The sequence below is a fragment of the Pyxicephalus adspersus genome, chromosome 3 (genome assembly GCF_032062135.1).
Source record: "Pyxicephalus adspersus chromosome 3, UCB_Pads_2.0, whole genome shotgun sequence".
NCBI classification, from domain to species: Eukaryota; Metazoa; Chordata; class Amphibia; order Anura; family Pyxicephalidae; genus Pyxicephalus; species Pyxicephalus adspersus.
This window is the reverse complement of record NC_092860.1, coordinates 17,067,298-17,197,433: the sequence shown is the minus strand read 5'-3', so window position 1 is coordinate 17,197,433 and position 130,136 is coordinate 17,067,298. Positions and strand designations below refer to the sequence as shown.

The following is a 130,136-nucleotide window of genomic DNA, read 5'->3' as shown; positions in this document are numbered from 1 at the left end:
GGGATGTCCCTCCATGGCTTTTTTGACCCTTGTGTATACAATAATTCATTCATATTTATCTTTTTATGTACAAGTGCCCTCTGGAGGTTTCCAGCTGCACAACTAACAAACTGAAACTTTCAGGCAGATTATTGTAGACCAATATCTGGGTACCTGTCCCACAAGTGATCCAGATTGTGCAGCAACAGATAAATTAGAAACCAGTTACTTTGTGTTACTGTCTTGCTGCTGCTGACATTCCTCAGCAATCCAGGAAAGCGAGGTGTTGCTTTTTTTTTTTTACCTGATTTTTTTCTGCTACAATTCACTAACACCAACAAGTCTTCTTCAACCCATATTCTGGTATTGGACAGTAAAGGAAAATCTGCAAATGCACAATGTCTAATATCAGCAAATTACATGAAATACATCTGATTGGCTTCTTTTATTGCTGAGGTATTTTGTACAGGAGGCTGATAAAAGGTCTGCAAGAGGCTGATAAAAGGTCAAGTTCAGGTGTATATGCTGCTTGTGCTTATCCATGTATAAAATAATACAGAACTGCATTCATATGTGACTTTTAAATCTGCTTGGATTTGAGTTTTAGGTAAAGTGAAAGTCTCCCCATGATTCAACTGCTGGCAATGTATGAACATCAACAGAAACACCTGCATGATGGCCCTTCGGAATCCTTCATGGTATTATGTAAGCTATTCATACAATAAAATCGATAATATTAATAAACCCAGCATTTCCTACAAGACCATACTTGTATGTACATAGGACATTGGAAAATAAATATAGCATTTGACCCCTTCATAACATTTTATATATCATTTTATATTTCATTCTCCACCAGGATTCATCCAGAGGTTGCTAAGGGCTCCTCAAGCTGTGGCTGATTGACATTCTATTTGATGGTACATGCATAGTTCCAGGATCCACACCACCCAAGAATTGATGTATATGATAGACCTGTACCTGCTATATAATCGAGCTGTACTTATTGTGTTTTTTTTTACATGCTGTAGTGCTGATACACCTACTAGCTGTACCAATCACATCCCTGAGGAAGCGGACCCAGTCTGCGAAACGCGTCGGATGATCTCATCATATGTAATGTGTGCAATGTATCTAGCCCATTTATGCTAACAATGTTAAAAAATTGTGATTAAAATTTGTGATTGATTAACTCTTTCTGAAACATGGTATAGGGGAAGAGGCATGTATATTTTTAACAGTTGTTACTTAATGAAGAAAATAAAAGGTATATGACAATTTTTGTTATAAATCCACTGCCGTTAAAGTCCTGTATGTTTCATGTTCTTGTATTCTTCAATGTATATTTGGGATGTTGGCAGGATTACAAATGTTAGAAGACCAGACAAATAATGATATAAAAAAGTGTTTATTATTGGTATTATTAAACAGTATTTATATAGCGCCAACATATTACGCAAGGCTTTAGAAAGTCCATAGTCACGTCACTAGCTGTCCCTCAAAAGGGCTCACAATACAATATTCCTACCTCAGTAAAATGTCTTTAATACAGTCTAAGATCAAATTTGGGGATGCCAAATAATCCACCTGCATGTTTTGGAATGTGTGAGGAAACTGGAGAACCCAGAGGAAAGCCATGCAAACATGGGGAGAACCTGCAAACTCCATGCAGATAGTGTTCTGGCTGAGATTTGAACCTGGGACCTAGCACTGAAATTCTAGTCATCTATGTATGGGGGCATTCCTTTCTTTCCTATTGCCCCCCCCCCCCCCCAAATAAATGATTGTAACGGGTTACCAAGGCCTTAAAATTATTTTAAGGATTTTTTGGAGGTAAAAAAATTGAGAAAGGCCACACTATATATTAATCATACCATTCCCTTCAGGAACCTAAAGCTTTTCGGCTTTGAACAAAAAAGCTGTTCTGCAGCTGTTTACCAGTTTTTGTCCCAATGAGAATGAATCTATCGAACCTGGGACCTCCATTGGTCACTGGCGTTTGTTCCTTTTGTCTTTAGCTTTCCTTTACTCTAGTGAGTTTTCCACCCCAACCCAACTCAACACCGTGACTTTAATAGCAGGTTTAGGAAGATACCTTTCAATGCTAACCGAGAGAAGAACTCCAGTTGTCCAATCTTTAACATCAATCTCAGACATTGTACACTGATTTATTAAACCACTGGAAAAGATGAGACTATCAAGGGAGATTATGGATAGTCCAACAATGTGTTTAAATGTGCAACTAATACAAATTTCTAAATTTGACCAAACTTTAGCTTCTTGTATTCCTGTACAACAAGTGGAAGGGGCAGTATTTGGACCAATGAGATGCACCCAGAGATATGCTAAGAATGGAAAAGAACAAATGAATGACATCAAACTGTTATAAAAACTTAGCTATCCAACCAGACCATACAAGGCTGGAGGTGAGGAGGTGATCTAGTTGTGATGCTTAACTTCAGTGATAAAAAGTTAGGTCACTAGGCTGGTTCTGTTGTGTGTTGGGGTTGTATAAATCCTGGGGCTGGAAAAACTAAAGTACAAATACTTTTGCAAGTAAAACAGCTCCGAAATAACTATTTTACCTTTGAATTTAGCTGTTTGCCTAACGATTAGCTTTAACTTGCTGAAAGCGCCACAAGTATATCATGTTATTCTTCATAACAAAATGCAAAACAGCCCTCCAGTGCAGTTTTAGATAGAAATGAAATGTATAGAAAATAAATAATACATTTTGAACTGGGGACTTTTGGTGTAGACCTTCTGTACAGCTACTTTCCCGGACTGCCATTGTGTCACTCACTGACTGATTTTACTTACTGCCTGAGGTTGCTTTTCCATGGATAATTGGATACAAATGATGATATATGTTATATTCTAACTGCCATTTCTTAGGGTTAGTGACCCCCTGCTGCAAGAGGCAACAAAAAGACCAATAGTAGAAATTGTAGTAATGTTAGACTTTAAAAGAAAACAGAATGCAGAAGAAGAAACAACCTGCAGGGTAGAGGAAAAGGAGAAAGAATTAATAAAGAAATATAGACAGATGGTAAAACTGGTGATGTAGAATGGATAGGTCAGAGTTATTTAATATGACGCCTTTGTACACCAGAACTGAAAGGCATGGAGTAAATGTGGCAGCTAGTCACAGCCAATGTGACATCGTCATCTGAGGATGGGCTTATAGAGATGTCAGTCTCTAGCCAGGAGCGAGGTCACATGATCGGCACGGCTTGGTAACCCCTGATTCACCCACATGGACAGATACGATGTGTACAGCTAAAACTTGTAGCTGCTTATCAGTAAACTTGGAATAAAGTTATTTTAATTGAAGAACATCAGTACATCAGATCATATTATGGTTAATATTGAAAAATTTAAATATTGAAATTTGTAATATTACAATATTACCAAAAAACCACAAACAAAAAAACTAAAATGTATAAAATAAATTGTTAAAACTCATTAAAAAAACTAAAAAAAAAAATAATAAATTAAAATCACAGGATATTGATGCCAATACACCCTGAAACTCATGTACTTTATGTATTTCAATTAACACTTGGGTTTATAATGCAGGATAGTAACTTTGGATTGCAAAACTGGTCATGACTTCCTAAGGGCCCATTCATACTATTGCAGTGCAGTAACAAATGTTAGGATTGCTGTGCAATGTGGTGCCATTATTTCTCTATGGCATCCCATTGCACCTTGCCAACAGACATTTGTTGCAGCACACCCGAAGGCATGATGACTGCCCTGTGTTGTAGTGCATTGCAGAAACTAGCATGCGCTCCTATTTTGGTGCATTAGGCGTATCATACAAATGAACAGACTGGACTAATGCAACACACACCAATGCATGTGCCCACGGGGTTTAGGTGTCCATAAACAAACTAAATCATGGGGGGAGAACGAGTGAGTGGTACCCCACTGCGCTCTCTCCCATTCACTTGTATTATGATCGTTTGTGGATCTTCCAAGAGCGATCCATTAACGACGTTGGACGAGCGTCAATGTACAAATGTCAGATTCTCGTCCGATACCAGCCCTAGGGCGATAATCGGACGAAAATCATCTGACTTGTGTACAAAGCCTAAGTCTTCTGTCTGCGGAAACTATTGTCAATGGGGCAGTAAGTGAAGAGATAAAGGGAAATCTGTCTACAAAAGTACTGGATAAACTAATGTAGATTTTAGCTTTAAATCTCCTATGTTTTCAGATGAGGACAAGTATAGTGTTTATATGTTATATTTATATAACCAAGAAAAGAGAAAATGTCTACAAAACCACCGTACATTTCCATAAATTGCAGCTTTGGATTTGGCTATGGCCTCACTACCCCATCACTAACCCCATCTGCTCCATATGTCCTATTCTGTTAGAAAGCAGCGGGTAGTCTGTAACTAAATGACCCTTCAAAAATGAGTGGCTGGTGGGAGTTCACAGACCAATAACTAGAATTTATTATTTGCTAGTTAGAACGTAAAGGCTTCTGGCAAGACAAGAATTCCGATCTCAGCATATCTCTAATTTAGGCCACCCCAGGCTTATTCTGCTCATCTGCCACTTCCAATGAAACATAAATGAAAAAAGAAGTTCTCAATCACAGCGGTCATACAAAACTATCCATACTGCAGTACTTGGAACTTTTATTTCTTACCTTTTGTTTAGTTAAAGGATAATTTGATTAGTCAGTACATAAAGAAGAACATCCCTTTATCCGAACTGGCTCTGCAGAGCAAAAACTATGTCTGGATATTAATTGTTCGCCTCCTTAGGCCATTTTTATTGCACAACATATCTTTATAGCTGTAGTTTCCAACACTTGATATAACAAATAATTATACAAGACATAAAACTGATAATAAAAATTTTGATTGCTTGTGTACAGAAGTTATAATAAGATATTTGGTCTGAGTTATTAAAGCTTTCAAAGGCTGGAGAGAATACATTTTCATCAATTAAGCTGGGTGATCCAGCAAACCTGGAATGGATTTCTTCAAAAGTAATTGCTAGCAAATGTTTTTAATCCTGGACCAGATCCATTCCAGAATTGCTGGATCACCCAGCTTCAATGATCAAAGTGTATCCTCTATAGCATTGGAGAGCTTTTATAAATCAGACCATTTGAATCTAAGGGCATTCTGCAGCTCTTTTTCTGTCTCTTGAATAAGATCCTATACCAAATTTACAAGTTTTCTTGGGCTGCCCATAGAGAATAAATGCAGGTGGATGGCGAATGACTGCCCATCAAAACCATGCCAATGCTTATTAATTTTGAATGCCAATAGCAATGGCAGCTAAAAGGCTATCAAGCCACTTGGCAGCCAGAAAATGCTGCCTCATCATCCATGTTAACTACACCTAGGTAAATCTGTGTCGCTAATTATCCAATCATATATAGAAAGCATTTTCTTTCACCTTCAAGCTTGCATTTTTGCCAGCATATAAGCATGGCACTTGGACTGCAATGTCATATAAGTAACTTTATTTCATGCTCGGCTCGGTGTGCAAGCACTGCAAGATTCTGTGCCAGGATGAATTATCTCTTGTACACATCCACAGAAGTCATCCCCCTGTGATCAATAATATTGGCCAAAGACCTCAAACTTCAATTGGGTGGGGATTTCAGTGGGAACACTGGAGGGGTAAGTGTGGAAGGTAAGTGTGCCATCATGTGCAACAAATCTTAACATATTCCATATACCATATGTTATAGCAAAGTCATGTGTGTCAGGAGTTTACTTCCACTTTTGATAGAAGCTTTGATAAAAGTTGATAATAACATTTACATTGGAATCAATCACAAGCCTGAGTAATTTGTATGTCAGAAACAGGTCAGTAGGCTTCTTCCATTGCTTAGGTTATTATTAATATTATTATTATTATTATTATTATTAATAAACAGGATTTATATAGCCCTAACATATTATGCAGCGCTGTACATTAAAAAGGTAGTATCAGAATCACCATCTTCATAAGTTCCATGTGAGACCCTCATCACACGCACGGCTCCAAGACTTTTCTAGTGCTGCTCCGACTCTCTGGAATGGTCTTCTTTGTCCTATACGGCTTCCTACTACTTTCTGCTCAAAAAACCACTCAAAACCCATTTTTTCAAACTTTCCTACCCATCTTCTTCTGTTTTTTTAAACCGTCACTACTTCCCACCACTCATTTGCAACCCATATTTAATGTACAGCGCTGCATAATATATTGGCTCTATATAAATCCTGTTTGTTCATAATAATAATACTAATAATAATGATAATCAGGACTCAATGGAGATTTGAAACTGCACAGACAGACAGGTAGCCAGACTCAGCAACAAATCTGTAGCTAACTACAAACATATGCTCCAATGTTGCTGATGTGGCAGGCCCTAATCCAGCCCCATTATGCATTGGGAGTCAGCGAGAGAGAAGAAAACAGTCTGATGCAAAGTGACATTTAAGCAACAGAAGATAACATTGAAGTAGCTGGGATTGAAGTGAAGCAAAATAAAGTAAAATAAAGGCAGATTGAAATATGATTTGTTGAAATAGAGAGATCACTTATAATGACAAATGGCACTGAAAAAGAAAAATAAGAATGAAATGTAGTGATTGAACAAAGATAAAATGAGTTTATCGTGGTGTATGATAGAGAGAAATGGCATTGCATTAGGCATTAATGCAGCATATAGCTAGACTACACACAGTATTTTAATATAATGTATGGGCTATTAGGAATGCATTTACAAAAAAAGAAAATAATGCTAGGGGCTATTTGTGATAACACAAGGAATTGTAATTTTTTATCTTTATACTAAATCGTATTTTCATTTAGGTAGATCAAAAATTTTATATACTCACTGGCCACTTTAGGAGGTACACCTTGGTATATCCAGCACCAGGTAGCAGTACCTAGTACCTTTTGGCTTTGAAACTGCCGTAATCATTCATGGTATAGATCCAACTGGTGCTGGAAATATTCCTCAAGTATTTTGGTCCATATTGACATCATAGCATCATGCAGTTTCTGCAGACTTGTCGGATGCACTTCCATGATGAATATCTCATGTTCCAGCACAATCCACACGTGCTGTATTGGATTGAGATCTGGTGACTGGGGAGGCCATTTCAGCACAGCGAACTCAGTGCCATGCCTAAGAAACCAGATTGGGATGAGACCTAACATTTATTTCAAGAGTTCATCTGGGATAAAAAAAGTTTGCCAAAGGTTGATCTAGTTATCTCTGTCGAAGTTTAGAAAATGAGATCTAAATAAAGTTTCCAATATATGGTTTCTTCTTCAGGAATCACATGACCACATGCTTGGCCACCATGGGAGCTCACAACATGGCAGATAAGAGTTGCAGAACTTGCAAAAAAAATGGTCTGGGTTGTAAGGGGGTTTGGGGGTGTAAAAGTATGTCCAAAAGGCAGCTTAAACTCAGTAAAAAGTGGTATACCGTGCGAACACTGAGCAAAGTTTCCCAATTTGCACGTCTATGGAATGTGCTATGGGACTCCTATAATCAACAAACCATAGGAAGTTAGTGTTGTACCCTTTAGGATATTTACAAGGATGGTACAAGGATGGGGACAGTTTTGGGTGGGGCAAACATTTTTTCTAAAATCACCCCTACCCAAGGGCCATCTCCCATGAACACATTTGTAGCTGAAATTTAGGCACAAAGTCTCTTATATTACCATTTTCCTTGCTAGAGATAATGAAGTCCATGGAATTGCCGGATCATGGTGATCCCATGGATTTATAGCTTAGTTATTACAATGTGTAGATCAATGTTTCTCAACCAGGGTTTTGTGGAGACCTAGGGTTCAAGCAGAGTTTGCTAGGGGTTCTCAGAGCATATTGTACTTCTCAGGTCAGTTTAATGATCCATTCCAGGTTTGCTGGATCCTCTAGGTTCACTCATGATAGTCTGTCTTCTTCAGTCTTGGGGAGCTTTAAAAAATCGGGTCCTATAGAGCAGCAGTCACCAAAATTGTGGCGGTCCGCGGCTCTGGCCGGCATCCCCTAAGCGGGGTCAGGAGAAGGACCCCGCTGGGAGGATGCACTCGCCAGAGCTGCGGACCATGTCCCTGTGCAGTTCCCTGGCTTAGTGTCCCTGAACATAGCCTGCTCACTCTCCCATTGCAGGCTTCGATCAGCGATAGGAGAGTGGGCAGGGTTATGTCATAATGACGGCACTCTGGAGGAGGTTTCTCCCCCCTTTGAGTGACTCCTGGCTCCCCGCGCATTCGCGGTCAGGAGCCGGTGATTTTAGTGGTCCGCGGAATCGAAAAGGTTGGTGTCCACTGCTATTGAGCAGTGGTCCCCAAACTTTTTGAGCTTGCGTACCACTGAATCTACAAACTCTGGCCAAAGACACAACCCGCCCACCACCCTGAGCCTGCGATCCGTACGGGAGATATGGTCTGTGGCCCAGCGGGGTCAGGAGAAGGTACCGGCTAGAACTGCGGACCACTGCTGGTCTCCGTGCTCTCGCGCCCCACCTGTCAGACAGCCACGGCCCACCAGTGGGCCGCATAGCGGGGGTTGGGGACCCCTGCTATAGAGGATGCACAGCAGTAAGTTCTGAACACATCTCGACCCATTTATAGTGACGAATAGGCTCAGCACCACAATGGGCAGCCATTTAGCTGGCTGCAGGTTGCTGTGCATTACATAACAACTTATAAAGTCGCTGTATAGTTGTCCCAGAAACATTTCTATAGGAAGCCACCACAGGAAATGATTTTATGTTTCTGTTCATATTCCCGCCATCTCATAGATTGTAAGCTCTTCAGGGCAGGGTCCTCTCCTCCTCCTGTGTCACTGTCTGTATCTGTCTGTCAATTGCAACCCCTATTTATTGTACAGCGATGAATAATATGTTGGCGCTATTTTAATCCTGTTTATTAATAATATTAATATTAATACTGTTGCAACATTTACCTCTCAGTATTATATATATACTGTAGTAAAATATGCAATATATAGACCCCTATAGACTTGTATTGTGAGTGGAAGCAGGGAAGTGGAAATATTATTTTTATGACATAACTACACACAATGAAAAAGGTAATTTACAGCATGCTATTCAGTATAATGGAACCGTAAGAGTCGGTATTTCTTCGCCTTCCACGTGTCCACACATAGGAAGTAGGCGGAGACAGCACGCTTGTTCCGTTTCCTCCGCCCAGTTTTTGGGCACGCCCCCATAGTTTATAAAGACTTCTTCCCGCCTTTGTAGCGTCACTCTGCTGCGGAGCTGAGGCCCCCATCTTCTTTGTGTTAGTCGCCATGCCGCGTGTTTATATCGGGAGACTCAGCTATCATGTCCGGGAGAAAGACATCCAGAGGTTCTTCGGAGGATACGGGAAACTGCTGGAGGTGGATTTGAAGAACGGGTAAGGAGCTGAATTTTTAATGCAATCGGTAGGCCGTGATGGTTTGCCGCCATTATGGCGGGATGTGAGGGCGGGCGGATTTTTCTGGCGGGGAAGCCTAGGCCTACATGTAGGGGGTCAGTGGGTGTCGTACAGCGGTGATCTGGATGGATAAAGGGAGCCATGATATGTGGAGGCCGCCAGTGCCTCAAAATGGAGGCCATTGTTCTGGCTTGTGACGTCATCGTCTTCCCTGTGCGGACACGTGCTGCCCCCGTCTGCCCTCACGTGACTTCTGGGGAACCTTGGAGCCCCCACAATGCAACGCGGATAGGCCTGCTGAATGCAATGCTTGCACAGCCTTTGTTATAAGGGCAGATATGTTGGGGGGAGGTATATTTATGGGTGTTGTATTATACTGCCCTGTGTGGCATTTTGTTGTATATCTCTTCTGTTGATTGCACAGAGCATGGCCGACCAACAATCCCCTATGTGTGCACTAACGTTGATCCGTGTTGATATCGGCATTGTTTTGAAAGTTTTGCTTGATTTGGTGCCTTGTGAAAGTGGGCTTTGCGTCCTTTATTCACTGGCATATTCACCCGAGTTTACTTTATTTGCTGACCTATCTCAGGCTTCTGGTTTGGGCCATTGTGGTTGGCTGATATGCTATAACCACATGCATTTGGAGTTCATTGGTTCCGACCCCAAGGCTTGTGAGATGTATCCTAAGCAGGTCAGGAGTCCTATTTAATGTTCCTAGTTCATGCAATGGCTGATTTAAGGTAGCCAAGTCACTTTGGATTGGCTGCTAATAAGGCGCATGACTCGTCCAGGACCCGCAGCGTGCAACCATGTTCCTTATCGTCATGTGATAATGTGGCCAGTTGTCATGTTTAGCTCTTTGCATTTTACATTCCCAGTGTTCTCCCCAGGCCCCTTTTAGCTGGGCACACCACCTGGCATTTTTCAGCAACCACCAGGCTGTTTTTGTAGTACCGATGAGTTGGGTCACAATTCAGGGGCTTCCACCCACTTACAGTTTCTTCCCATCCAGTTTTTTTAAAAAAATTCTGGGTTGAGCACTACATTCCTATCATATAGAACAAAATCTCATCTTCCACCCCATGTTCTGCTCTCAGCACTTTTTAAATCTGTACATTGTCCTTTGTGCAGCACTGATTGGCTATCTCTGCCTAAGCAACCAATCAGCATGCTGCACACACCTTGGCCTTGCTCTGGTATTACATTTGTAGCAATATACAGATAATGATACAAATGTTACATAATTAGCATTCAGTTGTTTTCTCTGTGTAGCTTCTGAGGTCACTCAGTGATATTACTGAGCTGGTCTGGAACTGAACTGGGACTATCTCAGGGTCAGGTCTAGACCAGAGCTCTGCATTACATTGGTCAGTTTTAATTCACCTGCTGCCTCAAATATAAGATTCACAGACTAGACCTGGGATTCTCAGCCAGTGTTCTGAGGGACCCTTTGCCTCCTCCAGAATGTTGGGGGTTCATTGGGCAATGTCTACCTTTTGGCTATCTGTAAGGTGGACATTTTTCCCACTAGCCAGCAATGTAAGAGGAATTCTTCCGGCTGACGGCCACACTGACATACTGTGATCTGTGGATATAGAAATTCTAGCTGGGGTTCCTGAAGACATTTCAAGGTGTTAAAAAGTTGAGGGATTTTGGTCTAAAATCAGTTGTGTAAATGTTGTTAATCTTGTGTTTTTAATTTAGTAGTCCAAGGCAGCACCTTGGGTAAGCTTGGAAACATTAAGGGCAGGCCATATGCAGGAAGTTGGTATCATGCCATTCTAAAGGAATCTCACCTCACTAGTTTTCAGCAGACAGGCGGTGGCAACATAGATTGTTGGCAAACTTTTTGCTGCAAGTTGTTGCATGCACCATAGGGCATCTTTAGGCCAAGAGTATAAAAACATTACTGCTCCGGGCTTCCTACTGGCAACTACGCCATGTCCAGAAGAGCTAACCGCCAGGAGTTACTGATTCTTGTACAGGTTAGAGGCAAAACTGTAGTACTTTTTTTTTTTTTCCCTTCTGGTAAACTCAAGATGTTGGTAATTGCCAAATGCACATTCTGCTTTTCAGATTTTTAATACATATTTGCCCTTTTTACTTTTTGCCCAGGTATGGCTTTGTGGAGTTTGAAGACTCGCGTGATGCTGACGATGCCGTTTATGAATTAAATGGCAAAGACCTTTGTGGCGAGCGTGTGATTGTTGAACATGCCAGAGGTCCACGCCGGGACAGAGAAGGAGGAGGAGGAGGCGGTGGTGGTGGCGGCGGCGGAGGTGGAGGTGGAGGAGGATACAGCTTTGGAAATCGCAGTAAGCATTATCTATTTAGTCATTTGCTTTGGGGGCGGACTGAAGAACTGTTTTATCAGAACTGAGTGTTAAACTGTTGCATTGCCAGATGTTTAAGCTTAGAAATATTGGTTGTAGCTTGCCAAGTCAATGAAATATGAAAATATTTCTGTATTCTCAAGTAATCATGAAGTGTCAGCTACCACTAAGGTACATTTCATAAATATAAGTTGAGTAGTTAGAGCACAAAGAACAGGTTTAATTATTTTCATGCAGCTTTCTTGCGTTCACATGGTCTATGCTCACCATCTGTGCTGTTTTAAGTTTGTGTGTACCTAAAACTTTTTTGTTTTGGATATATTATTTGGGAAGAATTAAAACCGTTGCCCAGTTAGGGAGTGAAAGGGAAATCTTGGAGTCACACACAGAGTAAAATTCCCCCCTGTAGACATAAATCTCCATTCATAGATTTCCCTTCTATTCCTCATCTGGAGGTGACAATACAAATAAACACATATAAAATAATGCAAACAAAAAACCTGGTTCTTAACTCATCATTATATCCAAAATAAAATATATTGGTTTAGATACATTTAAAAGACACTGTCACTTGCAAAATCTAGGCAAATCCTGTTTGCAGATGGCACCCCCCGGCTTTCTAAAATCATGGAACTCTTCTCCCTCCTGGAGCATCCATACAGCCGCACCACGCGGCACTTCTCAGTAACCGTCCGGCTATTTTTGGGTGGTTGATGAAGAGTTGTGTAATAACAGGGGCCTACAATTTCTTACTGCCGGGCTTAAACAATGGAGTATACAGAGATGTTATCACTTCTCCTCTGGTATTTAGGCTTGGGTTTCGGCCGCTCGGGTCTAAGCGCTACCTTTAAAAGCTCTGCCAGAGACTCCGGGGATGCAGGGAGGCAGAATGGGAGCATTAAACCTGCAGGGGGTAAGCCTCGCTGCACACATGACCTTTGTTTTGGAATGAGTGTCTTCAAAAAGATTCTGAAATATGCAGTGATGTATCCTGTGGTGTTGATGCTTTTATTGCCTCTGGCAGCACAGGATTATATTAAAGTACAGGATGGTGGGATGAGGGGGTTATGATTGGGTTTTATCGTGGAAATTGAATGAAAACGCCTTGTATTATGAATATGTTTAACTTGTATATTCTTAACCTTTTTGCATGTTGAATTCCAAAAACCTTTTTTAACCGTCCTTGATGTTTCAATTTGAAAGAGACCAGTGGGGGCTGAGACCATTGAGGCTTAAGATGACTGCCTTTCCTGGTTGGCCTTTCCAAACATTGTGTGACCCTTGCCCTATGACCCTTTGGCTGACCTTACCGGAAGCCATGACGACAGCAGCCTATTGCCATTAGACGCAGGGTGATGGTGAGGATTAAAAGGGTTAGACCAAACGGCTTTAAACTGGACTAGGTGACTCCCTTGCGTGTGCTTCCAAGTGCCACTTTTCTTATACCTCCTGCCTTAATGTAAATATTGTGACTGGCAACTCTTGTAAATGCTTTGTAGAACATGCATGTAAATGATTTAAACTTTGTTTTATCATAAAAAAAATTTTTGATGTCCTGTTGATAAGGTTGGTTGAGAGCGCTCACTAAACAGGCTCATTCTCAACACAGCAGAACAGAGTGAGTAAACATCTCTTCTGCTTATCGTTGGCCAAAGTCACGGCTTCAAAGGAGGTTTTTATGTAAACATTCCTATTCCTAGTTTTAATTAAAAGCCCTCCCAAAAAATATTTAGCTATTGAACTGTACAAATTCAATGGAGTACTGACTTTACTTTCCATGTGCAATAAAGGTGGTTACAGGAGCCAGAGATCGGGCAGAGATAAATATGGACCTCCAGTGCGTACAGAGTTCCGACTTATTGTGGAGAACCTTTCCAGTCGCTGCAGCTGGCAAGATCTTAAGGTTGGTATCGCAGTTCTAATCAAGAGAATATGTAACAGTTGAGAAGCAATGCAAGCTTTTAATTTTTTACCTGTTGTGTTCTCCCCGGCCCCTTTTAGCTGGGCGCACCACCCGGCACTTCTCAGTAACCACCCGGCTGTTTTTTGGTGGTTACTGAAGAGTTGGGTCATAAATACAAGGGTTGCCACCCACCTACAATATCTTCCTACCCGGTTCAAAAAAAGGTCTGGGTTGTGCTGTGTATCAACACTGGCTATGTGCGCACGGTAGATTGTTGCTGTAAGTCATCTTTCATTATCGTTTTTAATGTCAGTAGAACAAATTGGTGCCATATACACAGTAATGTTCAGCTCTATGAAAATGAGAGGATGATAAACACCTTGCTGTGCAGCCTTTCTCAGCCTTTTTACATGGAAAGCCTTCAATAATTACTATATACACAGCTCATAGTATTTAGGCATGGTGATCAAAAAAAATGGCTCCCACTTTGCTTGCCACCAAAATGAATGCCATCTAAAGCAAAAAAAATGGTGATTGACTAAAGAGACACAAGTTGCTCATTGCTCATGGAACTCCCTAACAACCTCTGGAAGAACCCTGGTTAAGACACTGAACTAGTTTTGCCCAAGGCGACTGATAGCCTAAGGCTGCTATACAATACACCATTTTCAGACCTAATTTGTTACACCCTTTTGTAGGCTACTTTGTTTAGTGTCTTAATACGCAGGAACTCTTCACAATTGTTCATGTACTGCAGTATAATTTCTGCATTAACAAACGGAACTGCACTGTTATACATGTATAGTTTACAACTACTTGTTGCTCCTATAGGTATTCTACCGGCCTCTGTCCCAAAGTTTACAAACATTTTTTTCCTAAACAAAAACTTCCTTGCTTTCTTTCAGGATTTCATGAGACAGGCCGGTGAGGTCACGTATGCTGATGCCCACAAGGAACGTACCAATGAGGGAGTGATAGAGTTCCGGTCTTATTCTGACATGAAGAGGGCTTTGGAGAAACTTGATGGCACCGAAATTAATGGCAGGAAGATCCGTCTAGTGGAAAGCAAAACACGTCACAGGAGGTCTTACTCTGGGAGCAGATCAAGGTAATTGCAAGAACGAGGTTCAATAATGTACATTACATAGTAAGTCAGGTTGAAAAAAGACATAAGTCCATCAAGTTCAACCAGTATTTTTTTTAAAACGTAGTCACCGCCCCCATTCATTGTCGGACGCCTAGGCGGTCAAGAATGCATGGGGGAAACGCAAAGCCTCCCGGGATACCTACATCAGACATCCTGTGAGGCTCTTGGCCGCTGCTTCTGCGCATGCCGGAGCAAACATGCACAGTGAGATCTGCAATTTTTTTCATCCTACATCACCCGATCTTGTGCTTGGGTCGGTTGATGTAGGATGGAGAACCCGGAAGAAAATACAAAGATGGCGGCGTCTGGAGCTCCGGGTTGGGTGCCGAGACGACGCAGGACCTGATGCTGGGCACCCCCGGAGTGATCGAACTGCCCTGTGGGATTGAAGGTAAGTGTGTTTTTGTTTTGAATTTTGAGTATAGTTCCTCTTTTTGATTTTTCTGATGGATTCTTAGAGAACAGTCTCGTGTGCTGGAGTTAAATTCTGGCATCTTCAGTTGTTGAATATCCAGTCAGTTTGATATCCTCAGCCAGCTTCCTTCTAAAACTAACCTTAGCACCACATGTCAATGTAACTGCTTGAAAATGATTTTTCTCACATAAAGGAAATTTAACTTGTGGCATTGATATTTAAGATGTTCATTATGGACTTGCCATGCTCTTTTCTAAACTGTGTGACTATCTTGTCAGGAACAGGACCTTGCTTTATCTACCGCATTCAGCCATTGGCAGAGGCCAGTGGCTTTGATTGGGAAAAACTTGCATTTTATATGTACCTTCATTAGGGTTCAGGCACTGGAAACCCACTGCTATTTTCGTAAGAATTCCAGACAAAAGTTTTTCCAATAGGCACAATTTATGTTTGTATGTATTCTCTATAATGTTGCGTGTATTTTTTAGGCTTTATCTTGTACTATAAGCCCAGGGTATTTTTGCATATATATAATGTGATATTGCTGCAGGAATGTAAATGCAATGAGCACAAATCTAAAATGCACTGCTCTCCTTAGGTCACGGTCCAGAAGCAGGAGAAGATCTCGTAGTAGCAGCAGACGCAGTAGCCACAGCCGATCCAGAAGCCGTTCTCGCACTCCTGCTAAAAAGAACCGTTCTCATTCACCAGCCAAGGGAAGCAGGTCCCGTTCTCCAGCTAAGGAAAGTCGCTCCCGATCTCCTGCTAAGAAAAGTCCATCTCGTTCTCCAGCTAAAGAAAGTCGTTCACGTTCTCCTGCAAAACATAGCCGTTCCCGCTCACCTGCAAAGAGTCCATCCAGGTAAGCCTTTCCTCAGCCCTATCTATGCTCTATTTGGCCAAAAGACCCAAAGCTTACACTGCCCAACAGAACACATTGTCAGAGGAAGTAAAGGGCAAGTTTGACAGGAAAACCAAAGTGTTTTTTGATGTGCTTTTATTTAACACTATACTCTGCATGTTTTTAGGTCCAGGTCCAGGAGCAAAGAAAACTCAAGATCCCCATCAAAGCAGAGAAAGTCTCGTTCAAAAAGTAAACCTAAGTCAGAGCATGGTTCTCGGTCTCGAAGCAGGTCCAAAGGCAAGAGAAAGAGATCCCGCAGTCGATCTAAAGGAAAACGTGACCGCTCCAGCAGCAGACCCAAAACAAAGCGAGAGAGGTCTAGCAGCCGCAGTAAAGGGAAGCGTGATAGATCCAGTAGCCGGTCCAGGAGCAAGCGCTCTCGTAGTCGCTCTAAAGGAAGGAGAGAGCAGTCTAAAGGGAAGAGAGATGTATCTAGAGAGAGGTCACGGAGTCAGTCCAAGGGTAAAAGAGAGAGGTCACGTGACAGATCACGTAGTCAGTCCAAGGGGAGAAGATCCAGAGATAGATCCCGCAGTCAATCAAAAGAGGACAGGGAGGCATCTAGGGAGAGATCCAGAAGTCCATCAAAAGGAGACCATGATCGATCTAGGAGTCGCTCCAGAAGCAGGAGGGATCGGTCCCGAAGCCGCTCAATCCCTACACGGGAAAGGTCTTCCCATAGCCGATCCAGATCCCCTTCCCCACAAGAAAATGGTAAAGATACCGCTAGGTCCAGTTCTAGGTCAAGGTCCAAATCGCCAATGGCAGCCTCCCCCAGCAGAGAGGGTTCTGCTTCACCTCCTCCTCGCCCAGCCTCAGCTGCCAGTTCCAGGTCTCGCTCCAGCTCCCCAGAGTAGTGTAAAGGCATTTTAATATACTTTGTGTTAGGACTGCCCTCTGAAGTGTAGGCAAACACTTTGTGATGATTCATTTGCAGGAGTTGATTCTTTCTCCTCTGTACCAATTAGTCTGGTATGGAAGAGTTTTAGCTATGTAAATACAGGAAGTAAAACAAAATTTTCCTGCATGTTTCTTAAAGCACCAAAATTCTCTTGTGCTAGAAGATGCTTCACCTAATTGGTTCAAAATATTAAACAATCATAGGCTCAAACCTCCCACGTTGTAAATAAAGGTTTGTATTGTTTTGGGGCAGTTTAAGTTTTTAGGATGTTCTAAATGTGCATTTTTTAAGCGCAAATAAAGCTTTTTTTTTTTTCTGACTATGCTCCATTGGTCTCTGGTGTCCTACAATATGATCATGTAATGTTGTAGTGGTTGACTTTTTTCAACGTAAATAAAATCTTTCAACTCATTTTTCTCCATTCTGTGTTCATTGATTCATACAGTATTTATATGATGGAAACTTTGTCATATTTCTGGTTCTGAAAGTCATTAGGTGTCCAGTGGATAAAAGGAAGGGGTGTCTTCATATAAGGAGTAGGTTCTGGTATGTGGGTTTTTCCAATGGAGGGCAGTTGTGGGACAAATGGGATAAACTGGGGTACATTTATCAATCATAGCTTGAGAAAGGTAAACAAACATCAGTTTATAGAGGTAATAAGAGCTTATTCACACAGCTACATATGAGTGGTTGCTCTGCTTTCCAGGTGCAATCTTATTCTATTTCATGAGGCTTATTGAACCACAATAAAGCTTTCAATAAACTGGCAGTAGATCTTGTTAGTGAAACACGACTTTGGCAGTTTATTGTCAACCATTATAAAAGGAAACAGGTGATGCCAACAAGAGCATTTGGTAAAATATTTCCAGTATTTTTGCAATGTTGAAAAGGCCAGGTTTTCTTTTAAAAGTGGTTAATGTGATATGTTCCCTGCAGAACAACTTTGTGTTTGCACTGCTTTGTACAATTCATACCCTACAGCAGTGTTCTCCCCAGCCCCTTTTAGCTGTGTGCACTGTGTGGTCAGAGACAGCCTTTTAACAATCTTAATAAATAATAAAAAAATTAAATTATTCTCCAAATAAAGGTAATATTGACAAAGGCTGCATTACTGCTTTATAACAAGTCCCTTTAGTGTACTATTGTGTGCTGGGAATTATAAGTGCAAATGTACTACACAAGGAAATTCTGGACAAAATGCAAATGCATAAATGCAAACAAGTGCTCCACACAATGCTTACCTTAGCTGCCATTTTTAAAAAATCTGTTCAGGTGCATTATACCTGGAACATAACTTCAAAACATGAGTTATTGTGTGGTCATAGTTCCTGCCTACAGAAAGCTTGGCCAATGCAGATCCATGGTACAGCCCAACATCGTGGTTATACTCTTGCACATGCTCATAAATTGTTCAGCATCATAGATTAAATAAGATCAATATCTCCAATTCTTTTCAACCCAGACATGACTTGTAGTGTTTCCTATCAAACAGCTGTTGAAAATGCCAAACTGCACAACAAGAACCTTAATATAACCCAGCAGTCAATTTGCAGTATTCATTACCAATCAAGCATTCAATGTTTTCAGCAATGGCATCCATTTATTTCCTTTATGATACTTAACCTGTAAATGTAGGTATATGGCAGCATCATTATGCTTTAAAGGTGCCTGCTCGGGCTGAATTTACCATGCTGTGATGACAGTATGGCGCATATAAATGATCTGATATACATTCACTTGGAGATTAGAGTTAAAATATATAGTGGAGAAAATAAGGTTGCTAGGTATGGATTTTGCGTCTTTAAAATCTGGTCTTTGCTACCTTTTATAGCCCTAATTTTTATGAGATCATAAGAGTTTGGCCATGTTTTTTTAACAGTGTTTAATGTGTTTTTAGTCAGAAGTCTAGAATCTTCAAATAATTAGGACAAAAACTGTCAATGGTTCTTCCATCATATCTTTTTAGTTAAGCACAGGGTCTTTTCCCTAGGTGACCCTGGTCCATGTACACAGACACTTGTATCAGTTAATATGGGCATTGCAGTGCCAGCTCCACACACCATAATGGTCCTGCATCTTGGTGCACTGATAGTTGGCAAGTCATTTGTGATGTTATAGGCAAGGGCACTGCACTGTCTTTAGCACATCAAAGTATGAATTCTTGGAACATTTCAGATGTCTTTTAGAAGGACCTTAAAGAATGTTCATTGACTAGACTTCAATGCACCAAGAAGTGTAGCCTATGCAAATACCTGAATTTAATTTGGTATCAGCCCTGCAAGAGGAAATGGAAGTTTTTGGAACTTGTTAGGACCTCCATTCATGTGATCTTGGTAAAGGAGGAGAAATCCGATGTTATCCCTTATCTTACCTTATCAGCATGTTGCATCTATATTGGGGCAAGGAGAGGACCTTGCTGTGTTGTTTGGCTGAATTACAGAAAAGTCCGGTCACAGTCTGGCTGTGCTTGCTGGCAGATCTCTCCAGTTTTCAGGAGTAGACAGATGGAAATCAAGGTAAAAGGGTTCCCTTGTATGACTTTAAAATAGGTAATTAGACGTTTGCTTTAGGTTCGTGTTAATTTTCCCAGACTTGAGTGTTTCATATCACTACAGAGCATTGTCTAAGTCTAGATACAACCAAGATTCCCACTGACTAATAGGAAAGTGCAGAAGTTGTGCTTATTTCTGCATAATACTGCACCTTTATTCTAGGGATATCAAGGTGCAGAACTGTCACAATCACTATAAGCGTCACCTTTTGATTTTGTCCTTTGTAGAACCTAAAAACCAGATGCCTTTAACTTTCCAGGCAGCACTCATTTAATGAATAGGTTGCTATAATCAGCCTTGTCAAAGACTCACTAACATATGCTCTGAAGATGAATTAATTATAGTCTTGAGTAGCTCAATTATGCACAAACTTAGGCTGGGTTGTTGCTTTGGTAACATGAATTTTAAATTCGGTGTTGCGTTATTTTAGGCTTATAATATGAAAGTGCAAGATAGGAGTATGTAATAAAAATATCTCCTGATAATGCACAAATATAAGTCTACAAGTTTGAAATCTTTAAAGAAGGACTCCAACCAAGCATTTTGATTACCAGTGAGAAATCAAAGAAGAAGCTAATAAAGGCTTGTACATTGGCCAATGAGGGCATGCCTGCCAAAATGTACACTACTTACCAATCATTATATACTTGTGCATGGGTGCTGAGTTTTGGGGCTTCCAACAAATTGGAAAATTAATTGCATTTGTTGCATGTACCAAACTTTAAGCAGTTATTCTTGCATACTGTCCTATTTGGATTGCATGTCTTCTGCTATTTCCCGCTTTTCAAAATGCATTTACTGGGGTCAGTCGGATATATACCCCCTCATATTGGTGGTCAGCGGGTTTATACCCCACTTACAATGGTGGTCAGAATGCCACACTTGCAGACAGCTTGAAAGATCCCAACCAAATTTGTGAGCATGGGTGTAGTCATAAAAAGGAAGAGGGGTCATGGTACTATCCATGATGTGCCTGCCCTACTACACCCCTGTCTATGTGTCACTCAAAGGGGATAAAACTTCCCCCTGAGCGACGTCATAATGCCACAACCCACCCGCACTCCCATTGGTCTTAGCCTGTGTTGGGGGAGTGGGCGTGGTGTGTTCAGAGAGACAACCCACCCACCACCCTGAGCCTGCAATTCCCTACGGGGGACATGGTCCCCGGCTCTGGCCGGTGTGGCCCCCCAGCGGGGTCCTTCTCGTGACCTCCTGGGGGGGAGGACCAGCCAATGCGGTGGACCACCAAAGATCGCTTTGCAAAATAAGAGTGGGCACTCGTGCCCATTCCTGAAAAAAGTGAGGGCACAGCATTCCCACCCATGCCCGCCCCACTACAACCCTGTTTTTGAGATCATTGAAAAGCCCCGAAACCCTTAGTATTGTCTTCAAAATTGCTGGGGAAGGGTAAGAGGGTCAAGGGTAAACGTGGAAACATGCCCCAAGTAAAAAAAAAAAGTATATATTTATTTATATAACTGGTAAAATGAATGTTTTTTTAAAACTAGTGATTCATAAGGGGTGTGAAAACTGTCCCCATGATACACACAAGCACCCCAGTGACTTGTTTTCTGTGTTATTGATTTGTTGCCCATAGTAATCACAAATTATTCTTTCATTCACCAACTAGCAGTAGAAGCAGCAGCTGGCACCTTGTTTGCTGTGGGCAATGCTTGTTCCCTTACCTCTGATCTACGCTTCTGTGTGTTCAGCAGTTCTGAGATCAGGGTGTACTAGTAGTTGGCAGCTGTGTAGCAATACAATAACATACAGACTACAAAAATACAATCGGCGATGTTCACCAATAGAATAAGGTCATACGGCAGCTTTTCATTATTGTGATTTCTGACATTTATAATTCAAAGTTGCCAATTCCTAAATCAGCTTCTCATCTTTCCATCTGTCAAAAAAATCCATGATAAGCCGAGGGAAGCTAAACAAAAACAAAATAAATAAAAGTAATTCAAAAGACAAAAAAATGTTTTGTCTTAAAGTAAGGTTACAAAACGAGATCAGTGATGTGTGAGTGTCCCCTCCCCACACCCCACAGCCCTGGCAGACACTGGCGATTTGACCCAACTGGCAGAACCTTGGCCAATCATAGCCCCCCCACCCATCCACCAAAGCAGTACAGGACCATTTACCCTGCCATTCATAGGTCCTCGGCAGTTACAGGCATCCCCTACACCCCACACAAACACCTCATGGGGCACTCTACATCAGTCCTCATTATTCACAAGACTCCCCATTCTTACCGCCACAACCCCCAGTAACCCCCAACAGTTACAGACACCCCCAGCTTTACTGTACCACCACCATGACAGTTGTCTAAGAAGCAAGAAAAGGGTAAGAGGGGAATACCTCTCTGGTATTCCACTAACCCGACTCTCTCCTCTACAATCTATTATTAATGCTACAGCCAGACTCGTCCATCCTTCGCTCCGCTCCTCTTCTGCTGCATCTCTTTGTAGTTCTCTTCATTGGCTTCCATTTCACCTTAGAATCAAATTCAACCTCCTGTGATTTGCCTTCAAATCCCTACACAGCTATTGTCCCACTTACATTTCTGACCTGGTAGAAAAATACTCCCCCTGCCGCTCTCTCTGCTCCTCCAATGACCTACTAATGATTTCCTCACTCATAACCTCATCACACACATGGCTCCAAGACTTTTCTAGAACTGCCCAAACTCTTCCTCATCCTATTCGGCTTGCTCCCACTTTCTGCTCATTTAAAAGAGAACTCAAAACCCATATTGTTAAACTTGCCTACCCGTCTTCTGTCTATTAAACTCTCACTACTTCCCACTACTCCATATCCCCCTCCTATTGTCCTATCTGTATCTGCTTATAAGATATGAAATCTTCAGTGTCCGCAGGGTTCTGTTGATAGCTCATGAAGTTGCTCTCAGCTCGGTCCCTTGGGCAGAAGCTGGTGTCTTAGGTAATTACAGTATATATATTGTTATTGTATTGTTATTGTTATTATATATATATTGTGTTTTTGTGTTAATGCAGTGTTTTTACATGGTGGTGGTGAGGGGGTGAGTTGGGGTCTAACTCATCCCCTCTCAGGCTTTGCATCCCTGACGATCCCATGAAATTATGTTCAGGTCTTTGGGAACGAATGCCTAAAAACAATTTATTGGCGGTCAGTGGGAAGAAAGCCTCTTACATTGGTTGCCATTGGAAAGATTTCCTCTAGACCAGTAGTCGCCAACCTTTTCGGAGTCACGGACCAAGGGTCAAAGGGGAAGACGCCATGACGTCATGATGCCAGAACCCACCCACTCTCCCATCACAGGTCTGATCTGATGCGTTATGTACGGGAGACATGGTCCGCGGCTCTGGTCGGTGCACCCCCTAAGTGTTGTTCTACTCCTGATCCCACCCAGGGGGCACACGAGCCATAGCTGCCGATCACCAAAATTTTCTCCCAGACCACTGGTTGGCGACCGCTATAGACAATTTAAAAGATCATAGTGCCATGTAGCCTTCCACATGTCTATGGCCCCAGAACCATGAGGCACCATCAACATATATGAGATCAATCAGCCACAGTTTGGCAATTCCTGGAGGAACCCTGAATTTCCCCAGAACCCTGGATGAAAATAGCTGGTCGTGCTAACAAACCTTGAATTTTAATACAAGCTTTGATGTCCCTTGAAAGGGAATGTCTTGTGAATATGAAGGATGATTTTACTGGAGAATTCCCTTAAGGGGTACGTTAAATAAGGTCTGCCAGTCTATGCCAACGTACGTCCATGTGTCAAGCCAAGGAATATAGCATCACTTGTAATTCTCTCATTGTTCAGTGACCTTTATAAATTAGTATACAGATTTGTACATTTATACTCCCCAGTACAAGCAGATATCCATATTTCTGATATTACACCCCTATAAATGATGAACTGACATGCTCTGTATTCTCATTCCTCTGTTCCATTGTATGGAAGGCAGAGCAGACATCCACCCTCCCTTCTCCCTGTGCTACATACAATAGTCAGAGCGCACGCGCACAAGCACCCTGCAGATTGCGGCTAGAAAAGCTCTGCCATCACGTTGGGTAAGATTCTCTGGTGTTTAACCTCTTCATGGCCATGTGGGGGTATATCACCCTGAGAAGGACACATAGGTGTTCCTCCGTCTCTCTAAAAATGGGCCAAAATCCCAAAGATAGAAGGAATCCCAGCTGCATAGTAAAACATTATACCATTTGATATTAGACAGGCAGAAAAAGCAATATGGGTGAGAGGAAGCCATTTAATTCTGCAAGGTCTTTTTTTAATACATTCAGATGTACACATTGTACCTGCAGCTTGTTTTATTGTTTTTTTTATAGCTGGTTTGGAATGATATTCCTTGTATACATATATTATATGTTTTTACTTTTAGGGTCAACACCCACCCCATAATACCTTACCTAACCTGTACATGTGACCCAGTCTGTATTGCACTTTTATGTTATGTCGGTATTACACATATTTCTGTATGTAACCTCTTTTTTTCTTTTGCTGTCCATGGTTTCCAGTTATTTTTTTGAGGTCTGGTGTGATGCTATGGATCCTATGGTAAGCCATTTAAAAGGTGAAGAAGGCAGCAGGGTGCCCTTGGGCATGGTGACCCGGGAAAACAGTGAGCCTCCTTCTTCTACAGCGGTTTCAGGTAACCAAAAAAGCACAATTTACTCTCTGAAAAGACCAACCTTAAATAAAACCGTTCACCCATGTAATAATCTAAATCAACAGAATGGCATTGGTTTAGTTGAGCCTTACCTTTCAGAAATTTATCAGTTATTTACTTGTATTTTCTCCCTGTCAGAACGAAAATGTCAAGCTCAGCGTAAGGTTGTAAAGCTGTCTCTTCACTGAACTATTACATATTGATAAACATTTATAAAACTGTTATGTATTAAAGTGTCAGGATTACATTACAGATAAATATTGCATTTGTACATCCCTTTTCCAATGCCTTTGCCACATTAAATCTGGGAGAGAAATCATTATTCCCTGGATTTAAATTTGAAAATGCTCATTCCTGGCTTTATGCACACCGGTGTGCTACCTCATCATGTCAGCTGTTATTGGACAGCTCACACTCTGAACTAGAGGTCAGGAACTAATAATATTGTTTTGATTATGGGATCATTGTGATGACAGTGACAAAAATGGTAAAAATATATTTGATTTTTCTATTACAAATAAAACAAAACAATCTTTTATTTTTCTAAATGTTACCAAATAACTCTTATGTTATAAAACGATAAAAGAAAAAAGTAACAATTAGCAATTCCAGTGCTAAAATGTAAAAGAAAAATCAGTAAGAAATGAATTTCAGCATATTGGTTAACTGAAAATTTTGCCCTTTTGCATTAGAGCAGAGAGAGTCAATTATCAGCCATAGACATAGCCAGGAGACGGTCAGATTCCTTACTCCTCGACACATATGGTTTGACAGGGAGAGAATACAAATGCATAACAGAAAACACACCTATTCCTAAAATTAAAAGTACTATTATAGTGAGATTTAAAACTTTCCTACAAAACAAAAGATTTTGTTTGCAGACATCACAAAAAAGGGTAAAAACCACACACTATATTTAAGCGGGTGTCTGCTGGTGACCTGTTTGGAGTATAAACCTTGATAAAGAAATGCAATATTGTAGAACTTTCTACATGTCATGCTAGTCACCAGGAAAGTAATGTAATCCCTGGGAGGATCTAAATGGACCTCATTAGAAATCGTAACGCAATAATTAATGCTTAATATATAAATAAGCTCATTCATGGGACTCCATTGTCCCTATACCAGCCTTATGACTTCCGGTGTCACTCAGCTAATGATGCTGATTTACTATTCAGTGACCAGGCTGGAGAAGAGAAAGTGACACAGGAAGCAGCAATGCTAAGCTGTTGTAGTGTCACCTGTATAGTGATGTCATATGGCAGGTAAGTGCTTTACAAGACTGGCTGAACAAACAGAATTCCAAATCCTTTGGTTGGTAAAACATTTTATTATGTAAAATACTACTACTAATTGATAATGTGAAGATGGATGTGGAATGTCTTATGACTGCCTTCTTCCCAACAGTTGTCAGGCTGCACATATCCACCAGCTCAGAAATTCAGCGCCCCCTTCTGGAGGAGCAGCGAGACAAGAGAGGCTTGGAGCCAATCACCGTCACTGTGAATCCACAGGTCAGATATAAGTGAAATATGTTTTTCTATACATCATGCTCTGTCATTGGGCCTGATTTATTAAAGCTCTCCAAGGCTGGAAAGGATACACTTTCATCAGTGAACATGGGTGATCCAGGAAACCTGGAAGGGATTTCCTAAAAGGCATTTGCTATTTGCAAGCAAATGTTATAAATTGTGTACCAGATCTATTCCAGGTTTGCTGAATCACCCAGCTTCACTGATGAAAGTGTATCTTTTCCAGCCTTGGAGAGCTTTTATAAATCAGGCCCAATGTGTGAAGAAACTGAACATATAATACTAGAATTGTGACTAGGGATGAGCAAGTTTTTAAAACTCAATCTCGCGGCAAATTCAACTGTTTTCACTTACTGAAATTGTAAGCGGGAATGGCTGGTGTAAATTCGCCGAGATCGAAATTTTAATTAAAAAAAAATTTTGTCTCAAAAAAAAAAAAAAATAGCGGGCTGTGCTGATCAATGAATGCAGCCACGGCTGCATTCATTGATCAACTCAGTGTGTGATCCCCGGCACTAGAGGGTAAATGGGGACAAGTCTCCCTATTCAAAACCTCTAGTTCTCTCTTTTGAATGGGGAGACTTGTCCCCATTTAACCTCTAGTGCCGCACACAGGATTTCCGGGGCTGCAAGAATGAATAGGTAATTAACCTCCAGTGCCTGGGGATTGCACACAGGAGGATTCCTATGAATGAATGCAGCCCTGGAAATCCTCCTGTACTGATTTCCTGGAACTTCCGATGGGTCCGCGAAATCAGTTTGCCTGAAATTTTGCGGACCCATCGGAAGTTTGAGGAAATTTTCACAAGAATGGCAGAGGCATTCTCACTCATCCCTAATTGTGATATACATTAAATTTAGTGATGGTAACTACTCTTCTTATAGCTACAGAGCTTACACAAACCTGGTAATCATATTACTAACTTACCCTATACCAATCACACTTCCTGTAACCCAAACATTAACACTCCTTGTAACTGTCCTCAAAGGTTCTCATTCAATTGGACTTGTCCATGTAATTTTGAAGACATTTTCACAAGATTTTACACCATCTGTCTTCTCCTGGTAACGAGGTTTGAACAGCCATGCAATTTGAACACGTTCAAAATGACTACTGGAAGCTCTGTACTAGATACTGTTCTTCTAACCCCCACAGTAACTATTAGACTAATCCCCACCATACTTGCCTTGTAATCCTTACACAAACCATCCCTGTAAATATAACACTAACATACAGCACTGTTCTGCTCTATGGAGAGCGAAGGGGGGAGAACGACGGAGTGGCACTCCCTGCGCTCCCCTTCATTATTGATTGTATTGTATTATTGTATTACGTTGATATTATTATTACATTATTATTATTATTGTATCATTATTGATTGTATTATTGTATTACGATTGTTCGTGGACCTGCCAGGATGGATCCATGAATGACGTCAGACCACACTGTAGACACACTAGATTCTCCACCGATACTAGAGGCAATTATCGGAGGAGAATCATCTACCTTGTGTACCTGGCCTTAATCTCCCTGACCTATAACTCTAACCTTACCCTACCTTCATCAAATCCTAAATCTCACACTAACCTTACAATTTATTATTATCCCTTTTTTTACTAGAGATCATCAGTAAGTTGCAGAACTTACTGAATTGAAGCTTAACTTTTTTGCAAATCAAGTGCAAATTGTATGCAAATGTCATGGTCCTGAAACTGAGCTAATTAATCTCTGCAAGAGTTTTATTGGCTCATTTTTAACTTGACACATTTTTCATAAAATTAGCAGGTGGTTTGCATAAAAGTCAAATTGTCTGCATCTTATTGACCATCTCTTTTCTTTACACACCCTATTCTGCCACATTGGGATCCTCTCCTGGAAACCTACTACATGGAATTTCATAGATCGGGACAGGGCAATCTTCTATCAGCTATGTATGAGATCTATAAGACCCTCTTCACTGTTCCACATTGTAATAACAAATCTGTATATATCTGTACCATCTGTCTTTTATACAGCAATGTACTTTGCATTTAAATAATTGCAGTAATAAAGCAACCATCTGATAATGACATATTCTGCTTTACCTACTGTTACCAGTAATCCTCTCTTGAACCCTTTAATATTAAAATGATAACATCCTCAAATTGTACATACTACAATGGTATATCCCCAATAAAAAGAATTGCCTTTATATGGGCATGGTTATTAATGTACACATTATTTCTGCTTCACATGTGCATTGGTATAGGGCTTTAAATCATTAAACATGTCACCACTTATGAAAAAAGCCTTCCATCAAGAAGTAATTAGTCGGGCTGCCTTGCTTACGGAGGAGTGATAGACTGACATGATGATAATACCAATGGACTTTGTTGTATAGTTCATAACGTCTCCTGTAGTGTTATCTTCTTTACAACATGTATATAACAAATACTAGTTTTGATAAGTTTTAAAAAAGCACAAAATAAGCTCAAAATTCCTTATAATTATCATTACATGAACTGACCCACTATAAACCTATTTCTGGAAATCATTTTGTTCATGCTTTCAATATTTTTTTTTGTTCTTTGTCAGTTCCATTTTGGGCATCTGGATTGTCAGGATGGGAAGCCGAGACAACCCAAAGAAGAAAACACTGAGATAACCATAGAGGGGAATAATCATATTCTCTCTAAAGGTGACCTCCTTTATATAGTTCTTAGATTATGAATTGAATGATCATTATTAATATTACAGGTAGTCCCCGGGTTAAGGACATCCGACATACGGACGACTCCTAGATACGAACCGGGCTTCCATGCTTTCTCCTGTACAGGACGGAGGTTTGAGGCGGGGTGGTTTGCATGACTTGCAGAAGAAATCTTTTGCTAAACACAGCTGAGATTGTGGCTGATCTTAAGAGCTGAGCTGATCTTGTAACTCTGCAGTTGTTTCTTTTTGCATATCAAAGCACAGCTTGCTCTGGAAGTTAATGAATGTCTAGGCTCCAAAAAGTTTTTTTTTTGCTTTGTTTGTGATTAACTCACAGTGAGGATTTTATACAGTAACTGTCACCATGCTGCCTAATATTATGTTGAGACAAACATCTGTCATAATTGCATTTAATAAAATAATGTACGTGTTCCGACTTACATACAGTTTCGACAAACCTGCAGCCCCTATCTTTTGTGTAACCCCAAGCAGAAGTTCTGGCAGCAGTTCCTCTCTCTGTATAACATAAATGAATGTGTATGTATGTAGATTGTATAGTTTTATAACCTATTTGTGTCTATGCAGTTCCAGATGTAAAGGGAAGTCCTCCATCTGACCCCACTCTGTGTCTCTGTGATACCTGTGGCTGCCAGCATGTGGCCAGCGGAAAATGTGAGGCATGTGGTGCAATATGTCACTTCAAAGACAGGTGAGACTGAAACCTGCTGATCACTATACTGGGGGTGAAAAGGGAGCGGGTTAGTGTTACCTGGCTTCTGGGGTGTCCACAGCAGGTCCTTGGTTCTGGAGCCATCTCGAGGCTTTGGGGTGGGCAACGAGACCCCAAAACCGGTCAAGAAAAGGAGGCCAAAAGAGTATCAGAGCCCAGCTGAGTCAGAGGCCGATCTAATGGTGAGGACAGAGCCATCTTTGCACTCATGTCACCTGAGTGTTGTCAGTGCTTCACTGTGTTGTGATTGGAGGAGAATGCTGCAATACACTATAGAGGAATGCAGGGACTTATCACATTATTACTTGCATGTTATAACTTTTGTGTGAATATTAGGATTACAGTATAAATCAAAGATGTTTCCAGTAATAAACAATAGTGCATCTTTAGGAAAAAGTAATTCAAAATGGTTTTTAAACTGTTAAAAAAGTAATTTATTGTCCACAGCAATCAGATTCCAAACAGTATTTTGCCAGTTTGAAGTCTTGTTAACGGAACACAGCTTTTGAACCAGGGAGTCTATAATCCTCATACTATGTAGGGGCATTACCAAGCCATTGCAGGAAATGTATGGGAAGAAAGTGTGTGGGATGATCTGTGAGATTCAGAGTAGCACATATTCTTGTCAAGTCTCAAGAAGCTTGATGTTCCTTAGGCAGCTCTGCCAGGATTACTAGATGAAGGTTGGCTTCATAGGGGCATGAAGATTGGCTTTGTAGGTGTACATGAAGGAAAGCACCAAACGTAGAATGTATGAAGTCTGGTACACACTTTGTTCAATATTGCCAAGCTCTGCAGAAGCAGGACCCTTTGAACCCTACGGTCAAGAGAACAAGGGTTGCACATGAGAACAATCAAGGTGATGAGAAACATAACAGAAGAGTGTGGGATGTATGTCTGTGTACAGTGTTAATGTATGGAGTTGTTCCTATATCTCAGAGGTATTATCATTTAGGAAAAGCAGAAAGACCAGAAGGCTTCTGAAGATACAGAGCGCACACATGTGAGGAGCTCAGAACAGGAGACATGGAACCAAAAAGACACTCAAAGTAATATTCTTTTATTTTCAGTTCTTTCACTACTTACATACTACTTACCCTATATTCCATTTTCCCTTCTTTGTGTGAGATCATATGCTATACCCACTCCCTGTAATCCTCAAAATAATAATATTTGTATTTTGTGTGTCCCTATAATTGGAGACAAAATAAAAGTGTTGGGCATAAGATATGATCAGAATCCCAATGACTGGCAAACAGCTTTATTTACTTCTCTGCTATTCTTTTCATACTCTTTATATTCTCTGCCATTGTGTTCATATCCTTTAGATTGTTTGCTATGTTCTTTCTCTATAGCTTCAGGGGATGAACTAGTTGATTCTTGGTCTTGGACTTGTTACCTGGATGAGCAGAAGTGTGATGCAGCTCCTCTTAATCTCTTCCGGGAGGTGAGTCTGGACAAAGACAAATTAGTTTCTTGATCAGATACATTTCCTAGCATTGAGATTGGTCAAATTATAAATTTAAACTGTAACTTTTACTGACTTAAATATGTATAACCAGTGATACAGATCTTGGTGGTACGTGCCATGGTTCCAAAGTGCAGCATAGTCATCTGGGAGTATATATTTAATCCAAAGTCAGCTACTAGCATCAAGAACAAGAATAGGAATGTTGGTTTAGGTTGAGCCTACCCAATGCTGAAACACGAGAAGAAGGTAAGATACTCAGGGACAAATCATTGTCCCATTTTACAGGAAGTGTCTGATTAGGGATGAGCGAGCGAGAATATTAGGTTCGATCTCGCGGCGAATCGACCGAAACTGTAAGCAATAACGGCGTTCTGATTCACCGAGACGGCAAGGTTTATTAACCTCTAGTGCCAGGGATTCCACACTGTTCTCAATGAATGCAGCCACAGCCGCATTCATTGAGAAGATCCCCGGGCACTAGAGGTAATTAATTAATTACCCTCTAGAGCCCGGGATTGCAAATAGGAGGATTCCCAAGATATCTTGTGAATCCCCTGTGAATCCTCCTGTTATAATTTCTTCGATCTTCCGATGGTTTCGCAAAATAGGTTTGCCGTAATTTCGTGGAACCATCAGAAGTTCGAGGAAATTTTTGCGACAATGCCAAAGGCATTTTCGCTCATCCCTATGTCTGATCAAGGACCTTCATGGTCAGATTGTGGCTGAATCCTTTATACTCCTCCGAAGCTTAAATTATAATTTACTGATTGGGTTTACATCTATTTTACTCAAGTCTCATATGAAACACCACAATGTATTATTTTTCAGTATTTTATTTATGTATAGCTTCCTGTGGTCACATACCTGGCATTGTGTTCTATAGTGGCAGCTCGGAGCACAGCACAAGAATGGCTTCAAGGTCGGCATGAAATTAGAGGGCATTGATCCCCAACATCCATCTATGTACTTCATTCTAACTGTGGTCGAGGTGAGATGGACATACATTATTCTTTTTGCTAGAAACTATTGAAAAACAAATGCCTCATCAAAGCCGTGCACAATTTTGTACATAAAATGTAAATAGGAATAATTTTAAGGAAAGCAATAAGCCTTGATAATGACAGCAATTCGTAGGACCAGAGAAGTCGGGTGAAGATTAAATTGCTCTAGTCCTAGATACATACAAAGGCCATAGGTGAGTGGATCCAAGGGCATCTACCTAGGGACGTATTTCTCATAGTTACCCCTGCAATAAGGGCTTAGAGCAGCAGAATAGGAAGGGCAGCAAAATGAAAGCTTAGATTACAGTTTTCTTATTTTGTTCCCCCCATGGCCAAATTCTGAACATTTGTAGGTACATTGATGTAAAGAACTGTAGGGAGAAAGAAGGTGATGGTATTTAGAGGAGTCAGCTCTAAGCCATAGGCAACATAGCTGTCTGCATAGAGTTGTGCATCTAAAGTGATCAGTTTAGGATAGACTAACCTGTTAAACATGATAACCTCTTTTCCTAGGTTTGTGGGTTTCGGATAAAACTCCACTTCGATGGGTATTCTGAATGCCATGACTTTTGGGTGAACGCTGACTCTCCTGATATTCACCCCGCAGGCTGGTGTGAACGGACAGGACACAAGCTGCAACCTCCAAAAGGTCAGCAATCAGGTTTTTTTTTCAGTAGAATAAAGAATATTGGTTTCTTCCACAAGCTTTCAGTTCAGATTCTCGGTAGTTTTTACCTAAGGAATTTGACTTCTGAGCTCCAATGCCTAAAATCTAACTGGTCCTTCATAATATATTAGGGGTATTAAGGCAGGATACATGAACCCAGACCACTGGTTGTGCTCAGAATCCAGGTCTCCAGTAGTCTGACAACCCCCCTGCACAGATCTCTAATCCAATTTGTGGTTCAGGGATCATAGGTCCTTTTATAGATAGGCTATGATGGGGCATGTTGAACTTCTGAAGATCCAGACCAATGTGCTTTGTGTGAGAATTGCGTTCCAGGGCTACAGCTTCCTGCAATTATGGAGCAGTTCCATATATATATGAATATTCATATATGCAATCTATACAGTTTGAATTTCCTACTTCCGAAAATCCTACTTTTCGTGGAGACTTCCTGTCACTCCCTGCTTTCCACAGACACTCCCTACTTCTTGACTCCTAAGTGTGAGGGGCTCCTGCTATAGTCACATGATCAGCCCTAATTTTGTGAATGTAACTAGCCAATCACCTAAGTTAGAAATAACTCTTTTAACTAATTGTTCACCAATAGTGTAGAGATTGTCCATTTACAACGAGGTTTGGCTGGATTTTTTCTATTAGAGTTACCCTTGTTGGTAATCAAACTGGAAATGAAAATCAATATTTTTTATGCAGCATACTGAATTGGATTTAACATTTGGCCAAACCTCTAAAATACACATTTTGAATATTTTTAGATTCTTCTGTTTTGCTATCTGTTCTTTACATACAGATACACTGTGAGGGCTCTTACTCTATTTTCTGCCATTAGGGTACAAAGATGAAGACTTCAGTTGGACCCATTATCTAAGAATGACAAATGCCCATGTGGCCCCAAAACATTTATTTGTAACCCCAAAAATTGTAAGTTTACTTTTTATTGAATACATTAAAGTTTATTTTTGAAAAGGTCTTTCTATATCATTGTATAAGATACAAGTTAATTTCCTTTCTAAATACGCCCATAGACATTTTGGTTGCCACATACCAAGACTGATAGCATCAAACAAACTCAGTTTTGTTCTTCTGTCTCTAATTTTGTAGCATGCAGTTTTTTATATGCTGGCAAACTTCACTTTCTTTAGTGACCTGATTAATAATATTCATATTTAACAGGGTGCTCCCCCATCGCTGTTTCGGGTGGGGATGAAGCTGGAGGCCGTGGACAAGATGAACCCCTCTCTTATCTGTGTGGCCAGTGTCACTGATGTGGTAGAGGAGAGATTCCTTGTGCACTTTGACAACTGGGGTGACACCTATGACTACTGGTAGGAAGGGCATGTATCTCTAATGGGACTGGCTATGAGAATTTTGACTCAATGGTAAAAAATTATTAATAGTAAGATCCATTTTAAGTGCTTTGATCCTATGTACAATGGCTCACAAAACGTGAATCTGTCATTCATTGAGGGCTGAGTCATGGTAGATATAAACTAATCTCTTCTCTCCATACCCAGTATGCTTGCTGGTGCCCAAAGTAGGAGTAAAAGTACCAAAGTAAGCTCTTTCCAGTCTGCCTAAGCTTACACAGAATAATTGACTTTCCTTCTTCCCCATGTCACTGATATCTGGCCTGGTAGATGGTCATTTAGTAACTAGGCTGACACTCATTTGTAGAAAGATGGTAAGAAGGTCATAGTTACCTCCAAATCTTGAAGTAGTGGGCACTTTAAAGGCTCCAGCAGGTGGACCAAGTTTTGGGGAGTGCAGCAAAGGTATCAGGTATGTTGGGGGTGGGGGATTAGATAAGGTACCCTATGATTTTGTGGCCTTGTAAATTTTCCACGGAACATTACAGTGTTTTTTTATGAATACATTATTGTCTTGCATGCTCAGTAATGGTGTGACAATATAAACTTATTGTGCGGTCATAAACCTTTCCTCCCAGGTGTGACCCCAGCAGCCCCTATGTGCACCCCGTTGGCTGGTGTCAGGAGCATGGGAAGCCTCTTACTCCACCTCAAGGTAAGATAGTTTGTAGTTGGGGAAATGCAATATACAGAACTCAACTTTTATTGATACAACATAACCTAAAAACTTTAAAGGCCTCCTTTCTGTTCTTTAAGAGTAAATTCAGTGAAAATGGATGTTGATTTCCAATAGGTCTTTAGTGCTGTACTGGACAAGAAAATCTATACTTCTACCCCCTCATCATTTCAGGTGGTGTGACATCAGTTTGACCTATCTCCAGGTCTTTGCTCATATCTGAGTTCCTGATAGATTTTCCCAATCCCTGACTGTGACCGGTTAGGCTTTGATTTCCAGATAAACCATTGTTGTTGAGTTTTGAGTTCTTAATAAAGCCATATGGACCATTTAGAAGATTGTACATATTCCTGTACTCTAATAATATATAGAAGACTCATTGGAGGTTTGACTACAATAGACTGAGATAAAAGCCTATCTAAGTCCGTCTGAGGAGTTTTGTTATTCATGTATCATATCTAGGTAGGTGAAGATCAACCCCCAAATTAATATATGTAATTTGAATTATTGAAGGGAAATAATCCACTGTGTTCATACAGATTACCCCGACCCAGATAACTTCACGTGGGAACGGTACCTGGCTGAGACCGGAACTACAGCAGTGCCTGCTCGAGCCTTCCATACTGTACGTCCATCATCTGACAGAGCTGTATTTGTATCGATGCAAATCATAATTTTCCTAAATCTTAAAACATATTTAAACCTACAGAACATTTAATACATCACGCCATACAGATATAAAGTATATTGTTTCCTATCTACTTTATTCATAATTGGATTTACATTTTTAATTTCAATTTATATTTTTATTATTATTATGGGATTTGTAGATTAAGCACTAGAAAGATTTGTCTATATCTTATTCTACCTCCTTGTTTAAACGACATAAGACATCAGCAACATTTGAAGTGTCAGACAACCTATAGAGCTGCATTTACGTACAGCAGTGGCTACAATTATTGCACTTACAAACATGCAGTCTGTAGTCGGCTTATGAAGAGTCTACAATATTGTCCTTACAAACTCTCCATCTCAAAATCAATGCTGTAACTTCCTATTGATAGCACAGATAAGGGATGTACAACATTGGAGGAAACTTTAATGAAAAATGACAAATAACCCACAAGTTGCAAAGCCAATGGGTATGAGGTCTGGTGGCTTCTTAGCATTTCTTGGAATTTTGCCCATTGGTTAGCTCAAGTTATCTCCATCTTTGTACAGCTCTCGTACACTTACTACAGTTTAACTTGTAGGGTTTACGAGAAGCATACTGTGGTCTCTTGGCACGCCTACCAGAGAGAGACTGCATGTTGTGTAATCCAACTCATTTTTTTAAATTGTTTGATTTTCTGTATAATCCTGTGCACTTTGTAGTTGTCTTTTCATTACGTTATTCCAGACACTGACAGAATATGTCTAATAGTATTCTTCTACATGCTGAGCTCTGCTTTGTAGGTGTCAGTAAATCTTTAATTCTCTTTAAGCGACCTCCACATGGATTCAATGTAAACATGAAGCTGGAAGCTGTGGAGAGAAGAAGTCCCTCACTGATTCGCGTCGCATCGGTGGTGGACGTAGAAGAATGTAGGATAAAGGTGACCAGACTTATCCCATCTTCCCCAGCCCATCTATCACATGTCTCTCTGTGTCATGTAATGAACCATACTCAGCTTGGGTGTTGGTGTGCATCATTCATTGGGTGGGAGGGATATGGGAAAGATTAATAATAAAATGGGTTGTTCACAAGCCATCCAACCCCCAAGGTTCACTTTGACGGCTGGAGCCATATGTATGACTTTTGGCTGGACGCCGACCATCCAGATTTGCACCCCGTGGGTTGGTGCCACAGAACTGGACATCCTTTGCAGACCCCTCTCCGTGAGTACTACAATAAACAAAGAATGCTATTGCTTTGAAAGGAATGTACAGCATATTATACATATTTTCCTTTTAAATCCTACGTTCAGTCTCTCAGTAGGATGGGGTTCCTTTGGAGAAGATATTGGTGGGATTTATGGTAAGGAACCATCCCTTGGATTCCAGTATTAGGCTTTATTGGGAAATGGTTTCTGTTTTGGACTGAAGTGGTGGTGGGAGTGAGGTGTTTGGAACCATCATTACCAAACCTACCCCATCCTAATTACTTTTTTGAGAGGCTCCAAAAAGAAGTGACACTGCATGACTAGTACAGATGTACACGCTCTAGTACACAAAAACTGAACCAGGACTATAATTAAAATATTAAACACCCAGACTGCTCCTGTTCCTTACTCATCATTGTTTTTATAGGGCACAGAGATGCAGCCAACATATCACCAGGATCTTGTGTATCACTCAGCTGTAAGGGGATTACTCATTCCAGAAGCAGCAAATACAGTTTCCACCACAGGTCAGATATTTTGCTGGAGCAGGCATGACCCCTGCACTTTCACTGGCTTTGGTCACATTCACATTTCTAATATTAACCTAATTATATGCTTATGTAATACAGCATCTACTTTCCATAATGTTCGCCAGCTGTTTTCATCTTCTTCTTGCCCAAAGGAAGTGCCCCACTCCAGGCTGTGATGGTTCTGGTCATGTGACTGGAAGGTTTACAGCTCATCACTGTCTCTCCGGTTGTCCTCTTGCTGATCGGAACCAGCAACTGGCACGAAACAGAAACCCAATTCCACTTCCACCCCGGAGGAAATCAAGACACCATGGAAGGTAGTTACTGGTTTGTTGAATGCTTCTGTTTTTTAAGATTTAATAGTAAAGAAGCAATTGGTTTTATTAAAAGTAGAAGTCTTGAGTTAAATGAAAATTTAAGTTCATATACCTTAAAAATTGTGTTGCATTAAGCCAATTCCTATGTGCCCTTATCAAACCTGGCTTACCCATTCAATATCTTATCAATATGTTTTGGTGTCACTGTAGGCAATGCCTACACCATTGCAACTGCCCAGGAAGCACAACTCCGGTCTTCTTCTTTGGCTTCTGGCTCCTTGATATGAGTAGATACTCTTACTTTCCATTTTCTCAACAATATCTATCATACAGAATGCTGTCATGTGCAGTTCAAATGGGGCAGGAGCATAGCACTGTCCTGCTATACCTGGAGCTTTGATGTGAATGCTGGAGAAAAAAAACTTCAAATCACAAGTTATCCCTGGCTGTCCTAGCCTTCCCTGGTATGAGACAGTAAATGTCTATTAAACTCAAGTTTGTCTTATTCCACTTAAAACTAAAAAGATATGAGTAGAGCATCACTCTAAGGTAGAATTCATATTGAGTAAACATGCACATGACGAGTATGCTTTGTTTCAGAATTGGCCGTCCACCAAAATATCGTAGAGTGCAACAAGACAGCTTTCAAGGTAGGTGGCATCTTCTTGCACTTATGAAAAAGGTATAGTTACCACTCCTATACTGTATAACATAAGACCCAATCCCTCTTCATTTTTCTGTGCCCAGATACAGTTCACCAGTCACTTTTCATGTCCGCTCTGTCTGTACACCCCGATCGGGCCCTTGCTCACTGCTGGGAGCAGCATTGCCGTCTATTGCCAGGTGTGGCCGGTATCAGTGCCAGCACTGTGTCTAAGTGGAGCACAGAAGAGGTAATGTATGTCTACCAAATCTCAACGCCATATGCAAAGCTAGTGCTATGAAAGCCAAGACATCCAAATCATACATATAGATCAATACCAATCTACATCATAGGTTCCTGATTTGGTAATATCTAAAGTGAGCCTCACTCACCCAATCCATAGGCCTAAACATGTAACCTAAAGTGGTCAGCAGAGATGCCTTTGGATGATTGGATCATCCATGTATATCTGATTGATCCTTAACATCTATGCTGGGCTTTGGGGCCTATTATTCACCTGATTTACTGTATATCCATTCTAAAATTGACCATAGACATTCAGCAGATTTCTATTGTTTATCTTCCAAAATTCCAGGTCCTGTCACTTTCACCTGTGCAACATCTCTAAAATCCGCCCTTACCTGTACCCAGAGACTCATATCATCTCCCGTCTGGACTACTGTAACTTCCTCCTCTCTGGTATTCCACTAACCCGACTCTCTCATCTACAATCTATTATGAATGCTGCAGCCAGACTCATCCATCCTTCCCACCGCTCCTCTTCTGCTGCATCCCTTTGCAGATCTCGCCATTGGCTTCCATTTCACCTGAGAATCAAATTCAAGCTCCTGTGCTTTGCCTTCAAATCTCTCCACAGTTCTTGTCCAACCTACCTTTCTGACCTGATAGAAAAGTACTCTCCTAGCCGCTCTCTTAACTCCTTCAATGACCTACAAATAACTTCCTCACTCATAACCTCCTCACATGCACGGCTCCAAGACTTTTCTAGAGCTGCCCCAACTCTCTGGAATGGTCTTCCTCCTCCTATTCAGCTTGCTCTTACTTTCTGCTCATTTAAAAGAACACTCAAAACCTATCTTTTCAAACTCACCCATCTTCTTCTGTCTCCTAAACCCTCACTACTTCCCACCATTACATATCCCCCGTCCTATTGTATGATACTTCCCCCACCTCCTAAATTGTAAGCTCTTCGGGTCAGGGTCCTCTCCTCCTCCTGTGTCACTGTCTTTATTCGTCTGTCATTTGCAACCCCTATATGCCTCTGGCATTCTCGTGATCATTTCCTCAACCTTCCAATGGTTCCGCAAAATTTAGGCAAACCGATTTCACAAAACCATCTGAAGATCGAGGAAATTATAACAGAAGGATTCACAGGGGTATCACAGGATTCCCTGGGAATCCTCCTCTGCGATGCCGGGGGCACTAGAGGCCACGGCCGCATTCATTGAGCAGATCCCAGGCACTAGAGGCTAAATGGTGACAAGTCTCCCCATTCATTCACCTCTAGTGCTCTGTGATTGGCTGGGGAAAGGAAAATCCTGATGACACTTGAGCTGTGCAGCCATGGGAATCATCCTGTCATTGTAACCTGTAGAAAAATAAAAGTTAGTTACACAAATCACACACATTCAATAAATTACTTTAACATTAAAGCCTCTTTTTTTAACACATTTTTGTACACACAAATTTGTGCTGTCGAATCCCGTGTTTTTCAGGTTGGTCTATCCAAATTTAAACAGCCATATTCGGGTCGAATATAAGGACAACCCGAATTTGAACACCAACACTAATAATATTAATGTTCATTTAGGAATCTGTGAACCAGTCTATTGATTCTACTTGTAAATTAGACCATCATCTAATGTCTATGTCCACCCTAAAGAGGACCTATACAGAGAGGTTATATAAACAGTTAAACAAAGTTTTGTTAATGTACATAGTGGTTCAGTAACAAAACTAATGGGTCTATTTTATTTAAGACTGGAGAAGATAGATTATTATGGGAGAACCACCAGTTTTCATTAGTTTTAAGAATATACATCAAACAAAAATTCAAAGCAATGAATCCACTCTGATGTATTTTGCAGTTAAAGAGAAAATGTGGCAACATTATAACTGCATCGTTTTCATTTTTAGGTGTTTACCTTTGTGCAGACATTGACGGGTTGTGAGGACCAGGCCAGGCTGTTCAGAGATGAGGTGAGCTGCACAATGCTACAGAACCATCCTTCCAACACCGGGGAAATAATAATAGTGTACAAAGTACAATAACCCACGGGCGACCCAATCAGAATTTTAATTTGCACACAATCATGGCTTCACTAAATTTTAAACATCGGCAGACCAGTGGATGCAGAACCACATCATGCTTCTGGGTTCAGGAGATTCACCAAAGGGAGCTTACTGCAATTCCCTTTCTGTGCTCCACAGTCTCTATAGTTCACATTCTATGTATGTATTACATATCTGACTTTTTCAGTGAACAGTCTCTGTGGATCACTGTAGAGATACATCAGCACCTGAGATTTGCACAACCCAATCAGGCAGCAGAACCAAGCTGATGGCCGATCCTTTCTGTTCTGCAGTCAGCCAATACAAATCATTTCTCAGTCCCCGGCCCATAATTGGACAGTGAAGGAGCAGCTGCAGACAGATGAATATTTCCTCTGCTCTCTCCTCCTCATTTTACTTTTCAGCACATGAAAAGCTCAGTTTAAAGTGAAACTTACCTTAAAGTGTGCTGATATAATGTTTGGGTGATCCATTGAAACCTAATGCCTGTGGGATAGAAATGGAAGATAAGAAATAGGAGGCATTTGGCTGTCCGATTTGGAGGCAACCTACAAACATTTGGAATAGCAGTTTGTTTGATGCTTGGATGTTGGGATGAGCGAGCGAAATTTTAAAATTCGATCTCGCGGCAAATCGGGCCGTTCTCGCTTACCGAACATGTAAGTGAGAACGGCCTGTGTAAATTCGGCCGTCGAGAATACATTTTTTGGGACCTGCAAGAGCAATCAAGCGAGCGGAGCTGACAGCCCTGTAGTATGTGTTCTTGGATAGAGAATCTCTATCCAAGATTCCCACGGCTGTGCTCATCATGAATAAATGCAGCCATGGGAATCATCCTGTGATTATTCCCACAGCTGCATTTATTGATGAGCACAGCTGCGGGACTCACACTGATAGGAGGAGTACTGCGGCTGCATTGATGAATGCAGCCGTGAGAATCCTCCTGTGCGCGATCCCCGGGCACTACAGGTTAAATGAGGGCTTGCCCAGGGGGGAGGGGATCATGCACAGGAGGATTCCCACGGCTGCATTGCAGCCCCGGTACTCCTTCTGTAATGATTTCCTCGATCTTCTGATGGGTCTGCTAAATTTTTGCGAACTGATTTCGCAGACCCATTGGAAGATCGAGGAAATCAGTAAGGAAATCATCATCAAGTTCTAGGAAATTTTTCGGGAATTTCAAGAGCATTCTCGCTTGTCCCCATTTGTTTCTGATGTCCTGTGTTACTGTTTGATGCCAATTTCAGATCTGGGGAAGATTTATAAACTTTAAGGATTATCCAGGCTAAAGTCTCATTTGTATTCTGAAGAAGCGGGCGTATAGCTTCCGCGAAACGCGTTGATGTTCATTGAGACGAAGTAGGAACTTTTTATGTTATTGTTTTTTGCTAGGCGCAATTTGTTTATAAAGAATCAATTGTATGTAAAGTTGTAACTATTTATGTATTGTTAATTATGTGATAAAGTAAATTTTATTTCTATTTTTTGTAAACCAAATGGTACATCCAGAGCATATGCCTTAAAAATCCCAAATTATTCTTGCTTGAAAAAAGTGGAACTTAACTTAAGTGGTGGTTTCATCACTGTGCGTTATATAAATGGTGCAAAGAGCAGAACTGTAGGAGGGACCCAACAGACCCTCAACTACAAGCTGTCAGTAGAAAACTACATGATGGGGGCGGATACAAGACCAGTCACCCTGCACATAGAGAGAGAACAGCAATGACCGGTCTTATTACAGAATCTGAACAGATCTAAAGTTTCATACTGAGTACTGCACTGATCTGGAAGAAATACAAAAGCACACAAATGTTACATGTAAACCTTTATTTAGACAATATTTTCCTATTCTAGGCTTTATTTAAAAGTAGTAACAGGGTTTGGTTTAAGAATTAGGTTCACTATTAAAGGATAATTGTTAGAGTTTTTTGAGTTTTGGGTTTATGGTTAGGGAAATTTAGGTAAAGTGTTAAAGGTTTATTTTAGGGTTAGGGTTAATATTCAAGTTCTATGGAGCTTGTTTTTTTTTTTTAAATACACTGTATATCTTAAAGAAGGCTAATATGATGGTCTTCTTTAAGATACACACCAATATGATGGTATGGCAAGGTAATTTGAATCATTTCCTTTGCTATCCCATCATATTTCTTCCTCTGTAATGTCACAGATTTCTATCCATATCTAGACTGTGAAGATTTATAATAGTAAATTTACCTTTGTAAAGTTTATTTGGATACATTGACATTATGCCATTGATCTGATTTAGCTAAAAGAATAAAAATCTTGATAATGCAGAAAGATGGAAAGAAGGGTCAACGTAAACTTGTAAATGTAGCAAATTTTTACATAGAGTAAAACAGCTGCTATCTCGGGATAGATAAAGAACTGTAACATGATAAAGTATGCAAGGGGTCACAGCAACCCATATATACAGGTTATGTTAGATGGGATACCTCCTAACTTTCTGAAAGAGCAACACCTTGTAGTATATATCATCTTTTCTCAACCTTTTTAACATGGGAGAACCCTTGAAATAACTTTCAGGTCTTTAGGGAACCCCTTCTATAATTGCTATATCCACAGCTCACATTGGAAGAAAGAATGCAGTTTAAATCACTGGCAAAAAACCCAAAAAGATCATTGGTGTCACTGATTTAACTAAGACATTGCTCATTGCTTAAGGAACCCTTACCGACCTCTGGGTTCCACGGAACTTTGGTCGGGCATCACTATTATTTGGTGATTAAAAAGTAGTGACTGATTGAACCTGCAAAATGCTTCTTAGTTTTGCTCATACAGAACAATCTTCCTTGCTCTCCCCTTAGCGCTCTAATCCTGGTCCTCTATTTCACCCTGCAGATGATAGACGGACAGGCCCTCCTGCTTCTCACACAGACGGACATTGTGAAGATTCTGTGCATTAAACTTGGACCAGCCGTGAAAATTTACAATTCCATCCTCATGTTTAAGAACACCGAGGACTCCACGGACTGAACCGGATCTACAAGATTATGGTTTTACAGTGAAATCCCTTTATTACCTTACTCCCCCATAATGAATGTTTCCAGTATAAAAGGACTTACAGTTTAGTGAGATGTATAAATAAATACCGTTATGCTTGTTGGAAAGATTTCCATGGCTGTGATTATGAAGACATTTGTTGGATTCGTTTTGGATGGAGTAGAGAATGGATCAAATCCAGACTGGTTTATGGTGGAGCCTATTCCTAGTGCCCTTATCTACTCCTGGGTCCCAGTTCCAGAATGTCAGGGTGCAGGGAGCTGAATTGGTTCTGCATTTTCTGCATTTGGGGGCCCCAGTTCATATTTGCCCAGGGCCCCATTTTGTCCACAAAATTAAGAATAGTTGGTTCTGTATTATAAATATTTACCATAGCAAGAGTTGTGAATGTTATATGATGGATGAAAACCTTTGTGAAAATGCTTGGTGAATCTTACTTTTGCACCGTGCATTTTCTTTTTTTTCTTTCTGTATCTGTCATTTGCAACCTTTATTTAATGAACAGCGCTGTGTAATATGCTGGCACTTAATAAATACTCTTTATTATTATTGTTTTTATTATTATTATTAATATTATTAATAATAATAATAATAATAATAATATTAATAATAAGGTTTTCATAAGCTAATAATTGGTTATTATACACCTAAAAGTAATTATGTTGCAGGAAGCGATGAGATCACGACAGATTTATATGAAATATAAATGATGATCACTCTCTACCACTGTGACAACTCTTATATTAGTGAGGTTTTTAAAAAATATTTTATAATTTGATATTATATTAGGCAATCTACTCCTTGCTTCATAAGTATTTAGCAGTTCCCACATTTCACCACTGGAGGGCGACACATTCCACTGTTCATCTATGTAGTCCTGAGTAGTGCCCCAATTCTACCACCAGATGGCGACCTAATACACTGTTCAGCATGTGAGCACTTAGCTCAGACAAGTCATCTGTTACACTTAAAGCAGAACTCTGCTCTAAAAAAAACTTTTACACGGGCAAACTTTATTTTTGTTTTTCTTACTGCTTGGTAGAGCTTCTAAATAAAACTGAGCACAAACCTGGGTGATTTAACCCTATGTGACAAAAGACACTTAAACCTCAACTCCATATCTGATTTGGAAGTAATCCACCTTTTTGCTTTAGTAGTGGAGGATTTCCCTTTGCATGGATTTTCTAGCTGTAACCATTCATGCTTACATCTAGGACACAGCACAATGGGGGGCTGGACTTCTGGGCTGCTCAGAACCCCAAAGAACTAACGCACCTCTGATGGCCACACTTCCATGCTTATCTTTCATTCTTCCATAGGTGAATATGCATGAGGTCCCATTCCCACCACAGCGGTGCACTGCATTTTTCAAAACCTTCCCTCGAATTTCCATGTGCATTGCCATGCATCGCATTTAAATAGTCAGCATTATGCAGCACACTGTACAGGACAATAATAAGCATAATAATAATAATATGCAATAAGAAAAAGCTCAATATACCAATACATTGCGTTAATGAAATGCAAAGAATGAACAAGAACATTTTTTTATTTGATAAAAAACTTATATATGAATTTAGAATCCAGTTAGGATACCAATGAAGAATGCTTTCATAGTTTTTTTTCTCTAAGAACCCATTGTGTGGGTGAAATTGTAGAGAAGAGTTTTAATGAGTTAATAATGAATAAGTGACATCGCCATGGCCCTTTCTTTAGCTAAATTTTGCAGCATTCATAGGGAACGTGTCCTCCGGTGTCACCCGCCTCTCTGTGTTTCTACATTTTCCCTACCTGTGGGTTGAGCTGCATTTTTGTTTCTCCTTATCTTGACCAGCCAGTTTGTCTTCCTCCTGAACTTGTCATGGAATATCTAATTGTCAGCGTGAGAATGATTTGTTCTGCACATTTATAATTCCCCGTAAAAAATGCCCAAACACTGAGTGGGGGGTTATTTATTAACTTCCCAACTTCAGCCGCTCCTTGAGAGAAATAGCTTTGACCTTCATACTGTCCCCAGCCTTGTTTCCAGCAGGCAGCCTCCTCCTCTACCTCCTCCCATGGCCACATTCTTCCCACCTCCTCCAGCTCAAAAACAAGTCTAGGTATTAGGAACAGGTAATTCGGGGTCGGAGACTTCAGGTACTGCGGGACGCCCACCGGGTCACAGGACTGCTCAGGTAAGAACATTCATCTGGATGAAAGGACATTTCACTCCGTAAGGGAAAAAGTTCTAAATTGCTGGATTAAAAGTTTTCTCTCTTGGGTTTAATAAGGTAAAGTAAATGCATTTCTTATGTATTGAGAACATTCATCTATAACAGCTTACATGGAAGATCACTGATATCCAATAGGTTGCTTTGGGCTACAGATGTTGGGATATAGCGCAGCCATATCTGATAAAACCTCAGCCTGGTACTATTTGTATGTTATACGTTAATGGAGAAGAGCAAAAATGTTCTCATCCAACTGTGAATTAATGCAAAGCTACGTATGTCTCAGCCTCAATATATATATAAAAATATATGGACTTTGGTAGAACAAATCATGTTCGCATTTAGTGGATCAGAGGTTTCTTTGGTTTACCTGGACTGATGTAGAAAAGATCCGTGCCGTGTTGGAATACAAGTAAGAATAAGCATTCAATGACAAAAGTCTGCAGGATTATGAGTAATGTATTCTGTAAATGTTGTAAAGTTAAGGGGTGGGGGTCTTCTCTTAAAGTGGACGGATCACTAAGAAATGATGTGAGCTGCCATTGCTGACTTGGCTCTATAATATACGTTGCTTGGTCAGGTTCTGATCCTCTATTTTCAATACCTCCTGAATCTCTGACCTAAAATAAATATGCAGCTCAGGGTTTCAGTTATTTATCACACAGTTACCTCCTATGGTTCTACAGAAAGCAAATGATTATCTTTACTAGGCAATAGTTCAGCAATGGCAGCTTTCATTATCTCGCAGTGACAGGTCCACTTTAAAACTAAGTAGAAACAGTTACCAGTTAAAAATAAATAAAACCTGCCATAGAAAGTTTTGAGTGAAAATATTTATTGCATCATAGTGAGAAAAGATTCTGTTTATGGCTTTTGTATCACCATGTGCAAGTTTTCCTCCTCACCAATAACCCCCAAGTGTGGGGTATTACATGGCTGCACTTGGCAATGGCAAAGCTTAGGGTTCAAATTTTGCAAGTGGCTCCCTCTGTTTTTAGAGGCAATTGATGACCCATCTGGTGGACGTCAGATGATTGGCACTGGAATTGATAGTTTCCGGAGAGAGATAGATGAGTTCTGTTCTACGAGTGGGGGGCTCCATAGGATTAAACAGTGGCCGTTCCCGATCAATTTCAGCAGATTGATCATGGGAGATTGCTGAACACGTGTCAGATTTTTTACCAAGAACGAGCTTTAAGGTAGCGTAACTTTATGTGGGTGCAGCAGAAATGCTGCAAGGTGATAAAACTGTGAAGCTGGCTGCACACCTAGGCTGAGGGGTATCACCGGGACCAATAGAGGGAGAATCCCCCAATCAGAAACCTTACAGAAGTTCTAAACCCTTACTATTTTATCCCAAACTATTTGATCTTGGTGGACTTTGCATTTTTGGTTGACCCAATGCTTAAGAAACTAACTTCAATAAAAACAATAAAAAGTCCCAACACTTTACATTGCCATGTAATATAATATGTAAATGGGACAAAAATGTGGTGACAGGTTCTCTTAACATGCTTGGAGCAGAAGGAAGCAATGGCGGACCAATAATTACAATTCAGTACACAAACAAGAAAGGGGTAATGTTTGTCCATCTTGGCCATAGGTTATGTTGGTGACTAATGGTAGTAAAAGGCAGCAGAGATAAGGATATCTGTAACAAACTGTTTATATTCAGGTGTAGAAACTATTTCTGGGAACATTTTTATTATTCACGTGAGTCAATTTGGCACTTATCCAATCTGCCCATTGACTGATCATGGTAGGAACATGCATGTTGGTTCTATCTGAGCCTGAGAAGCCAACCCTAGGTCCAACCTTATCTTGGAGCTGATTTATTAAAGCTCTCCAAGGCTGGCGAGGATACGCTTTCACCAGTGAAGCTGGGTGATCCAGCAAATCTGGAATGTGCAAACAGCAAATGACTTTGAAGAAATCCCTACCAGGTGTACTGGATCTCCCAGCTTCACTGATAAAAGTGCATCCTCTCCAGCCGCGGAGAGCTTTAATAAATCAGGCCCAGAAAGAGAATAGTCAGGGGGTGTATGCAGTGAACGCAGAATGCCCATAGACTTCTATGTCCGCCATTAGCGAGATCTGGTTATAAATAGGATTGGCCTCTGCTTGTTTTTTTTTACAGTGCAGCCATTTTTATCTTGACTTCTCCACTCGGTAAATCAATGACCTGGAACAAATATGCAGGCAAAGTGCTTGAAGTGTATCCAACGTCAGTACCTATTTGTATCGAGTGCTGAGGGGGTAAGGAAGACGCTCAGCTTTTTATTGCTATTTGTGACCTCATTAGGGGGAATAGATCTCTCTGTTTGCCCCCGGACTAAAAGTGAGTGAAAATCTAAAGCCCCTAAGGACGGATTGATAAACAATATCGGGGACCGTTGCACAAATTCTAAAATGCCCATGATGTTCACCATTTTTATCTAGCATGTGTACGTAGGTTAAAGCTTCATAGTTGTCACCTAAAATGAACATTTGTGATCATCTCAAGGCAAAAATCCAATGTTTGTGTACAGCGTCTTATACTGTCATTTATTAATTCTCCATGGAGGATCACTAAACAACTGACCAAGGCGATCTTTGTTATTTCCTATAGGGAAGGATGCAGCGGGGTGTTTCTCCTTGTCCTCCCCTTTTCATAGAACTGAACATTTCTGTGTGTACAGCACAGTTTGTTGTACTGTTATTGGAAACAATAACACAAATGTGACTCGTCTGTACTGGTCCAGCTCCTTCCCTCCTTTCTAAATAAACTGTTTATGTAGCCGCCAAGGGAGAAGCAAAGGAGTGTCACAGCTCTGGGTTACATCCAAAATGATAATCCTGATTCCCAAGCTGCAATCCCTGGCCCTTTTAGATGTATACACAAAGTATTGCATTTATTGGGTCTGATTAATAAAAGCTTTCCAAGACTGGGGAGGATATACTTTTATCAGTGAAGCTGGGCAATCCAGCAAACCTGGAATGAATTTGGTCCAGGATTCAAAATATTTCCAAGCAAAAAGCAAATGACTTTGCAGAAATCCATTCCAGGTTTGCTGGAACACTGAGGTTCACTGATGAAAGTGTATCTTCTCAAGCCTTGGAAAACTTTATTAAATCAGGCCCATTATATTAAATACAAATGTAAGTGAATGTTCTGAATGGTCTGACAAAGGTTGAGTGTATCTTCATTGGGGAGATTCATCTCTCTATCCCTGGTGATACGTTATGAAACACAAAAGTGAAAGGTAAATCCTACATTTTTACCATTAGAGCAGGAGGAGAACAACAATCTTCCAATGGGAATAAAGTTCTGGCTAGAACTGAATAGGAGGGGAATTTCTTCCCCCTTCTTCTCCAAAACAAGTAAAAGAAGTAAAAGAGTCCCCACCAGGACTGCAGCACAAATATAACCATTGAATGATTTTCAATACTTTGTAACTGTATCTGAAATAAAAAATAGTTTTTGGCTTTTCATACTCTTTATTAGTGTTAATGATCTGAAAGCCAGAAAACCTTAAAGGACAACTTCACCTTGAAAAAAACCTTTTACCCCCCTGAGGGCAGTCAGCCTGGAATTATACTTACCTTCAGCCAGGATCCAGAGATCATAGCTCTGACATGATCTCACACGGCACGGCACATTTATTCTGATGTGTGAGCCGTACTACATGCGTGTGCTGAGGGTCACCTTTATAACGGCTCTCCATCGGAATACAAATGGCCACGGTGCACATAGGATGTATAAAAAAACAACAAAAACCACTGCTGCAGGAGGATCAACTTACATCTGATCTTACCATCTCCTCCAACCCTGAAGATTTGCTGGTGAACTGACACAAGTCAAAATATTTTTAATAAATTAAGCACAACAGCGTCTAAAGACATTGACGCGTTTTGAATACATTGCTTAATTATTAGGTATTAGTGCGAAACGCGTGCGATCTACTCTACTGTATTCTATGTGGGTATATACAGAATAAAGAGGAGCAACCCCAGGCCATGTGTATTCTAAGATCTGATCAAGTTTTGAAAACATAGCATGAATTGTTAGACTAGGATACAACATAGACTATATAGACATTGGGGAAAGGGTGATCTTTTAATATTTTGATTTTTTATCCCAGCAATGATGATAAAAATAAATAACATATCTATTCTCATTAATTGGATAAATCACTGAAATGGAAAGTCATATTGATGTTTGGTACCAAAAGCAAACCTGCCAATCCTATGGAAGAACTAAGGAATAAAATCTGGACCAGAGATGTTCAATAAACTAAAAGCAACTTAGATTCTGAAATCCAAATTCTGGCAACCCCTCCACATATCATCTGTGATGATTGGAGGATGTATAAGCTTTGAAATTACTTTTTAAATACAGTGTTTGAGCAATCAGGTTATCAAACAATCAGATCAATACATGTATGGTCAACATAAGTATGGTCAGCATGAGAATGCATTTTTTTAATCTTTGAATTGTGTTAAGGAATGGCACGGTAAAACACAAATTTCACTACATGCATTGTGCACTGTTGGTATTCATTTTGCACAATACTCTGCACAATAGTGACCAATAGGTAACATTCAGCAACGCCCATGGCATGATTTACAATGGTGCATGATTTCTGGGATACTAGGGGTTCTTGGCTTTTTTAAAATAATGGACTGTCTTAACAAAATGCACTGGAAGTCAGGTAAGTGGTGGTTGGATAGCTCCAATAAAAGTTGATTTCACCTTGGAACTGAGCTATTCTGACTTTGGATCGGAACACAGAATTTGAGCAATCCATGTTCTGATCTATCGGTATTATGCATGTCCCGAAGGTCATGGTGAGGTCCTGAAGCATAAGTACATTTTCAAAGTTCCCTCATCCTTTTTGCCTTTCCCATGGACCTAAAGTCCCCAATTCTTCTGCAGATCTTTGCACTGGCCATGACTTTGCAGTCCATAGCCATGGGCTGCTATGGGGCCATTTCTACTGCTGCCTTGAAATAAACCAAACATGTCCACATGCAATCCTTGAATACTTGAATAGAGCCATGTTTAGTATTAATCAACACAATACCAGCAGCCTAAAGTTATAGGAGGAGACTACGAGGGAACGCGTGTCCTCAAAATAATCTCTTTGAACGGTTTACAATGTTTCCTAAACAATCTCTTTTACATTGTTTTCAAAGCACATGAGAACTAGATAAACTTGTTTCAATCATTACTTTGATAACTTTTTATTTTCACAACATTTTTGGAGGTAAAATTAACCTTTATTAAGGAGTTTTTACATTTACAGAAGTTCTCTGTACCTACACCAAAAGATCTTTCCCAGTTTGAAAGGCTTTGCGTTTGTCTTGTGATGAGACTGACAATTTTCTTCTAAGAACCCAATGACTTTGATGGTGGTCTTATATTAGGGTACCCTGTCACAATCTTCAAAACTGCAGGTAAAAGTAAAGGAAGCTTAATGGTTCACTTACAATGTGCCTCTAAACTTGCTAGAAGATGTGTCTTTACCACACTGAGCAGCCTTTTTCAACCTTCTTACCCTGGAGGAACCCTCCAGTCTTGGGGAACACCTGCTATACGTAATTTGCAGTCGGTGGGAACAATTCTTCTTATAGTGGATATGGAATATGGGAACACCATCCTCATAGAGAGCTAAAAATATTATTGGAGTCAAGCAGGTGGCTTTGCCAAAGTGGCCCAGGACCCGGAACTTATGCAGGCACCAATACATGGGAGGTCAATCAGCCACGGCTTAAGAAACCCTTAGCAACCTCTGGAGCAACCCTTGAAATTTTTAGACCCTTAGTTAGCAATTGCTGGTCAAACTGATAATTATTGGTTCATATTGTTTGACTTCCATGGAACCCAATTTGAAAATGGCCAAAAAATGGTACAGCCTTCTCCATCTTACACATCATAGCCCTCTCCACTTCTTGGATTAAAGTGCTGGGTTCTCTTGATAACACATCCGTACTAATCTTTACTAAAATTTCTCAAGACTCAATTTGTCGAATTAAAAAATATCCTAAATTTGGGGTAGTCTGTTACTTTCCTGTCTTTTCCCTAAGGATGCAATACTTGGCTCTCAACAGCCAAATACCAAGCCCCAAAATGTTCATGCGTGGAAAGAGAAAAGGTAATTTACGCTTTGTAAGCTCTTGCAAAAACCAACAAAGGAGCTTACCCATGGATGAGATTTAGGACTGGCAGGTGAACAAGATGGTAAACGAGTGTAGGGATCCTTATAAATTTTTATATATATTTGCCTGTACTTAATTGAAAAGATGGGGGGAACAATATCCCATCCAACAGCTCTGCAAGTAATAGTAATCATCTCAGGTGTTTTGACAAGACTCGGGAAACATTCCTATACTGAAATCAGCGTTAGTAAGGGTGCTATAATGACTGGCAACATCAATGGCAACACACTAGCACTGATATAAACCATAATGATTGTAAAAAGTCCACTTTTATTACATCATAAAAGTCTCTATAATAATATTTTAGAACCATGCATAACTCTATATTCTATTTTATTATATTCAAAGCTACATGACTCATATGAAACATTTCTTATTTATGTGTGCTGACATTTTCTTTTTTTTTTCTACCAAAACTTTTCACATGGATTTTAGATGAATGGGGGATATAAACACAGGGACCCCAAGCAATGTTCTTTTCAGTCCTGTGTGCTTCCGCCAAATCATGGAGTAAGCATGCCTTTGAAGTATTTGACCTCAATGACCACTCACAACAATGCTCAAGAGCAAATCTATTATGGACGGTTGAACAAAATCCCCTCTTTTATTCTTACATTAATTGCAAAATCTTAGTTGTGACAAGCTAACTGACTAAAGCAAACAGAAGAAAGTCACATTTTTCCCAAATCCTAAGCCAACAAGTCAAAACAGCTCTAGCTTTATATAGAATCTCTATATGAACACAGAGAAGACAACATAGCCCTGGCCACGGAAGACCCAGTTCCAATCCATGTATGATTGTCGGGGTGGAAAAGTGTCTGCTGAGGGTGTCCTTAAAGTGAATCTAAAGTCAAAATTTGGATAGATTGGGAACCCCAGTTAGGTTTTTACTGCCAGAGACTTTGGGTGAATAACAGAACCACACCAAAGGTCAAGAGTCCAATAATATTTATTTATTCCAAAACAACAAGCCAATAAGTTTTAGTTCACCAGACTATGCTCTGTTCTTCTTTATCAAGGCTTAGGATGCTATGTAGAGGGAAAGGACATTCAATCTGAGCAATTTCTAAAAGACTAATATACGTGAATCACTGCTGGAAGAAATCCTTTGACAACTTGGGTTCCATTCCAAACTCCAAAATAATGCACCTTGTAAAAAGAAGATGACAATTAGTAAATTTCCTTGTCAAATATTGCAGAAAGGTAGACCTTTAGCTGTAAAAGGCATTTAGCTCATCATTCTGGATACTGTTGAGAAATATGAATAATATAACAAAGTGTTTATGCTCCTAGTAATTGGAAAGAACCATGAGCTGGAGTACAGATATGATGTCCCATATTTTCCCAATATCATATATAGCATGGCTTGCTCTACATTTGTTTGACGTCATTCCATGTAATTAGTCCTTACCATAGAACCTCAATGTGAATGCAGAAACAGTAACTAACAGGCCGGGAATATGAATAAAATGTATGTTGTAGCTTTTGTGTCTTGATACAGCCTTGATCACAAAGAAAAACAACTCAGCTACACTACATTAGTCTGAGATTCCTCATTACAGGAGCGGGCTATAGATACACAGAAGGTCATTATTTGGAGCTAATGTTGCATGAAGGTATATTAGCTTAGGAAAATAAAGTGGTTGGATCATAAATTCATTTCATGCAGCATATCCTGTCTACATAAATACAGTACCATGGACAGGCAGTATCTTGGGTGCTACTGGTGCTGCCTATTGCTTATTTAGAATTTAAAGAGACCCCGTCAGTCCCTTAAAAAATCCTCTGCAGTAGAGAACACAGGAAACTCTCTTCTCCAGAGGCTTGGCTTTCCTACTATTCCTCCATTCCAGTTTTTGAAGCCATGTTATTCTGCTATAGGATTTATAATGAACGTAATAGGCAGTATTGCATGGATGACCTTCCATAGCTATAGTTCCGCTTTATTATTTTTCATACCATTTGCAGTGAGCAGAAATAATCTGTAAAAGCACAATACCTAAAGAAAATGTGTTTACTGGTAAAATCCTGAAGTATTGTACCTCCAGCCCTTCCCTTCTTGCTGTGTTTGTAGTTAACTGCAAAGGAATCCAACTTCTTCTCTTTATAGTTCACTGGATGACATCGAGGCAGGAACAGGTGAAAAGCTCCATTTCTTTCCCATCATGACGTCAACGATCAACCTGGGCCCCTCCGCCAATCCTAAGTAAGTGTTCAGCACCCTCCCTGTAAAAGCCTTTATTTAGCCTCTCGTACTGAAATAAATTTTGTGGACAAACTGGTTTAGAGAAGACAGAAATACAAGTTTAGCAATGTGTATAGGGAAACATGGACGTCCTACCTTTAATGAGGTGTAGGGATTACACTAATCTATTATTTACAGGACATATCTTATATAGATTTTAGAATGAGAAAATGTGGATGTGGTGTAGATTTTATCAAGCTCATATAATAACATAAAATACATATTGTAAAATGCAGCCTCCTATCCACCAATCAGAATGTAAAGCCTTGCCAACCCAATTGTAATTTTCTCTCAGTGTTATTTTTTTTATCAATTTAAATTTTTCTTTGCGATCATCTCCAAGCAGTTGATGTTCCACCCACTTATAATAATTGATAATTTGAATTCTGATTGCTTTGCCTTAAAAATCAATTTGTAATATTGACTAAAAATTTTAAGCAGTCACTAATACATCAATTTTTGATCAATGTTCTGCCCAAATATCGATTATAATTCCAATCATAAATGGAACTGTTTTGATTAATTTGTGAACAATTCAACATTTACGTGCTCCTGATCCATGATGGTCAAATCAATCAAAAATGTTGCATGACTAGCCAAACTGTTACTGATATCATTCTGAATTTGGTTACTCTTTCAAATGTCTTCTTTTTATGATAAAGTTTATTCTCAAAAATAATCACTTTTCTTATCTTGTGTTTTGCAGTGCTAAACCTACTGATTTTGACTTCCTGAAAGTGATTGGAAAAGGGAGTTTTGGAAAGGTTTGTTATCCAGCTATAAAAAAAAAAAAAAAAAAGTTCTGGCTTTCAATACAATTTTTTAGATACAAAAATCTTCACGATCTTTTCAACGACTAAAGGGAGGGGGAGAGCAACAGAGCAGCACCCAGCTGCACACTCTCCCCCTTCCCTTGCATTAGGATCGTTAGTTGTCCATCGTCTGTAGATCCGCCAGGACGGTCGTTCGAACGATGGACAACAGGAGCTGTACGAATATCGGGTGAGAACCATTGGACATGTGTACGTAGCTTAAAACTCAAATAAGATTTTTACCTTGCCAGCCAGTTGATTATTAGGGAAACATCAGATAAAGGTTGTTCATCAACATTCCCAATGGATGGAGGTTGACAACCACCAGCCAACAGAAACGTTGCCTTCCATGTGCATTAATAAATGGCTTCCAGTCAATGTTTACTTTGTAAGACACTTTAAAATTCACCTGTTCAAATTTCTGCTGCAGATATTTTGACCAGCAAGAGTTCAAGTTAAACTCACCAAATCAAATTTGAACTTAATTCTTACTGCCCGTATTCAACCAGCACAGTGGGCCAGTAGACCAATGTACATTGTATTGATGACACAAGACATATGTGTGTATCACTATCATCATATATATATATAATATATATATATATATATATACCCCTGTGTTTTTATTTCTTTCCTTGTCTATTAGCATGATAAATTATTGATAGCCAAGGCAAAGAAACCTTTTAACAGTCAGTTAAAGTATATGTAAAGCCCAACAATACACTTCTCCTATTTACTCCTTTTTGTTCTCGTAAACCCCCATCCCCACTATAGTATGGAGAAGTTATTCCATTGTCCTGACCTATTTACTGTTCTAGGGTGGCAACACTGCTCCTCCAAAGGTATAGAATGGTTAGTGAGTATTGTTGCCCCAGGACAGGAAGTTTGTTACTGGCAGAAACTCAGAAAAAAAGAATATACGGTGAAGAACACCAATTTTTGTAGCGGGATTTTTTAGGCCAATATCAACAACATATATTATAAAAATAACAAGATTTTTTAATAATATTTACATTACAAGGCTCATTTCCAATACATAAAACAACATAAAAACCATTATTAACCACAATAATCTCTCCTTTCAGAGTGTCCCTGTGAGGGAAACATTCTGGGTATATTCTCTGAGCCTTGTAAATATTATTAACAAATATTATTGGCCTAAAAAATCCCGCTACTCCCGCTACAATTTGGTGTTCTTCACCGTATATTCTTTTTTTCCGGGTTTAAGAAGGGATGTGGCCTACGTGATATGTAGCATATGTGTAGGTGGAAATCTTCTTACTGGCAGAAACTCACTAACAAGGCTTGATTTTAAGTTTTAATTAAAAAAATTAAAAGTAATAAATCTTTATTCAGAAAGAAGGCACTGGGTGCATAAAACCTTAACTCAAAGCCTCCAAATAGGTTTTGCACAGGGCTCTCTGTATGATTCATTGTATGTCTACCAATGTATCAACCATTTTCCATTGTTCTGAATACGCTGCTGAAATGTGGATTGTGTTTGGCTGCTTTGGTTTACTATAAATCATTGCTCTTTGCCCCATGTTACAACATAGGGACCTACATGTAAATCAATCCTAATCCTTGTTCTGTCTGTTCTTTGTTTTCAGTGGATTGTAGGTAGCACAGTGCCGGGGGGTTAACAAAGTCTGAATTCTGGGGCACCGCTGTGAGAATTCCAGCCGGTGCTGCCAAGGACTAGGAGTTTGTCACTAATCTTATAATCTGGAGCTGACTTGGCAGGACATTCCTGGGGGATGAGGGGGCTCCTTTATCACTATGTATTAGTACAGTGCCATGTTTTCAGTCTTAGGACGCTTTATTCTGCATATTTTACAATCTGTCTTCAGCTTGGAACAAACTAATGCCATCTGCAGCAATACCCTGCAGTCAAATCATTGTTTCTAGAAATATACTGTACATATATGTCATACAATTTAACTGAAAAAGAATGGATTTTCAGATACATTGACCATAAATATCTTAATAGCGCCTAAAATAAACCTTTAATATAAATAGAAAGTCTGCTGGTACAATCTGGTCCTGGCCCCTTTCCCACACTTTCAGTAATATAACATGCACCTGAAAAGGAAAAAAGTTGGGTTGGGTAGAAGAGTGGGAGAAAAGACACATAGGAAAATGTCCAAAATAAAAAAAAAACAATGTTACAAATCATGTGATTTTTTTCAATTAATAAAGGTTACAATATAGTCAGGATGTATTTTAAAGTCACCCACCAAATTGCAAATGCTTTGCGTATGGTATTGTTGCTAATTGTACTAGTGGTTTAGGGAGACTGGAGGGACAAAAATAAAAATATTACCCCAGCTTTCTTTAGAAGAAAACTTTTTCAACTACACTTAAACTTTTATTTTCAGTTTTAAAGAATTGACCTTTTACATCTGGGGCATGTTCCTATGGGTTTCCCTCACCCCATCCTTTCGATGTTTGTGAAACTTCTATGGTTAGAGGAATTGCAATGAACTCTTTTAGATGTCTCAAATGAAAGGATTATAAAAAACTTGAAGTTTCTTAGTAAAGAAAAATAAAATGATAATATAGTAAAGAAAATGTATAAAACCAGAAGGCCTACCTTTTAATGTTTGTTTTCACTTAAGATAGGAAGAGTGAATATTTACATATGGGTGTAAATGAGCATGGTACAGGACTTCTGGATATGGGGGACCTTGTGACCCCATCTATGGGGGTATCTGTATCTCATGGGGGTATCTGAGATATCACCCCCCCCCCACATGGTCGCAATACGCCAGACGTATACAAGACACTGAGCGGGTCTAGTACGCGGGCTTCATTATAAAAAATTTGGCCCTTTTTTGATATAGTTTTTGTTTTCCGATAATAAAATATTATTTTAGTATTAAACAATTTTTATATGTTTTTTTCTATTTAGGAGAGTACTCTTGAAAAAACCAAACCTATACTTGGCCCATTGTACCGTACAGTATATCTTGGATTACACATTGCAGAATTCCTCTATGAATAGTTACAGTTGTAAAGCTAGTTTCCTGGAGTTGTCATCAAGAAGACACCAACAAATATCTCTGAATATGAAATAACATGAACAGAGGAAAGCTCCCTATCATGTACTTTTTGTTTTAAACATTTATATGTCTTATATGTTTATATAATTTTTTTCCTCTATAGGTCCTCCTGGCAAAGCGTAAATGTGATGGTAAGTTCTATGCCGTGAAGGTTCTACAGAAGAAGACAATTCTGAAGAAAAAAGAGGTAAAATTTTTTCACTTTGGGCTCTTGGACGTTCCCTATAAAAAGCTATGTGTGATTCCTGAGTATTTATTTATAATGGTAAATTGTTTTTTTCCCAGCAATCTCACATTATGGCCGAAAGGAACGTCCTGCTTAAGAACCTGAAACATCCCTTCTTGGTGGGCCTTCACTATTCCTTCCAAACTGCAGAAAAACTTTACTTCGTCCTGGACTATGTCAATGGAGGAGAGGTGAGGCTGCGATAACTTCATACCTAGATTACTCACAAATGGCTGGTTTGGGAATGGGCAAATACTCTTGGACCCCAAATTTCTCTGGTCTTGGTAATACACATTTGTCATATGCTTCGAATTTGTAGATTTGTAAAAAATGAATATCATTTTAGTGAAAGATTTTCTATAGGGAGCAATACAAATTTTGATTTGTGCATCAATGCACATTGCAATATTGTATCAATGTAATGCATTATTATGGATGGGCGCTATTTGTTCAGAGTTCCATATAGGCTGAATTTATTGTATATCTTAACCCAACAACAAAAATAATACATATTGCAGCTTGTTTATCCATACATTTGACAACAGAATTTGTTACCAATTATCTCACATTGTGAATCTACCAGTAACACACTTCCTGTCCTAGGGTGACAACGCCTATTCACCATATTGTAGCTACAGCAATGTCACAATAGGCTGTTCAGATTTGGGATACAAACACCTCTCCTTCACATGTTCAATATGGAAGAGGTATGCAGTAATACACAGGAGATAGCCAAGAAAGCTGATATCATAAAAAAAAGAAATTAGAAGAATCAACCACCATTTTATGTTCTTGCGGAAACTGTACTTAGCCCGAATAAGAAAATAAATACAGCAAAAAAAGTCTAAAGACTGGTAATCTGCACTATATTACATTTTTATTTCTGGGTTGGAACATGTTCATAGCCTGTGGCCAGGAAAAGGGTCCCATTGTTGTATATATACAATGGCCCTATAGAGACAGCAATCCCTATATGTAATTCTTAGGAACTAAGAGAAAATTGAGTGTAGCTCTACTATGACATTCATAGGGAATGTTTCAGCCTAGTTAAGCAGATTCATAATCACATAGAACACGCTGAAGACCAAGACTTCTGTGCTGGGCACATCATGCACTCAGTAAAGCCTTCTCACACCACCATGGTACTCTATCCTGGGACTCCAAGTCTTTTGTGATGAGGACATTATGCACCCCTTTGATACCACCATGGTGCTCAATGTCTAGAACCAGAGTCTTCTGTGCTACCAATATCATGGAATCAGCAAAGCACCATCATGGTGCTCTATTACTGGAGCCCATGTCCTCTGTGCTGGGGACATCATGCTGCTGTGGCACCACTATAGTGCATAATCCCTAGAAAAAGAGTCTTCTGTGCCGGGGACATCATGCACTTAGTAAGGCACCTCCAGCACCACCATACTTCTCAAATATTTGGAGTCTTTTATGTTGGAGACATCATACACTTAATAAAGCCCCACTGACCCCACTAGGGTACTCTATCCCTGAGTATTTTGTCCAGTGGGTCTCATGCACTCAGAAAAGTCCCCCAAGGCCACCATCGAGCTCTATCCCTGGAGGACAATTCTTCCATGATTGGGACATCAGTCCTTCTTGACACCACCATGGTGCTATTTCTTTGGAACCCAAGTCCACTATGCAGGAGACAGAATGAAATCAGAAAAAGCCTCCTAACCCCACCATGATTCTCTATGTTTAATACCAAAGCCTTCTGTGCCGGGGACATCATGCACTTAGTAAGGCACCTCCGGGACCACCATACTTCTCTATTATTTGGGGTCTTTTTTGTTGGGGACATTATACACTTAATAAAGCCCCACTGACTGCACTAGGGTACTCTATCCCTGAGTATTTTGTGCAGGGGGTCTTATGCATTCAGAAAAGTCCCCTGAGGCCACCATGCCGGGGACATCATGCACTTAGTAAACCCCTCCTGACACCCCTATGGAGTTCAATGCTTAGAAACTAAGTGTTCTGTGCTGGGTACATCATGATCTCCATGCTGTGTCATCAGCCTCGTCCCCACATTGTACAGTCATTTGAGTGTTTATAAACAAGGTGGATGCCGACTGAGATAATGATGATTATTCTGCATGTTCAGCAACTTGTCAAAGCCTGATAAATGTTATGGGAATTTATTCCTGCTTATCTTGTACTCTGTGGTTACTCGGTGGCAGAGATGGATTGTATAGGGGTTGGCAATAGGAAGAAGCACGGTTTTATTCATGTTGAACAGTGCTCCATGAGTCATTAACCTGGAATAAGTAGGCATAGCAGGAGTTTTGATATCATTTGATACATTCTTGTTCTTAGTATATGGCTGGGAAAGCAGTAGAACTCTAGGAAGCCAGGCAACTATTATATTCAGAAGTAATAAAGCAGATAGTATCTGAGAAAGGTCAGCAATGGCAGCCTTTATATTTTCTCATGACAGTTTTACTTTCATAATTTCTTCTTCTTCTTCTTTGCCTTTAGGTTATATTTATCATCAGCCATAGTGATTGTGTGTATTCTGTCTTTATAGCTATTCTTCCACTTACAAAGAGAACGTTCCTTCCTGGAGCCCAGGGCCCGCTTCTATTCCGCAGAGGTGGCCAGTGCTATTGGCTACTTGCACTCTCAAAATATTGTTTACAGGTAAGATCTGTTGTGCATGTCTACAAGTATTTGTATGTATCATTGGTTATAAAAAGGCAAATACTCAGATAAAACAGATATATGAGAGATGTTTTATCTATCAAAGGATTTGTGTTTTGGTCCATATAATCCCAACTACACAGCATTTTCAGGACCATCCTGGTGACCTGACTTTTTTGTGCTGCAGATAAGTAATACAACTAGGTCTTGTCCCTCCCCCAGCTCATGAGTGGACAATAAAGGAGAAGCAGTGGAGTGATGAGGACATCCTTCTGTCACTATGCTCCCTCCTATAACCATGTTTTATGTTAGAACATGAACTCTGTTAGTTCCTTGTGCTGCTTCTGTTCTCATTACTAGTACTTAGGAGACTGCACAATGCTGATAACAAGTCAGATTCTGGTACTTACACTAGTTGCTCTGAAAATACATTATTTTACGTTATCACTGGAGTTCAGATTTAAACTAATATAAAAGTTTGTCAACTTCTGCTTCGATCTTCTTCACAATTTAAGGCCTAGGGGTAAGTTCAGATGACCAATGGAAACAGGTGTTCCTGTGTGGCTCCCAATGGTTGGCACCTTCCCAGCTGATTGGCACCCCAACTGGTGCAATGGTTCTAAGTATTAAACCTGCTTCCACCTCACCCCCCACCACTACATGCATATTTTTTAACCAATCCTACGTCTTAATTTCTTAACTTTTTGAAGCAAGATATATTCACCTAAATTATCCATATGGGTCCTTTGATCTGGTCCAAGTCTCTTGACAGTGCCAATTGGTCCCCAATGACACAATTGCCCGCAGACCCCTCATCTTGACCAATTGAGATTCAGAGAGGACCCAATTTCTAGACAGCCAATAGTGTCTATATCATGCAGCCAGTGATTTGGATACTCAAAGACAAAAGAAAAGGTAGAAAAAAGACTTGACAATTGAGCAAGATAAGACGACTTTTGGTTTTAGGTGAATAAATGGGGCAATGGCTCCCTAATTACACTGCAGTGAAACAGGACATTATATCATGATGAAAAAAACCTCCGTGGTCTATTGCAAGATGGCTGACCCTGTAGTCCGGAGGCACTCTGCAGTATGTCCCGCCCACAGCTCTGCTCAGGTAATATCTGGGTTTGCCCTGGCATTGGTGAACACAAAGTGGGTTTATATTTTTTTTTAAAGTTTTTGTGGCCAGAGTTCAGCTTTATTGGCTGCCCCGGTGTACAGATTTTCCTCATTTCTTGCCCTGGGAGTGATTTGAAATGTTCCTATCAAGGATCCATTTACTTGCATTTTACTTACTGCCAGGATTTGCTGCTTAAGTGCTTAATACTTTTATCCCACTTACTGGAAACCAACGTAAAAATGTAGATAAGGGCAATCTGCCTATAATAACGAACAATATCATTTCTGATAAATTATTGTGCATTTAAGAGAACAAACAAATCCTGATTAAATTCATAATTTAGAAAACAATGTTATTGACATAATTTGAAAGAAACATCTGAAACGTTATTAATAAAGGGAAAGTACACTGTATTTTATATATATATATATATATATATATATATATATATACACATATATCAGTGTTTTCTGCGGCCCCTTTAAGCAGGGTGCACTACCCGGCACTTTTCAGTTATCACCCGGCTGTTTTTGTTTGATTACTGAAAAGTTGGGTCACAATATAGAGACTGCCACCCACCTACATCGTCTTCTGACACAGTTTTAAAAAAATTCTGAGGAGAACACAACATACCGGTATATAATATTTAACGTATATAATATTTACTAAAAGGAGCTCTCAATGTCTTAATAAAAATTATGAAAAATACCAAAACATAAGGTTCTATGTATAAATGTTTTTTTCTCACAATTTACCCAAAATGTACACAGTGTACATTGGATTCAATTACAAAATGTGCAAATCAGCTATCACTCATAATTTTTACATTTCTGTAAATAAAATCTATGTGTGAAAAACATAGAAATGTTGGGTGAATCTAAGGTAACATTTATAAATAAGCCTCATATAGGCCCTGATTTAATAAAGCTCTCCAATGCTAGAGAGGATAACCTTTCATTAGTAAAGCTGGGCGATCCAGCAAACCTGGAATGGATTTGTTAAAAGTCATTTGCTATTTGTTAGCAAATATTTTCAGTCCTGGACCAGATATATTCCAGGTTTGCTGGATCACCCAGATTCACTGATGAAAGTGTATCTTCTCCAGCCTTGGAGAGCTTTAATAAATCAGGCCCATAGACCTGCACTGTGAGGGACAACTGTAAACTACAAAAGTAAAACCTACTTTACAGCAGAACAAGGGGAAGCAACACCTTCAACTCCCCCCTCCGATTACCCATTTTTCACATTGGATTCATTAAAAAAAAAGTATGAATCATGAGTTGATTCATCATGATATATCAATTGATGATTGATCATTGATGATTGATCATTTATGAAACGTACATTTTGGGTAAAAGTTGGCTGAAAACATTTATAAATTGCCCCATATAGACTTTCATTGGGAGATGAAGCAGTAGTAGTACAACTTTGTGTAAGTAGGAAGGAAGTAAAGCCTGCATATGTAATGTAAAAATATGACTTCACTTACATACATGGAAACAAGTTTTTTTTTAATCATAGTCACATAATGATAAGCTTAATTACATTAAACCAATATCTTTTCAATGTTAACATAAAACATTGGTCTGTACATTTCTTTTAAAGATATTTTACCCAAGCATACAATAAAAAAATGAAGTGTTTCTATGGAAAACAAAAGGTGACACTAATTGTGTTTACTTTGGTTTGGGTACACATAGAATTACACATTTATGCTTTGATTACTGTTATCAAAAAGGAGAGTGAGCCAAATACCGGCCATCATCTATCCATGACTCAGTGTTTGTCCTAAAGGCTCAATAATAGAGGAAATGGTCTGCTCAATAAATGGGTTCTTAATATGTGTTTTCTGACTTTTCTCCAGGGATCTGAAGCCTGAAAACATCCTGCTCGATAGTCAGGTAAGAAAAGAAAACAAATTGAAAATTCTGTGTTTTTGGATTGGATAACAGATATTGGGAAAGCAGGACTTCAGCCTTGGCTCCGGTGTGGCACAGTTGCACACAGTCCTGAATTGTGTTATTAGGAGAGGAGCCTTGAAGATGGGGCCCACCTAATTTCCTGGCTAGAGAACATTCGCCATTCACTTTCCTCCCCAGCCTTACTGTCCCTGGCCCATCTCTTTCATTCATAGGTTTTCAATATTTTCAATCATAAGGCTTGAAATCGCATATGGGGATTAGCTAAGGTGATCTATATGCAAACATAGTCACCTAGTCATTCAGACTGACAGCTACCATTTGGATATTTGCATAACTCCTCCCAACAGCCAATTCCCTATCTGCATTAGGTCTAAAGGCTCCTCAGGGGAGGGTGCTGTGATTTTTTTCAGGAAGTACAGCACCTTGAGGTACCCTCCCATGACCCAGAGATAATGTCATTCTTTATAAAATAGGATAGAAAATGAAAATAAAAAGTTTTATTTAACAATTTCATTTGCATGTTGATGAAAAGGGAATAAGGAAACAATAAAAGCAAAATATAAGAAAATTAGGCTTTAGGTTTAAGGAAAGATTGTTGTCTCTTAAAAAAAGGGAGGACCACAGCATTTAAAGTATTCTCAGCATTTAACACACTTCTGGCCAAATCGAATGCTCTCCATACCTATTAGCTGAGTCAAACACACCTAGAAATGTCTTAAATGCTAAAGATTCTTCAGCCACCATAGATCTTGTAAATAGTGAAAGTGAAATCACTGCCCTGAATAGCTAAGTATTATTGAACTTTTTTTGGGTGACGGTGATGCTATGAGGATTTAGCTCTCTAGTTAGAGCTCTTCCTCTGCCAAAGCTGGCATTAGAAGAAAGCTCAGAAAAAAAAAAATGATTTGTCACCCTAAATATATTTTATAAATGATTTCCTATCGTCTCTTTTATATATTGGGGTACCAATTACAAGCAATGCCCCCTCTAACTATCTGTGGTTCAATCCGCAGGCACCAGTGTCACTATTCTGTCTTGTAGTGATGTAGAGCCTGGCGGAATGAACCACAGCATGCAGAAGGGGAGTCAGAATCCATTTTTTGGAGGTGGCAAGTTTTCAAGATTTATTATGTGATTACAGCAGCTGGAGTTGTTAGCATTAATTACCTTATTTGTGGTCACCAAGTTGTACATCATTTTCTGCTTACTTTCAGGGTCATGTCGTTCTCACTGATTTTGGTCTCTGCAAAGAGGGAATGCAGCCAGAAGAGACCACTTGTACCTTCTGTGGGACTCCAGAGGTATACGGATCATCTAAATCCTATAAAAATGCTCAATCAAGATTTACAATATGACATTATTCCAACATGATTTATATAGTCATCCCTGATTTTTTTTTTAAAGATATTCTATAATGTATTTATGTAGAAATCTTCTAATGATTCACTAAAAACTAGGACAAAGGGAAAACTGTTTATCTGTTGTCCACTTTTTTGAAGGCAGAGCAACATGGATCTGCATCTATATGCTTGAACAAACTAGAGCAGGGGTGGAGAAACTTTTTGGCTCAGGGGCCACAATGGGTTCTAATATTTGGCAGGGGGGCGGGGCCAGGATCAGATGGCTGGAGCGCCGAGACAGGTGTCACTGAATGTGATGTCATGATGACATAACCCTGCCCACTTTACCATCGCAGATCTGAGCCTGTGATGGGAGAGTGGGCGGTTGTGAGATTTGTACAGGGAACATGATCCACGGCTCTGAAGTAGAGAGAGAGTTCAGCGGGCTGGATAAAAAAGCCTAACGGGCCGTATATGGCCCGGGGGCCGTAGTTTGCCCATGCCTGAGCTAGAGAAATTATTTAGTGCTGCTTTTTTGACATGGGGAACCCTTGAAATAACTTTCAGATTTTCAGGAAATCCCTCACATAATTATTATATCCATAGCTCACAGTATATTAGTGTGGTGGTCAGTGGGAAGAATGCTTCTGATATTGCTGGCCATTGGGAAGAATGTTAGCCAAAAAGCACATTGGTGTCAGTTAAACTGACCTGAAAGCCACAAACTGTTCATTGCTCAAGGTACTCCTAGCAACCTTTGGAGGAACCCTAGGGTTCCACAAAATCCTGATTGATAAACATTGATCTATACCGGGGTCACCAAACTCAGGCCTTCAGATAAGGCCTAGCCGGTAGTTTGTTCCAGCCTAATGCCCCCTGGCCGATCTGGCCTAATGCCGTCCGGCAACCTGCAGCGGAGCCAAACAGCAACAAACTACCGGAGCTCCGGAGCCACATGCAGCTCTTAATCCTCAGGGTGGTGGCTCCCTTTGCCATCATCGGGGTAAATAGGGAACATTCCCTCTCCTCTGTATGCATTTTTAGAGGAGAGGGATTTCCATTCAGGCGGCGTTCCTGGTGGGGGTGTTAGGTGCCCATTAGGGCGGGACTCGAGAAAGAGTCGGACCTAGTGTGCTCCTGCCCACCCCTGAAATGGCCTAGTGGCCAAAAAAGAGTGCTGACCTCTGATCTTTACACTTGGCCAAACTAGAGCTATTGTTGAATAAAACCAACATTTTGATCTAGGGGTTGCCCATTTAAAAAATCAAATGCAGAATAGGCAGTTTGAAAAATAGGGAAAAGTTTTCATTCATAGTTGGTATTACATACATCAATGTCACTGTTTATCCTGATTGTTTTATTCATCTAGGTTTGTAGAATGACCATATGATGCCCGAACAGAAAACAATGGTCTGCCAAAAACACAGGGTGCTGTGTACTGCAATGCCACAAACATTGGGGACTGATGCATTCTGGAAATGTGCAGTAAATGTGTTTAGTGTAATACATGTATTATTAATACACCTTTTTAAATTTTACATATTTAAAATTAATCCCCAATACTCAACTTTTCCTGGCAGCTTCCACTCCTATTGTGGAAGGTGGGCATTCTTTCTGAATTAAGTGACAGTTGTGTAATGATGTGTAATTGCTGCTCAGTGTTGGAGTACTGACAACCCAGAATGTCATACTTTAATGCACAAAAATGCAGTGCATTGTGTCACAGTGTCAATCCTTGTGATGGATCACCCAATTCACTGACTCTGTAACACCTGCAGAATAAAAAATACACATGCTGTACCATGTGGTGTTCTGTACTAATAAAAGAGGTTTATATGCATACATTCATGCCTAAGGGGCACTGCCAGCCCTTTCTTATGGCTGCACTCCCTATTACACAGCAATGTGTTGGGTATTTTTTTTACGTCTGTTACCATACAATGCATAGTGTGAATTTGCACTCTTGTCCCTTATATACTTTGATATACCTTTAGAATATTATTGTGAATGTCCATGTAGTGTCTGCAAACTAAATGACATCCAGAGAAGGTTTGCATTAACTTTACAAGTTCTCCAGTTGGGCAAGTTGGTTTGCTGGGCATGGCTAATACTACAGGTGTGAAAGTGCCCTAATGACACATTATTATCTTTCCTTTCTAGTACCTGGCCCCTGAGGTTCTGAAGAAGCAGCCTTATGATCGCACGGTGGACTGGTGGTGTTTGGGCGCCGTCTTGTACGAGATGCTCTATGGCCTGGCAAGTATCTGATCCCAGCAAAGAGAACTTGTAATAATTCTAAACACAATGACATTTGTTCCTTTTTATCCTCTTTGCATTTTCTTCTTTTTGCCTGCTATCTCTTTGCTCTGAGGACTTACACAAGAGGTAAGGACAGGTTGAGTAATCTCAGACTGGTGTTGGCAGGTCATATTTGGCTCAAATGTTATTGTTCTTGGACCATCTCCACCCTGTAATTTACACTTCGCCTATTTCTTTATACCAGTGTATTTGTGAACTCTGCACTTCAATGATCAGTTGCCCGTGTACTCTTCCTTTTACTAATTTCTCTTTGTTGCACCCTATCACAAAGTCACGAAAATCTCTGTAAGCCTCTATGTCAGCCATACTGAAGAACAAAAAGTGTCTCTGTTATGCTGACCCTACACAGGTAGACATTTTAATAAATTTAGATTTCAAAAAAATATAAATTAAAAAACAAATAAAAACTGGGGCACTCTTGTTTGATATTTAATTTGGAGATATCAGTTGAACTTTGCTCATATGCCTGCGATAAAAGTTGAGCGGGTGGAAGAAAGGTGGTTGAACAATGGCTGCATAGCTTTGTATTGGGTTACCAGTGGCGGCCTTACAAATGATATTTAAATAGATTTCTATATTGTATTTTGCACTGTGGTAATCCAGGTCAATATAAAGGCGATATTTATTATTTATCTGATGATCTAGATTCACCTCTACCCAGCGGCATACCCAGACTGGGACCCAAGGCAGATTTTTTATTTTACACCCTTCTTCCCCACCATCAAAAAGGTAATTGTATATTTGGCAACCCAGCTCCTCTAAGGAAAAATGGTCCCCATTGGATGAAAGTATGTTTAGGGCTGTCCGGCGGAGCAATGAAACACTCATGTGTCTTGGCAGAGGAGTTGAGGAGCATGGTTCCCATTGGGCCACATTATCCTCGGAACCAAGCTCTAAGCTACACAGTGCGCCATGTTGTTTAGAGCTGCAACAAAGGCCACCAGAAGCCAAGGAGTTAGTTATTTGACATTGTATGTCTCTTTTGTCATATATTACTACCTCCTGGTGTTTTTTTCTTTTTTCAGCTTAGGTCTGCTTTAAGTTTATCTAAATGGAACAAAACTTGTATATGTGGCAGCTTACCAGTCCTTAGCTGTGGTTGCTCCATTGTTTTTGTTATTGAAACTAAATTTACATTTCTAAACCTTCAATAACACAAACCATAAAATATTTTTCTTTTTATATGAACAGTTCCTGTCTGTTCTCCTGTGACTGTACTATGCTGTTCACAACTATTAATGTTACTCATTTACTTTTCCACTGACTTGCATTCACTATCTCACCCAGACTGGCTCACATCCAGCATTCTCACTTTTGTCCTTCTTTGTGTTCAGCCTCCATTTTACAGCCGGGATGTTTCCCAAATGTATGACAACATTCTCAACCAGCCTCTGCAGCTCCCAGGAGGAAAGACGACGGCGGCCTGCGACATCCTCCAGGGTCTTCTACACAAGGATCAGCACAGCAGATTGGGAGCCAAGTCTGACTTTGTACAGTATCTCCTTCCATTTCATATTTAAACATGAACTCTGTATGCCGATTGAAATACGTTGAAGGGTCAGTCAGGGCTGGGTATACTGGCACGATAGGCTTCCGTCAATAGGCAGCAGAGCTATATTCTGTATAAGGACTGAATACACATCTTTCGCCACCATCATTGGTAAAAATACCATCATCTAATATTAGGTATTTTACAGAGTTTTATGGCTTTTTAAGCCAAGAAGAAGCAGTAAAACAAAACAAATTTTCTGTATAAAAGCAGTGATCCTTGCAAAGCCTTGAGGCTTAATACAATAAACGTCTGCAGGCTTCAGTGATGGAAAGCCAGCCCAAGGGATAGTCCAGTCAAAACTTGTATTAGCTAGCAATCCTACCAAGAGGTATGAACGCTAGATCCTACCCTTGCCCCAGGCGTTCTTGGAAGGGGTGGGGCTGCAAAACACAAAAATGTTGGCATATTTATGAAATAGTGTAGAGCAGTGTAGCATCACCATTTTGGAAAAGTGTTTTGGAAGGTGACCTCTTGAAGCAGTTTTTTCTGCTTTGAGAATCTCTGGCTAATTATTCTTAAGCTGCGTACACACGTGCAATAATTATTGTTGGAAACGAACCACTAATGACCGTTCGTCAGATAATCGTTAACAAAATAAGTGCAGAACAACGTCAATGAATGAGGATGGTCGCTGGAAATTAACAACGGTCCCGGTGGATCTGATTGGGCGACGATCGTTCACTATCTATTGTGTGTACGGTTGTTCAGTGATTGTGGATGTTTCTGCAATACACTTTCTCCTTTACATGTCACTTCCTCCATCGTTCAAACGATTATATCTAGCGTGTGTACACTATTGGTGGATTATATTTGAACGATCCTATTGTTACAGCATGTACAGAGTTGTGCACAATACGACTGCTGTCTATTCTAGCAATGAATATTTTAACCCCTCAGTATCCAATACATAAAAAATGTTGGTTTTAAGCTTCTTTTCAGCAATTGCCACTGGTAACAATCATGAGTGAATGTCTCCAGTAAAAGTAGGAGCAAATAAATCTCTGTACAGACAACCTGGTCCTGTTCAATAGAGTGGGAAAGAAAAGAGGGGGAGCAGGAGGTGACCTGCTGCGTCCCCCCCATAGTAAACTATATAGGTTGGTAATGATTTGTGGTGATCCAGGATGGGCAATTATAATCAAATGTTTTGGGCAATGTAAATCTAGCATGTGTATGTTGCTTTAAGCTTAGAGAAATAGAATATCACCTCCCTACTCCCACACCATGGCATGAAAAACACAGCAGCAAACGTGGAAAGGAAGCACATTTTTGTGTTGACTTTGTAACAAAGAGCCTTTTACACAAGCAGCACACATCTGTGGTCCTGGTATGCACTAGGATATGAAGAACCTTGATACAGAGTTCTCTGGGTTGTTTATGAATCTTTTCTTGGGCACGGTTAGGACTGTGGCTTGAGTTAACAATCCACTTCTTAGGAATCATATAAACCCAAAAGAACTAATAAGGTGCAATAACAACTGCTCAGTAAGAACATGTGCCAAAGCAAAATTTAGATCAAGATTGAAATATTATGCCCCAGGCATTTTGTATGTTCTACCAGGGGGAGCTGGAAACCCAACCAACTAGTCCTTTTATGCAAGAGGTGTCCTTTTAGGCATGCCATGGTGCCACAATGCTTGATGGGCATGGTTAAAGCTAGGTGTTCCTAAAAGACATAATTCATGATATGATATGTCTTCATATCTTTAAGCATTTTTTTTCTTGGTGGCTCTTTTGTTACATGGAAAGATCTGAATGGTGCGTCCGAATAGGGAGCAAGTACCGGTAGCTATATAATGTCCACCCCATCCTTCTTGACTGCAGGCCTTTAGACTGAGCGGTAAATTCTTTCGATTTACCAACTCAACACGTCATACCATTACTGGTCCAGTGAGCAAATTAGCTTTGTCGCTGTCAAAAAAAAGTATGGTCAGTCTGTACAGAAGAGAAGGAACTTTTTCACTTACCTTTACATGGGTAATGTGTCAAACCTTTGCTCTCTCAGGAAACTCTTGAGAACCCAATGGGCATTGTGGTTTCTTTTTCCAAGAACTGGTTATAATAATAAAAAACATAAAAAAAATCATTGCATATTACCTGTATATAACAGACAGCTGTCTGTGTACAGACCTGTATTATTTTAGGAATACAATGACAACCTCAGTGTACTGTAGCAGATCTAGTATGAACAGGAAAGGATTGTTGGTGACAAAACCCAGTGTCATATCTGGGAACATTTCACATCATTCACAAGTGCTGATCTTCCGGTGTGGTAAAATAACACACCTATTATAAACATGGTATATTGTGTATTTTGTTCTAATGCAATGTGTTATTTATTCTGCAGCAAGAGATCAAGAACCATGTCTTCTTTAGTCCAATTAACTGGGATGACCTGTATCAGAAGAAGATCCCCCCTCCCTATAACCCCAATGTGGTGAGTGAATGCAATTTTGCAATATCTAATAAAACTCATTTGCAAAGGTTTGATCTTTGTACCTGTTCACACTATATTGCCCTATGGTACCACATGTACCACAATGCACTCTATGTGCAGGGTTCATTGGTGCCCTCTTTATCAGGGCTTGGTACTGTTGAACAAATATATACCAGATTGATAGAATTGGAGGGATGCAAAGAGGTCATTAGTATGTCCTGTATTATATTTAACAAAAATCTGGAGCATTTGTAAGACTAATGACCACTCTGGATCCTTTTGCTTTTTACAAGTGCAGTACACAATGAAATCAAGAATTCAAGTAAGACACGGGCATAATAAAAAAACAATAGGTGTTAAACTTTATTCTACCAAAAAAAAATAAAAAATGTTGTACAATTGCCAGTATCTGTGTCTGTTGTTTTTTACTTCACCAGCTGGTATGTCTTTTGACTTAAAACAATCATGCTGGATCGAAGTTCAGACCTTTCAGACTTTACTGACTGCATATTTGGCAAGGTAAACATTGGTTATGAACATTTTGGGTACAATGGGCAGCCTTTCCACTTGTTGGTGACATTGGCTAGGGAGACCAGTTGGTAATGTTACCAACCAATAGTACCCAGTGTAATTTAGGAAATTGCTACCAGGCAATGTTTAGCTTGCCATCTGCCTTGAAATTTGTCTGCTTAGATTTATTAGAAATTTATCTGCATGGGTTGATTGAACTTGTCCGATTCAGAGTTGCACTTGCAAACCCCTGCTCTTAGCTGCTCCCAGCTGGCCATCTTCAATATTGCACAGTCAACCACAGTTTAACATCAAATGCATTCAACCTCTGTCATACAGTTTGGAGCGGTTAAGTTTGAGGTTGAAGTTCAATGTTTTCAGGAAATTGATGGATCTTTCTCAATCCTTTAGCTTTCAACCAATTTTCAACTGCTGTGAGCAATGGTTGAAGATATTACATTTAAGTCAAATTAGGTTGCTGGCCCCATCAAGTTGCTTTCTGCAATCACAAATGAAATCCACTGTGACCCCCTGCACAAAGTGGTTCCCAACTACTGCCATTAGGTTGAAAAGGACGCGTTGGGAATGCGGTTAAGCCTGTGGCAGGTCAGCTCAGGTTGAAAAGTAAACTAAATCACCCTTGTGTACACAACTAAACCAAATTGACTAAAATGTAAGGTTACACAATTGTGGTCTCCAAAAGAACTTGAGAAATGGTTAGATTCTATATTATGCTTGTGTTTCCAAACATGTGATGCAAATGAAGATCAAAGGTATAAATCAGCTGAATAAAATAATCCAATTATAAAATTATCCAACCATTCTCATTGCAGGCTGGACCGGCTGATCTGAGACACTTCGATCCAGAATTCACACAGGAGGCCGTGCCGAGTTCCGTCAGTCGCACACCCGACCTGTCCCTCAGCAGTTCCAGTTGCTCGAATGCTTTTTACGGCTTCTCCTATGCGCAGAGTGATGATGACTATTTAAGTTGAGCTCATGGTCGAAACAGTGATTTAATAGGACAATAAAATATTTCAATTGGTGAACAAATGACAACTTCACATTCCCATCTGCGAATGAAATGAATGATAAAATCCTCAGGATTGGTTCTTTGTGTCCTGATGTCCTCATGTGTATCATTGACCCACCTCAACCTTTTAATGGACTGAGGAACGGAGGTGGCGGAAGAGAATGTATGTACGATGAAACTGTAAATGTTGATCATTTTAGTAAATACTTTATAACATGAGCCAATGGCTTTCTAGGTTGACTTCAATGTAAATAGTGAAAACAATCACATCATTTTCTTCTCTATGGTAGGTGGTTAACGTGGATAATGTCCATTGCTGGGTCTAACTTATTTTAGACTCACCAGCAGCTAAATGGAATCCTCTACAGTAGTCCTGGAGGTCCCAGAACTTGTTGGCTTCCTCATCCATAATAACGTTAATAAAAACCTGTTAGTTCATTAGTCCAAGCATTGTAAGGTTGTTGGAGTGGCCTACAATAGGCCAGCCCATGGAGTCTAAGGGGAGAAGTAACTTCTGGACATTACGCCTACTCAAGAATATTTTATTGTTTTTTTTTTTTTTTTTATGAAAACACATTTACCTACCCTCTAGTGCCATTTTACTGTCACACTTACCCCTTCCTTGCTATGGTGCAGGCATCTCTCTCCTGCGCATGCGGGCAGTTGTGACGCGTGCCTCTGTTTCTAAGCTTTATCAATTCCGTCCAATCCGCTGGCCAATCAGAAAATAGCCTCTTGATCAGCCCAGGCTATTTAGCTAGCTCACAGACCGCACTCTGTGTTCGTGCAACAAGTCTTACTAGTGCTGAGACCCTAGTGCTGTTGAGCTGGTTCCTGTACACCTGTCGCTTAATTCAGTGTTTCCTCTGTCCAGCTCCTGTGTTAAGACCTCCTTGTCCAGTCTGTTGGTTCCCAGCCAACTTCTCTGTGCTGTTCCAGTGTTCCTGTCTGTCTGTGGATATCCCTGAGTCACCTGAGCCTCCTGTTGCTTCCAGTGTCTCCTGTGTTCCCTGTGCCCGCAGTGGCCCCTGTGTCACTAGTGTCTGTCTCCTGGATCCCTGGCAATTTACCACTGGCGTGTGACCTCACCTCTCTTGCTTGCTGCCTGCCTCGACCCCGGCTTTCCTCGACTAACCTTCTGCTTTGTGATTTGGTACCATGTTTTGCCCACCTTGGTGTGCCCAAAGACCGCAACCTGGCAGTAACTAATGGCGCAACATCCTCACCATCAGAGGCTCTAGAGAAGATCTGGTTACTGCATAGACTCTGCGCCTTGGCCCTTCCCAGGGCTCACACCACCTGCGTGCAAGCTGTAGCGCCCCCTAGTGGTCCTGTCTCTCCATGCGTGACATTTACCAGATCCATATATTCTCCATGGTGTCTTATGTCATTGAAAATTACTGAAGCTGAAATCTAGGCATATAAAGGACACATAATAATGCAACTCAGTAAATGTATTTCATATCCTATAAATAACACCTTATCAGAATTAGATTTGCATGTCATGGAACCTAAAGAGAAAGGATCGCTCCTCTAGATAATATAAACATCACAATAAAGCTTTCATTTGCTCAATAGTGGTAAACAGGGAAGCATTCATGAATTGGGGTTAGAGCAGGGCCTCTCAGGGTCATGGGCCAGCTGGGGGTTTGCTATGGCACTGCACATTATGCGATGTATTATTTCATTTATTGTTCACCAACAATTCTAACCTGTATATTCTTGTTCTGTTCTACTCTGAATACTCCTATAATTCAATGAAATAAATATTTGTCACATGAACAAAATCACTGCTCACAAGTTCTTTTCAGTTATCTATTATATATACAGTAGGTGTTCAAACAAACCTGAAACAGATTTACTATTAGTTTACCGATGTTATCAATCCTGGATGAGGTCCATTCTAGGTCCTCCCATGATAATCTATCTTCACCAGTCTTGGAGAGCTTTAATAAATCAGCCTAAATGTATTTTGATGGCGTGTTCCATTGATCGGGCTGAGAAACGAATACAGAATGAACAGAGAGTATTAGTTTAGTTTAAAAAAAGTTCACTATAAAGAATGATTTCCACTTATGAAAATGGCTTTTATGCACTACAGCATCTTCCTATATTCTCCACTTTCCTTTTTATATTCCTATATTTATGGTGTTACCATATGTCATTGATGAGAACAAGGTTAACATGACTGGTGTTCAGTTATTTGAAGGTATATAGAAAGAAAATATTTCATATTTATATAATACATAATATTTGCAAAAAAATTCTCAGCATTCTGCAGTATTTTTTACATGCCCACACAACCACTTTGACAGATGCCATATAATTCCCATAAGAGCTTAATGTTAGTAGAAAAGTAGATGTATTGTAAAATCTGGAATGCATTTTAGAATTTGGAACTGTATGAGACTCATATTTTAGGAAAGACGTTATGTTCATAAAAGTGTGTACTAAGTTTGGTAAATGTAAACTATACTTTATTGTTTTCAGCATGCATGTAGAAATAATAAAGGCTATATTCAGCTGAGGACCAAATTTTAATTTTTTAGATTAGTACAGAGTGGAGAGGTTTAGGCTGATCTCATTACATACCAGAGTCTGGCTGACACCCATCACCTGTAAATGAAAAGAGAGGAAATCTACCTAAACATGAAAAAATATTCTGACCCTTTATAACCCTATCAAAGATCCTAGCTGTGTCTCCATTGGTTGAACTTCTCTGCCTTTATCAGTATTCTCCCCAGAATTGTTTTTAACCTTGGTGGGAAGGAGCTGTAGGTAGGTAGCAGCCCCTGTATTGTGGCCCAACTTTTCAGTAACCACCCAAAAACAGCCGGATGGTTACTGAAAATGCTGGGTGGTGCACCCAGCTAAAAGGGGCCGGGGAGAACCTTGCTTTATGTTCAGTCAGACAGATGGGACGTAAGGAGTGATTTCCCTAACAGGGACACAGGAAACTCACTTCATTATGAAATTGCATTGGTAACATAATCATGTTTTCTAATGATGTATTTTAGAAACCACAACGAGAAGAATGCAGCACCTTGATTTTTATGTTCTATATGCAAGGCATTCAAATTGTAGCCCTGTTGGCTGTGGTTTCTCCCTTAGAAATAATTACTTGCCAATCCTAAAAGATGTATATTGAAGAAAAAATTCCATAGAGGAAAAAAAGGTATGCTTTAAGGCAGTTAGAGGGTGTTTACTTCATCTGTGAAGTAAACCTGGACAAAGTGGTTGCCAACTACTGCCATTAGGTTGAAAAGGACCGGTTGGGAATGTGGTTGAGCTTGTGGCAGACCACTGTGGTCACCCTCGGGTTGAAAAGTAAACTAAATCACCCTTGTGTACATAACTAAACCAAACTGACTAAAATGTAAGCTGTGTACTTCATTTAGAAACATGTACTAGACAAAGTTCACCTGCCATGTTGGTAAAATAATCCATAACCCACCCATAACTAGAGTTTGTAGGAATACAACAGGACAGTCTCGATATCTGACGTGTTTCAACATAATAGCTTCCTCAGGGGAGACAGAGACTGGCAGGGGCTGCACAGGGTCCACAGGGTTCATGAGAATATAAGACATTATAGGAAATCAGATTATGTTCTTAAAAATCTGCAAGGTAAGATAGGTGCCAGATAAATGTTCCATCTAATCCAAAGGTGCTAATAGAGGGGCAGCAAGAGTTAAAGAGGACAGGTAAAGGTTTCTTCCAATTCAGAACTGCTGCTAGCAGGTATTTGCATGAATTGAGTATTCCTTATCACAATGATATCATCAGTGTCCTGAACACAACCTAAATAGTGTGTGGAGCTATAGGGATCCAGCAGTCCTATCCCCTACAAGATGGGGCGCATACAAGACCAATCACCCTTACAGGAATATTTATTACAGAAAGCTCCTGGACAAAATGTCATGTTGGAATCCTTTACAGATCTGGAAGAAATACACAAATGCATAAAGATCCAAAGGTCTCTTGGATTTAAACACTTTTTGCATATCCCAAAGTTCATCTTTAATACCTTTTCTTGGAGCAAGAAATCTGGATGGGTAAATACAACAAAAACCATTGTTCTGATCCAGTTCTGTGTAATAAAAAATACAAATACATAAATCTCATATAAACTTACACTGTCATAACAATCCCATCTGGGTTAAGGCCAGTTAAAGGCTTGGTAGAGAGTGGTTCAGTTGGATGCCAATGACTGTACATGCCCTACTACTGTACTATGATCATCGTCTCATCTGTGTCGTTTTTTTACAACTATATTGGCTTAACAATACATGCATTAAAAAAAGTCATTTTTGTCACAATTACAGTAATTGATTCTTACTAGGGAATGTTTGAAGGAATGTCAGATTCACTGTCACTATAAATAGACCCCTTTTTTATTCTGCATAGAATACAAGGAATAGCAATGAAAATGGGATTTGATTAATAAAACATTTTTCATGTACTAGCCAGAAAGTAAAAAGAGTGATAATGTCCCTGAAAGCAACAACCAGAAAAATAAAATCATGCTTATTCAAATCTGCAACCTATACTGTAATAAATTTCGAAGTGTGTGTTAAAATACTAATAAATAAAAATGTATATATGGGTTACAAATATTCAGTGAAACTGTTGGAGCCAGTTAGTGGTGTATAGACTATAAGTGGGCGCAATTCATTTTGATAGTAAAATATTTTTGTTTTTTTTATTACTAATTGAGAAAGGATGCATATGCTGTTTTTGTGTGTGTATCTATATATATATATATATATATATATATATATATATTAAACATATAAAATTAGAAGCCCAGCCCAGAATAGGGGCCCTGTCCAGAAGAGGAATATATAAATATTATTATTATTACATCAGGGGTGTTAAATTTAGGCCTACAGCATCCTTTTTTTGGCCCCCAAAGAAATTCTAAATATGAATTGCAGCTGGCCTACCGCTGCATTCGAAAAGCGCCTCTACTACAATTCCTGGCATTGCGTGTTTAGACTGGCGGCCTCTCTGCCTATAGCTGCGTACACACTTCCAATTTTTATCGTTCAAAATGAACGACGAACGAACGACGAACGATCGATTGGGCAAAAATCGTTCGTAAAAAAAGTAACCAACGACGCCGACGAACGAGGAAAGTCGTTGGAAACGAACGACCGGACCGGCGGATCGGATTGGACGACGATCGTTGACCATCGTTCGTGTGTGCGATCGTTCGTTGATCGTCCATGTTCAGAGCATGCGTGACGAACGAACGTTCGTTCACTTCCTGTCGTGCACGTCACTCCCTGTATCACTCAAACGATCGTATCTATTGTGTGTACAATATCTACGAACGATCGTGTCGTTATCTGTATGTGCAGGATCGGTGCTATACGATCGTTTGCAGATATCGTGCAGGATCGTTCGTCGTTCGTTTAACAACGATAATAATTGGAAGTGTGTACGTAGCTTATGAGTGGCCCCGCATTGCACTGTTTTATAGACGCAGGGAATTGTAGATCCTGTAAAATAAATATTCAAAATTTAACATTCATCTAAACATTTTAGACTATGAGACCAGATTAGACTAGACTATATGTCAATAAAGTCCAGCTCGAAAGGTTTTCTGTCCTATGAAAACTCAATTATTAGAAACTAGCTGAAGCTAGAAAACTCTGAACCTGACAGTGACAAGGAAGTAGTTGAGAAGACTGACATCACATGAGATGTTGGAATCCAGGACCTTGCAGCTACAAAGGTGCAGTATAAACATCTAAATCTGATCAAGCAAACCAAAACAATGTCTGATTTTTATTAATATTAATAACAATTATAATAATTGGTGGCCTGAATATTGGATCTGATAGTTATGATAAGTGTCTCCTAAAGACCACAACTGGTCAGTGTTAAAACCAAGTAAATTCAAACCTTAATATAATTGGCTCTGTTCTGATTCTTAAGAAATAAATGCAGAAGCTTGATTTCTAGGAGTGCTACTAAATGTTATCTGGCCACCACTGAGGAGTTGGAGAGTAGGACAGGGCAGATGGAAGGAGAAGATTGGTGAAGCAGCTGAAGGCACAATGGGGTGATTGGAGAACATTGGGCACATAGGAGGGCAGCAGGAGGAACATTATGATTGATGTGTATTGGGTTAGACAGGAAGGAGAGGAGCCAAGGGAACGTGGTTGGACATTAATGGACATTAACATTAGGAGAGGCAGGAGGTGATTTATCCAGTGTAACTTATTGGTGGAGAAACTAGTTTGCATTTATTGCTATGGGGTAGGGTGATTGATTGGAGAACCATTTGTGTTATTTTCCTGCAAATTGTTTACAAAAACCACATGGTTTCCCCATATGTTCCTTTGGCACAATACACAGTACGATGAGGAAATTCTGAATTAGAAAAGTAGCCTGAGGTCTGATATTTAATACCTGCTTTTTTGTAAGTTTAGCACACACCAGTAGCGCATGATGATTTGATCCAGGATTCCTCCAGGGGTTCCTTTAGCAATTTGCAATTTGTGCCTCTCAGGTCTGTTTAAGTGACACCAATGATCTTTTTGCCTATCTGTAAGGGTGACATTCTTTCCACTTAACAGCAGTTTAAGATAAATTTTCCCACTAGTATACTGTGAGCTGATATAGTAATTATAGTGGGGGTTACCTGAAAGTTATTTCAAGGTGATCTCAAAGAGGTTGACTACACTGGTCTAATCTGATCATTTTTCTGACTGGTAATCAGTTTGAAGACCTGAAACATTGTACACATGTGTACAATATTCTACCCTTCCGATCATTTCTCTCAAATATAAAATGATTGGAATTCTTAACAGATTTGATCTGATTCTTCATATATATAATTTGATTAGTTTCGGTATATATCAACCTTTCTGAACCTTTTTAACATAAGAGAACCTTTGAAATAAGTTTCAGATCTCAGGGACCCCTTGGATAATTACTATATATATAATAACTACTATATACTATAATATCTACAGCTCACAGTACATTAGCGTGATGGCCTGTGGGAGGAAAGTCTCTTAAATTGCTGATCACTGGGAGGAATGTCTGATGGCCAGAAAGATCATTGATGTCAATGGTAATTGGTAATTGACCTGAGGGGTCCAAAATGATCACTGTTCAAGGGCCCCTAGTAACCTCTGGTGGGACCTTAGGATTCCATGAAACTGTGCTTGAGAAACAACTGCTATATATCAACACCTCCAATCTTTTCATGTCCATTTGGAAACTAAAAAAACTGCTGTGGAGTTAGTCCACTGTGGATTTCACTTCTGATTAACGTCCTATTCTGTCATTTTATCATATGTGACATAACTGGTGAAAATTGCCTCTTGTGCACTAGGCCTTACAAGTAGTGCGCTTGTGTCACGCAGTGTTAACCTCTCTGGCGGTATGATTATTTTGTATTTTTAAATGTCAACTTGGTACATTTGACATTTAAAAATTTTTTTTGTTTTAAATCACACGCCGCCTACACACATACCCGGCCAGCATCTGCATCCCCTAGCCTCGCGTCTCCAACATTCACACATTGGGATACAAGGCCAGGGGACGCAGATGCCGGCCGGGCATCAACAAGTCAACACAGATGCCGGACACAGGACCAGGTAAGTCCTGAATTCCCCCCAAGTGTGACTCAGGGTTACCACTTTCTGTAAAGTATGTCACCCTGAGCCACATTCGGGATTACTGCCAGGGGGGTTAACAAAAACAAAAAGCCACCAGAAGTCAAGGGGGTAAGGTTCTTTTGACTTTGCATGGCTCTTCTGCAAAAATGTCCTGGTGACTTTTTGTTTTTCTTTAGTTCTGTTTTAATAAATAACTCACTCAACACCCTGGTATGCTTCAAGTCCCTGAACTCTGCAGGTTAGCAGAGTTAGCATTCTTGCCTTTGCAGCGCTGGGTCCCAGGTTCAAATCTCAGCCAGGACTCTATCTGCATGGAGTTTGCAGGCTCTCCCTGTGTTTGCATGGGTTTCCTCCGAGTATTCTGGTTTCCTCCCACATTCCAAAAACATGCAGTTAGGTTAATTGGCTTCCCCCAAAATTGACCTTAGACTGTGGTAAAGACATTTATGGTAGGACATTAGATTGACTATGACTAGGACATTAGATTGACTATGGTAGGACATTAGATTGTGAGTTCCTTTGAGGGACAGCTAGTCACATGACTATGGACTTTGTGCAGCGCTGTGTATTATGTATGCGCTATATAAATACTGTGTAATAATAATAATAGTCAGGCTAATGCCAACTAAATGTCTGCCCATGTGCGGTGCATCACCGTGTAGCCATCCATGTGGCGATATTTAACCCTAGCTAGCCTTGGCTGCAAATGTTCTACCAAGCCTAGCTCTGCTGATTGATTTCCACCAGAGGTGCAAAATGTACCACTGCATGAGGGCCCCAGACCCTCCTCAACCAAGAAGGGGGTCCCCACAGCAGGCATAGTGTAATGGTGGTGGGGAGCCAATTTAGTCCTGCACTGCTGGGCCCACTGTTGGCTGGGTCCACCAGTGATTTCCAACATTTCCTGTTGAGTTTAAATGACAAAACGTTGTTATTTTGAAGCATATAATCCCTTTATTATGTAAATAAAATTGCTCATCATTGTGTATGACCACCATGGAGAATTATTAATATGCAGCATTGTGGTCAGTGTACAAAGCAGAAGAAAAGTTGCAGCTGTTGCCATGGTGACAGGCTATCATTTGCAGAACAGAATCTTGGGAAATATAGAACTGTAATAAGGCCTCTGCCACTACCAAGATGGCTGCCGCCAAAGGACATTGTAGGTGACAGAGGGTGGGCATTACCATACGAAGACCCCTATAGGAGGAAGAAAAAGACCTCTTACTGTACCTCAGCTAAGCCCCGCCCAACCTGGTAGGGAAACGAGCTTAAAAACCGAGCTAAGAACAGCGGTGCCCGTATCACGTGACTGAATTTGGTTGCTAGGCAGGAGCGGCTTGTGGTTACCAGCGCCCATAATGCAACGGGACAGCGCCGGGAGAAAGATGGGGGTCACCAAACAGGTAATTACGACTGTGGGCTGTCAGCAGACCCTGATTTACCGAAGAGGGAGGGAGCAGCCGGAACGGCTTTAGTTTGATTTCTGTAAAAATATTTGGAAGCAGGCAGTGTGGGAAACTTTTAAACACAAACAGAGAGACTTCTCATAGCAACCAAAGTCATATTTTGTGTTCTGTGGCCCCTGTATAGGTTGTCACGTGGGCTCCAGGGGCCCCTTGTCAGTGGAAGAAGCATGCAGGAGACACTTCTACTCAAAATAGGTCCCTGGGTGAATATATATTGGGGGCCAAAATAAACAAAATACCAGAACCCCTGGTATTTGGGGCCCCAGAGATGGTGGGGACTGTTGTATCCCTCTGTCACTGGATGTGAATGATGGTGAATCTCCCTGCCATTCCCAAAGCAGAGATTCCATAGAGATCAGCAGACGGACTTTTATCAATCCTGGCTCTGATGATTTGTCACCATTGTCAAGATCGCACTCGTAACATCAGCCACGTCATTTTATAGATCCTTTTATTAGTGCAAACTTTTATTATTGGTATTATTGTTATTATTATTATTAATAAACAGGATTTACTTAGCGCCAACATATTACACAGTGCTGTACATTAAAAATGGGGTTGCAAAAGACAGATGAATACAGAGAGTGACACAGGAGGAGGAGAGGACCCTGCCCCGAAGAGCTTACAATCTAGGAGGTGGGGGACACCAACTTGCTGGGCACACCATTACTAAGAGAACACTTGTACACATCTATGGTGTTCCACACTGGTGGGCTGCGGTTCTGGCAGGTGCACCCCCCAGTGGGGTCAGGAGAAGGACTCCGTTTGGGGGCCTCGCACCGGCCAGAGCAGCAGACCATGTCTATTGTATAGATCGCAGGCTCGGTATCTCTGGACACAACCAGCCCACTACCCCATTGCAGGCTCAGACCTGCCATAGGAGAGCGGGTGGGTTCTGGCATCATGACTTCACTCTGGGGGAAGTTCCTTCCCCTTTGAGTGACACACAGCTTCCGGCGCATGCGCAGTCCGGATTCCATGAAGATAGTGGTCCGCGAGCTCTAAAAGGTTAGGACCACTGCTCCAGTACATTTCACTGACACATACATTTCCATGCAAAGCATATATCTGTGAAAATTTCTCAAATCATACACAAAATGAGCTCAGCAAATCCTGTGCTGTCTCAGCTTCTCTCTCCTTTCCAGCGCTCAGTATTCCATCCAGGGCCCCCATCTTCTTCCAGGTTCTTCCTCACGACGCCCAATCTCACACTGACCAGGTGCCTGATTAGGTGACCTGTCTTCTCTAAATGTGAAAAAAAAAGCTGTGCATGAGTGAGATCTCTTGGAAGCCCCTTGATGGCGCATGCCCAGTAGTAGGAGCAGCCCGCAATTTTCTGGAATATGTGATGCAAGCAGCATTGAAGGCCTAAGTGAAGGGGACCTCCTCAAAAAAGTTAAAAAAAAAGATACTTTTTTTCCAAATTATGTAAAAGGAATGGTCAACCTTTTACATAATGTGAAAAATGTGGTAAAAGATCTGCTTTAGTACAGCACATGGGATGGTGCACTGGGTTGGCATTCATTGTTAGTGGCACTCCAGATGCCCCTTGAAATGCCCTATACAACCATGTGTTGTCGTGTGGGGGTTTTGAAAAATACATTATACAGTCATGGAGAGGTTGCCAGAATGCTGCCTCAGATCAGCAGTGATGATAAACAATAACTGATGACTGTAATCATATATCTTTTTAGGAAAATTGTTTATTGTTATAAATAATAATAAACAGGATTTATATAGCGCCAACATATTACACAGCGCTGTACATTAAATATGGGTTGCAAATGACAGACAGATACAGACAGTGACACAGGAGGAGAGGATCCTGCCTTCACTACCTCCCTCACTACCTCCCATCACTCCATATCCCCCCTCATATAGCACACAATATGAGGGGGGATATGGAGTGATGGGAGGTAGTGAAGGTTTAAAAGACAGAAGAAGATGGGGTAGAAATGGGTTTTGAGCACTCTTTTAAATGAGCAGAAAGTAGGAGCAAGCCGAATAGGACGAGGAACACCATTCCAGAGAGTCGGGGCAGCTCTAGAAAGTCTTGGAGCCATGCGTGTGATGAGGTTATGAGTGAGGAAGTCATTAGTAAGTCATTGGAGGAGTGAAGAGAGGGGCTGGGGATGTATTATACACAGTATGTCCCAGGGCTGTCAGGTTTGCCTCTTGGATTACACACAGAGTATATATTGGTGTGGGTACATTGGAGGGGCTTCCCAGCTGTCATAATGCCGGATAGACCTGGAAGGTGGCAGACCTGCATATTGCAAGGTGAGTACCTGAATCCCTTGTGCACCTTACCTGTGTCTTGTCACATGGACAAGGACAGGGGATAGATAGAGAGGTTTGCAGCTTCCTTGGATGACCTATCACATGCAGTAAGCACAGCCCGGTAAATCCTCTTTCTCGTAACCATTTAGTTACAGAGCAGACCCTGTCCCCAAAAACCAGACTTGATTATATATGAACAGTTTTTAAATATTTGCTCCTGAAAGAGAGGAGGGTCAGCTCTTGGAGTCCGGGTCCTTTCCAAGAACAGAAGAGTGAAAGATGCATGAACAAGAGCTGTACACACAGCGGCATTCTTCTGTATGGAGAGGGGAGGGGAAGGAACGCGCAAGCGGCACCCCGCTGTACACTCTCCTTCACTTGCATTGTGATCGTTCGTGGATCTGCCAGGACGGATCCACCACGTTGGATGAGATCTGCACACATGTCAGATTCTCGCCTTATACTAGCCCTGAGGCGATAATCGGATGAGAATCATCTGACGTGTGTAAGTTACCTTAGTCTCCGTATTTGATGGCTAGAAACAAACTCTTCTTTATATGTATTTTACCCACGTGTGTCTGTTTGGAGTTTCTTTTACAATGTAAACAAATACACATAATACTTGTCACTTTGGAAATGATTGTGAGTAAATAACTTTTCCAGTTGTCCATCGCTTCTTTTACTTCTCATCTTATTTGTTTGTTCAAGGTTCCAGCTGATACTGAAAACAGAAATGTTATTTTATTCAATGTGTCAAAGAATGAGGCTGGAGGCTACAAATCTTTCCAGAAAAGACTGCGGAGCACTTGGAAAATACAAAGGTAACAGCTTCAGTCTAAAAGCCATCACTACACTAAATAAAGTGTATGTGTACCCTGAACTCCTTTTTTTGCTTTTTTTGTCTGGTAAATGTACCACTGAAAGTATTTTGTTATCTGTTAGAGAAGTGAAAAAAGTACATGTCTATCCTGCAAAAAGTCCAGTGAGTTTATAAGTTACGGTGTTGTCTTCAGTGTCAAATGTTGTCAGCATGCCCCCGTCCATCTGTACAGGACACCTCCTCCCTATGGAGACGGAGATGTTTCGTAGTCATACCTGTCCTAGGTGTGCACAAGTGTGTCCTAAGCTGCAACAATTTGTAATACAAGATGTTTTGACTGGCCACAGCCATTGTGACAAACAAAGCACCCACACAGTCTTAGTGGCCCACTTATATACTACTGTGTTTCAGCGGGCAGTAGGAATGTACAGAAGGTTGTAACTGCTGGAGAAGCTTCATCATTCTTGGGAACTGCCAAAGCTTTGCTAATTAAAACAAAAGCTGGCTTTTCACTGTAATTGGTAGGCTTTGGCATCATGGAGTTATCTGGCTGTCATGCTTGAGGAACATCAAAATTATTAAACAGGATTTTTATAGCGCCAACATATTACGCAGCGCTGTGCATTAAATATGGGGTGCAAATGACAGACAGTTACGAACGGTTACACAGAAGTGGAAGAGGACCCTGCCCCGAGGAGCATGCAATCTAGGAGGTGGGAGAAGTACTACAAAATACATAACAAGATGTGGGAGATAAAAAGGGAAATGATGAGGGTAGGACTTATCTATTCATTATAACCTTTTCTTGGGCTTATTTATTAATAAAACCCTTTCTTGAGCAGATCATTGGGTGATTGTCTCTTCTAAACTTTCAATTGTTGATCAAAGTTGCATGTACTTTCCTACACAGAGGATCTGTCAAGTTTGGTAAGCAATACATGACATGAGATAACAACCCGAACAGAACGGTCTCATATGGTATGTTAAGAGACTGAATAGGGATGTAACCTCAAAGTAACCTTAGAGCTCAGGGATAGTCAGCATGTTTTATTCGGAGGGTTAAGACTTGATGAAAAATGATAGTAAAGCATTCATGTTCATTTCTACCTTCTTTTTATTCACTCCAGTCTTAAAGATGACATTACCGCAGAGAAACTAATGGGGGCAAAGCTCTGGATAACCACAGGCCCCAGGGAGAAGTTCTCAGCCGCCGAGGTAAGTCCACTATTTCCTATGTGGAGGGGCAGCTCTCTATTGTGCAGGGATTTTCTTGTAAAAGGAACATGTCATTGTGGTACTTATCTGCCTGAACTTTGACCAATTTTTATAAGTCTGAACCGTGATATTATTTCCAGTAAAACAGAACAGGAACTTACTTTCTTTGAATTGGTAGTATGGAGTAGTGAGAGGTCATAAAAAAAGGCATAATGACAGATTACTTTAAAAATGTCAACAGTTCTGACTAATTTCCAACTTTTTTTTCCAATTCCCTAAAGAAAAAGCTTTTGCAGAGCCTACACTGACATTTTTTTGTTAAATGGCCATGATGCCTTTGAAAATCTTTATGGGCGTTTACACAAGAGTTTCAAGACATTTTAAAGCAGATGTTTAAAATCCTAAAAATGTTAAATAAACTCATTGATGAGAGTTTTAAAGCAGCAGTTTTAAAGGCAAATATGCAAAGATTAGTTAATGTCAGCCTTTAGAAATGCCTGTAAATGCCCTTAATGGTTTAAATGGAAGTATTTTTTCACTTTTAGAAGGGTTTAAAACATTTAAAATGCTACAAAGTGCATTTTATTCAATGCTTCAAAACTTGCTGCCTAAGTTCTGCTGTGAACTGGCAAAATGGAATGAATAGGAATTTCAAACATGGGCATTTTAATGCTGGGGAAACTGAAAAGTTTAGATTTATCCTTAATAAGTTCTAGATGCAACTAAAATCTGCACTCCAAACACATATAAAAATATATGTTAAATGTAATATATGGAGCATGCTCAAAGGTGGAGAATATTGAGGGATGACCTCCTCAGGTTGCTGCTGTCCTTTCGACAGTCTAAGGCTGTGTACACACGTTCAGTAATTGTCGTTGGAAAGGAACTTTAACATCATACTTTTTAGTGGACAACAACACATTTCAATGTTTATGCTATTTTTAGATTTTTGCTAACTTTTAATTTTCTTCCCGCAGTTTGAAGCACTGAAGCAATACCTGGAGAAAGGAGGCTGCATTCTAGTGATGCTGGGAGAGGGAGGAGAGTCCAAATACGACACCAATGTGAACTTTCTGTTGGAGGAGTATGGTATCATGGTAAACACAGGTAAGGACCTGTTCAAACACTAAACATAAAACCCAACAAAAGCCTGTCCCCTGCCAGCTTAGGCCTGATTTATTAAAGTTGTCCAAGTCTGGAGAAGATAAATTATCATGATTTACAATGAATCGAGTCATTTTTTTTTTTTTTTTTAAATTTCTTCATCAAGCAAACAAGGCAAAGCACATAAAAATGAGCGAGAGACAGTAACATCCTGACCGATGTTCTAAATCTTCCATTTTGATTTTATTGTCTATGTCCTAATTAGAGGAATTTTCGCTCATATACTGTTCTGTGTGACTTCTACCAGACAAAGGATGAGAGGGGAATTCTCCAATAGGTACTCAGATGGCAATAATGATCTGGTAGAGTTTCTAACCCTTCTCCATGACATCCAGAACAAGACAAGAACTTCTACTTGTAGTAGGGCTAAATTTATTACCTTTAGTATTGCACAGTACAATCTCCTCTCTGCATTGAAATTTCTGACTCTATAAGCTTCTCGCAGTTTGCAGCTGCAGGGCATTAGAGCCCACATCATGTCATGACTGGAGAATGTCAAGCATCATCCAGCCCTCATTGTCCTTGATGCACGCATTTAATCTTTAAGTTTTAGCTCCATCAGTCATAGAGGCTCAGCCTCACATATGGGTGACAGGCAAATAATGCATAACCCAATTCCCAAGAGCCAGCCCTCTGTTCATCAGGACTAATGCCTTTTGAGGGGGGGACTGGGGCAAGTGGCTGCGAACTATGTAGATCAACCTGTTGACCCCTCCTAACAACCACAAACTGCTGCCTGGTCCAAATCATGACATGAAAATGTTCTGTTTTAAGAATTTAGTTGTTTATAAGGGGGGAAATGATGGACCAGGAAAGGCACAATATATCCAAATAAACTTCAGTTTTACCACCAAATATACCTGTTATCCATTAGTATATATCAGAAGTGTTGTTTGGCTCTGGAAAGCTCTGATTGTGAGGCTTTGCTTGACTTAAGCTTGAACTAATGTTTCTTTTTTTTTTTTTTTTTTAATTAAAGACGCAGTTGTAAGAAACGTTTACTACAAATATTTTCACCCTAAGGAGGCACTCATCTCCAATGGAGTGTTAAATAGGTAGGTTTGACTGAAAACACACTTGTAATAGTAATAATGCTTGTTGGCTGATTAAAGAAATTAATGAATAACTGATGTTTTTCAATCATGAGTTCATGCTTAATTTCCTTTATTTTGATCTTTGGCCTCATCATTTATTTAGAAGGTGTGACCACTATTTTATGATATTGTAAACACGAAAGCCTCTGTAATATTGAGATGTTTTGTAGTTCAGCAGTGGAGAACTCGTGCAGGGCTAGGAGCGGGAATCTATGGTTCAATTTACCAAAAAGTATGTGTCCCCGCAATTAAGAATAAAATATTGAATGCATGTATTGTGGATGTAAAAATCCAGTGTCCTATTATGTCTGGATCATGGTAAACTGGTAAAACAAAATTATAGTTGTTAAAGCCTTAGCAGGTCATGCAAAGGAAAGCAGCTGTAGTATATAGGTTTATATCATGTTGTTGATGAATTTTGTGGCACTGTATGAGCCAATAATTGACTAATAGTCATGTGACCCTCTGATTGGATAGAGTGGGGTTAATTGTAGGCTAGAAATACCATAGTATGGAGTGCTGACAGTGATTCCTCTGAAGACACCTGCAGAGGTTTCAGCTTTTTTTCCCTCTTCCTTGCCTTGTCCTGGTAGAAAATGGGCACCCTGGGGAAAACGTCATGCTGTCTTGCTATTAATTATTGCAAGCATCAAAAAATAAGGTAAATATTAACATTTGATTAACTGCACTCTGATGTTGGACCCTGCCCCGAAGAGCTTACAATCTAGTAGGTGCGGGAATGTAACACACAATAGGAGGGGGGGGATATGTAGTGGTGGGAAGTAGTGAGGGTTTAGCAGACAGATGAAGATGGGTAGGCAAGTTTGAAAAAATGGGTTTTGAGTGCTCTTTTAAATGAGCAGAAAGTAGGAGCAAGTAGGAGCAATAGGACGAGGAAGACCATTCCAGAGAGTTGGAGCAGCTCTAGAGAAGTCTTGTAACCTTGCATGTGATGAGGTTATGAGTGAGGAAGTCATTAGTAGATCACTGGAGGAGCGGAGAGAGCGGCAGGGGGAGTATTTTTTAACCATGTCAGAAATGTAAGTGGGACAATAACTGTGTAGGGATTTGAAGGCAAAGCACGTATGGCGTTTACCCACTCACCCTTGAAACTACATAAAGGGAATGGTTAATTGCTATGAAGAATGTCCAGTTTGACTGACAGGCTGTTTTCCATCTTCATTTTGAATAATAGCACCAGATAGAAGAAATCAGCAGGAGATGTAAACACGACATAACAGTAATTCATTATCAGGGATGCCTGTAAATCAGTTCACAATGTATTGCTTTTACACATATAAATCCACTGTATTGCATTCAGTAGAGTTATTTTGTATGGAATGCAATAGAAATGGATTTTGAATTTCCCGCCCCACCGGCAACATACACATGCATCGGCATTACCCCGGGGAACTCCCCGGTGACTCATCGGATGCAGAAGCCGACCGAAAGAAGAGAGGTAAGGCTCTATTTACTATTACCTCCCATAGCATTACCTACCCCGAGTGTGACTCAGGGTTACCGCTTTTAGCAACTTTTTTCTACCCCGAGTCATACTCAGGGTTACCTCTAGGGAGGTTAAACAAATGCTAAAGAGATAGAAATAATTGAAGCAAGGTATTGACTTGTCCATGTCAATGTAACATTTATATTTTTGCATGAACAGTTTTTATTGGAAAAGAACAATGATCTTAGTGTGAAACAAACTAAAACTGAATGTTTAGGTACTTAAACTCCATCTAGACAGTGTTTAACTTCTGATTGGACCCAGGATTTCCAGGCAAACTTCCAAATCCAGGATGGAAGCACCTATAGATTTACTTTTTTGGGTAAACCATAGCATACCATCACCTGTAGTTATTAATAAAAGAGGTTTTTGGTTTTGTACTGCTGATTACTAGGTCACCTCTCTACTTTTACTGTTCTGTAAAGTCGGTAACATCTGGGACTGCTGATGCCTTTTTTTTTTTTTTTTTTTTTAATCAAAACTAGAAAAACAGTAGAATAATAGCCACAACCTTAATAGGATCTGAGATGGAACTTGTTTTTGTTTAATTTAATCTAGCTGATGTTTTATGTCATTATATCCTCAGGGAAATAAGCAGAGCGGCTGGAAAGAGCATGTTTACAGTAATGGATGATGAGAGTGGAGGCAATAACACACAGTAAGTAAGGCAGTACAAAAAACTTTTTACTAGCCTACCAGGCATCCACTAGTGCCCAGCAGTGTATATTCTGCAAATTTTGTGCTTGTCCGACAGATCCGCTCATTTTTTCTGATTGGTAAGTGATTGGTTGGGAGCCTTTAAACACTTTTCTTGAATAGTAAGCATTTGAAATACTGATCAAACCTGATTAGTCATTACGCACAACATAACTGGGTACGTTCTATTCATAAATATCAACACATCCGATCAATCTTGTTCAGTAATTTGTCTCTCACTATCAGCTTTGATATTTTTTTTTCTGTTGGCAAATGTGCGCCTCGTTCAACTGGGAAAGTGTATGTGGGGGAATAGGTGGTGATCAGGAAAGTGGTCAGTTTTGGGGTTTTTGCTGGATCTCACATGAATGCCGCTGCAAAGGTCAGAGTGCTAGCCACTGGACCAACCATGCTGTGCCATCTATCACCAGCTCCTTGTATCAACGTCAACAATACATGTCTGCCGTTTACAGACTTTTGACTCTCAGCTGTTAAATGGCCATAGCTCCTGCTTGGCACTATTTCTTCTATAAAGCGAGGGTGAGGAGCAAATAGTCCCTCTTCTTCCTGTAATTTCAATTCAGTCAAGCTGTTCGATGACTTTTGCATGGGATTATCCATATATAGCTGTACTATGTTTTGGCTACAGAAATGTGTTTTGCTTTTATTTTTTATTTTATTTTTCCCTTTATGTGTTTGTAATGTTTACTTTCCTTCACATTAATATACCTTCTCTTTATCAGAGCTCTGACATATGTGTATCCATTTGGTGCCACACTTAATGTCATAAAGCCTGCAGTGGCTATTCTGTCTACAGGATCAGTATGCTTTCCTCTGAACAGACCCATCATGGCTTTCTACCAGTCAAAGGTAACTAATAAGAGAATGTTTTTGCCCAGAAGCAAGAGCATAGCATGTCTTCTGTGTAATAGTGTCATTAAAAGCTAATATTGTTGCTCACTGAACTGCTGATGTCAATCAAACAGCCTTGGTTTTAGGTGTTGGTGTGTGGGGGGATCTTCAGGGTTTGATTTAAAATTACTGTTCTGTTTGGAAGTCAACATACAACACAAGTACAACATTGTAACAGGTTTACTTTACTCTGTCTAGTATTGTCCACAGATTACTTGTCCCCTGGGTTTCACTTTGCAATACTAGCAGTTAATTTGTGATATTACAAGAGGTGGTCAGAGTTGAAAGGCGTGCCTTAAATGACAGGCCTCTGATTGCATTGTCCAAGAACTAAAATATCTCCTAAAAAACAGATTTTGTAATACCTAAAAACCTAGCACCATATTTTATTACCAAAAATAACAAATGTGCACCCAGTTATGGGATGTTCTTCTACATATGTTTTTTGTTTATGGCCATTAAGGTGGTTGGTACGGTCTTGGAGATATGCACACACATAAATAGCTTACCTATATGAAGCAACCTTTTTTTTTGTTTGTTTGTTTTTTAATACTGAATAGCAGTGTTCAACCCAGAATGTTTTAAAGCTGGGTGGGAAAAAATTGTAGGTGGGTGAGCCAAAAACAGCCGGGTGGTTACTGAAAAGCGCCCGGCTGAAAGGGGCTGGGGTGAACACTGAATACTGGTTATTGATAGTAAAGGCATACCAGTAAAAGTACCACATATTTCCTTTTGGTCCTTTGTAACTCGGTTTGATAGGTTTAAACAGAAACCTGTGGAATAAAGACTGATTTGACTACTGCAATGTGCAACAGAAACTAGAAGGCTAGGCAAATTAAAATTACCGTAGGTTTCTTTTCTGGTACCAGAGGCCATAAAACAGATTGTGAAAAAAAGTGGTCTAATAGACTCCTTAGTCGTTATCGATAGATGTACATAGTATAAATACCTGTAAATAAATGGCTTTGCTGAGGTTCAGTGTTGTTACAAACTGACAAGACAAATAGGTATGGGCCTAATATGTATTATCTTTTGGTGGGAAAGTACTGTATTCCAGTAAGGATTTTGCATAATTGTACTTCCCAGGGTGACAATAGGACCTCTTGACAGTTGAAAACAATAACTGACAACTAGGAGTGACAGTTTATGTTATTAGCTAAACTTATATTCAGGTCCCGACTTTTCTATCTAAATGCTGACCATCAAAAACTGAATGTGTTCTGTTCTTAGATGAATACTTTTCTTCAGTTGCTGACTCTGAAGAAGTAACAGTTATTTCTTTTTTTTTTTTTAACTTACAGGAACATGGGGGTAAACTGGCTGTAGTGGGATCCTGCCACATGTTCAATGATCAGTATCTGGACAAAGAAGAAAATGGAAAGATTCTGGTACATTTTTCTTCTCTCTACACATAAATCAGTTCTTGTTCTAATCTGAAGTAGAACTTTAGAAATAAATAACAAAAGCTGGACCTGTGAATTCCTTGGATACAAAGCCAGCTGTGGTGCCTATACACGTTTAAAGGACACTTTTTTAAAGGACAAGTTTCCCTTTTTGTCAAAGCAGACCTTACGTGTAGAGCTGACCTTTCTTAATGGTAATATAAACAGCCCCTGAAAGTGCTGTATTGTAATTATTCAATAAGAAATACACTAAAATTGGACAAATTATTAGGTCTGCCTACAATTAACACATTGGACTTGGTTTATTAAAGCTCTCCAAGGCTATAGAGGATACACTTTCATCAGTGAAGCTGGGTGATCCAGCAAACCTGCAATGGATTTCCAAAAAAGTCATTTGCTATTTGTTAGCAAATGTTTTCAATCCTTGACCAGATCCACTCCAGGTTTGCTGGATCCACCCAGCTACACTGATGAAAGTGTATCCTCTATAGCCCTGGAGAGCTTTAATAAATCAGGTCCTATGTAACCATGTTCTTTTAAGCTATACCCAATATTCAGCACAATCTAGATATGATCATTATTAGTAGTGAGTTCTTCTGTGTAGTCCACACAATGTCAGAAATAAAAGGATACTCTGATTTGCTGCTAAGTCTTCATAAATAATATATAATAAATAAGGCTAATAACTGGGTTGTTTTACTTCACAATTACCTAACTTTCTTGTATTTTGGCAGGATGTTCTTATGCAATGGCTTACTACTAATGACATTCAGCTAAACCAGATTGATGCTGAAGCCCCAGAGGTAAGTATGGGGGAACTTTTCTAATGTCACCAGAATATATTGGGTAATAGAAAATGTGCAGATTGGAACTCCTGCATTGATCTGTTTCATTCATACAGATATCAGACTATACCATGCTGCCTGACACCTACAAGTTATCCCAGCGCCTGCGAGTCTGTCTGCAAGAAGGAGATGAAAATCCTCGGGATTTCACTACATTGTTTGATATGAGCATCTATCAGCTGGACACCGCACCTCTTCCCAAAGTCATCAAGTGAGACATGTGATAGCTGGGTATGAGAGTGGATGGATGGTGCTGGAACCTTGAAAGTTGTCGTTATCACACCAGAGGGATTCCACAGAAACCTTAAGCTTTGATGAAGTTTATTCCAATACTACATGTGGTAGAATAAATATGTGAAGCCAAATTCGGAGAGTATTTGGCATCATCCACCTCACCTCGCCTGGAAAAGGGATTACAGGGTCTGAATAGGGGCATAAGTAATTGTGTTGCTGCAGAACTGCAGCTTTTTATTTGCTATCCAGGTCTGAAGTGTCCTGGAAAGAATGGGTGGGCCAGGCACTCCTCCCTTTTTCCATGCCAAAAAAGGTGCAGCCTGAGGCCAGGTGGCTGAGGTGAAGAAGCTGTGTGCAGTTTATATGCTGGGAGAGCCCGGGGGTTCTCCCAAAGTTGAGGTCTGTGGAACCAGTAGAGAGAGACAGGAAGCTAGAATTTGTGTTTTGGTCCCCTGGGAAAAAGGAAAACGCCGAAGTTTGCTCATTTTTGCTGTTTTTTTGTGAATAAAATATCCTATATACATTACATGCAAATCCAATGCTGCTGTTTTTCTTCGATGCCGATTGTTTTGTAAAGATAATTAGTTTTACTCATCATACAGTTCATCTTTAAAAATTTTATGAGATTATAGTGATTGGGTTTTCTACTACTTTTTCCTCCATGCTTCTACTCGCCCTTATTGATTTGCCATCCTGTTTGCCAATCAGAAATAAGTAGAAGTGCCCCATATTTGCTTAGGGTAATCTAGTTTATTCACTATGGCTTTAAGGACTTTAAAGTACTAGAGTACACAGAACGTACGATTTGTGTGGACCTGTAAGGTTCATATGAAATGGCAGATCTTTCTTTTTAGGAGGTTTAAAAACGGTCCCCTGGGACGTTGTTATAACTTTTTTTCACAAAGGTATAATTTGACCAGGTGTCTACCCTTAAGATCTAAAGGTGTAACATACTCATTTTTTTTTTGTTTTTACTTGTTACAGAGCCTATGAACAGCTCAATGTGAAGCATGAGACTCTACAACTTATTCAACCACAGCTTGAGACTCCACTCCCTGCACTGCAGCCTGCAGTAAGTATTCCTCCAGTAACCTTCTCTGAAGTGAAATTGTACTCTAAATATTTTTCTGTTTAAAAAGCATGGCTTTTTCACCAAGCTGCTAATGCGACACACTTATGTCATTTCCAATGGAATTTCCAAGAGCTGGTGTAGAAAATACAAGGTCTGGAATATCACCAGTTCTGTTGATCCTCTATAGAACTATACAGATGATCTAAGTTTAGCAGTTGTTTCATGAGGGTCTTCCTGGGTGCTGTAAAAACTAGATATGGGAGTGGAGCCTGGCTACTATTCAAACTGAAACGCTCATAACATCTTGTGGTGAAAAGGAATTACTGCTGGGGACAGTACTGGAGAGGAAGTAAATATCCCAGGTAGAGCTGCTGCTATTGCTTAATGTTTTTTTAATTAAAAAAAAAATAGCATAGGTTTGATCTTCAAAACCATTTGTAGCAGGAGGTGGTATTGCTTAAAGTGTAACTGAAATCCCAACTTATTTTCTGGTTATTGATAAAGTAGAGAGGGTTAGAACCTATGTCGCTGCATATGCAATGTGAAAATCCCCCTTCCCTCCAGTCTTTAATGAAGACACTGCTGTAAAACACAACAGGTTACAGGCTTCCTCACTGTAATGCCAAAAAAAGTTTTTTCCCTCAGTTATGTTATGTTGATTTTGCACATTACAATCTAATTAGATGATAATACAATCCTGACTGTCCTTAACAATTATGTAATCCTAAAAAAATAAATACAGATTACATGCAGTTAGTCAGTCTACGTAGTTGTTTCCATAGCTGGAGTGACCTGCTTTAGGTTTATGTTCAACGATTGTTCTGTTTATTGATTGTTTTCTTTTTTTGCTGTTGGTAACCAGGTGTTTCCCCCATCATTTCGGGAGCTTCCTCCACCAGCTCTGGACTTGTTTGACTTGGATGAAAATTTCTCTTCTGAAAAATCCCGTCTAGCACAGATCACCAACAAATGTGAGTACTGTGTAATTTTTTTTATTCCTTATCAGCACTTTTTGTAGGAATTTTATGGGAGTTTGGTTTGTAATATTAGGCACTAAATATGCACACAATAGGCCAATATAGCTATTTGCTTCAGGCTACAGATCTGAGTGGCCCTATAGTAGGAATTAAATGATGAGGGGCTAGACTTTCAGCTAACATTTACATACATTCGAGAATAAGGAAGCTATGTATACACGTAGACAACTAGCAATAAAATGTTGTACCAAGTTTGCTCATACAAGTATCTTTCTCCATGTTGGCCTAAATTTTTTTTTCAGCTGGGTGGGGAAAAGCGGTAGATGCTTGGTCAAAAAGTGGGAAGCGCCACCCATGGCAAATTTAGGGTTCCCAGTTGTTGCAATAGAAAACCGTAAAAAATGTTGTCAGTTTTTCACTGTCCCCCTATACATTGTTCCACCATTGTTCCACCAAATTATTTTTCCGTTCACTTTGTATTATGTCTCAACTGGCCATCTCCTGTGTACTGTGATCCAACTTTTCAGTAACTACCCAAAAACAGAGCCAGTGATTACTGAAAAGCGCGCTCATCTAAAAGAGCCGGGGAGAACACTTTTTTTATTGTAAACTATCAAACCAAAACACACTGGCATTTTTAAGCCATAGTGCTCTCTACAGGCTGAAGTGTTTTTTGTTTGTAAATTAACTTCCAGCCTGCATGTGAGCAGTATGTCAAAGCTGACATGTTTGGTCACATGATTGGGAACCACTCTGGTTTATGCACACAGTGTCTGCTGACAAGAAAAAATGTAGATTAACGCTCCTTGTACAAGGGGGCTTCATGTAGGGCAACATATTATACAGACACATGGTTCCACAGAGCCCCTTTGCTGCATACCAAGCTACTAGTGCAGTTTCTCCTGATAAAGCTAGGCCTAGGCTTACTGTTTCTGCTCCATTTTCATGCACCATCATAATCTCTCTTCTTCTCCACAACTTTTTGTTGGTCATGTCTGTGTGCCCAGTAGCTTCATTGTACCTGGTAGCAGCATTGCTTTCAAGCCTTGAATAAACCAGGAGTGCACTGTTCAAGTTCTTTCACTATATAAATATAACAAATATATATTATATAACTTTTTTGCTTTCCAAAAAAACAGTTGATTACCATTCAATTACCTGTAATTATTTTTTACTTGTCTCCCTCAATGCAGGCACAGATGATGACCTTGAGTTCTATGTACGGAAGTGTGGCGATATCTTGTGTGTAACTGGAAACCTACCAAAGGAAAAACAAGATGCCAAACACATTCTGGAATACATTTTCTTTCAGGTTGTTGAATTCAGGAAGCTTAATCAGGTAAAAAAAAAAAACATAGCCAGATTAGAAAGTTATGCTTAGGGCAGTATTTGGAAGTGATTAAAAGCCTAAGTGCAGACTGGGCAAAAAATAATTGGACCTCCTAGCAGTAATTAAAAAGCGTAAAAGCATTTCCCCGCAGATTTACATGTTAAGTGTTCCAGCACTGTTGGCCTTCCAGGTAGAATGATATCCAGCATCATTCAACCCACTTCCTTTATGTCCAGGGTGTAAGGACCCAACTTTGAGCTTGGACTCACAGGAGAATCCTGCAGGAAGCTGTGGCATGTGGTGTTGCGCTGTAGCATTACGGACCTTACCATAGCTAGTTAAGAAGTCGAGAAAGAAGACCAGTGAAATAACTGGACTGAGGACACCTGGAGTCAAAGGTAAATATACAGAATAACCACGAAACCACGACTAAAAACTACCTGAATACAAGAATAAACATTGCTTTTACAATTTTACACTCGTAGCACTGTTCTCCCAAAATCCCCTTTGTTTTACCTTTCTAAAGGGAAGGGTTACTGGAGTAAGTGTGATTGTGAATGTGCCCTATGCTTAACATATTTAGGTTTTGGGGGTAGTTTTCCTATACATGCTCTACCTCCTTACCTCCTGTTACTTGCACCTCTGGGGTTTTAGTTAGCAGCGCTTGCAGTAGTTTTTAACTCAGACATGTACTAATTACAAAACAAAATTACAGGTAGATCATAGTTTTTTTATTAGCCTGACTATCTAAATTAAAAAATATTGCAAAATATGAAAGCTGCCCTTGCCAAATTCTAGAAAAATGCTAATTGCCTGGATGTAAAGCTGATCCTTTAGTTTCAGTAGTTTCTTTCACCCAAATTTGTTGGGTAATGTGTTAAGTGCCATTGATAATAAATGGCATCACAACATACAAACACATATACATGCGCTGTATGTTATAGCATGCATTGCCACAACGCAAAGATGTGAATGGGTCTGAAAACAAAAACCTTTTGTCTCAATTGCACTTTATGTAAAAACATCCAACACCTGATCTACTTTAAAGTAAAGCTGTTGTTGTGCAGACATAACATATGGTCCTTTCTTTGTCAGCCATGTCATTACCATGTCATAGCTGACACACATGATCAGGAACCTGTTGGATACAGCTGGAGCAGTGACACTGTGGACCTTACAGGACTGTGTGCTTCTAGCAGTAAAAGGAACATAGACATTTTTTTCCACACAGTACTTGGTTAATCACAGATTGTGGACAAGAAGGGGTTAATTAGGACCATACTAAGTAGTTATTGATGAACCACTCTTTGTCTAGCTGATTTATTGGTCAGATGATTAGGAAACAATCTGGTTTGTGCTGCTGATAACAGAAAATGTGGATCAACATTCTTTGTGTAAGGGGGCTTCATGCAGGGAAACATTTTATACAGACTTCAGATGGGAACCCTATGGTTCCACTGCACCACTATGCTGCATACCTGCCTATTAGTGTGGTTTCCAATGGCTCTGCATAAAGCTCTTAACAGTAAATGGTAATGTTAATTAACAAATTTTGGACAAGAATTGTGGGGTAAATAAATACATTACTAATTGCAATGCAGTTATTGACTAAACACTCTTGTCTAACAGCCATCTTTTTTTTTTTTTAGGAACATGATATGGACAGTAGTGAAACTGGATTCCAGAGCAGCTGAACAAATGATCAAAAAGAAAACCAATGAAATATTTATTCTTATTTTTATACCTTTTTATTTCCTATTGACTGATTTTTCAATTTGTAAATATTTTTGTAATGGAGGGGACTATTGCTGCAATAAAAAAATGAACTGCTTTCTGCATGGCCGGACTTCTTTATTGCATTGTCAGGAGGGGGGTAAATGGGGCACGGTGAGCGAACGGCTGAGACTCTGTATGTACTGAGCGTATTTGTTATGCTAGTCAGAAGGAAGCTGGCAGTCTGCAGCTGCACTGTGATTACATGTCATAGTGTATTAGTGTTAGACTGGGACTCCTAGTACTGTAGTATTGTGCCAGGAATAGCAGTAGTAGAATTCTTCAGGCACATAATGTTCTTATGCAAATTATCCATCCTGTGGCACCCTGGCTGCACATTGACCTTCACTGTGCTGGGCAGCTTTGTGGTCGGAGCCTCAGCTGGTACCAACGTTAATTAGGTTTTCTCAGGCAGAAATCTGCCTTGACTAATATTCCATTCTTTAGAAAAAGGGCAGTTTACAAATGAAAATATTTGTTCAGTAAGAGTTTGTAGAAAAGATTAGAAACACTCGTGTCAGAATCCAAACATAAGAATGCGCATAATAGAAATTCTAAATGTGTAAACAGTTGTATTCGCTGTCATTCATTTTTTAATGGATCTAGGCAGTGGACCACATTTGTGCCGTGTGTGTATCTGTACTACAAATAATGGCGCACGTCCTGATATCTATCTACTAGTTAATAGTCACATTCAACTGGACTTGAAGACATTTCACAGCTCTCCAAGCAGCTTTATCAGTCTCCCTATCAAAAGGGCTGCTGTCTTATAGGAGATGTAATTTAGCATGTCCCCCAATGCAGTCCTTCAAATACTTTAGAAGTGAATCCTTGCCTGGAGTTGCAAAGAAATCTTTCTAGGCGTGTGTCTACCATGTCCTCTCTAGTCTGCACAGCAGACACAATTTTTTCATATAGGGAAAGCTAAACTGCAGAGGACTGTTGAAGGCTGCCATAAGTACAGCTATTCATAAGAAAAAATAGGGTCATGAGGCACAGTGTGAAGACCAGCAGTATGAAGACAAAGGTAAGTATTGGATCAGATGAGCTGCTCTCATTAAAGGAGCATTCCTTGAAGGACACCTTACCACATGCATATTACTATAACCCACTAGTGTTAACAGGTGGAGCATATAGAGATTTAGAATTCCAGGCAAACCACTTATTACTTGTACACTAATTCTTTATCAAATGCAAAGCTGTAGAAACCCAATATAGTCATAAAGAAATTTTGATGGTTGATCTGTACAGAAAGACAAATTATTGACTCAAATTTAAGTAAGTAACCTTTTATTATGCTTTAGTTATAAAATGAGCCAGCTGCAGTTTAAAATAGGTTCATGATTGCTTGTTAACGTCACTTCTTGGAAAACAAGGCACAGATGGACAGGAGAGATGGGATATGAAGATTTCCCTGGAGTACAATTCCTATATGCTTCAAGCCCTAAATCAAAAAGACTTTCATAAAGATGCTCCTAAAGTCGAGGGATTTTAATATTTTACTTTTCTATTGGGTGGAATCTTCAATACAGGGCACACAATTATTGGATACCTGCCCCCCCCCCCTATATTTTGTGTCACTGCCAGAGGTAAAGAAGAGGCTTGTTTTAAAGAAGGCTGCTGCAGCCTTTCTTCACCTTTTTAACATGGGGGAACCCTTAAAATAACTTGCAGGTCTTCAGGGAACTCCTGCTATAATGTACAGCTCAAAGTATATTAGTGTGGGGGTCAGTTTAAAGAACGTGACCTTTACTGTGGGAGAAACATCATACACAAATTTGTCCAAAACATTTTATAGGATTTAGTTAAGCCCTGAAAAATATACCTGGGGAATTGTGCAATTCATAGAGAACAGTAAATCGAGTAGGACCTTCCTGCTGCATCTAACTCTGGTCTAGTGCCCCTGGGGTGCAAGTGCTGATTATTAGTCTGTCACCCTGCCAACCTCCCCCAATGTACTGTATACTCAGATAGTTAGATGCCCAACACATTGGCGGTCCAATAGTAGGACACATATTGCAGTGTAGTGGGTCAGACATGGCAAACCTGAACTTGCACTGGTGGTACTACAGATGAAGGTTGGCTGGGCCTACTCCACCACAAAGTGCAACTAGAGGAGGGAAACCAAGCTATGTGACACTGTACTTTTCTAATGGATACTTAAAAATGGTGAATACACAAACTTAGTGCCAAAACACATCTTTTATTAATTTTCAATGGTGCCCCACCTCTTTAAAACAATGCTGCACACAAAAAATAAAAGCCTTTGCTGCATGTCAATTTTTGGTCTGTCCTTGTGCATTACCAGCCTTTTTTAAAGTAAGGCTGAGTAAATGCACCACACATGCCTTGGTGCAATGCATAGAAACAGGGGAGTACAAATGAGCCTTGAGTGTCTGTCCATGCATTATTGTACTGCTTTCCATGTGTGCCTTATCTCTAGTTGCCTGTATTTACCCAACCCAAGGCCCCTCCAGCAGGTAGGGTTAAAGCATATGGATGGCTGGACAGACATTTACTACAAAGTTCTGGCCTTTGTATCAGTGATTTATAGTCTTCAAAGGTGGGGACAGAAAAAGTTAGTCTAGCAGAAACCATAATAACCACAAGATTTGCCTAGTTAATTTACCTTTATTATTTATTTATTTACTATACAAACTCCACATTAAAAAAAAAAAAAAACTATTCAATACACAAATATTCCCACAGTTAATGTATACAGACTCAGTCAGGCTGTTGGTTTAAAACAAAAATCACACAGGAATCAGTCAAGATTTTTTCTCAGAAATCAGCACTAAATATGGTCATTTAAGTTGCCTGGGGTCCAGCGGTCACCTCCTGTTGCCACTCTACAGGTTTATCTGGAGACCCTGTAGCCAGCTGAAAAGAACACACAGGGGGTGCAAGGCTAGTAACTGGGATATCTGAAGCACTCAACTGGCGCCGATAATGGAAAGGCTGAAGGTAAGAGCGCCCTATGTCCTTGTGCTTGACACCTACCCACTGGGTAAGGGGAGCAGCAGATTGGGCAGGAACTGGTGGCTCCCCTTCACCAGAGGTATTTGGAAACCTCAAATCAGAGATAGAAACTTCCAGCGAAGGGGTATTTTCTTCTAATGCTGAATTTATTTCAGAGATCTCCCACATTGGGGGAGCAGTTTTCTGCAGAGTAGATGCATTTACCACTACTTCTGAATCTTGCAACTTGGATGTGGTAATATCAACTACCAGTGGATCTGAGGTCTCCATGCCTTCCTTTTTGTAAGGTGTGGACACTTTACCACCATAAAAGATGCCCACAATGGAGTTGTTAAATTGGTTAAGAGATTCCAAAACCATGGAGGACTGTTCAAGAAATGGACCATCAGGATTGAGGGGGGACCTGCAGGCAGATGAGCCAGGATCTTCTATACCCAACCAGAGTTTTCCTCCTCCTCCTCTTGCCATAGGTGTACTTTCTGATACAGTCACAAAGAGCGGGGACACACCAGGTTTGGGAGGGATTCTGCTATCCCACTGCTCTGGCTGTGATGAGAAGGGAGAAGAGTTACCATGCACAGCTGCTACAAATCCCATGTCCATAATTTCAGTCAGCGTGAGGTTGGATTTGGACATAAAGAAGCTTGCTCCACTGGTATCCCAGCCAGAAGACATTGTGTTCAGATTTCTGGAAGAGAAAGGGAAACCAGTAAGAATAGTTACACAAAACAATTTCAAAATCTTGTACCAGCCCCACACACCAGCCTTACTATTCCATTTGGTCAACACCACAAGCATCGGGTCATAACTACATGCCTTACATTAACTCGATCATTTTTTAAAGAAATACAATTGCTAAAAGATCCTTAACACACAGTAACACAAGTACACTGAAGTCCCATAGGTTATACCCAATTTATATCTTGCCAATTTAATACCAGAGAGGGTTTGTATGGTGGAGGAGTTTCCAGCATCCACAGCTCTACAAAACACTAATGCTTGCAGGGCAGCTTACCAGAGATTCTGCATTGTTAGGGGAATATTTGTGTCTCATATACACATTAACTCACAGTATTAACAAACATTACCATTTACTTTAAGGGAAATTCAAGGAGTATTGATCTTTGATTCCAGTAACCACCCTTAGACTGGAGTATTGGTAACAGAGAAACAAGAGTTGTCTTGGCAAATGACACATTATGAAAGTAGCCTACATTCACAACTAGAAAAGTTACTACATATCACAACAGCTTTTCTTATTTTAAAATCCATAGTTGGCCAACCACTACCCCCAGCCTATTACCTACCTTACTACTCAAACCAAAACAAACAAATGAAAAGCAACAACCATCCAGACCCACCCTGAATTTATAAAGAATGTTTGCAATTAACTAACTGATCCAGCAAACCTGGAATGGATTTCCTAAAACTTAATTGCTATTACCTGGCAAATGTATAAAATCCTGGATCTATTCCAGGTTTGCCATATCACCCAGGTTCTCCCAATATAGTCTGTGAGGAAGTGGCAACCACACAACAACCTCAAAGCCAGTGTGAACTTAGCCTTACTGCTCTAGAGCCCCATTAGGGTTTTCCCACTTTGGTTTTAATGTCATCTTGCTGCTTTATTTGTAATTTTGCTGCTCTTCTTGCAAATTTCTCACATGGAGTGTTTATGGAGGAGCTAATTGCCTGCCAGCCATCTGCTTCATCCATAACCATAGATCCAAAGAATGAATGAGGGCCGCTAGGGCTATGATGAGGAGTTAGGAGCGGATGGTTAGCACACATTTAACTGCCTTGTAATTGCTGCAAGTACCCCCATGTGAATTACCGCCAAAGACCATTCACACAATTGTATTGTGGAGTTTGCATGAATAGGCAGGCCATTAAAGCATAAAGGACCGAAGAAAGATGGCGGCACTTGGTGCTGGAATGCAGAAAAGGTCGTTGGTCGGGTTCAGTTCTGCTTTAAGGACTTATATACACCATAGATGTTAGACTTTATTACCCAGCGCACTAGGACTAGACAAGAAGCCTTAACTCCTATGGATCAATTCACACCAATGGGCTACAGCGTGGGGTAAATGTGTAATGGTTGATTTACACCGCATGCATTGCGTTTACACATGCTTGTTTAGCATTAGTCTTGAATTTTTGTTTTGGAACCAGTGTATATGTTTGTCACTGCAATGGGTCTATTTTGCAAATTACATGGCAGTGTGTGTGCGTTATAAGCATATTAATGCATGCGCTATGGTATGTGTGTGCCACGATTGGAACCCATAATGATAAAATATAGGAAAGGATTGCCAAACTCCCTTTAATACTTAATATGTCATTAATATGGAACAACTATGGAGCCTCATGCTTGCCTCAGGTCATTATCTGGTGAAGCAATGACAAGCATGAGGCGCCATATGTCAGCACATCTCCATGGCAACATTTCCTCATGAATGAATGAAAACCATTCTCCAGCGCTCCCTGCTGGAAAGAGAACACGCAATTCGCGAACCTTCTCCTCATTGGAAGGCGCGCTTTATTCCCCGCCCTGCGTTTTGATTGGTTACATCTGTTCCACACAACAATCTCTCTCCCGCCAGCTGATAGATGACAACGCTGCCTCCATTACGTCACGATGTGTCCCCCCCCGTCCCTACCCCGGAAAGGGACGGCCTAGGGTGCGCGCGCAGCGGGCGGGAGATAGGAAATAACAATAACGCCCGAAACTGGCGCCCGGCGGTCGAAATGGCTCGGAGGGGACGCAGGTGAGATGACGGCCTCAGGCAAATGTCAGAGGGGTTATTTTACAGCGTGCTGGGGATGCAGGGTCACTTCATAAAGAGGGAGACATGGGTGACCCGAATGTCACCCGCCTTAGACATTGCACTGTGTGCTGCAGGTGTACACCCGGCCTGCGCCCGAATCTCACCCTTCTCCTGTATGACCCCCCCCCACAACCTACCTGAGTATAAGCCAGTCTTCCCTGCTTAGTGCTTCCCCCTCAAATCTGTGTGTCCCCCCCCATATATCTGTCAACTCCCCCTCCTATATCACCCCAATATTGCTGCCCCCATATCTGTGTGACCCTCCATATACCTATCCTCCCCCCCCATATCACCCCAATATGGCTGCCCTAATATCTGTGACTCCATATATCTGTTCCCCTCCCCCATATCACCCCAATATGGCTGCCCTCGTATCTGTGATCCCCCATATATCTGTCCCCCCCTGTATCATCCCAGTATGGCTGCCCTCATATCTGTGTGACCCCTATATACCTGTCCTCCCCGTATCAACCTAATATGCTGGGCTTCTTATCTTTGTGACCCCCATATATCTGTCCTCCCCCATATCACCCCAATATTCATATGTGTGCCCCCTACTGACATCTAATGTTCTCCCTTATCAATGTGTGACCCAGCATCTGTCTCCTCTCCTACCACCCATCATCCTTCCTTCATATTACTTTGTGACTTCACATTAATGTCCATCTACAACCCTCTTTCATCATCCCTGACCATCAGCCTATTAATTATACTGCCTTCTATGTACCGCCATATTATTAAACAGCATTTATATAGCGCCAGCAAATTACTCAGCGCTGTACATTAAATAGGGATTGCAAATGACAGACTAATACAGACAGTGATACAGGAGGAGAGGACCCTGCCCCGAAGAGCTTACAATCTAGTAGGTGGGGGAATTTACACACAATGGGATGGGAGATATGTAGTGGTGGGAAGTAGTGATGGTTTCAAAAGACAGAAGAAGCCAGGTAGACAAGTTTGAAAAAATGGGTTTTGAGTGCTCTTTTAAATGAGCAGAAAGTAGGAGCAAGCCGAATAGGACGAGGGACAATAACTGTGTAGGGATTTGAAGGCAAAGCACAGGAGCTTAAATTTGATTCTAAGGTGAAATGGAAGCCAATGGAGAGACCTGCGAAGAGATGCAGCGGAAGAGGAAAGGAGGGAAGGATGGAGGAGTCTGGCTGCAGCATTCATGATAGATTGTAGAGGAGAGAGTCGTGTTAGTGGAATACCAGAGAGAAGGATGTTACAGTAGTCCAGACGAGAGATGATAAGAGCGTGTACAAGGAGTTTGGTGGTCTCAGGGACAGGTAGGGGTGGATTTTGGAGATGTCATATGTTTTATTTCTCTTACTACAATTGTGTCTCCACCCTCTGGTACCTTCCATCACTTCTCCATCCCCGACCCTGACAACTTCCATCTTATCCCTGGCATCTCTCTTCCATCCCGATCCTGACAACCTCCTCCTTTTCCCGCCATCACTCCTCCGCCTTTTCCCGCCATCACTCCTCCGCCTTTTCCCGCCATCACTCCTCTATCCCGACCCTGCCATCACTCATCCATATTTGTCTCACCTTGTGTTTATTATTTGTACCATGATTTCCACTCTTCCGACTATCCCATAATCATATAAAGAAGTATTTGTAGCTGTGCCCACCATGTACAGCCATCTTCCAAGATTGTACCCAGGGTTGCTCATACCGGCTGTGCACCATTCATACTCGGCACATTCACCTTTTCCACCTTCTTTACCCAGATTCTCACTGACACTGGGGACATCCAGGATTTCTAGATCCTGACAAAGGGGATCTGTCTGCTTCACTACCAAAGCCACAACCTTTTGTAAATACATAAAAATGTTTATGTGTGTTTAGTTGTCATGTTTTTCTTCTAATATTTACCTAATGGCATGGCAGATAAAAGCTTGGATATGCTTTTAAAAATCTTCATAGAGAGATGAAACATTTTTTCATTTTTTTTTTTTGCCTACATCGCGTACATCCTCTGTTGTACAGAATCTGCACTTGTGTTGCTGTCAAAGCCATCGTATGTGAGTTCAGTGATAGTGCCGATCTTCTGTTTGTGGAAACCTTCTTTGCTCCTTCTCTACCAGTTGAGTTTTATTGTCCTGTTACTATGTGGGTCCATTACCAACAAAAGTTTGGCTTCTTTTTTTTTTTTTTTTTGCATTAAAGGATGGGCAAATGATGCAGTGTGTTACAGGCAAGTTTCCTGGGATTTATTCACATGAATGCTTAGCGTTATTGCAGGATTTGTAGGTAAAACACACTATATGACCCAAAACACACTATATAACTGTACTGCTGTATGCTTTAAAATTTTGTGTGCTGTTTTTGCAGCTCACCGCAACACAAACAGCAATGGTTGTGCATTTATTATGCAATTGTGAGCAAACCCAGAAGGCCGTTTCACATCTTTACTTGTGAGCTACATTTTAAGATCATGTTCAAAATGCACAGACTAAAGCTCTTCATCAGTGTGTTTCTAGGAAAAAAATACCCCAAAGGTAATAGCAAGGCACTGCAAAACACACTAAGGAAACAATATAAATGACATGACACAATGCACTCAAAATGCATGTTGTTGCTGGATTAAAATGTGCTCTGTAGGGCTAAACCATTTTCCTTGGATTTGAGCTTTAAACATAGCAAGCGTAAGTAACATTTAATGCTTTATATGATATTTGAATGTTGCTGGCACAGTTTTCAATGCCTTTATAAGACCAGGCTTCAAATATGTATTAAGTGGTGGTTTACTATGCCTCATCCAGAAGCAGGGAGGCAAACAATTAACTTTTGTTTGAGATGAGACTCATTGTCTGTAGACCAGGATGGTGCAGCTGCTCCAAGCCTTCAGTAAGCTCATTAGATTGAATAGTGGATCTGTTTGTCGTTAGAAATGCTTACCGTCTGTCAGAAAAAGCAGCCTCTTCTAGCCTTTTGGCATGTTTGCTATGTAATATGGCTTTGTCCTAGAAGCAGGTGGCTCTTCTGCTGTTTTTATATGCCACAAGTGTTTCAGTTATGAAGAGAGTATGCACAGTGACTTTCTATGCTCTAGATCTCGCTTTCAAGCACTGGCTCTGCAGAAAAAAAGCAGGTTCTCCTAATCTTTGGTATGTTTGCAGTATTTCTCATCATTACAGGTTGTTGTAAAGTATTTAGGTGTCATCCTTGCCTTGTGTAAAGCCTTCAGCCTTTGTTGTGGGTAATGTAATAATCAGTGGCATGGTATGGATATGCCATAAGCAATGCAGGTGTTTAGGTTTTTCCATGTAATCAGTTCGTGTGCTGTTTGACCAGGGTATGTATTTCACATGTGGTTGGATTCCATAGGTCTATGACAGGCATGTCCAAAGTCCAGGCCGGGGGCCAGTTGCGGCCCATGTTCAGACTTCCACCGGCCCGCAACCTCTGTAATAAAATCAATATTATGTGGCCCGCCAGCACTGTTGACCACAGTATAAAATACATGCGTACAAAAAAGCTATTTTATATTTCATTAGATTTAATCAACCACCTTGCAATTATCGTCCCACTACTCGGTGGGCATAATCGTCAGGACCCGATTCCCCATGGCACAGGGAATCCCCTAAGTCAATATAGTGGGCGTGTGCTGTGAGGGACCTACACGGACCACGCCCACTCTGATTCTAAGAATTTGCTCTGCACGCACTGACACCAGACTCCATGCACAGGGAACCCCTTACGTCACCCTGGTTGGCATGTGCTGTGTGTGACCTGTGCAGACCAAGCCCACACTAACCCTGACTAGTGCTGAATGGTCGGCCCCCACACATTTTCACCGCACCAAATCTGGCCCTCTTTGCAAAAGGTTTGGATACCCTTGGTCTATGTCATTAAGGTCCTACTGGCCTTTGCATACATTCGGCATATGAATACTTCAGTAGCCTCTTTGCCAAGGTTATTTTTAGACATGATTGTTGACGTAGTGATTTTAGACTCAATGTTTAATTAAAAAGCTCACATTCTGCAATATCAAGTTCATGATGTGATAGACAATGAAGCAACTCCCTTTTTTAGAAGTGGAAACTGAACTTGAAACTTTGCTCCACTGAAAAGTAGTTAGAGGGCAAATACTAGTCACTGGTATTGTCTGATCTTTTTATAGTATGGACTTACTATGTTTTATTCTGCAATGTGTATTTTGCATGTGGCCATGTTTGTAGAGACATGGCTTTGTTTCCGCTTCTCCAAGCCTTCAGCAAAAGAGTGAGCGGCCCAGTGACACCATGCTTATTTCCTGGGAGGTGAGTTACCAGGCTAGGTCTGTCTGTCATTAACACCGGTCGAAAATTAAAGGATCTCTAACATTACTGATCCTCACACTTCTGGGTCAAAGTTTTAAAGTCGGTGGGTTAGTATGATAACATGTAGCAGTGCTGTGAAGTTATTCTAAAGCAAAGCGTGTGTAGTCATATGTCAGAAATGTTCCAAACTGCTAATAAATGTAAACCGTAATAAAGTAAAATATTGTTGTAGTGTAATATGGTCTTCCAGTATAGGATTAAAGTCCAGTAAATAGTTGGTTCACTATTGTGAAGTACAGTTAGGCTATTGTACAATGGAAGAAAAGGTAATTTGTTGCCATTAACACGTCACATCCCAATACATGGCAATAACTAAAAAATGATACCAAAAGGGATTTTTAAGGCATAACTAAAATCCACTTGATATATTTTAGTATAACATCAATTTATAGACTATATTTTTATCATCCGGACAGGCACTGAGTTGCCATTAAACACCTTCATTGCCCAGATTATTATCAAACAGTATTTATATAGTGCCAACATAATATGCAGAGCTGTACAAGAAATAGGGGTTGCAAATGTCAGACAGCTAAAATGACACCGGAGGAGGAGAGAACCCTGCCCAAAAGAGCTTCCAGTCTATTAGGAGGGGTGATTTAAACAAATACATATAACTTAAGCTTTACTATTGTTTTGGATAGGGAACGACTTCTATTCCTAGACATTGAGATCTTTCTCTCATAATAACATATTGAATTCTACCCTATATGGGAAATCTGATGCAAGGGATTCTATTTTACATGTGAGCAGAACAATGCAAACAATTCAGTAACAATGCAAATGTTACAAACAAGTGTGAAATAGCCACCTACACATGTAATGATTTTGAAATTTAGGAGATTTTAAGTACTGGCCCCTTACTATCTGGGTGTACTTCATATCTCTGAGAAGTGATAAACTTTAAAAATACATTCAGATGTCCAGTCATACTTGTAGCCTGGTTGTGTGTGTGTGTAATTTTATTTTCTCAGTTGATATTGAAATGTTCAACAAGCTGGTTTGGGTCATCTTATGTCATGTCATTTAAACATTTTCTTTTTTTCTGTTATGTAATTAGAGACTTTGTTTTATGTTTATTATTTTTTTTGCAGTTTGTTTGTTTTTTATTAGTCCATTTCCACAACAAAACTAAAGTGGTGTTTTCTTTTGTCTCCACAGTGAGGACTTAGAGGACTTGCAGTATCAAGACACAGATTCTGATGTTCCAGAGCAAAGAGAGAACCGTATTAAGGTGAAATGGACCCAGGAAGAGGTGCGTTCCATACATCGCAATTTCTTAGTATTACTTGGTATTCTCAACATTTTGCCTGGTGCACTTTTTACAAGCAGCCCAGCTGTCATTGGACAACCACTCGGTGGCCAGTGTACTTCCTGTGAACATGACAGTGGGACACAAGCAGCCTGCTGTCATTCACTCGCATTCAAAGACCATTGTATACCTTGCAAGAAAGAGCAGGGGTTGAAGCTACCTTGCTGTCTTCTGTTCAGCAGCCATTATTTGCTCTTTCCCCTGAATGGGATCATGCACAGACAGCATTCACAGTGGTACAACCCCTTATATATCTGCAGGTTCTAATTGCACACACCCACTTCTTTTTGGCTAATCACTGAATGGTTTGGCTTTTCCTACCTAACTGGAAATATTTTCTGGGGCTTCATGAGACAGCTGGGGTTGGGTTTTGTGTACAAGACTAGAATACGTTTGGAGGGCCACAGTAGTCTGTCAGCCCAGCTTGCTGAGAATAATAAGATCTGTACTTTGTATCTTGTTGTTACTGTTTTACACTCCCCATCCTTTATAAACAGAAATAACAAACTTCTATCTCTCACTGGATACTTGCTTTTGCCTTCTACATGGGGCTCGACCTAATCTATTGTCATGTTGGGAGTGGCTTCAAAGCTTACATTATAGGTACTATTTGCTGCCCGTAGGAGAGCCCTTGCATATCAAAGTGTAGGTTTACTGCATAATTATTGACAATACTGCAAGTGAGTACACTCAAAACATGGGACACAAGAAAGTTAAATCACAACACGGAAGCACTGGCCAGCTACAGCTTCCCCTCACCTGGCTGAACAAAAAATGGGGAGAACTGTGTGTGTGTGTGTGTTTTTTTTTTTTTGTAATGATTCCTGTGTTTCCAAGGCATGACTTTGCAAGGACTCCTTCCAATCTCATGCTAATTTATTCAAGAGCTAAAAAAAACATTTGGTTTAAGCATACAGTGAAAGTTGACTTCTGGCCAATATGTGCCTTTTGGTTGAGATTGGGGGTGGCAAATTGAATTCTGCTTCTTTTAATAACAGGCCCAAAATGTTACCCAACCCTTATGAAAGGTATCACTTCAAAGTCATTCTCTTAGCAGCCCAGCTACTTTTGTGCCTGCCCCCAAAATTGTTTGGCACCAGGCCAGCCTTAATTCTTTTATGTAAACAAAGACGAGATTGTCTGGGAAGGTGGTAGGAGAGGATTCTAAACAACTTCAGTACTTCTACTGCAATGAGGATGAATTGCTACACCACACTTGTAATAAAGTCAATTGCATGGCCTCAGAAAACTGTAAATCCATCACAAATTATCTTTTTACAAAATTATTATTAATATTATATTTTTTCATAGGATGAAAAGCTAAAGTCCTTGGTGAGAACCTATGGACAGGGTGAATGGAAGACCATAGCCTCCCAAATGGTTGTAAGTAATAAATTTCATTTTTCCAATTAAAACTCAGCTCCCTAAACATATTGACTCTTCTCTGGGTCCCTGGTATATCGTCTAGTTATCTTCCTGTCTTGGTGGTAGTAAAAGAAAAAAAGGCTGAATGACTTTCAGTGCCTGGTTCAGGACCCTTTTTTTTTTTTTTTTTTTTTTTTTTTTTTAGACTGTGCATTTAAATGTACATGGGTTATTATATAAATGTATGGCGTGGGAGTGATTCTGGGGCTCCCTGCAAAAAAAGTTCCTTGCACAGTAAGGAAACTTTGATCAACTTTGGTCAAATAGCTGTCAATATAATGTATTTTTTTCTGCTTTGTATCACCATCTAGAACCGAACTGAACAGCAATGTCAGCACAGATGGCAACGTGTACTCCACCCTGATCTAGTCAAAGGTCCATGGACTAAGGAGGAAGATGAAAAGGTGAACAAATTCATGATTCTTAATGGTATATTTTATTGTAATATTAAAAGGTTTATATGTTTCAGAAAGATGGTTACAAAGTTATGAAATGCACCTACCTAAGACCAATTTCATAAACATAATATATAGTTTATTCTTGTAAATATTTTGTTCTAAATATTAGTAGTCAGCTTGGAAAAGTTTTTGTCCTTTTCTCCATCTGCAGGTGATAGAGCTTGTGAAGAAGTATGGAACTAAACATTGGACCTTGATTGCTAAGCAGCTGAAAGGCAGGATGGGTAAACAGTGCCGTGAGCGCTGGCACAACCATCTTAACCCTGAAGTGAAGAAGTCTTCCTGGACTGAAGAGGAAGATCGTATTATCTGTCAGGCACACAAATTGCTAGGAAACCGCTGGGCTGAAATAGCAAAGCTGCTGCCTGGAAGGTAAAAGATGTGTTTCCATATGGAGAGTTGGAGAGAGGAGATTACAACAGCATAACTTACCTCAAAATCCAACTTTAAACCGTTGGTCACAAAAGCATACATTTAAATATATTCCTTAGTATCCATGGAGATTCAAAATATATCAATTTTAAAAAGCCAGGTACTTCACCAGAGCTGTGGGTTGAACTCTGCAGCTCCTTCCAGACAGCCAAAAATTCAGAAAACGCACATGGTAGACCAGTTATCCTTCACAAGTAAAGAGAACAGCAGTGACAATTCTTTCCGACCTAAAACAGACAGAATGCAGGGGTTTAATACTGGATTACAGCACAGATCTGTAAATAGTACAAAGGACCCCAATAAAAGTAAGAATACATATGGCCGTTTTTAGACAAGGTTTGTTTTGCCTGGATTTCAGCTTTAAACCTAAACTACACCTGCAGCCATGTTCACAGTGAATCCTGGGATGCTGTAGGTTGCCTAGTTTGCATTATGGGATGTGGGATCTAGGTGTTTGCTTAAACTAAATAGCTCCATTTTAAAGACTGAGCTTTTGGGAAATTGGCATGTGACATCTTTAGGCACTAAATCGGATTTGTTGACATCCTAAATTGGTTCATGGAAAGATTTTTTTTTTTTTTTAGATTTGTGAGACATGTTAGAATCACAGTCCGGTTTTAATTGTTCAAATCATCTATATGCTATCATGTACAAACTATCCACTGAATAAACAAGTGTGGTGTGCGTGATAACGTTTCTTTACAATCCCTTTAGTCTGACGTTCCACCTTGCAATGGTTCCCTTTTGGAGACGTTTGCACCTCAAAACATTGCTCTCTGTGTCACTTGGATCACAGTAAAATTTTTATTGCTGCCTGTGTCCCTTCAGGGAGATTCACTCTAATCTCTCACTAACAAATGTTACTTTAATTAAAGACAGGGTAAAAGTTTAAGTTGACATGTCACAAGAACAGCAAAGTTCTCCAGTTTAATGTGTCTCCCCCATCTTCCCCACACACTTGCAAGAATCACACTATAGATATGTGTTCTTGATCCACAGGACAGACAATGCAGTTAAGAATCATTGGAACTCCACCATCAAGAGGAAAGTTGAAACGGGTGGATATCTGAATGAACAGAAGACTGTCACCAGTGATCTGGAGGAACGAGATGACTCTAGTTCTCAGACCCTTGTGGAGAAGGTACAAATTACATCAACATACAGTTTCTTCAGTGTGCTTCTGAGTACTTACAGTGATATACTGCAGGTGTGTGCTATGTAGACATTTTTATATATAATATTAACTAATACACTTTCCTGCTAATGACAGGGGGAGCTTTGCTTGGTACCCCTGGATGAGTCTGACATTATAGAATCCATCGCCTCGGATACAATAGAGGTAAACATCGCTGAAGTTAAGTCAGAGGCACATAGTGAAGGTGAAGAGGAACATAGAGGTGGATCCAGCCCTGCATCTGCTGGGGCTTCTGTGAGCTCAGGGCCAGAAAAATGGATGGTGGAGTATGTCAACTTCCTGGTGCCGAACTCAGACATGATGGAATCTGTAAGTATCCTGTTACGAATTTGTTTTTTTTCGGGGTAGAATAACATTTAATCATAATCAAAGTATTCTGTGAAATGATTTGTTTTTTTTTTTACATTGTGTTTAAATGAAAGTAGTAGCCATGAACAATATAGAAGTTAAAAAATTTGGTAAATTTTTTTGAGACCCAAAGGTCAAAAAAGGACTTTTTGTCATTTATAATTTTGTCATGTTATATTCTTCCAAGAACTCCAATACCAGACATTAGAAAGGCGATCACAATTGTATTATGTTTTATTTAAAGTTTCTGTATAATTTCTACCTGTCCAGGAATATTTACTGATGGATGCCACATTGGCATGTGTTCTGTTTTAAGTGAGAGTTGCCCACAGGTGCCAAAAAGCTAATATGTTAAAAAGTGTTCCTAAACATTTCATCAAATAGACTATTCCATTTAGAAAGGTATAAGGGCTATTAAAAGACAGGGACGTTCTATTTTTAAAAGTAAAAAAGCTCTGCAGATTCATATCTAGATGTTATTAATCTTGGTAGTGGTCCCTTATTTTAATTAAATAAAATGTGCCACAAACTGGGGTATGTCAATCAAAAATGGCTGCATCTTTGTTGCCATTTAGTATAATTTTGTACCGTAATATGTTGGCTTACTGTCAAGCGTCTGTATGTTTCTAAGCATTACTTGTAATATCTGAATTTTAGAGTTGTCTGATCAAGGCTATCATTTTTTGAAGATTTGATTTGCCTTTGCAGCAAAAACCATTTTGCTCTGAATAACTTAAAGGGGAACTAAACTGAAAATAAAGAATACCACTTACCTTTACTTCCGCAGATTCCCTCAATCCCTCCAGCGCTGTCTTCTATTCACTCCTGCACCATCCTGAAAGCCTCATTCGGCGCAGTGGAAGCACGGGGCACCACCATCCTCTTCCTTCTTTCTTTTTCTGGTTAAACCAGGGATCACAGTGAGATTGGCTCCCCCCCTCCCTTTCCCATTTTCAGCCTGCTACATCACCTGATCTCATGCCTGCTCAATGTGAGGTTGGGCAACAAAGCCTGAGGAGGGGGGCCGGTTGGAGGGGCACAATCTTGGGCACTAAAAAAAAAAAAAATACCAATGAAGTTACAGCAGACTACTTCACTTGGTCTTGGGTGATATAGCCAAAAGAAGGAAGAAAATGGCGGTGCTCGGTGCTTTATCTGCAGCAAAGCAGTATGTCAGGTCGGCGTGGGACCTAATCAAGGGCATCTTTGGGAGGGATCAGAGGGGATCAAGTAAAGGTAAGTTGTTTTACTTTTTGGATAGTTTGGACAGTTTTGCTTTAAGCTTGAGTTTTAATATATCAACAACACTAACTTTTTGGGGTTGTAAATTCTATGTTCCTAAGTCCTTTCGTGAGCTTAGTAATTTTGCTTTAGCCTAAAATTATGTAAATTAAGTAAAATATGGTTTGTAGTTTGCTGTTACTGCAAAAATATTTTTTTTTTTTTTGTTTTTTTTTCTCACTAAAGTTGGATAGATAGCTCAATCTTCTTTGTTTTCCCCCTCTAGGACACTGATGGCTGGTGTGACCTAACATCATTTGACTTAGTAGATGATTCTGCTGTCAGTGATGTTGGAAGTCCTACTCGTGCCACATCCACAAAGCCCATGGCAGCCAATGTTACGGAATACCGCCTGGATGGGCATACCCTCTCTGATTTGAGTAAGAGCAGCAAAGGCGAGTTAATACCCATCTCTCCACGCCCACAAGGCATCTTTGGTACTCCACCGTCCCTGCTTAAACAGCACAAGAAGAGGAAAATTACTTTGTCACCCGTTACAGAGAGTACGATTACCAACTGCACCTCCATTACTGAAGCAAATAGTATGACTCCAAAGAGCACTCCTGTCAAATCCCTGCCTTTCTCTCCATCTCAGGTAGGTATCAGAAATTTACACCAGTACGCAGCATTTGTGAAGTTCGCAGGAAATAGTGTAGGGTTTTATAGTCTGCTGTTGTGTATTAACTCCCTAGGCCAGCCCAGGGTAGCACTTCCCGCTACAAACATACCTCAGTTTTTTAACAAGTGTCATAGGAGGTTGTATGTCTTTCCAATTTGCCGATTTTTTTTTTTTTTTCTCCTAACAAGCAGCTTTGACCTTATTGTTGAAGAGTTGTTCTCTCATTTGGTGGCTATTTGGGCAGTGGTCTTTATGGTCTTGGTGTCATTCCTGCACCTTGCTAAACTAGATGCTGCAGGGATCAATCAACCTGTAGTTGCTGTGAGGCACTGGGCTTTATAAGCCATTTTGTAGACCCCTTTTCTGATAGCTGTAGAGGTCTCTTTCCAGATCTAGAGCTCTGAGTGCGCTGCTATTGTTGGGTCCTAAGCCAACCTGCCATTTTGGTGGCTGCACAGGTTGAGTGTTGTGTCCCTTAGCCTGCAGTTTAAATGCCCTGCAGTTTGAAAGCACGTAAATAATAAGACTATAAACATTTCTGTGTTTTTTTTTTTGTTCCCCTGCAGTTTTTTAATTTATTGTCAAAACATGATGCCCTGGAGCTGGAAAATCCATCTCTGACATCAACACCTGTCTGTAGCCAGAAGGTTGTGGTGACTACCCCCCTCCATCGGGACAAGACGCCATTGCTGCCGAAGAATTTAGCGTAAGTAATTTTGTAATGTCAATTGCTTGTCAGTTTTGATCGAGAGTTTTGAGGTCATGTAACGGTTTAAAAAGAAAATAAAGTCTATTCATGTGGGGAGGGCAAATCGTAAAGTGAACCTTTTGACTTTTTTCCTGTGTAGACAAAACTCAGTTTCACTTTAGTGTATGCCAGTGTATGCAAAAATAAAATATAATATATCTCTGTAGCACATTTTTCTGTTTGATCTCTTTATAGATCTTGTAGGTTCAGAAAAATAACAGTTGATCTGCCAGTAATGCTCTTTGTGACCTGACGGCATACAACTTTTTTTTAAATTTTTTTAAAGTACTGGTATTGGTCCTTCCCAGTAGTTTCTTGTAAAACTGTGATGCTTGAAAGGCTATGTATGCAATGTCTGACATAGAAGGCAATTTTAAGCTAGTGTTTAGTATTAGCCACCTCTCAGTTGGACTGCTTTTGGTTTTACCAAAAGTGAAAGAATTTCTTGATACATTATTGGACAAAATGTTTTAATAAATTCTATTTTTGGAGTCCATTGAGGGGAGACTAGTCCCACCCCTCTGTGTTTACAATCTTGTGCTTAGTATGTCTTTTCTACAAAACTGGGGCATCTTAGTATTAGGTTTATCCTGGGCTCTTTTGGATTTACCAAAATGCTTTGAATGGTTTATTTAACATTCCATTTCATGATCGGGGTTTACATACTCATTTAGTCTCAATGTACCTTTTTACAGAGCTAGCGATGTAATAAACTAACTAGTGATTACTGTCAGACATGTCAGGCTTGGGCTTGTGTACTTGCTATAGGTGTAAACCATATTGGGGCATTCACAAAGCGTCATTTTTTTATTTTGTCTTAGATTTGTCACTCCAAACCGAAAATTTATGGGAGATAATGCACCTCACACACCTACACCATTTAAAAATGCTTTGGAAAAATTTGGTTCGAGGCCGCTGGTAAGTGAAGTTCTAATTTGTCACTTTTTAAGAAATATTAATCATTGGTGCTATGCACTTGCAGTCCCAAGTGCCCTATACAGAAATAAAGTAATCTTTAGGCAGTTTGAGACAACTGATTATAGCCAGTGACTAAAAATTGTGGTGGTTTTAGGGAGGGTTTTTTCCCCAATTGCCTGCAACTATACAAAATGTGTACTGTACTGAACCACTTTATGAAAAAATGTCAGACTTTTTCTTACTGTCATTGTTTTATTGGTGCCACAGTTTAGTAAATGTTCCAACTTTTTACACTTTACCATGACTTTAAACATGATGTTTTTTTTTTCAGCCCCCTACTCCTCACTTGGAGGAAGATCTGAAGGAAGTCTTGCGCAGTGAGTCTGGCATAGAGTTGATTATTGTAGACGAGCCTAACCATGATCGTCCCAAAAGGAAACCTGGGGTAAATATTTGCCTGCTTCTGCTTAGACGGGTAGCATTGGAGAAGATTGTATGCCAATGGCTGCTGGTTTTCCCTACAATCCCCTGGGGAAACACATTAGGAATCAGGATCTAGTTCACTGTTGACAATTTCAATCATTGGACTCTGTCTAGTTCTTAAGTCCCTTTAACCACCCCCACTTTGTTTAAGGGTGTTTTACGAGGACAAAATGCCCTAAAAAAGCTTTAATTTTAAACACCATATTTTTTGTTTTTTTGAACACTTGCAAAAATATACATAAAATTTATAGCCAAAAAACTACCTATGGTGCTCTTTGGGTTGAGCATGTTCAATCTACATCTGTAGCAGTTTCCCTACTGTATTTAGCTGATTTAAACTGAAGGTGGCAGAAAGAAACCAAGTACTGCTGCTTGAAGCATACCTTAGGTTGACATGTAGTTTATCACCCAGCTGCTCTGTGATTGATTTATTGGTGAAGATGACTAATAGACTGGCTGTATCATCCTTTAGCAGATGCAAGAAATGTCTTTTCAATACTACATTCTTGTTTGAAGCATCAGGTTATACAAGTGCCAGACTCTTCATATAAATGGATCGTATGTAAGGCAATAGAAGCCTTTCCATCAAACTGCTTTTGGTGAATTGGATTTGACTTATTTATAGAAATAGATGCTGTCGTGATACCTGGTATAATGCAGTTTTTTTTTTTCAATCCAGCACTCGCACAGTCCTATCAAGAAAGTGCGCAAGTCTCTGGCTCTGGATATTATAGACAAGGAGATTAAGCCTCCCTCCTTGTCTCTCCCATCGGCTGCTTCACATATACAGGTAAAGTGAAGTTAAGTTTACCAACATACAAAAACTTTAAGACTGTCAAGTCTGATTTGCCTTAGGTGTGTTTTATAAAGATCTCCGTTGAATCCAACACATAGGCCCCTACACATCTTGTGCATTGTGATCGACTATGCACATTTATGGTTCCCTAACACAAAATGCTTGGTGCTATTGATTTTTCTTTCTTCTTTTTTCGTATAGTAATTTGCAGAACACAAACAAAGAATATGGTAATGTTTGGTTTGTGCACTGTTGGGAATCAATTTGTAGTAAAAAAAAGGCTGACTTAATGCAAATCTGGTAAACCCACCACCACCTAGTCCCTGAGAAATGTGAAGGAAGGGCTAATAAATCAGCCTTAAGCTACATACACTCGTCTGGTGATTGTTGCTCGAGATGATGTGTACAGTGGCTCCCCATTGTCATTCAGCAATCAATGCTGTGGTGGATTGATGAATGATTGATTAGTCATTCCACTGTGGTTTCTTATGAAGGAGCGCACATTGGCTACTGCTCACGTATCTCCCTAGGTTGAAAAAAGACATAAGTTCATCAAGTTCAGCCAGTAGGAAAATAAACCTTTCCCAGATAAAAAAAACCCTATGGACATAGTTGATAGTTTTCCATAGTTAAGTTTTACCATCTGCCCCTTTTTGACCCTTCCTTCGTGGTATCCCTATGTAACTTTCTGCTTGTCTGCAGCACTCACAGGAGGTTGTTGCAGATTTAAGAAAAAAACCTTTGCTCGCAGGAAGTTTCCAGTTAGCAAAAAAAGTTGCTTTTGTTCTTTATAGCTTGCTGTAATTGGTAATATATTAAAAAAAAACCAAGAGCCCTGTGCATCACAGAATTGTTTATTATAATTTCCTACGACACACCCTTTATCTGCACAGTAAAATGTGTGACTGCTGATTACAAATGATCAAGCACACAATATAAATAAAAATGTGTATGTGTTGCTTTATAGGTCAAAAGTTGCAGAGATTTGACTAAAGAGACTAAGGCAGACATTATAGGAGAAGCTTATTCCAGGTTTAGTATAGTTAACCTGGATTAAAAAGTAATAAAAACCCTTTGAAGTGAAGACATTTCAATGCCTTTATATGTTTCCACTGCTGCTGTGTTATACCTTCTGTTGCTTCTGTATGAAAATGCTAGGTGTACCCTGCAGTAGTGTCTGCTAGGCATCCCTCACACGTGGCAGCACTTGGGCCTATTTTCCCTTATGTGACCAAGTACCCCGTTGTAAGAAGCAGGGATGTGTACACCAATGCTGCACAGCCAGAACTACATTTTTCTTTAGTCCCTCAGCCTTGACCAGTGCAGTAAAAATTGATTGAAAAGCACACTTTTTTTCCACAGGTTTCCTCTTAAATTGCAGTTGGTGTTATGGTTGCATGCATATCTAATGAATAGCATGCTGTCCTCCTGTAGCGCACCATTTCCTGCCTATAGCAAACATTCTGGATGTTCGTTCTCCTGTATCGCTGTAGCCTCCATCTGTACTCTGATGCAGGTGTCCATTTGTTGCTAGGTAACAATTATTGGTGGTTTAGTTTTATATTAGGTCAGTACAGCTAAGCTGCTGTGATCTAAAGGCTTTGCCAAAAAAATCTAAAAAGTATTCCAAATGTCTTTAGTAAGGGGCATTTTTCCTTGGCATTCAAACCAAAGGCAAGGGTTCAGAGTTAATAAAGATGCAAAGTTTGTAACTCTTTGGAGGGACAACTCCTACAACACTTGCCAGATTTCCTGCTTGTTCTAGTCTAAATATGCACCTGGCTGTTGTAAAAGGATACACTTCTAAATATGGAATCCTTCAGATAACAGAAGCATGGCTAGGTATGTGTCTAACATCTGTCTGACATGATGCAGCACTGTACAGGCACCCCCTGCACCCCATTGTCTTTTGCTATATTCAATATAAACTATAAAACCATCCCCTGCCTCACATACAAGCATGGACATAAGAAATGCTTGTTTCAGGTCTATGACTGAGAAATGCTGAAACCAGGTAACTAGGCTTGCATTGGCAGACTTGACATCTGACTCATGATGTTATTTCAGTACAGCAGTCTTAAGTCTTTGAAAGGTTAGAACCTCAAACTACTTGCAAATAGGTCACACTACCGGTAGTAAAATAAAGTTGACAAAGCTTCCAATAGCTTTGCAAGTTCCACATTTCTCTGCTTTCTAGCGCTGCTCTGAAGAAATTTCTCTTTTCTACCAGAAGTTTGCCCAGTAGTTTTTTTTTTTTTTGGGCGATAGCTAATATGTTCATTGATATTGTTTTGCTTTGTTTCATCCCTAATACTGTCTTATGTTGTGATCTCAGACACAGAGCTGCGAGAGCTTCCTTTCCATCTCTTTGAATGAGTCTTCATGCAGCAGTAAGGAGGAGAACAGTGTACTAAACCAGGGATTTGTCCAGTTCAAACCAGGAAAAGGAACTTTTGTGCTTGGTGATGTCTCAAACACTGACATTGGAGAGTTGGTTAAAACACAGGAGTCTGCTTTTCACAAATCTGGGAAAGCTTTGCCAATTAAGACTGAGCCAGCTGCTAACTTAGCCTCGGAGCCTTCTTCCTGCATGATGGTGGACATTGACAAAGTAGTGAGAACATCACTTAACAAAAACAAAGTTGCAAATTTGAAAGCTGATGGAGTAGTAATGGCAAAGAGTGAAAATCAGACCGTGGCAAAGACCGAGAAACTCAGGACTCCAGAACCGGTAAGATGTTTCTTAAAGAATAAGTTCTTATGTATAAAAGTTCTGTTAATATTACAAAGTGTGGCCATGACACTTGGTTTGCAAAGCATGCAAAGTAATTCCAACACTGTATCCTGGGGAGTCCTGCATCAACTATATGTTTCTCTCCATATAAGTAAAAGAATTAGCAGTACGAGAGAGGGTATTATTTGACTGTTTATGATCAGGCCGAGGTTTGTAGGCCCTCATACAGCCCTGACCAAAGTCTCATTACTGTTGGAGTTGATTGGTCAGGGCAGATGGGAGTGTTTTGGAATGTTGGTGAACTTTTTTAAAAAGTTGGTTACAAAAATCAGACTCGGGTGCATTCTGAAGTGCCAGTCAGAAAAAGCAGAGCCTCAAGGCAAGGCAGCGTCTGCTGTGCTATTTCTGTCTTTATATATTATGTATGTGTGTATTTTCTGAGATTGCATCCAAAAAAAGATTTTATAGATATCAAAAAAAGCCATTGTAATTTATCTTTCTGTGTTGGTGGATAGATATAATCACAACCAGTTTATTACAGACCCAGTTAGACTGGACTTTGTTGGATGATTTCATTTTTTTGACTGGAACAGCTTTGGAAGGACTGTGTTTCGTGTATAGGTGTTGGCTAAGAAGTTCTTTCCTGGTAAGGACCATGGCATTACCACTGCACCAACCCTGTCTCAGAAACAATCAAGTCATAGCACAAGAGCTAGACTCTCCTTCCCATTCTCCCTGTACCAATGTGGAAGGGGTCAATGCTGATGGACAAGTACTCTCTCATGTTCACCTAAGTTGGTGAATGTTAGGTGACAACTTCCTTTTTGTTGAATCTGCTGTTGGACATCCTTATGGACGCAAACTAACAAGCGGTTTTATCTCCTGAATGCCTCCTGTCTTTACCTATCTGTGGAGATTTTTCTGTGGTTTTCAGTGGGATCCCAGGGAGCCTCCAGCTGTGTTCCTTCTGCAGAATACCCATTGTGGAGTTCCAGGGCAATTTGTTAAGTGAACATTAAAGCTACGTACACACACGTCCAATGGTTCTTGCTCGATAATCAGCTCAGGGCCCATATCAGATGAGAATCTGGCGTGTGTACAGCACCCCTCGTCCATTGTCAGAACAAGGAGGAGAGCGTGCAGTAGGGTGCCGCTCCCGTCATTCTCCCCCTCCCCTCTGCATAGAGGAGAACAGTGCTGTATGTACAGCATCGCTCATGCATTGTGCAGTGCTTAGTCGTTGGGAAAGGATCGTAAAAGATCCTTTCCAATGAGAATAATTCCACTTGTGTACCCAGCTTTAGCTCGGGTCCTTTTGGATTCGTGGTCCAGATTTTAGAGATTGATGTGACCGCATGAGCCCAGACTACAGGGGAAGGCTGCATAACATTTAAAGACTAAGAAGGCTTCATGTTGGGTTCTGGACTTGTTTTATAGCTTTTGCCTCAGCTACAGTTTTTGCATCGGGTAAAAAATATGCACTTGAAATAAGTACGCAACTTTGGAATAAAAGCATGTGTCTATGTGATAAAGGTTGCATGTGTAATCACTTTGTTTCGCTGGGGCTAGATGGAGTGTGACGCAAAATAGCGTATCCTTCAATATGACATCTCATAGAGATATTTCTCATTATCTTGCAATGATATCACTGAGATCACCCACTCAGTGCAAAGCATCTATCCCTTAGACAATACCTTCTTAATTGTCGTAGCAAATAAAGATTTTTTTTCTGTTTGGAAACCTTTTTAAAAGTTAATACATCTGAAAGTTTAAGTGGAAGAAATGCTACAAAAAGGTTAAATTGTTCACGCTGTTTTCTGTACAGATTATAAAGCTAGAGAAGAATTGACTGCAGGTGTTCTCATAGCAAACAACATCCATCTCGCTATTACTATGCCACCCATGGCTCCCACACAGATTCATAATTAGAGGAATTTAAATAATTATGCCCTCTCATTTCGAACATGTACAGCCAAGTTAAAGGCACCACATTATATTTTATTGCAAATCGTGATCGAGAAGGCTGTTTACTAGTTCTAAAAAGTACTTGTTGGAAGATGAGGCTCTTTGCCGAATGTGCTTTCATGGATAATTATGAAAGCCATAGCAACAGAGGGTGCCACAGTAACTGTCAGTATGGTGAGAGGATTGGGGGGCATGCTAAATTTGATCTTCTGCTTTCGAGAATCAGATTTTATTCATTTACAGTACAGAAGACAAAAATTACACAGAATAGTAAAGAATCTTTTTCATTGCCTACCCAAGGGGTCCATCTTTTTTATTACTTGGCTATACATTGTAGTACAGACCAGAGCAAGAACTATTTAATTCTGTTGAGCTTTTAGAGTTGCCTGAGGATGTGACCATAGTAGTAATGGGACCGATTATTTCGAACTTTTGCATCTGTGTTTAAATTGAGACTAAACCTGCGATACTCGTCTGCCCCCTGGTCCCTCGCAGGGCACCGCCATCCTTCTTCTCATCTCGGTCACCCTGATTGGCCAGGATGACATAACTCCTGAGCTGGTACGCAGGAGTCCATTCATCCCTGGCACGGAGAAGCTAGGATTGCCGCGTATCCTAACAGCCAAAGGTGATGTATGCACAGCTCAGTTTTTTGACAGATACCCGGAGGGATTATTGCCGAAGGGACATTTCTTGTCCCTTTGAACAATAATGACCTGTCTGATTGTGGACTTAGTCCAAATTTAACGAGGATATGTGTAGGAGGAGTTCATGGCCTCCTGGTCAGATAATTGTGAAATGGATATAAAGTATTCTGCTTAATTGGCAGAGGGAGCTCTCTGGGTTTTTTTTTTTTTATTATATCAAAAGAAGGATCAAAGCAAGCAGTTTTTGTGGTTTCTTTAGATAACCCATGGCTCTCTTGGAACATAATAAATGCTTATAAAATCTTTCATATATATGGCCAAAAAAAAAAAAGCCTAACGCTGATTATAGATTAATGATCGTAGATTAAATTACAAAAAATACCATTTGGTTGAGCTTCAGAAGCTGTGCTCCAAACTGCCTCTGTTGGCTGGTGATCTGATCACTGGTGGTGGCGGTGGTAGTGATGATGCAGCAACTGGTGGTTTACAAAGAACAGATTCACAATTCGCATGTTGGTGACCTGTTTAAATTTTGCTTCCCATCTCCAAAAAACTAGCAGCCACTAGCAACGGTGTAATTTGCATTTGAAGAGCCTAAGCATAGTTACATGCCTGGTAGAGCATTTTTGTTTGGATAGAATTGTAAACACAAAGTAAATCTTTCACGGTGCAGCTAAAGCCAAATGAACCTGTAGATGATTCCTATAAAACTTTTATCTTCACTTCGACTCATGTTTTAAAGGACAATTGGTTGTGTTGGTTTTTTTCAATCCCTTTTGGGTGTGAAATACGTGGGCCTTAGTACAAACTTACAAATATCGCACTGGACTCCATGGAAGTATTAAGTGGATACTGATTGTTTTCCTTTTTTTTTTTTTGTTGTTGTATAGTACAACTGTCAAGCTTTATCAGATTGGTACCTTTAGGCTGGGTACACATGTGCAATGGTTCTTGTCTGATAATTGGCTCAAGGCCGATAATGTACGAGAATCTGGTGTGTGTATAGCACTCATCATTCATCATCAGAATGACCATCCTGCCAGATCCACGGATGATGGGCGACGAACGATTGTAATGAAAGTTATCGGCAGAGAGCAGAATGGTGCTGTATATACAGCATTCGTTCATGCATCGTGCAGTCGTTGGAAAGGATCAAGAAAGATCCTTTCCAATGACAATTATTGTACGTGTGTACATAGCCTTAGTCTCTTAAGCTGGGTAAAATGCAAGGTGCAATAATTGTCATTGGAAAGGATCTTTCACAATTCTTTCCTACGTTGAACGACTGCACGAGGCATGAACGAGTGCTGTACATACAGCACTGTTCTGCTTTTTGGGGAGGAGAGGGGGGAGAACGACGGAGCAGCACCCCGCTGCGCTCACTCCCCTTTGCTTTCATTACAATTGTTCCTCGTTTGTTGTCCGTAGATACGCCAGCAAGGTCATCTGGACGATGAAGGATGAGTGCTATACACACGCCAGATTTTCATTAGATTCTCGTCCGATATCAACCCTGAGGCTGTGTACATAGCTGTAGACTTAACTAAACACAACATAAATTTGTCAGGCGGGTAGAATGGCGATTGTGCTATGAAATTGGTTTGAGTTCCATCTGCTTTAGGCAGGACTTCAACTTCGACGACTTTGAAAGATGGCCTTGGATCTATGTTATTCAGATGTGCTTGGTAAATTCTCTTTGCAGTATCTCGGTGACCTATTCTTTTTTTTCTTTCCCCAGATGAGTCAAGCTTGGAAGATTGTTGCTTTTGGTGGCTCCAAGGACCAGCTGCTCATGCAGGAAAAAGCACGTGCAATCCTGAACTTATACAAGCCCAGCTCTACTTCACGAACCCTCATCCTGTCTTGATGTATTCCTTTAAACCATCAAAGTGTATTGCACGGAACATGTCCATCACTACTTTAGTTTGACACCGGATTCTAGAGGATTGCTGTCATTTGGTTACTATGGTTGACCACATTTTACATTCTACAGATGGCAACAGAAAAACGTGAAGACTTGCTTCCCATTACAGCCAGGTCCTGTTCAGTATTGTCTGGTGACTGCCCCTTCAGTTACTGAAAAAAAACTTGTACAAATTGCTACAGATATTCACCTCTGGTTTTCTCTTTAATAAACATTTAACTTAACCTCAAGTTGTAAGATAATTGCAAGACCTTCCTGTTTGTGTGAGGAGGCATTCCTGATATTTACTAGTTTTGCATTCAGATTCACATAATTCTATTTTTATTATACATTTAAGCTAAATTTATAATACAAGTTAGCAATGTGCTTTCTATCCCAGTGCAACTTTTCAGATGTTGCTGCAAAGCAGACTTTCCGACTGCACTGGTTTACACAGAAGAAATATCTAATTTAATAAGTAAGAATTCTTGAGTCATTTGAATATTATTGAATCTAATAAGTGAAGATCCAGAGAAGAAACTGTTTATTACTGGATAACGATGATATACAAACATGGAACTTTGGAACGTCAGAAGACTTGTAGAAGGGTTTTCTAGAAACATTTGCTGTTACTTTGACCTTAAAACAAGATTGGATCAGTTCAGTGATGTAACTTTTTTTGTTTTGTTCCTTTTCAATCATGAGGTGCTTAAAGTAAAACACTTATGTGATTTTTTTTTTTATTTAAACTGAAAAAACTCACAAGGCAAAAAAAGCTGATCTAAAATGTTAGTGGTGCTGTTTAAATAAAGTTCTGAGAAGCAGCTGCAGCCCAGTCTGAGGGTTGGTTTTATTATCACTTGGCCAATGCTTCCACTCCTGAAGAATGCCTGGCTGATAAGCTTTGGCTGAGTCTCTGACCTGAGACGTTTGTAGACTTTTCTTTTTGGCTTGGCTATGTTCATGTTTCAGGTCACTGACTCAAACGTCCTGAAGATAGAAATTTTAGATTTATTGTTTTGGAACAGCAATGACAGCTGCCATATTTCTTAATATTAGTGCATTCTGTAGACATGTTTTTGTTCAAGCAATTGGTATTGGTAGCACACGTAAGGTACCTACCATAATGTGGACTATCACCCTATCTTTGTACTGAAATCCTTCATGTGTAATTGTCAACTTTCAGAAGATGAGCATGACAATTTATTGTTCATATCCTCAGTATAGGTTGGCATCAAGGTTTGTGACACGTTCCCCAATACATGGCAGTGGGGGGATATTCTTGAAGCTCTGGTGGTAGGGGGGCACTCTGCAGTACTGTTCTTTGCATTAGCACATGGAGGTTCTGTGGTTTACATTGCGCTAAGGCCTTCCTTTCAACAATGCTATAACCCGACCTCCATTGGTATGTTCTGTGTAACTGGCACACTCTTAAAGGAAGCCAATAAGGAGCTTAAATTTTATTTGTCCAAAATCAAAAGCAGATCAGCTAAATCTTATATTTATTGTTTTGCCTTCTGTATAAAGCTGTTAGCTTTTCCTGTCTCCTCTTTCTTTTTTAATATGCATGGCAGTTGCACATAGGCATAATAATATACGACACTTTGATGACATCACCATTGCAAAGCCTCTCCTTTTTATATTAGAACTAGACTATCGACCTCAAAATCTTGGCATTCTATGGAAGGAATGAAAACCTGTACGACTAAACATATGAAGGCAGTCATTCCAGACTACCCTGACAATGCTTGCTTTTTGTAAGGAGAGGTGATTATTGGCAACATCCATTAATGACGTTCTAAAATTGTAGCATCCCTCTTAAATGTACTGAAGAAAATTCCCATGCTGCTTATCGCATTTGGGGAAACTTTCCTTCCCCCTTACAGGAGGTAGGATAGATAGCTGGTAGCAGTTTCTGCATTTGGCAATAATTCAATTTACTAAGTAACCACTTCTAAAGCTTTTAGAAATCTATTGCAAATACCAGAAAGATGATTTTAATGGCATCAAATTACAGTACATGAATATTAAAGTAAAATGACAACAAACTTTATAAAACTTCCTTAAAAAAAACATCAAAAGGTTATCTACAGTATGGTCTCAAATACTTTAAACTCGGCACAATTCACAGGTGTTAATGTCTGCATCATCAGGAGTTAATTTTAGGACTAAATAAAAACCCCATAACACATAATAATCAAATAGAAAAGTTTTTCAAAATTACAACATATGGTATTCAATAACCTGTCCAAAAAAGTACAGTAAAAGTACATTAGCCTAATTAAGAGAATTGTCCAATCTTGTACAATTTCTTCAGTTTTTGGCTTTGGTGTGATATGTACGGAACGGCAGAAGGAGGGCAGGAGGAGCAAACAGCCCAAGGGTGGTCCCATGAAAAGGGAAGAGTATCAAACACCACCTCTACCCCAAATTGATTATAGAAAAAAAGATCCCAAGAAAAAGGTTGTATTCAATGTTAAATGTGTCTGCACTTCAGAAACTGCAGTTTTTTGGCATTTTAATTCATGTACTGTAATTTCATGTCATAAAATGTTTTCTGGTATTTGCAATGTATTTATCAATATTTAAACTGTATCATCACTGTAATGCTGCCTACAGAATGATTGGATAACAAAAAAATAACTGCCCATTACCAGTATGCCTACTGGTAAGTTTTTTTTTTTTTTTTTTTTTTTTTTGCTTATGTCCAGGAGGATTATTGTCTTTCTGTAGTCCTACTGTATGGAAGACTTCCTATGCTTTACCATTTTTCCTTACATTAACATTAGGCTGCAAGAGAAGTTACTGAAAGTTACCCTCAGGCACAGGATTCCATGCTTAGGTGCTGTCAGACCCTCTTTTGTACCTGTTTGCCATAGAATCCAACTCTAGAGCTGGGGCATTGGCTCTGGACTTGCATTTAATTAAGTAGACCAGTGATGTAAAGCACTCTGCTCCTTCTCATGCATTCTTTTGAAGAAAGGAATGGTGCCAAAACCAATGTGCTAACTTCCATCTGCTGGGTGATGTTTTCTCTAAATTTCCCACCATATACTGTAGAGGACATGGCTTCTTCTGTTCTGTTTGAAGGAATCACATTGCAGCCTCCAATCTTAGATCATTTCCTGACTTTAGTGACCTTGGTCTCCTCTGGCTTTTTGACCATTATCTTTTGTTACCAGCTGTTTGATTTCTGAGAATGTCTGATATGTGCATCCACAATGGTTGCAAAAGGTTTCTAGAGAACCTTTTTTAAGTTCTACCTTCATTGGGTCTAGCCCCTTTCCATGCTGTGTAGGAGAAGGTATTTACTACAGTCTGTGTGTGACCTCTTAGGCCAGATCAGTGGTGTCCTATGTAAATGGGCCACATTTGTATTGATGAGTTGTGTGAAAGGTTGTAATAAAGTCAAATATTTTTAACTTATGATTTCAATTCAAAAACACCAAACAAAAAACATGCACATAGCAGGGATGACACAGTAGAGGCAGCCAAAGTTAACCCTCTTTGTTAGTCAGGCTTAATAATAGTATCTTTCCACTTTATTGATGACCATGTTGGCATTCATTCCTTTT

General features: G+C 40.1%; 6 protein-coding genes across 9 annotated transcripts; 5 read left to right on the top strand and 1 right to left on the bottom strand.

Moving 5' to 3' along the window:
• Positions 1–9,222: 9,222 nt before the first annotated feature.
• Positions 9,223–17,418, top strand: SRSF6 (serine and arginine rich splicing factor 6). Its single transcript, XM_072403729.1, has 6 exons — positions 9,223–9,380; positions 11,520–11,719; positions 13,528–13,640; positions 14,546–14,748; positions 15,801–16,064; positions 16,231–17,418. Exons 1-6 carry the CDS (start codon positions 9,274–9,276, stop codon positions 16,961–16,963), a joined length of 1,620 nt encoding a protein of 539 aa, XP_072259830.1. The 5' UTR covers positions 9,223–9,273; the 3' UTR covers positions 16,964–17,418.
• Positions 17,419–23,579: 6,161 nt separating this feature from the next.
• On the top strand, positions 23,580–43,467 carry L3MBTL1 (L3MBTL histone methyl-lysine binding protein 1). Of its 4 annotated transcripts, XM_072403725.1 has the most exons (23): positions 23,580–23,624; positions 24,090–24,223; positions 25,649–25,755; positions 27,676–27,705; positions 28,349–28,451; positions 29,051–29,174; positions 29,257–29,377; positions 30,151–30,244; positions 30,551–30,642; positions 31,550–31,654; positions 32,181–32,316; positions 33,182–33,273; positions 33,526–33,677; positions 34,298–34,374; positions 34,935–35,020; positions 35,880–35,990; positions 36,159–36,273; positions 36,685–36,784; positions 36,940–37,104; positions 37,705–37,754; positions 37,852–37,997; positions 39,905–39,967; positions 42,920–43,467. In XM_072403725.1, exons 2-23 carry the CDS (start codon positions 24,118–24,120, stop codon positions 43,052–43,054), a joined length of 2,310 nt encoding a protein of 769 aa, XP_072259826.1. In that variant the 5' UTR covers positions 23,580–23,624; positions 24,090–24,117; the 3' UTR covers positions 43,055–43,467. The 4 variants fall into 4 exon arrangements, 3 of the variants coding, with proteins under 3 accessions (XP_072259826.1, XP_072259828.1, XP_072259829.1); XM_072403727.1 differs by lacking the exon at positions 27,676–27,705 and having other exon boundaries at positions 42,920–43,466; XR_011919723.1 differs by lacking the exons at positions 37,852–37,997; positions 39,905–39,967; positions 42,920–43,467 and adding an exon at positions 37,438–37,568 and having other exon boundaries at positions 37,705–37,734.
• Positions 43,468–45,102: 1,635 nt separating this feature from the next.
• Positions 45,103–74,515, top strand: SGK2 (serum/glucocorticoid regulated kinase 2). Its single transcript, XM_072403724.1, has 12 exons — positions 45,103–45,258; positions 53,603–53,698; positions 54,444–54,501; positions 57,715–57,798; positions 57,897–58,028; positions 60,380–60,492; positions 63,480–63,516; positions 64,752–64,838; positions 67,038–67,133; positions 68,531–68,686; positions 71,096–71,185; positions 72,529–74,515. The coding sequence occupies exons 2-12, from the start codon at positions 53,658–53,660 to the stop codon at positions 72,688–72,690; spliced, it is 1,056 nt and encodes a 351-aa protein (XP_072259825.1). The 5' UTR covers positions 45,103–45,258; positions 53,603–53,657; the 3' UTR covers positions 72,691–74,515.
• Positions 74,516–81,539: 7,024 nt separating this feature from the next.
• On the top strand, positions 81,540–99,214 carry IFT52 (intraflagellar transport 52). Its single transcript, XM_072403731.1, has 14 exons — positions 81,540–81,771; positions 84,823–84,935; positions 86,062–86,149; positions 87,127–87,256; positions 88,293–88,368; positions 90,501–90,572; positions 91,354–91,480; positions 92,824–92,910; positions 93,660–93,728; positions 93,827–93,981; positions 94,989–95,076; positions 95,939–96,047; positions 97,247–97,392; positions 99,033–99,214. Exons 1-14 carry the CDS (start codon positions 81,727–81,729, stop codon positions 99,075–99,077), a joined length of 1,350 nt encoding a protein of 449 aa, XP_072259832.1. The 5' UTR covers positions 81,540–81,726; the 3' UTR covers positions 99,078–99,214.
• Positions 99,215–101,771: 2,557 nt separating this feature from the next.
• LOC140325725 (uncharacterized) lies at positions 101,772–104,718 on the bottom strand. The gene is made up of 2 exons (XM_072403723.1): positions 104,651–104,718; positions 101,772–102,823 (listed from the first exon to the last, which is right to left on the bottom strand). Exons 1-2 carry the CDS (start codon positions 104,659–104,661, stop codon positions 101,965–101,967), a joined length of 870 nt encoding a protein of 289 aa, XP_072259824.1. The 5' UTR covers positions 104,662–104,718; the 3' UTR covers positions 101,772–101,964.
• Positions 104,719–104,737: 19 nt separating this feature from the next.
• On the top strand, positions 104,738–127,391 carry MYBL2 (MYB proto-oncogene like 2). The gene is made up of 14 exons (XM_072403722.1): positions 104,738–104,903; positions 110,459–110,552; positions 111,921–111,992; positions 112,346–112,438; positions 112,644–112,864; positions 113,924–114,065; positions 114,195–114,428; positions 115,975–116,343; positions 116,934–117,073; positions 117,937–118,033; positions 118,365–118,478; positions 119,196–119,306; positions 121,648–122,043; positions 126,397–127,391. Exons 1-14 carry the CDS (start codon positions 104,746–104,748, stop codon positions 126,523–126,525), a joined length of 2,370 nt encoding a protein of 789 aa, XP_072259823.1. The 5' UTR covers positions 104,738–104,745; the 3' UTR covers positions 126,526–127,391.
• Positions 127,392–130,136: the final 2,745 nt, after the last annotated feature.

What these genes read in the sequence shown, in the direction of transcription:
- SRSF6 (XM_072403729.1), top strand. Translation starts at nt 9,274, where the DNA reads ATGCCGCGTGTTTATATCGGGAGACTCAGCTATCATGTCCGGGAGAAA. An exon ending in GAGGTGGATTTGAAGAACGG is followed by an intron (nt 9,381 to 11,519) that starts GTAAGGAGCTGA and finishes CTTTTTGCCCAG; the next exon opens with GTATGGCTTTGTGGAGTTTG. An exon ending in CCTGCAAAGAGTCCATCCAG is followed by an intron (nt 16,065 to 16,230) that starts GTAAGCCTTTCC and finishes GCATGTTTTTAG; the next exon opens with GTCCAGGTCCAGGAGCAAAG.
- SGK2 (XM_072403724.1), top strand. Translation starts at nt 53,658, where the DNA reads ATGACGTCAACGATCAACCTGGGCCCCTCCGCCAATCCTAA. An exon ending in GAAAAGGGAGTTTTGGAAAG is followed by an intron (nt 54,502 to 57,714) that starts GTTTGTTATCCA and finishes TTTCCTCTATAG; the next exon opens with GTCCTCCTGGCAAAGCGTAA. An exon ending in ACATCCTGCTCGATAGTCAG is followed by an intron (nt 63,517 to 64,751) that starts GTAAGAAAAGAA and finishes GCTTACTTTCAG; the next exon opens with GGTCATGTCGTTCTCACTGA.
- MYBL2 (XM_072403722.1), top strand. Translation starts at nt 104,746, where the DNA reads ATGACAACGCTGCCTCCATTACGTCACGATGTGTCCCCCCCCGTCCCT. An exon ending in ATGGCTCGGAGGGGACGCAG is followed by an intron (nt 104,904 to 110,458) that starts GTGAGATGACGG and finishes TTGTCTCCACAG; the next exon opens with TGAGGACTTAGAGGACTTGC. An exon ending in CGGCTGCTTCACATATACAG is followed by an intron (nt 119,307 to 121,647) that starts GTAAAGTGAAGT and finishes TTGTGATCTCAG; the next exon opens with ACACAGAGCTGCGAGAGCTT.
- IFT52 (XM_072403731.1), top strand. Translation starts at nt 81,727, where the DNA reads ATGCAACGGGACAGCGCCGGGAGAAAGATGGGGGTCACCAAACAG. An exon ending in AGCACTTGGAAAATACAAAG is followed by an intron (nt 84,936 to 86,061) that starts GTAACAGCTTCA and finishes TATTCACTCCAG; the next exon opens with TCTTAAAGATGACATTACCG. An exon ending in AATTCAGGAAGCTTAATCAG is followed by an intron (nt 97,393 to 99,032) that starts GTAAAAAAAAAA and finishes TTTTTTTTTTAG; the next exon opens with GAACATGATATGGACAGTAG.
- L3MBTL1 (XM_072403725.1), top strand. Translation starts at nt 24,118, where the DNA reads ATGGATCCTATGGTAAGCCATTTAAAAGGTGAAGAAGGCAGCAGGGTG. An exon ending in GAACCAAAAAGACACTCAAA is followed by an intron (nt 30,245 to 30,550) that starts GTAATATTCTTT and finishes CTTTCTCTATAG; the next exon opens with CTTCAGGGGATGAACTAGTT. An exon ending in CTAAGTGGAGCACAGAAGAG is followed by an intron (nt 37,998 to 39,904) that starts GTAATGTATGTC and finishes TTTCATTTTTAG; the next exon opens with GTGTTTACCTTTGTGCAGAC.